This window comes from Vipera berus (assembly GCF_964194415.1).
Source record: "Vipera berus genome assembly, chromosome: 1".
Lineage (NCBI taxonomy): Eukaryota > Metazoa > Chordata > Lepidosauria > Squamata > Viperidae > Vipera > Vipera berus.
In genome coordinates this window covers 101,954,765-102,098,943 of record NC_138202.1, presented here as the reverse complement: position 1 = coordinate 102,098,943, position 144,179 = coordinate 101,954,765, and the positions used below count along the sequence as shown (strand labels likewise).

Here is a 144,179-nt window from a genome sequence, read left to right as displayed (position 1 = left end):
TACCCATGAAGTATGGCTGTATTACTATTATCTTTCTCATCTTTTCTTCTACAATCTACAATCTCTTATTGGTATCATTATTATGATTATTATTACTCTGTTATTTTGCATGCACACTGAGATCTTATGCACCAGAGACAAATTCCTTGTGTGTCTGATAACAATTAGCCAAATAAAGTATTCTATTCTATTCTATTCTATTCTATTCTATTCTATTCTGTTCTGTTCTGTTCTGTTCTGTTCTGTTCTGTTCTGTTCCGTTCCGTTCCGTTCCACTCCACTTACTTCTGTCCTGTCCTTGTCCTGTCCTGTCCTGTCCTATCCTATCCTATCCTATCCTATCCTATCCTATCCTATCCTATCCTATCCTATCCTATCCTATCCTATCCTATCCTATCCTATCCTATCCTATCCTATCCTATCCTATATGGTTCTTCTTAGATCCTTATGTTGTTTTCATATTCCCCAATTTCTCCAACTATGTTAAAACAGTCTGGCATGAAGCATCATTGATAGTTCCCACTCCATAGGTGGTGATTTTGAAGCTGAAGATAGAACAGAGTCTTTGCACACACACACAAAAGGCTCCGGATTCAGCCTGCATCTTCTTCTTCTGGACTGGGAAAGACTCTGTAGTCCCTGGAGAGCTGCCAGGTTATCAAGACACTTTTTTCTTTGAACTTTGTTTCAATGCATAAGTGTCGAGCCCTGTGGGCCCGACACTACGAGGGGCATACAGGGACTGGGAAAGAAGTTAAGGCATCCACCCACCCACACGGCTCTGCGCCCACCCAGACACGGGAGCGGCGGTCCCAACGACCAGCTGGGTGCCGGCCTCCAAAGGCACAGGACAGACAGCCGGTTGTGCCACGGGCCCCACATGCTCGGACTCGACCGCTACCTGCCTTGCAAGCCTCGGAGGAGTCCCAGCCATTTGTTGCTTCCCAGGGCTGGCAGCCGGCTGCTTTGCACCTCCGGGTACCGGCGCTCTGACAATCAGCTGCTCCAGGACTCTCCAACCATAGATGGGCCTGCCTCGGGAGGGTGCATGGCCAGTCAAGAGGGGTCCTGGTGGGACGGGTCTGTCTCCGATAGTGCCTGTACTCTGGTGAGGCCTTGTGACCAGTGGCCATTCTTGGGGACACTGGACAGGCTGGAGCTGGGCCTTGACAAAGGTCCATTGTGGGATGTGTGGGAGAGTGTGTCCGAGCTAAGTGGGACTGGTGGGGATGTAGTGGGGTACCGAGGGACCATTACACACTGGGCGTTTAGGGTTAGGACTGGGAGGGGGCTGGGGGATAACACGAGGTACTTACCTCATGGCAGATGGGTCACAGGGGAGCACGGGCGCGAGGATGCGTGAGGAAATGGAAAGAGGACGGGGTTTAATAAGCGCCAGCCGGATGCTGGCTTGGTTCGGGGAGGGTGGGATCGAGGCGTATACCGGCATAAACCGGGCGTTGGGGCATGTGGCTCCCAATGCTGACTTTGCATTTTCCTTGCAATTCGTGAATAAAGGAACCATCGTTGACCGTACCACGTCTCGTTGACTGTTTTCTCAACGAGGACGGTTTGATAGTAAGTCAGCATTACTGTAGTTTCGTTTCCCTACTGCTGTGTTCTGCTCTTGCTTACCGGCTGACCGATATGGCAGAGGGAATCCAGGGGGCTGTTCCGGCAGCTGAAGGAGGAGAGTTGGCCGGGGCCACAGCACCCCTTGATGTGGGGGAGCTAGCGGAGGCTCCGCCTGTTGTACGGCCCAAGGTCCGGGACCCCCACCCCATGGTCACTGGAGGTGGAGCCCAGGAGACAGGCGGGCAACCGAGTGGGGGGGAATGGTGGCTAAGCCCTGTTCTGGGGCAGACGGACGGCGGCCAGGAACAACCAACCAGGCCGAGGGGCCCGTTGTTTGAATGGAGGGAATGTCGTATCACAGACGAGGAGGGTGAGGAGTGGAGCTATTCTACAGCACCTGGTAGCTACACTCTGGACGTCTTGAGGGATAGGTTTGGAGAACCTCGACCATGGACCCCTGCTGAGCCTGAACAATGGCTGGTTTCAAATACTAGGCTAAACCATCAGGCAGTTTTGTTTAGATCTGGCTTAGCCATTGTGTGAACACGACCAGTATAGGTTTGAATTCAAATCCATAGCTTCAACCAGAGTGCAGAGTACATAGCTTCAACCAGAGGGCTGTATCAAAGCTGATCAAAGGCTGCCTGGCAATAAGGAACCAGAGGCTAAAAATGGGCAGAGGCAAAACTTTAAAATGCATAATAATTTACAATTATTGATTGATTGATTGATTGATTGATTTTCCAGAGTGCTGGGGCATTGCATGCTGTAGCCGAAATAGGATAAGCTAAGCCTGGTCATTTGTGTCTTAAGTGAGAACTCTGGGTTGATGTTTTTAATTATCCATCAGTTTGTTTTCTTGGCTGTCCATAGTATTCTCAGGAGCTTTCTCTAACATTGAAGTTCAAAATAATCACTATTCTTCCTACCTGGCTTCTTCACAATCCATCTTTTGCTTCCATAGTGAATACCATGGCTTGCATAATTCTAACCTTTGCAGATATAGATACATCATGGTATTTGAATATCTTTTCCAAGACCTTCATGGCTGTCTACCAGATACTAGTCTGCAGGATATTTATTGGGTGTTTATACCTTTACTGTTGATCCTAAAAGCCAGAAGCCAGGCACCAGGTCAGAAACCTGGAGACAGTGAGTTCTAGGTCAGTGGTGGCGAACCTCTGGCACACATGCCAGAGGTGGCACTCAGAGCCCTCTCTGTGGGCACGCACGCCACCGCCATCAGGCCACCACTGGCGCCCGGAGCAGGAACCCCACCCAGCCTTGTATCTGCACCCCGTGGCACGGTAGCAGCTGTTTTTGTGCCTTGCAGCACGGTGGCCCATTTTTGCACCCCCAGTTTTTGCATGCCAGAGGTGGCACTCTGAAGTGCCTCCCTGCCCCCCCCACCCGAGGGCACCACAATGCTGATGTGGCCCTGGCACTTTGCGATAAATAAGTGGGTTTTGGGTTGCGGTTTGGGCACTTGGTCTCTAAAAGGTTCACCATCACTGTTCTAGGTGGTTGATCTTGGGCCAATCACACTTTTTCAGCCCTCGTAAGCAGGCAATGGCAAACCACGTCTGAAAAATTTTGCCAAGAAAACCCTGCAGGAACTAGTTCGGGCAGTCCCCTGGAGTCAAAAACTGACTCAAAAAAAGTAATAAAATAAAATAAATTACAATTATTGCCTGAAATTAATTGCATTATTTAATAGTTCATTCCCTTCAACCCATACTGATCCCAGTCCCCATACATCGCAGTTAATTTCTAAATTTAAAACAAATTAAAAGCCACTTCTGAAAAACCTTGCCAAGAAAACTTCAGGGATTTGTTCAGGCTTTCTCCAAGAATCAGATACAATTGAATAGAAGAAAAAAGAGGATATGGCTGGCACAATTTAATCAACATTCATCACCATATTCTGAATTCACAGTATGAGATTAAGGGACCACCAATGAAGATTGGAATGGTGGTAAATTGGCACTTCAGCCAATAAAAAACATTGGAGGGAAAACAAAAAGAGACCATCATTCACATGTATTTTACTGTGGTCCTTTGAGCCAGCCTATTAAGAATGACTGCCAGATACTTTTCATGAGAAGTTTTATAGTTGCTTATGAAAGTTTATCAGAGCCAGTTTGATCTAGTGGTTAAGGCACCAGGCTAGAAAACAGGAAGCCGTGAGTTCAAGTCCTGCCTTAGTCATGAAAGCCAGCTGGGTGACTTTGGGCCAGTCATTCTCTCTCTCAGCTCAACCCACCTCACAGGGCTGTTGTTGTGGGGAAAATAGCAGGAAGAAGGTGTGTTGGATAATAAGGGCAGGAAATAAATAAATAAAGTCCAAATCCAAATCCAAATCCAAACATTTAATGGTTGAACATCCCATTTGGTGCAGCAAGTATTTTGAAGCAAGGACCAAATTTTGCTTGTGTTCTTAAGGAGCAACTTCATCCAATCATCAAAGGACAGAAGTGACCTTTTACTGTAATATAATAGCTTGGATAATTTTATAAAGAAACAATTTGAATAGCTTTCTTTGCGAGGGGGGAAAGAAAACCTTTCTCTTGCTGGAAACTAGAAAACAAAATGTTTGATTGAGGTCATCTTGACATCCATTAGTGTGATAAATGAAGTTGAATTCAAGGTTGTTCTATTATCAAGGTTCATTTTCGTGTGTTCAATTCTGGATTCCCCCCTCCCTCCATTTTTTAAACAACATTCCCTCAGACTCAAGGCTGATTATGGTAATTACACTTTCTACTCATAATAATACAAATGATTCAAAGAGTTATTCACAATGTTTCAATGTCAGCACTTAGATAAATGCCCATTCTTTCCTGAGGATTTTCATTTTTTTCCTTTTTTTTAATGCAGGTTAGTTAGTAGCTACAATAACAGTCTAGCTGTCAAAAAACTCTGGATTTACATGGTCAGTAACTCTCTTTGCAATTGTCTGGCAATTTGGATGGCAACTAGAACAACTGGGTTACTAGATAATTTATAACTATACCCTAATATAAGAAGAACAATTATATTGCGTGTTGTATAAAAAGGCCATTATTTAGCTCAATTTTTAAAAAATGTATTCTGAACAAAATGCCCATCCTTTCCAGGCCTTTTTTCTTCTTGGTTTCTAATTAGATGTCCTAGGAATATAGGAGGTATAAATTTTCAAGAGAAAATATACTTATGGAATTTTAATTTGCTTCTTGTATACCTTGCTCATAAAACTTCTTAATCTCTTTCCAAAGGTGTTTAATCAAAAAGAGAATACAGCATAGGAACACAATCACTTGATACCATTGAGGATATATCTAACAACGGTCTGACTGTAATGTCTACGTCTTACTCTCATAGTGGGAAGTGGAAGAAAAGATTCCAGGCAAGGATATTTTAGTGGCGTAAATTAAACTTAGCTCTCTGAACTGGTGTCAGTTCTGCCTCAGAACCTCATGTATAAAGAAAGAATTATAGTGACTGACTTCCTCAAGAATTTTAAAGCAGGTTTAATAAAACCATAGAACTGATATTTCCCCCCTCTTGTTTTTGTTATTCAGTAAATTGCCTTGTGTAAGGGGGGTATTTTGAATGATTTAGCAAAATGTTTGATATGAAGTAGCATGGGGTCCATTCATCCCAAAAGGGAAAGGGAAACAAGAATGGGCAGACTTTTTCAGTGTTGCATGAAGAGTCTAAGACAACTCGCTGCAGCCAACTTGCCAAGGCCAACTTGTAGTGGCCAACTCGCTGCAGCCAACCTGTCACAGCCAACCCGCCTTGGCCACCTCACCATGACACAGTTTGCTGCGGACAAGAGCTATGCTAATATCAAAGAAATGGTGGAATAGAGTCATTAAAGAAAGGATGAAAAAGGAGAAACAAAATGAAATGTGAATGCTAAAAATTAAAATAATTTTTAAAATATTTTAAATAATTAAATTGAATTGTTGAATTATCCCACAGCAAGTTGGCCCCTTCCATTGCATGAATGCTAGGCTAGATGTAGGGAGCTTCTATGTTGGCCTGTCCTCAACAAATCCTCTTTGCAGGCTGATCAGAAGCTCACTGGGGCTTAGATCCTGGCCCATGCCTCAGCTGAGGAGAGCTCTCCTTCTGGTTCTGAAACATTGTCTTATGAGAACCTGGAAGAGTGTAGATTAGTCAGGAGCCAGGAATGAAAGTATCTGTTTGATATAAAAATAGTACAGAGACGCCTAAAGTCATACTCCTCAACTGGAAAGCTGTATTTCCATGAGTTTGCAGATGAGCCTTGGTGGAGCATGGAGGGTTCACGTTCTTCAGTCTCCAGTTCTAGAATCCTGGTTGCTGTAAATAGGAATTTACCAACTATGCCAAGGTAAGGTTTGATTCTCACTTACTGTAAGCCCAACTATTGAACCTTAATGAATAAACCATGGTCAAATTATGGTTTGTATGATGTGTAAATTAAGCTTCTCAGTTAGGTGTTCAGCCAACAACCTAAAGGCTGTCTACTTGCATCAGGAAAAGCCCTCTCAAAGCTCATAAAAGAAACAGATGTGTTTTGTTTTCTTCACCCAGTCTTTGCCTTGAGATTGATGTCAGGACTTGCAATATATAAAGCATGTCCTCAGCCACTGAGTTATGGCACCCATGCCATGCCAGGAGAGCCACCCTGGCATCACTGAAATGATGGCATCTGCCTAACACAGATTGCTTTGTGGTCTTGTAGCCAACGTATTTTCAGTCTGTGGCAGCATGGCATCAATTAACTAGGTCCAAGGAAGTGAGTAAAATGGGAAGAGGGAGAATCAAATTGAGCAAGAGCCTTTCATTTTTATGTTCTCCTCTCTGAAAATGCCAGTTAGTAGGTAGAACCACCATAATTCACACATCCTTTCCTTTGTATGCTTTTACATAGTAGATGGATGGCATCTGAGAGGCTGAGGTATTGTAGCTCCTGATCAACAATGCAAACTTTGGCAGTTGCTATAAATATCCCACCAAATACTTGTAACTGCAAAATCCAAAGCATCCAAAGTAGCCAAAGGCTTGTAAGAAATTGATAGGTTGCTGCATTTTGAGACTGCATGGCTAAGAAATGCAAGATCCTGGGTGCTCTCTGAGCTTGCTTGTTTTCTTGCAGATGTTTCATTACCACATGGGGAAAATCCTTCCCTTCCCTTCCCTTCCCTTCCCTTCCCTTCCCTTCCCTTCCCTTCCCTTCCCTTCCCTTCCCTTCCCTTCCCTTGCCCCACTGTCTACCATCTTTGCCTCCATTTTCCTTGAAGGAACATTAATGAAAGAGACCTTGTCAGAAACAAATTCCGCACAACCCTCCAATTCTTGTTTTTGTACTTCACATCTATCTCTGATACATAACCAGTCTACCTCTCTGATTTTTTTTAAAAAAATATTGAAATTAACAAGCTTGCAGCCATCATCGAGAATTCTGCAGATTATATTAAACTGCCTCAAAGTTAACTGCAGCTTAGCAAAGGTTTGTTCAAAGGCTTGATAAAAGATAGGAAATGTGACATTTCACAGCATTAGTGATGAAGCCATAAATCAGTCCGACCTCCCCCCACCCTTTGTATTTTTGGCAAAGTCAACTGTTTTGCATAATCTATTTATCTCCAATCTATTCTACCTCATTAGGAATTTGTGTTGTACTCATCACCATGGTAGCCAAACATTCACAGTACTGAAAGCTTGCACAAGCATTGCTCTGCAAAGAAGAAGTTAATCCATAAAAGGAATGGCTACTGTTAATTCAGAAGATAAATAATGTGATAAATAAGATACTTTTAGCTGGAAACAACCAATTGGCAAAGTTTCTTCAAAGCAACAGTTTACCGGTATTTGGAATTTTTAGTGACAGGCCCTTTCCTTTGTGTTTCTTTTACATTCATGGAAATGCTTTTTATAACCAAACTATCTGAGAAGTTTGTTCCCTTTTCTTTCTTTCTTCTCTCTTTCAATTTCTTGGGTTGATATTTATCAAGGACAATAATCCACGCAAGTAGCCATGGTGGTGTCTTTGCAGTTTATGATACTGAAATTTGAAGCTGAGGATGTCCTTCCTCAGAGATGGATCTTGACCATTTTCCTTCAGCTAAGATTCCTGGGGAATAAGCCTCGTTTTATGTTAGAAAAGAATGTGGTGTATTATCAAAGTATTCCTAAGAATATAAAGTAACTTTTTAAAAATTAATTTTATTGCTTGTCTCTTGAGGAAGTAGAGAAGGTTCTTGGATCCATCCCTGCCATATTTCCATGTTAGGTCATTCCAAATAAACAAAGAAGCTATCATTGGGCCCAACAGATTTTTGCAAGTGTTGGCCAATGTCCAGCATTCCATTCTTAGCCAAACTTGTGGAAGCTTTTTATCAGCTTCATTTGTTAAACCAGGTGCTTTTCTGCCTGGAGGAGAAAAATCTGCATTTGGTTCATTTGCCAAAATGTTGGGGATGTGTTCTTTGAAGATAGTCTGGAAATTATAGATGGCCAAAGGATCCAGCTGCACAGATGGTACATGAGGCCTCCTTGAGGTTAATCATTCTCATCTTAAAACAACTTCCTTGGTGGATGGCTGCTTTCTACACTCAACTGAATGTGCTCATAATTGTGTGTGAAGGTTTACATGACGTAGGACAAGGCTACTTACTGCTTACTCACATACAGTCTGCCCTCCAGTGTTAGCTCATTTAATGGACTCTTCAGAGATGATTGAAAAAAACTAATCCAGCTTTTTCTGTGGATGGGCCCATAATTTGGAATAAATCATCACTGATATTGATGTAATTCTCCTCTCGTTATAAAGTAGTCTTTATTTTTTACTCTATTTAGGTTTTGTATTGGATACCTGTCTTATTGACTTTTTAAAATTGAGTTTGCCATACAGCAAGTATAAGTTATAAGTTCCTCAGAGCTATGAAGCATGTGACTAGGATATACACTTTATAAATAAATGAATAAAATATACAAGTAGAGAGGAGCCTATTTAGTCAGCCACAAGAAAAACAAGGAAGTGATAAATAGTGTTACAACTCAGAGGGTTTTATACTTTGCAGTTTGTAGTTCCATAGTCATGTGCTGCCATGGATGCTTCCGATCAACACGTTTCTTGGAAGAAGCAGAATATTTTCAGTTGTAACACTGGCTCTGTTGGATGCTCTAGTCCAAAACTTTGACCCTGGTTTGGCAGCCAAGCAGAACCCAATATGAGAGAAAATACGGATTTTTTACTGTCCACTTAGCATGTTGTATGGATCCAATTGCTGTATTTTGTAAAATAGAATTTAAGGCTTATTATGGGGGAATTCAGCCAACTGTAGCTTATTCAGTAAATTAGGGTTAAATAAGCCATGGTGTAAACTATGTATAAACCAAGCAAGAAGGAGAATAGCTACATTAATTAATCTTCTGGGAATTATGAACTCTTCCTGTTAGATAACATCATCAGGAGAGGCCCCTTTGAAGATGTTTTCACTGCCACAGAATCAACTTTTTTTTTCAAATAAAACGCTTTGTAAAACATTTTTAAAATCTGAGAAAGAAATAATTTTTTGAACCAGTGTTTCTTTTTTTCAATTGGAAAGTGAATGATAAAAAAATCCTCTTTGCAAAATAGCACATCTCTGACTAATATTTAACTATAGAATTTTATTCAAGTTTCTGTAATTTCAATATTAACATCATGCTCCTTTCTCTTTTTCAGCAATATAGGAGTATCATTATTCAAACAAGGTCTCTCCTTTTTTACAATCTCTCTCCTCTTTTCACCATTTCAAGCAATAGATTCATTATACTCTGCCTGTAATGTTAGAGTAATTTCCATGGCATCAGATTTTAATGATAGAAACACTGAGTGGATGGGTAAAAGAGGAAATGAGGAACAAAGCCTCCGTTCAAATAGGAATTGTTTGGTAATTAGCATTAACGGAAAAAAGAAATGCAGCACATTACAGTTAGGCAGTAACCAGGAAGCTAGCTTCTTTCTTTCTTTCTTTCTTTCTTTCTTTCTTTCTTTCTTTCTTTCTTTCTTTCTTTCTTTCTTTCTTTCTTTCTTTCTTTCTTTCTTCCTTCCTTCCTTCCTTCCTTCCTTCCTTCCTTCCTTTCTTTCTTTCCTTCTTTCTTTCTTTCTTTCTTTCTTTCTTTCTTTCTTTCTTTCTTTCTTTCTTTCTCTTTCTCTCTTTCTCCCTTCCTTCCTTCCTTCCTTCCTTCCTTCCTTCCTTCCTTCCTTCCTTCCTTCCCTCTTTCTTTCTTTCTTTCTTTCTTTCTTCCTTCCTTCCTTCCTTCCTTCCTTCCTTCCTTCCTTCCTTCCTTCCTTCCTTTCTTTCTTTCTTTCTTTCTTTCTTTCTTTCTTTCTTTCTTTCTTTCTTTCTTTCTTTCTTTCTTTCTCTTTCTCTCTTTCTCCCTTCCTTCCTTCCTTCCTTCCTTCCTTCCTTCCTTCCTTCCTTCCTTCCTTCCTTCCTTCCTTCCTTCCTTCCCTCTTTCTTTCTTTCTTTCTTTCTTTCTTTCTTTCTTTCTTTCTTTCTTTCTTTCTTTCTCTTCCTTCCTTCCTCTTTCTTCCTTCCTTCCTTCCTTCCTTCCTTCCTTCCTTCCTTCCTTCCTTCCTTCCTTCCTTCCTTCCTTCCTTCCCCTCTTTTCTTTTTTTTTCTTTTGACAAGGAAAGGGAATATTTCAGAAAAAAGAGAAAGAAAATACAAACAAATATCAGCCAACAGATTGGTGAACAACAGTCTGTTGGCAAACAAGAATCTACCATAAGTTAAGCTTGGCTACAGGGATTACAGTTATGATGCACATCATTTTGATTCACTTTCTCTCACAAATTGAAGCTGGTCTAATTAGGATAGGTGAGTTGAATTGCAAGGTAAAAGATTGCTAGGTGACATATTTTGAAATAAAAGCAGGGCTTATTGTTGTGTCAAATAAATTTTAATAGTTACTCAGAAAGAATCAATTATATGCAATTTCTGTGCCAATTACTGGGTCATAAACAGGATTAAATTAGCCTTAAAACAAAAAAGTAGGTCTTATGAATTATGTTGCTGGAACCAACAATATTGCTACTTTTACTCAGAGATAGCAACAGGTCAGAATAAAGCCACAGTTACATGATATAACCAGTAATTAGCGTTCTGCCTTTCCTAATTCTCTTGAACAACTGAAGGTGAATTGTCCACCACTTGAAAATCCCCTCCACATGCAACAAAAGGAATCTGTTCACTGATATGAATGAGAAGTATTTTTCAACATGCATTTACAAATTGACATCACTGCAATGACATCACATTGAAATGTTTATCCTATTGAAGTTGGCTGGAATTCACCTTTCCATGCATATGGAGATTCCAAATGGATGCAGCTTCAGCTGGATCAAGGCCGTATGCAATTGATGGACTAATCTTCAACTTAAATTCCTTGCCACACAAGAGATATAGTCCTGACTCACATATAATACATGGCTATGGTTTTTCATCAGAGAAATAATAACATGTACAGTACAAATGTGATTTTGTCTTGGGCTTAATAGTGGGGGACCCAAATTTTCAAGGCCAGTATGAATGTTTGGAACTTCCAAGAAGACAATAGGGTATTGTTTTTGTATAATGTTTGACATTGGGGAGTTTTCCTGTTTGCAGCACAGTGAAAACAGGGGATATGCCAACTTACCAGAATGGTCCTGTTTTCCTAATTACCTTATCTTGCTGCAGAAATTTCCAACCATGCTTACTTTCTGGATAGAAGGTTCCACTTCCAGAAAAATATTCTGCTGCAATCTCTGGTCATTTAGTTCCCAGATGAAAGATTATGTTTGAGGTAGGTGCCTTGCTTTGCAGCATGTCAGCTTCACATATGTTTAATTTAGAAGATTTTATAAAAATGTGTTGAAAGCCAGTGAGCATTGTGGGTCACCAGGGAGGTTTCCATGGATGCAATGGTGCCTGAGGGTGCCATTTTATAGGCCTCATGGACATTAACCAGCCAATGTGGTTTAGTATTATGTGTGAACTAGGCTATTAAGGTTCAAAAAACCATGATTAAAATACTCTGGCTTATCATTGGGTTCAAATAACTTTGTTGAATGGTAGGAGTTCAACACAAACCATTCCTAGATATTCATTTTAATTTAATTTAATTTTATTAGATGTATATACCGCCCTTTCCCGAAGGACTCAGGGCAGTTTACAGGGTATTTTAAAATCACACCAATACAAAATACAAAAGTTAAAAAACAATTAAAAAGATTAAATTATCCCTGAAAATAAAAAAACCCAGTTAAAAATTCTCAGCCTGGGCCGGAGAGCTCATTCATCCTTTCCCCCTTTTGAAGAAAAATGCCTCTCCTCAGCCTGCCCATCATAACAAGACAAATTAGTTTATGGAAAGGCCTTAGTACAATGGGAGTGCTATATACAGTCATGAATCATGCTTTATGTTCTTAGATTGGTGAACTGGTCTTGCTGGACTGTTCCTCTCAACCATCCAGAATGGTCAGTTTCATTTTTAGAAACAGGGAAGCGGTTGCCTCCAATGGCAAATGCTGGAACTTAACAGCAAGGAGTTGAAACAAAACTGCATGGCCTACTCTATCTCCTGCAACCACTAAACTAGTGTTTCTCAACCTTAGTGGCTGTAAGATGTGTGGACTTCAAGTCCCAGAATTCTCCAGCTAGTCTGCTGCCCCATCACAATTATAATGGAGATTCAACTGGTGGTCCCCCAAAAACCTTTCAGTATGGCATGGGAGGGGAATGTTTTTCAAGAAAGCACAATCATCTTCAGCTGGCTGTGCAAATAATATTACCATTATTTTAAAACCGATGCTGAATTAGAAGCATGTTTCCTTTGCCCAGCAGGCTAGAATTATTCTGGTTCAGTTAGGGTTTTGATTACAGTTGTAGATTTCCTCTTGCTCCCCTACCTCCATATGAACACCCAGGTGGAGACCATTTTGCCCTAGACCAAGAGTAGGCAACCTCGGCTCTTTTATGGACTTCAACTCCCAGAATTCCTGAGTCAGCATAGTTGACTCAGGAATTCTGGGAGTTGAAGTCCATGAGTCATAAAAGAGCCGAGGTTGCCTATCCCTGCCCTAGACAGACATCATGTAATAGGCCTCTTTCTTAGCAAGGGCTTACAATGCATTGAACTTGAGTTCCTTGTACCTTAATTTTAGCTTTTCCATACAGTTCCGTAGCATTATAAGCCCTTGCTAAGAAAGAGGCCTATTACATCATCCCAGAAAGCAGTTTAATATCTTCTACAGAGGAACTGAAATACCTGAGTTCAGAGACTTTCTAAAACAAGACTCCAGGAGAGAAGGGAAAGGAATCATAGTAATATTTATATAGCCATTGTTTATCTTTGCAATCCTTCCCTGACTCTTCAGGCTTTCCTGTGTGATTCTGCCAACAGATGTTTTGTACAAGCAAGGAAGTGCTTTGAAGGAGTATGAAATTAGGAATACCGTGTCCTTTCCTCCCTCAAACCAAAGAAATATATCTCCTGTCACTGACTCCTGTTCAAGAACCTGATCATTGTACATTTGTTCATTTTATGTAGGGGTAAGATTTACAGGATAAAGATGGTGGGGAAAGTAGCATGCAGATTAAAGCAACTGGATACTGCCAGATTTATATTCCATTTGGGATGATAATGAGCTGCTTAATATAGAGGTACAAGGCAGTAATAAACCATCGACTTTTGCAGATCTTTCTGTGAATCTGAATCATTATATGGTGACCAGGCTATCAATGATATGCAAGAACCTGTCCAGTTTTTTTTCTCTGCTCACCAGCTCCTAGGTAAAACAAGCTCAGCAATCCTGCCTTTTTCCCCCCACTGTCACAAGAGATTGTATAGGCAATAAAAGCAATAAATCTATTTCTGACTCCCAGGGAATGCATATATTGAATTGTGCTTTATTAATGGTTCATGGATCAGTAATCTCACTCTTCAGAAATATTCTTTTCAAATAGATAACAGTTTCTCTGGCATATAGATTGTGCTAATTTTTATAGAAAAACAGAAACCCTTTCAATCAACTTTAAAAATAATCTCTCTCTGCGTATGTGCGGTTCACGATAGCATTCAACATTTTTAAGGACTAAAGGATCATATCAAATTAGTTAGCCCAGATTGCACAGCTTGAAAGGTACAATTAAAGTTTGAACCCAGTGGTTCCAATAATCTTAAAATTGCTCTGTCAGAAAGATTATTACACAAATACCCTACTAAACAAATCAGTTACATTTGGCAGGTGTGCATACGGGTGCAGCTTTCAGCCATGAAACAAAACAATTCTTGCAGTCAAGTAGTACAAATAGCACTTATCAAAATAAGCTACTCGGACTTGAATAAGCTGCTTAATTTCCTCAATTTAGTCAATTTTAAACTCTAGAATCTATTTCTCACAGATAGGAAAGAAAAGGAGAAATGCTGTGGGTGAGCCCTGAATGTCTATTGTAACAGTGTTGAAGGGAATGTGAAACCCAGGGAAGATCTGGAAAAGGTTTACGAAAAAAGGCAAACAATGATTGTAAGAACTAGTATACCCCAATGAGAGAGAGAAAAGAGGGGGGGGAGGAGGAAAAAGAGACTAACTCTAAGGAAGGCAATTGTTCTAGACCACTGTTTCTCATCTTTAGCAGCTTTATGAAATGTGGAGTCCAAGCCAGCATGGAATTGTGGGAGTTGAAAGCTACACATTTAAAATTACTGAGATTGTGAAATACTTTTCTAGACCAGAGAATACGTTGTAGGCCCTCTTACAAAATGATCAACAAGGTAGTCATAAAACAGGTTATCAGAAAACAAACTTCCAAAGTTCGTTCTGACTTTATTTGTGTCTAGTTCTCCAAGGTTCTTTTTCTCATGATATCTTTGTTTTGTTTCTTTTTTTTCTCCCAAACCAAATTCAAGATTGCTGTTATCTTTCATTTTTACTTTTTTTACGAATGCGTAAGGCATCTTTACAAGACGATATGTTTGATAAAAAAGCTGTTGTTAAAAGATGCTTTACAGAATGCCAGTTTCTTGTTTTGCTTTTTTTAAAAAAAATAAAAATAAACTATGTAAAATTATATCAGGTGACTCAGGAAGCCTGGCAGCCATCAAAGGGTGTTTTTCTTAGCTGGTTCCCCTTAACTCTGGGCTAGTTAGATCTGAATTGCTTTTTGTTCCAAAGGAAAAATGTAGAATGGTTGTGTCAAGTGGTAGAGAAGCTGGTTTTGTCCAAATATTAGAAAGATATCCTAATGTATTTATTTTTTTATTTTATTTTATTATTATATTTCATTTTTATCTGTTGGATTTAACAATCTAACAAATCACATTTCTTCCAGGATCTAAAGAATCTGGATTATTGTCACGGATGCATTAGTGCTGTTATGCCTTGAAGTTCCTACTCACACCCATAAATTGGACACAAAATCTCCAAGATCCCTTCTGGAATGATAATTGTTCTAAAGGATACCCCATATATTTTGAAGCTTTGTTGTATCATAGCTGATAACCTTGGCAAATACTGAAATGGATGCACTAATGCTGTTGAGCATCACTTTGCTACTTCTGCTGTGAATTTCTTTATCCTGTTACTTCTGTATTTTATTTTCCAACTGGCGCTCCAAGCTCTGTATCTTTTTAGTAAACTCAGTTCTCAATACGTTTGTCTTTTTCTTTGGTTTAGTTCTTGTTCCTTAGAAATAATCATGCAGTGGAAGATGGGAATGTAATAATCTTCTTCAAGTACATGAAAGGATATCACACAGAAGAATCATCACAGTAGAGACTATGGAAATACAACTTTAAGCTATAGTGGAATCAAATAGGGTTTCCACTGTATATCTTCAAGAAGATTGAGCACCTGTCTCCCTGGAATATTTAAATCTGAAATGGGCACATTTCTGGCAGAATATTTAAATTTGAAATCCCGCATTGAGCAGCAGCTGGGCACATTTTTTTAAAAAAAATTGTCTTCCAACTCTATACTTCTGAAAGAAACCACACTCACTTAAATGCTACTCATGGACCTTGTAATTTCTTATGAAAATGAAACTCACATAACAGTGGAAAAGTTTTAAAGTCAAGTCCATGTCTATTCCTCCAATTATCCTTGGAATTTAAAGCAGCTAGTGGAGAATGACTCTTGAATATTTGATGATGATGAATTTTTTAAAATTTTTTATTTTAATTCCATTTATATCCCGCTCTTCTCCGAAGACTCAGGGCGGCTTACAAGCTTAGCAGTAGCCTTCATTCTATGTATATGCCTGCTTATTAGGGCTTTCATACACCCCCCAAGCGGCATTATTACAAAGTCAGCTTAATTGCCCCCAACAATCTGGGTCCTCATTTTACCTACCTGGGAAGGATGGAAGGCTGAGTCAACCTTGAGCCTGGTGGGACTCGAACCTGCACTAATTGCAGGCAGCTGGTGTTACTTAAGGAGGCATTAGCCCACTGCTCCACCAAGGCTCTTTTGACTAAATGTTGACTAAACCTGCCTGGAGATCTATAGTTGTTATATGGTTACAAGTATCTTCAAATTATAGCAGAGCTACTTACTAGAGTTTGAGCTGCCTACTTTGGGACCATCCCATGGTGGTAATTCTTTCTGGAAATACTTAAGCATTTCCAAAATCTCAGCTGATGGTTTTTTCCTATAGTCAGCTTTCCAATATGTGCAGGTAGTCCCTCAACTTAGAACAGTTCATTTAGTGACTGTTTGAAGTTACAATGGCACTGAAAACAATGACTTATGACTGTTTTTCACACTTATGATCTTTGCAACATACCCATAGTCACGTGATCAAAATCCGGACACTTGGCAATGACTCATATTTTTGGCCGTTGCAGTGTCCTGGGGTTATGTGATCCCCTTTTGTGACCTTCTGACAAGCAAAATCAATGGGGAAGCCAGATTCACTTAATTCACTAATTCAGCAACTCCAATGATTCACTTAACCACTGTAACCATTTTACAACGTCGTAAAATGAGGCAAAACTCACTTAACAAATGTCTCAGTGACAGAAATTTTGGGTTCAAATGTGGTCATAAGTTGAAGACTACCTCTAACCATGTCCCATTCTCACACCAGTATATCACAGCTTAGACACCTAGTCTCTTTCTGAGGGTAGAATGGCTTTATTCCTAGGCACTGAGGTATATGAGGATTTATATGATGATGGGGGGAAAAGTAAAATATTAGAAGAAACATTTCTGAATGCCGAACAAAAATGAATGTCTGAAGGAATCTATCAATACTTTATGCCGAGGCAAGAGATGCACAGAAGACTTGTTTTTATTGAGAGCTCTCTTTCTTTCCAAGAAAACTGTTTGTGCAGAATCTCCTGAGAAGCTTCATTTTTTATTCATATATCCATATATATGAGTGCTGGTAATCTGAACTCCTCCAAACAATCACCTGTAAATTATCATCTTCTCAGCAGCAATATATACCCACAAATCATCCCAGGGCAGTGAAATTATATGTGAAATGGTGTATTTATATCACCCGAGATGTGGGAAGAAATTTGCACAGTTTTATAAGAAAGAAAAGGTCTTATTAACATGTAGAGCTAATTGGATAATAAAAAGAGAAAAAGTCCTTAGAAAGACCTGGGATGACTGGAGAGTTAATCTATTGAACTTTTGAGCAGAGGAATTTACAGGACCAGTGACACTCCCTTCTCGGCTGTTCACAATGTGGATTTATGAACTGTACAATGCTGCAAAAAGAAAAAAAACCCACCGAAACCTTTCTTATTACCATTTATCTCACTCTCTCACCTTTTCTCTCTGAAAAACCTGAAACATTGCTACATGCTTTAGACCAGCTTACCTGCACTAAAAACCATTCGTTTTGGAGATTTATTCTGAAACCATTAGAAGAGAAGAAACAGGATGTCTTTTGCTTCACATTGTTTTCATTCTTTGCCAAGTTGCCTTGAAACTGAATCCCCCTTCTGACCCCCTGCAAGGGTTTTTGAACACCAGGGAAATAGTTTCTTTATTGCTGATGTCAGTTAATCATCACATGACTGTACTTTGAAGAGCATGAAGTTTCCAACACTTTTCAAAGATAGACACAAGCACATTACATGGTAGCCATCAAGCATAAACGACATCAATCTTTTTCTGGGCTATTTCGCCCTCCCCCCCCTAAAAACAGAGTTTCTGATTTGCTATTCAAAGTGATGGAAGAGACCTTTTGTGAAACCAATGCTGTTTGGAAACAGAGCAGGATTTACAATCAGCTCCGAGTTGCAAATCCAATCTTTCCCCAAACTTTATAGGAGACTGTAACCTTGTTCCTCATCCAGAGGATGAAGAGCACTTCCATATTACCTGGTATTTATTAGTCTTTCTGTCTAGATTATAGCTGGAGTCCAAATAATATGCCATAATGTTCACAGTTACATCTGTTTTACATTAAGAAATTAAAGAAAGTTGACCTTTCTTTCTAAATGACCTTTCGTGGAGAAGATTGCTTTCAACAGATAATTCACAGTATGGAAATCAAAAGAGAATCTTGTATGGCCCATAATGATAACAATTCAAGGTATTATGGAATCATCTTTTCCTTAATAATGGTTTTATTATATAATTTATTTCTAGTATTTTAATAACACTGACTTTAGAACAATTAGTTTGGAGAAAAAAAGGAAGGCAAAGTAATTTTCAGTAACTAATATTTTTAATAGGTTAACTGTTCATGAGGCTGTATCCTCCAGCTGTTACAACTATTTTAACTGTATATGAGGTTATAATGAGTAAAATGACTCCACTGCTACTTAGAACTTGTTGACCTTTTACTCAGGGATATTTTCTCAACACAAGCCTGGGAAAAATTGTATTTGTTCATTCAAATATTTCCTTTTGGATTTTCTAACCAGCTGGAGACCAGCTATCAAATAGTTCTTTTCAGGTATTGAGTAACTTTATGGATATTTTCCTTCAATATAATTTATAAAGACTATTGCAGTCAATTGTAAAGATACACAACTGATAACAATAATAGTCTTTGTTCTAGCCATCCTAAAATCATCTTGACTTGATCATCTTTTCAAAGATCGAAATGAAAATTTTTCACCAAGATTTTGGCTAATTCATTGTGACAGCATAAGGCTTTGTCATATACTTTGTATTATTATAGTGTGATTGTGTCACACCAATCTTATACTTTCTCTGACCACCATTTTTCTGGGGGCTGTTCCAAGTACTGCTATTAACTAGTGAAAGTTCCTCAAAGCTTGAGCAACCATAACTGAATCAATTCTTATATTATTCATTCTTGAGCCTTATAATAAGAGAGATTCCTCTGAGTGCTGAAGAATGGTCTTTTCAGTAATAGGGCCCTCATGATGAAATGTTTTCCCCAGAAAAAGGAACACTTACCACCAATTTCTCCTCCCAACCCCCAAAATTAGTCAAACCCAAGTTTGGTCTCTCAGATTGGTTAACTGTATATTTCTCCTGGATTCTTTAAAAAAAAGTGTTGTGATGCCTCTATTGTTTTTAGTAATATTATGTCATATTATATATTTCTTTAGGGTTGATTTTTACAGACTTGGGAGTTTATTTGTGGTTTTAATTGTATGTTGCTTTGAGAATTAATAATTGCAAACAACTAGTACAGCTTATATAAAATGGGCAACATTATCTTGGGTATCATATTCATTCAAACGGTCTGGAAACACAAAACATGATTAACTTGGGATCCTTTCATAAGACCTGGGATCCTTGACCCTTGTGGCATTCACTTGCATTTTGAAAAGAAGATTCCTTATCTTGCAATAGTCTCAGGGCAAGGTCCTAGAAACAAAGCACTTGACTCTTTCTAGCAGTTGATGGACTAAAGGTTGATAGGCACCTTTAAGAACCTGCTTATGGTCTTCTTGAAAATGGATTTGTAGTCACCTCCAGAAGGATCACTGTCCATTATAAAGTAGGAACTAGACCCCCCCCCCTTTATGCTCTCTGTGTGTGCCTTTGAATAACATTGCATTGTATTTGTATAGGACATTCTCTCATTCTCTCTCTCTGATTGACTTCAGAATAAGGAGTTAACAATCAGTGCAGGAAGTGAGATTTCTTCAGTAAAAGTTATTTGGTCTTCTTGTCTTTCCCTGAATGGTTGGAAAACAGTTATTAGCTTTGGTACTCTATAATCTTTTTTTATTAAAGTAAGAGATGGTTTGAAAGTTGTTATAAGTCTATCCTGCCCTTTAGGGTTTTGTTTTGTTTTGAGATTTTGTGTGTGTGTGTAAATTATTATTGGTGCTGTATTATTAGACAAAACATCAGCTGCTTCGGTTTAATTTCCCTTGACTGTCTGCCCCTTTCCACAAATAAATAAATAAAAACCAAGGATCAGCAGGTCAAGTTTACTGTTGATAACTTTCATTTTTATAAAACCTAGTCAACAAGAACCATAAGGGATCAACGGTTATGTGGCAAATCAAGTCAATGAAATTGGGTGCCTTCTCAAAATGAGAACTGAAGGAATGGCTGTCAGTTAACTGCTTGTAGTGAGAGACAAAATGAGAATCCCTATGGACCTGCTTCCATTTTTTTTTGGCAGCAATCATTTTGTAATTTATTAACCTTCAAGCTCAAGAAAGGCCAAACACTTTTGCACAAAATTTCCCTCACCTGTTTTTATTTATATGCTTTGCTGCCTGAAAAACATGAACCCCAGCATTGTCCTTGGTGTGCCCAAAAGCAAAAAAAGGACATGTGCAATTAAGTCTTTCCAAGTCAGGGGAATCCTGTTGAGTTAAAAGAATGTCGAATGTGAAATAGTAGACTGAATATCTATTATTTAATCTAGCTTCAGCTATTCATTCAGGCACGCTGAAATTTAATTAAGAGAAAGGCTGTGTGTCCTAGTTCCATCGTCGTCATCCTCAGGGGACTGAAAGGTAATAAAACCCCATTAAGTTACCATTTCAGCCTTTCCCTCAAAATGCTGGGTTTAGATATATTTGAGCAAAAGAAGATGGGAGACAGCAGACTTTATAAGGTTATCCCCCCCATCCACCAAAGCTTATATAGAAAAGGCTTTTAAAAAAGATGAAGAATGGGCAAAAATGGGACTCGGCACATTGAAAGTTGTAAACATGATAGATGTCACTTTGATGAAGCTTATCTTATGTGGTTATCCCTGTACAAGTTGTGAGTTCATGATCAAAACGCAATCACATTTATATATATATTTTGCATTTGCAGTGTGCTGTATGTAGGAAAGAATGGACATGATGTAGGATAATTCCTACATCTTTCAATCTGACCAATCATTTTTCTGGTGAGTACCATCTTGGTGAGATGGGAGAAAGATGACAGCATCAAATATAAAACAAGGAATATCAGGAAGTAAAAGAGTGGCCTCACTCAGGCCCTTCTCTCTCTTTGCTTCATGTGTTTTTGCTGCTGGTGAACAACTCATCATCCCTAAGGAAAAAACGAACTTCAGGGGTAAAAGGTTTATCATTTATCAGTTACACAAGCATACATTAGAGATAGTGCAAGTCTTTTATCTAAACCTAATGCTCCACATTCCTGCTTTCTTCTTGTGCACGTGTCTTTTTCCCTCCATAAATTTCTGCTATTGTCACAGTCTGCTTTCCACCATTTTTTCCCCAGACTAAAGCAGATATGCTGGGTGTGCATTGTCTCGGAATGTGTTGGTTTTTAGGAAGTCCTTCAGTCCAAATAAATGTTCCCTCAAATATTGTCATAGATCTTACAGAACTACCAGTATGCCTTAATTTAAACCCCAAAGTCCAGAATTCCCGTGAGATTCCAGATGTGGCAAAACCAAACAGGTGCCATAACTTACTAAAGAGGAGGCAATGAAACACTCACAAATGACAAACAATCAGCATTTTACCTGAAAAGGAAAATGTCCCATAGACACCGGAACCTATCTATAACTCTGCATTGATTGATCCAGAATACTTATTATCCAGCAGACTGCTCTGAGTGTATATGAAGGGAGAAGTCAAAACTGTACTCAAAGTTTCTAATAACTCCTTTACATGCTCAAAATCCCATTTTGTGTCTGCCTTTGAACAGGCATAGATACCTGTTCTTTGTGGTTTTGCCACATGCAGATTCCATTTAATAAACCTACAAAGATTTAGATGTATGCCCTCAAATCCTATTGAGGCTTACAACTTGAACAACCTATAAGGATTGCATTTATAGCCCCAATCTGCCGCTTGATTTGATCATTTTTGTGACATTCAGTGTAGACTTATCCATTTCAATCTGTAAACAGGCATTGGCTGGGTAGGAAAACTTACTCTTTCATCAGGTGGAAGAATGCGAAGGCTAGAAGATGGCTGTTCAGCAGGTGGAAGCCCTTAGAGCTGATTTCTTCCTGCACTGTCTGAAAGCATCAGGCGTGAAAGAGCTGAACGTCAGAAAGAGCCATACTGTTGGTGCCCCTCTCATGAAAATATGGCTCCATTAACTGTAACTCTCTCCCAGTTTGCTTCTGTTCTGTGGGCACACAACCCAAGACATGGAAGCACATTTTTCATGCAAATTCTGCTTCTTCAAAATGTATAATTATGCTTCTGCATGAATATCTTTTGTCCCTTGTTCTTTGATGTCACATTCAGAACAGTCATAATGTAATATATAGAAAGTGCTTTGCATCCACTGACCTTTGTTAAATAATTCCTGTTAATATGCTAAATTAAAAATATCTGCATCTTTTGGAAGAGCTGCACATACAGTCTCTGTTTGGAAATGTGTTTTACGTATAAAGCGGTCTGAATAACTAGCTGCTAAAACCAGCTTTCCCCCTCCTATTTTGTACAGCCAAGGGCTAACAGCCAGCCAACTTTATTGTCCTTGAAATGTCATGATTTTGAGCATGCACAGAATTCTTAACTGCCCAAATTACTGCAAAGCAATCCCTTTTATTATACAGCAACAATGTGATGCCTGGCTCAAAGATTTACCAGTTAAGAAGATTAAGTATTTTTGTTTTCCTGTTTTATTAAAGTGCCAAGCCTTGCATTTTCGGTTGGTGAAGGTTGGTGGGGTATTTTTGGCATCTTCTAAAGAATAAAATGTCTTGTGAAATATTCTCTCAAAGCAAAGAAGTTTTCTTAGAGGAGCTCAGAGATGTGGGATTTTTCAATCATCTCTCCTTTTGTCAGAAGCTGAGACCCTGTTTTCTTTAATAGGTTTCCAAATATTATTTCTTTGTACTGACAGCAGACCCGTATGCACACAATCTTTCATAGATAAAAGTTGTTCTGTTTTTCTGCCATTAATTAATTAATTAATATTCCCCCCTGTTTTTTGTGAGTAGTTATTGGTGAGTCCAAGTTGGACCTTGTACAGGCAAGTGGCAAGAAGCCTTCTCCACAGAATTTTGCCAAGAAGGTTAAATTCTGTTGCTGGGTGTCCATTCTATCCATCAGACCAGGCTGCTTCAGAAGCAAGCAAAATCCCAGTGCCAAATTCATGGCGTATTGTCGTAAAGCGAAGGAGCAGAAAGACTACTAAATGCTAAATACTCACAAAACTTCCCCAAACAGCGACGGTACCATTCTGAATAAATGACAACCTGGGAAAGGAAAAGGGTGTGTTAGGAGTTTGAGGCAATTTTTGCCCCCTTGCACAACAGCTTAGTAATTTTTTCAGGAAAGCACCATTCAAATACACTGTCTGTGGGCTGCTCTAAATAAATAAGCTCATTTTATTTCATTTAAAAAAACTTTATTGTGAAGATGTTGTTAACTGAAGGAGAAGTCTGGATTAGATAGGCTACATCCTATCATGTTTTATTTCTGAGGTAACGTCATTTTTGTCTATTCTGAATCTTTGAGGTTCCATCTTCTGTGAGTGGATGATGAAATTTTCAGGGCTGACTTGAGACACTTTGCTGCCTGAGGAAGTGATTGTACAGTCTAGTTCCAGTCTGTATTGGTGTTTATCAATGTTCCATATTGGTGTCAATTTGTGATTTTAACAAAACTTAACATTTGCATTGTACATTTCTTTGTCATAAAAATGCTTATATGAAAAGATGTTAAGTTGCAGACCTTCCCTATATTTTAATTCACTGTAGCTGCAATAAATTATGACTTAATCCAAGTCCCTCAAATACAAGCACACACTTCGATGCATTATTTTACCAGCAAACTATATCTCAATTTTTGTGGGAGGAATGGAAAACCAAGCTAATTCTATTTTCATCCACACACTGAAAAAAAAACAAGTTGATTTGCTTAAAAATGCAGAACTCGCAAGCCTGAGGTGAAAAGAGGACTTGGAAGCCCTCATCCTCCCAATCAAATATTTTAGAACAATTCTAGTTATTTCAATACTTGAGTGGAAAATTACCCTGCTATAAAAATGATAAATTCAGTACATTGAATCAGTTGCTGACCTTTTATGATGCTCTAAATCAGTCACTTTCTGTAATCCTTTAAAATATTTGTGTTGTTTCAAATAAATGGATTAGAGGCTGAAATCCCAGAATAATCTTGTTTATAGTGGTGGATCATGTAGGACTCACAGGTGTCAAACTCGTCACGTCATGTGACGTGTCGCAATGTACCGCAACTCTTTTTGTATTGCTGGCAATGGGATGGAGGTGGCTTTGGTATGCCCCTGGGCTGACAGTTTGACACCCCTGTCTAAGGTTGTAGCTTAGGTAAGAGCTGAGTGAGCTGCATATAAGTCAAGGAACTTGATGAAAAGATGTTAAGTTGCAGACCTTCCCTATATTTTAATTCACTGTAGCTGCAAGAAATTATGACTTAATCCAAGTCCCTCACATCTCACACTTCTTTCTACTTAGCCTCTGGAGAGATGTTAGACTACGAGTAGGAAGGCTCAGGCTATCTTTTCCCCTTAGATACCGAAGGATTTTTTCGGTAAGTCTCAGACCCAGATCTTCTGTTTAAGCCCAACATACTTACATAACATTCTTGGGAATGCGATGCACTTTAACGTGAATATGATAGTGGAAAACATGGTAGAGAATCTGAAATGAAGGGAAGAACTCAAAGACAGAGCACATTCTTTTCAGTCATATAGGAAAACTCAGATTTAATTCCTGGCATCTCAGATACGTCTGGTAACAGATGATATGACATGAAAGTCTATGTCCAAGTACAAATGGAAATACTTGCTTGATGGGAGCCAGTTTCCTGCATTCTGAAACTGAGGCACGTTTAAGGCAATGAAAAGAATCAAATCTTAGAGTGGAATGGCAATTTGTAGTGTCATTCAGAAGAGGAAATTACTAAATATACTGATTACATATAAACAAAATGAAATTGAATATGGTGCCTTATGCTGACTCTTTTGCTGGCCAGGATAAAAGTGGGTAAATTCTACATAAAAACTATACTTTGAGGAATGTGGTCTTTGCTTGTCCTGAAAAAATATTGTGTACCCCGTGGTTAGACTTGGCACTAACATCCTAGTTTAGTAGTCAATCTGCTTCTTTCCAGAACTTTTGGACAAAAATTATTTAATTTACTATTTAAATAGTAATACCGTTCGCTAAAACTATGATTCTACTGTAGCTGTGCATATAAATGGTTCAAGTTCAACCCCCAAATAAAATGGGTAGATGTCTCTTAATCATAAAATGTTGTTATTTGTTAAATTCTTTCTTAATTTTTGATTGTTTCATATTATTCTTAAACTTTTTTATTATGCTGTAAGTCCCACCCCCAGAATTGCCATAACAGTGAGATGGGTGGTGTATAAGTTTAAAAAAAATAAATAACAGAATAACAGAATTGGAAGGGGCCTTGGTGGTCTTCTAGTTTAACCCCTTGCTCAGGCAGGTGACTCTATACCATTTTGGACAAATGGCTGTCCAATCTCTTCTTGAAAATTTCTTCTTGAAAACATCCAGTGATGAAGCATGTGCTGCCACCATGTGGCTGTTTTGGAGAAATTACAATGTGGGCAGTCAGACCCTCCTACCCTATGATGTATTTCCTCTTCCCTCCCCTTTCTGGGATGGACTTCCTCCTCCTTTTTCCCTGGAGATTCTCATTCTCCATTAACCAGCAAACATGTGATAACAGCAGACATGGGCTCCAGATCCACGTGCAGATGCTGTGAGTTATTACCAACTTCTGACCTTGAAATACTGAACAATATCTCCTAACTCACCTTACTTGATGTATTCTACTCTACATGCAAATAAAGGTATTTCTGGATGATCTAAGTATTTCATGAGTTCAGTTATCTGGAGAGGGTGGTTAATAGTGATGGCATCTGCCTATATAGACCACAGGAGTCTTTAAAGGATTAATTAAAGTACAATGGCTTGGATCCAGAATAGTCAAAAAATTGTAATACTCAAGCTGATTGTATTGTGAATAATCTCCTTGTGGTCTTATCAAGTGATTGTCAACCAGTCTTGTTCTGACTGAGTTCTGTTCCAATATGGTGCAGCGATTTAGATGTTAAAAGGTGACTTGGGAGATTAATCCTCTAGTTCATCTTTCACCACCACAAAACGTCCTTGGATAACATTCTTGGCCAGTTATTCTTTTTAAGCCCAGTTTACCTGACAGGATTGTTCTTGATTTCATACTGAATTTACATAAAAGCATATACCAAATAAAAATACTACTATAAATACTGCTATTAATGGTCCAGTGAAATGACTCAGTATAAAACAATTTTCTTTGTTCCCATCATTTCACAGATATCAGTTGTGCCTAATCTATCACTTATCTAATATAGTAAAAGTAAAGGTAAAGGTTCCCCCACACATGCGTGCTAGTCGTTTCCAACTCTAGGGGCCGGTGCTCATCTCCGTTTCAAAGCCGAAGAGCCAGCGCTTGTCCGAGGACGTCTCCGTGGTCATGTGGCCGGCATGACTAGACGCCAAAGGCGCACGGAACGCTGTTACCTTCCCACCGTAGTGGTCCCTATTTTTCTACTTGCATTTTTACGTGCTTTCGAACTGCTAGGTTGGTAGAAGCTGGGACGAGTAACAGGCGCTCACTCTGTTATGCGGCACTCGGGATTCGACCTGCCAAACTGCCGACCTTCTGATTGACAAGCTCAGCGTCCTAACCCACTGAGCCACTGCGTCCCTGTTCTTATCTAATATAGAGATGCATTATTATTGTATAAGGATTCATCTGTTTCTATATTCTATCTTAAGTGATGAAAAAATGAAAATATTCAGAAATCTTCCAAGACCATGCAAATTAAGAGAGCTGTATTAAACTGCAATACGTAATATTTCCAATGTCTATGTTGAGTATTTATATCCTTGTCAAACTTGACTGCACATTCCTGCATTGGCCAGTGGTCCTTGCAGATAAAATCAATCTTTTCCTCCTTCAAATTAAGTTAGCTTTGAAATAGAATTCAAACATAATTATGATCTTAAGCATATGTTCTTAACTGTCTTCACACAATACTTCAGAGCTTAAATCTGAAATCTAGCATGCTGATTTTTAGGGAGTGGGAGGAGGGGAAGTCTGGTCTAAATATTCTTTGTAAAACCTATTCAATCTAAAGATAGAAACATAAGCATTAAATGGAACATTACCTAGGAAAATCTCATTGTGAAAGTCAAAATGAGAGTATAGAAAGAAGTCACTTGCAGCATCGTGCAATTACTGATTCCTTCTACAATTTCATTGCGTGTATTTGTTAAAATATACGGTATTATGAGGCAAATTACCAAAGACACAGGAGTAACAATTACATTACAATGTGTGCTACAGAGGGAAGCCATTTCAGTAGTAGTAGTAGGGTAAAACCAAACCAATTTGATGACAAATTAAGTTGTAGGATTGTCAAAAATGAGGGAAACAAAAGAAATTAAATACAAAACACCTTCCTCTAACATCAATTAAATTACAGTGCCTCAGGGATTCATGTCAGACTCTGAATGCCAATTTGGAAGGATGTGTTTTGTTAAATAATATACTTGTTGAAAAGGAAGTAAAAAATCTGGTTATAATAGGACATCTATTGCTCTATCAGTATTATATTTATTTATGTATTATAAAACTAATCAAGCTTTAACCTACATCACAGGTAACTGGAGATGATGCCCCAATCATATTGTCATCTTGGTTGATCCAAGAGATGAAACAGCAACTCTCTGTGTCCTAGCAATTGAGTTCTTTCCCCCCTCTGCTGAGATTCAGTAGATAATCATTTATATTCCCATCTCCTATTTGTTTTGATATCTTATATTTACCTTCTTCAGCTGAGGCCAAGAAAAAGAAAAGAAAAGAAAAAGGGAAAAAAAAAGAAAAGAAAAAGGAAAAAAAAGAAAAACGCAACCAAATAGAAGTAATCTAATTTAGGATGTTATGTGGTCCTATTTGTCTTCTCGTTTTAATTCATTTAAATATTTTCCTGACCTAGATGTGCAGGGAGGAAACTAATCTTCCCCTATTGCTTTTGTAAAAAGAAAATTTGTATGCTGTGAATCCATGGAATCATTTATGTAATCATTGTGGGAGTTGGCTGTACATAATGATGACTATCTTGGAATCTGAATGAGCTTCCAGAACAATTTTGTGAAGATACTGAACAGCATGGAGGACGAGAAGGAGTCTTGCACCTTATAAGGGTCTTACTCTTGAAGAAATAAATATTTCTGTTCCATATTCTTCTTTTCAAAAGTAAGTGGTGTTATATAGGAACTATTTAGCAGAACTATTTAGCAAACATGCTAAAAATGTTTGACACTTCACTGTTATATTATTATGTTGTTCTCATATAATCAATCCCCTTAAGAACTCTGATTATGATGCAGTTTGAAAGCACCATAAATTCATACATATTTATTCAGAGTCTACTTACAGCCATAGTAAGAGGAGTTTTTTTTTCTAGGCCTAGTGCTACCTTAGTGTATAGGATTTGATTGGCATAAAGATAACCACAATCTCCTTTCACAAATAAGAATCAAAATTTGGAAATGTGTTTTATTGTACATGCTTTCCGCCTCATAACTGAGTGGGCCAGGAAGAAATGATTTCTAGATCAGAAGAAAGGTTTGCAGTTATGAATCTCATTATACTTAGGTCTAAAAGTAACAAATTTTTATGAGTTTAAAGTGTTTTCTGTTCTTTGGAAGTGAAATGAATATCTGATACCTATCAGAAGAAATTTGATAGAAACGTGGTAATATTGACTCTAAGACAAATTGGCGTAGAAGTAGCTGATGCTTTTCTGTCCTACAGTGCTATAATCTATTGTGCAGCATCAGTGCTGTGATTTTGCATTAAAGCCTGTTTTGCCTGGATTTTTTTTTGCTATGTAAAATAAAAAACTGTTGGAAAAATTCAATTCCAGTATAAAACACTTGGCATTCTGCATGTAGGATCTGTCATGTACTTATTGCATTGGCCAGGTAAGCTGCCAACAGACAGTTTGGAAGGTTTTTTTTATTATTTTGCTTGTGGGTGGGGAGAAGATTAATTGTTTCAGAGAATGTGATTGTCCTTAACTTGCATTATGAAGACAAGATGCAATTGGCCTGGCTGGTTTAGTTCAATTTGGTGCAGAAGGCACAGATGTGTCATTCAGGATCCTGTCCAGACTATATTTCATAAACTGCTGTCCTCAGGATTAAACTGGATGTTTTTGTTTGCTGCGGAGCCATTAAATCTAGTCAATATCATAAAGTGCTTGTGAGAAAATGTTGGGTGGTCAACTGTCCAGGTGTGGAGCAGTTTATTTAAGTCTAGAAATTGATAGGTTTACTGCCCATCTCTTTGTCAAAACTGACTCATACTCTATATCTTTGGAGAGCTGAAAAAAGGCTCAGATTGTATACTTTTTTTGGCCTGGCTTAAAGAAAACACTTTGACTTTTCTGAATTACTGAATTGCTTGTCATTAGGATAGAAATTGTCTTTCTACAGACCCCTCACATTCTGGACATAAACTGTTTCAACGTATCCCTTCAAGACACCACTATAGGGCACTATAGTTTCTTTCATCATGCCATCAGTCTGCTAAATACTTAACTCCTATAGCATTGTCTCCTGCTTAAAGGTATTTACCCATGTAGTGGCTGTATGGCTATTATCCTGTTATCTTCTCATCCTTATTATCTTCTCATCTTTCTTACCTTTCATCTTTCCTACTGCCTTCTCCTATTGGTATGTTATGATTTCAATTGTTGTTGTATCATATGATTTATGATAGTACCTTATGATTTATGATGTATGATTTATCACTTTGTTGTTTGTATGCACACTGAAAGCTTATGCACACAAATTCCTTTTGTGTCCAATCACATTTGGCCAATAAAGAATTCTATTCTATTCTATTCTGTTCTGTTCTGTTCTGTTCTGTTCTGTTCTGTTCTGTTCTGTTCTGTTCCAGTCCAGTCCAGTCCAGTCTAGTCTAGTCTAGTCTAGTCTAACCATATTATCCCAATGATAAGGGACAGTGTCCTAATAATTCTAGATTTTCCTTAATTTGATTTTGGTTTGTGCCTTGCTTGTTTTACAGGAGGAAATAAATAAATCTGCCTGCAGAGGTAGTAAACATAAGTAGGCAAATCTCTAGAAATTAAATAGGAATTGAAAAAATGTTTCTTTTGTGTACATGGGTGTAAATGCCTGAAAAGAATTAACTTTATACTTAATTTGTTGTGAAGCAGGAGAGTCCTTTTACATTGCTGGTTATGTATTACAGGACAATTATGTTTTTATCATGCTTCTTAAAATTAAAAACAAGTTAGCAACCAACCCACTGACACAATTCCCTACCTGCTTTTTGTATTTGCTGCAAGACACTAATTCCGCCACCATTTAGATGCTACTAAAAACATTACTTCACTTTGAGCTATATAGTATTAATGAGGAAAGGACAGCCCCCTGTGCACTTGTGCTGGGTTTTGAACAGGTTGTGTTACTGTTGTATTTTAATTTCAGATCTCACATTGCTACCATGCATGTAGCAGTGGCGTAGCGTGGGGGGTGCAGGGGGGGCCGGCCACACCGGGTGCAACATCTGGGGGGGCGCGCTCGCACTGAGCTGCTCAGGGAGCCCCAAGGGCTGCACAGAGTCGGCTTGGCTCTGCTCTCGAGCTGCTCTTTCTTGCAAAGCGAAACAAGTCCGGCAGGTGAGATGGGCGGCCACATAAACTGAATAAAATAAATAGAAGCGCCCAACTCTCCGCCCAGGCTCAGGCCAACCGCAAGCGCCCCGCAGGCGCCCCGGCAGGCTTGGCCGAGCGAAGACGGACCTGCCGGCCGGCTGGCCTAGCTTCATGCGCATGCGTGGCTTTATTTAGCGGGGCTCACGTGCAAGCTTGAATGCAGCGGCTCTTGCAGGTCAGAGCCCCGCCCAGCCGCCCTCGAGAGGGACCCGGAAGCATCCCGCATGCGCGCGACTCTTCTTGGAAAGTCTACGCCGCTGCGGGGCGCATCTTTTCGGCGGTGCCATGACGTCACCGGGTTAGGGGGCGCAAATTGCCCCGGGTGCTGAAAACCCACGCTACGCCACTGGCATGTAGAAAGATTTTTTTTATTACACATTACTACGCATATAGTTAGCAGATTAGACCTGTTCCAGAATGATTTTAGAGCCAATAAGATATAGTGATGTAGCATAGCTATGGTGGTTTTAAGAGCAGACTAGAAATATTTACTGAAGAGGCAAGGTCTGTCAAAATAATCAGGAACATCTATCCTCAGATACAGAATGCCTCCCACTGCCAAGTGAAGTAACAACAAAATGTCCTTCTTGAGGCCTCACTGCAAGCAAACAAGAAAGATTTTATTCCAGTGTAATCACAGAAGTAAACTGTCTCCAATTGTTTGGTTTTCCAAGCATATTCATATTTGCAACTCAAAAAAGCACTCTCAGTATCTGATCAAACAGACCCACGTTCCAAAATGCTTATACGAATATAAACTAAGAACAAACCCCACTCCTTACTAGCACTAATGATGTTACCTAGTTTAGATAATGAAACATCTTGCAAGAAAAACAACCAGAAAGCACCAAGGACTCCTCATTCAACCCTGAGGTACAAATATTCTCTTTTATGCCATAATAACAAAATTGTCAACAATTGTAGAAGGAAGAATGAATGACCTCAAGAGAAAAAAAAAGATCCATTATTAGGGCAATGGTTACATCAGAGGTCCCCAACCTTTTGGGCAACAGGGACCGGTTCCATGGAGAATAGTTTTTCCGCGGACTGGAGAGTATGTGGGGTTGTGCGCTGCCTGCAAGCCATGGATGGGGCTTTGCTTGTTTGTGCAGACCAGTTGCTGGTATACCATTGCCTTGTACTGGTCCACAGCACAGGGGTTGGGGACCCCTGGGTTACATAAAGGAGGAGTGAGTTCAGGGCAGCAATATAAGTGAATCTTTCAGACAACACCTTGCCTAGTTCTCACAAAGAAAAAGGGAAGGGGAAAGCATATTCAGACTTGCAAGATTCTCTTACTAGAAATTACAGTAAAATACTAATACCACTTTACAATGCTTTGGTAAGGCCACACCTGGAATACTGCATCCAGTTTTGGTCACCACGATGTAAAAAAGATGTCGAGACTCTAGAAAGGGTACAGAGAAGAGCAACAAAGATGATTAGGGGGCTGGAGGCTAAAACATATAAGGAACGGCTGCTGGAATTGGGTATGTGTAGTTTAATGAAGAGAAGGGTGAGGGGGGACATGATAGCAGTGTTCCAATATCTCAGGGGCTGCCACAAAGAAGAGGGAGTCGAGCTATTCTCCAAAGCATCTGAAGGCAGGACAAGAAGCAACGGATGGAAACTAGTCAAGGAGAGAAGCAACCTAGAACTAGGGAGAAACTTCCTGACAGTTAGAACAATTAACCAGTGGAACAACCTGCCTCCAGAGGTGGTGAATGCTCCAACACTGGAAGTTTTTAAGAAGAGACTGGACAGCCATTTGCCTGAAATGGTATAGGGTTTCCTGCCTGAGCAGGGGGTTGGACTAGATGACCTCCAAGGTCCCTTCCAAATTTATTATTATTATTATTATTATTATTATTATTATTATTATTATTATTATTATTAATATTATTTAGTACTGATCTGGATTCTTGGTCTGATCTACCATGAAGGATTGACAACCAAACTTCCAATTCATTGCAAAGGTTGGACTAGAAGATCTCCAAGGTCCCTTCCAACTCTGTTATTCTATTCTATTAATCTCTTCCCTTCCCTTCCCTTCCCTTCCCTTCCCTTCCCTTCCCTTCCCTTCCCTTCCCTTCCCTTCCCTTCCCTTCCCTTCCCTTCCCTTGCCTTATCCTATCCTATCCTATCCTATCCTATCCTATCCTATCCTATCCTATCCTATCCTATCCTATCCTATCCTATCCTATCCTATCCTATCCTATCCTATCCTATCCTATCCTATCCTATCCTATCCTATCCTAGATCTTATGTTGTACTCCTATTCATTGGACCATTTTATTTGCTTTTTGTTCTAATTACTGTTAGTGTTTTAGAACACCATGATTTCTAATTTTCCAACTGAATTTGGAATTTGTCTGAAAGAAGGGTAGTTTAGAAATATTTTAGAAAGTTAGAGGGGGGGGGGAAAGCATTGCTATTAATCCAAGGAAAGCCCCTCTTAAGAGTTAAAACAGCCAACAGATTATAGTTCTAATGTTAATTCAGTTTTGAAGATCTGTCCTGCACATTTCAAACTGCTTTGAACCAATTAGAGGCCTCTAAAAATGGTAATTATTTAATATTTTAAAAGCTCTTTTGTTTCTCTTTTGGAAAGTTTGCTGCTGATGCATTGGGTTCTGTTTTGTTGATTGTACTATAGCCCTCCAATTTTTTTTTGTCTTCTTGAAACAGATGGTAGCTATCTATTTTCTGAGACCCACAAAGCATCCACAGAATACAACAAAGATTGCCCAAGGATGATAATACTCCCACAGTCAGCTGCAGCTCTCAGTTCATGCGAATGGTTTGCTGGAAAGCATCTGGAATGGCAGAAGCAGCCATTCTTAATGTCCTTACTGTGGATGTGCAGATGGTTCATTCACTGTATACAGGATTTCCACCGCCAAATTTCATGCTGTTTTGTTTGCCTTGGACCAGCCACACTCAGTCACTTTAGCACTGCCTCTCTTCTAACATTCTTTTCCCTTTTTCTAGGGGGCAATCTTTAACTGCAGTATTGTTTTAAAATAATCATTGCATACGGAAGCAAAATGTAAAGCAAAGATAGAGGGAAACTATCTAGGCTAAACCTCATGTGAGTTCATGAAGAATAGCCAAGTTTAAAGTGAAGCATTGTTTATGGAGATTCTTCTTCCTTTTTAAAAAAAATTTTACCAACTGAAATTGGGGGAAGGGAAAGCACTTAGAGGAGATTGGATGAAAGGATTAAAGGAAGGAGACAAAGTGCTCAGCTGAGGATAGTGGGATCAGTGGTCAAAGTTTTAAGATGCCGTTGTGATGTCAACTGTTTTTGAAGCAATGCTATTCACAAACAGTGAGGTTAATTCTTGCAGAACAATAAAGCAACTGTTCAAAACTCATTAGTGTGCATTGTTAAATATTCTTTCTTTTTGATGTCATTGCTGGGCTGATAGGGAATACCTTGCTGCAAGATTGAGTGGCACATTTCTGTCCTTACCCTCACAAGCTACAAGTGGATCCATTATATCAGGTCTGACTCTTAATCCTTATCCCTCCCTTACCCCACCTGTGTTTCCAGAAAGAGTGTGTCTTGTATGTTCACAGGATGTGCTCTCTACCACTAAATGATGGATCTTATTCAATAAACAAGATCTTTATACCTGCATCTATGCCTCAATAATCTTGATCACAAACTCAGATGTTTGTAAAACTTTGCCCACTCTGGTACCTCCAGAATGTTGCATTACAAGTTTTATCACCCTCAGTCAGTATAAGTAAGCTAATACAAATTGGGAATAATTAACATGTAGTTTAATATTCTGGAAGCCATAAGGATGAGGAAGGCAGATGCAATGTACAAATCTCCTTTAACAGAGGATATGTGAATTATGTTTAGGGAATGTGTACCTCTCTGTAGCTGGTGTAGAACTTCAATTTGCATACACACAACCCCATTAGCTGGAAGAAGCATGGCCAACGGTGAGAGTTGATGTTAAGATTCTGATAACAGTTCAGAACATTCCCTATTTATTTAATCAACAAGTGAATATATATACATTACTGTATTTATTTTATTTTATGTTTTGGTTTATTTATTATTTTTATTCCACCTGAATCCAAATGAGTCTGGGCAGCTTATAATATACTAAACACTATAAAAACTATGCAATAGTAAACAAGAAACAACAAAACCAAATTGCAACAAAGAAAAAGTAAAGACTGCAAATGTAGCAAACCATCCCACCAACAATGTACATCAGCAGATGGGGTCCCAACCACCCTCACTCAAGACCTGGGAGAACAGCAGGTCTTTATGGCCCTCTGGAGAACCAGCAGGGTACTGTAATAGCTGTAATAACCCGAATCTGTAATAGCTTTGTTCCCTATGCCATCCGTCTGGTAAACTCGCAAGATTCGTTTTTCTCGCTATACACATGTATACATAACCCAAACTAGACTGTTGTTTCTCTGTATAATATAATATATGTGGGTATATGCATAACCGCCCTGAGTCCTTCAGGAAAGGGCAGTATACAAATCCAATTAAATAAATAAATAAGTAAATAAAATAATTTTGTATTTATTTATTTATTTTTGTCATATTTCTATAGTGTATATCAGAGGTGGTGATCCTTTGAGAGCTGTATGCAACAAAATTTCATTTTAATGTATGCCACTTAGTGTACATTCAAAGTGACAATAAAGTTATTATTCTATTCTATTCTATTCTATTCTATTCTATTCTATTCTATTCTATTCTATTCTATTCTATTCTATTCTATTCTATTCTATTCTATTCTATTCTATTCTATTCTATTCTATTCTAGGAGCCATTTGGATCTCATGGAGAACCTCCTTCCAGAGGGGAAGTACTCTTACAGGCAATAGGATAGATGTCATCAACAGCTCCAGGAGGCATTCAGCCCCACAAGCTGTATAGGATTTCAGAGACTGTTTCTAAAGTAATTTTTAACTGATGAAGGAGAAAAGGTTAAATGCATGACTGGAAGATAATTATATTAACAACATTTACTTTTAATTCAATGTGATGAAAAGAAATCACATTCAGATTTTCTTCTCCTCCCATCTCCCACTCCTTGTTGTCCGGCTCCCACCTGACCGATCCTAGACCAAATGTAGTTCTAGACTAGAATGGGCCTCTGACGTAGATGATAAAAGAGCAAATTTTGCATCATGTATATCAAGGACACGAGCTAGTCCCATCAATTGGAAGGCTACAGGAAGGAATATGTACAGCAGTAGTAGAGTTTCAGAAGAGAAGAGGTGAATTTATCAGGTATACATGGCTTCAAAATCAAACATTCCAAAGTATGCAAAATTTTCTAAAAAAAACACCACACACCCTACTTTTAGCAAGATTTTATATTTTGCTCCTCATGCAATCAAGATGTAGTGATAGATCAGTTTGTGCTGAATACTGAACTGTCTAAAGGAAAAAAAATACACACCTTCCGTTTGATTATAAATGTGATATGCGTCAATTTTATCACCTTTTAAATTCATTGCCACTATAACACCTGAAGCCCATCTGACTTCCTAGCACTTAGAATAAGCATTTTAGATGGGCTTTAGATAGAAAACTGCAAAGGAATTGTATTTACAGCCTTTGCTAAGATAGAAGTTGAAAAGTGGTATTCCTATTTACTAGCACAAAAGGGCTTAAAGCCTTTAATTGTGGGTGTATAAGATTTCTTCTCTGGTACGAATACAACAATAATGGTTTTTAATAGTGATTGACAATTGGGAGCCCAGGTCTGATTCTGGCTACTAAGCCCTTCCACATCAGAAATCTAGGAAAGTGCCAGATCACAAGGCCTTCTTTTTTCCTATCTATATTAGGCTTATAACTGATTTCACTATTTACCTCTGATGTGGATAGAAACAGAGAGTTTGTCCACATTGGACAGAATTGTTGCACAATTTGGGGGTTCTTCGGGACTCAAGCTGTGACTAGGGCTTTGCACAGATCTATTTCATGTGCCAGTTGTGGCTGTTCCTGAACCAGGAGGACTTGCTCACAATCACTCATGCCCTGGTCATTTTGGATTACTGCAATGCTTTCTACAAGATCACCTGGAAATTACAGCTGGTGTGGAATGCAGCAGCATGCCCAGTTCTGAGTGCTCAATATTCTGCCCATATGAAAGAAATTTCCAGGTTTTTTTCCAGGTGCAATTCAAGGTATAATTCAAGATTAAAACCCCAAATGGTATGAGACCAGGCGACTTGCAGGACAACCTCTTCTTTTGTATCTGTCCATTCCACCAGGATGGATGCACTCCAGGTCTCCTCCTTTAAATGTTGTCATCCAGCAGAACCTAGGCAGCATGCCTCCTCTGGAGCTGCCTTTTCCAGTGGAATAACTTTCCCCCAGAAATCTGGCAGGCTCTCACCATTCTTGCTTCTGAAAGGCTTGATGAACTGGGACAGGAGTGTATGGAACAGTATTGCCTTGGGATGCTATGAGTTTTTATAGAGTTTTATAGATTTTTAATTTATTGTTTTAGGGTTTCTGTTATGCCTACTTTATGCCTCACCGAGTATTGTTTTTTTTATTGAAAAGTTTTATAAAAAGTTACAATATTATCCCCTTCCCAATCCCCCCCACCCCCCCTCCCCCACTTCCCAAAGCTGATTACAGGGTTACAAATATATAATAATCATAATCTAACTAACATTAATCAACTATATAAAAAACCAAATATATAATACACTTTAACCCGCCTTTAACATAATTACCAATACTCTAAAATACCCAACTTCTAGAAAAAAAATTTAAATTATAACAATAACAATCTAAAATTTACTCATAAGCTAAATGGAACTTTTAATCCCATATTTTTTCTGAATATAATCTATCCATCTTCTCCAAACTGAAATGTATCTCTCTTGTGAATGATCTTTCAAGTAAGCAGAAATCTTAGCCAATTCTGCTAAGTTTGACACGTTAAGCATCCATTCCTCTATAGTAGGCAGACAATCCTTCTTCCAATATTGCCCTACCAGTAACCTCGCAGCTGTTATCAAATTCAGCATCAAATTTCTTTAGTGTCACAGTCTGTAGTAACACCCAATAAAAATAATTGTGGAGTAAACTTTATCTTTCTCTTCAAAATCTTTTGAATGTTCCACCAAATTTTAATCCAAAAAGCTTTTATATTTCTACAAGTCCACCAAATATGAAAATAGGTAGCATCCAAACTACCACATCTCCAACATTTGGGCTGTAAATTAGAATATATACAAGACAGCTTTTTAGGATCCAAATGCCATCTATAAAATATTTTAAAAATTTTTTCTCTTAAGTGTTGAGCTTGAGTAAATTTTACATTTCTAACCCAAATTACCTCCCACACATCCAATGGAATCGGTTCTTGAATATTTTGAACCCACTTTACCATACAATCTTTCACCAATTCCGTTTCCGAGTCCAATTCTATTAAAGCATTATAAATTCTCCTTATATGCGCTTGAGTTTGATCTTTGATCTGTTTTACCAAATTTTCATCCATCAGCGTCAAACCAACCTTCTGGTCTAACTTCCACCTAACTTGCAATTGAGTATACTGAAACCAAGACTGTACAATATTTTCTTGTTTTAGCTCGGCTAGTGACCTTCATCGCCAGTCACTCTCTTCCAATCTAAGTAATTGCTTATAAGAAATCATATCCAAATTCACACCCATAGATACCCCCTCTATTGCGTGTCCAGGAATCCCCCAAATTGGTATTTTATAATTTAACTTATAATAATACTGTTTCCAAACACACAATAAAGCACTTCTTAAAATGTGAGATTTAAAGGCCTTATCAACTTTTTTATCATAAATCAAATATGCATGCCACCCATATAATAAATCCCATCCCTCAATATAAAGTATACTTTTATTGGTCAAATTAAGCCAATCACTAACCAGTGTTAAAACCACTGCATCATAATATAATTTCAAATTAGGCACTTTAAGTCCTCCTCTTTCCCGAGCGTCTTGTAAAATCTTAAGTTTAACTCTCGGTTTTATTCCCCAGATAAATTTATTAATACCCTTCTGCCATTCATCCAAATTAGCATCTTTTTTCAAAATAGGTATCATTTGAAACAAAAAGAGAAACTTTGGTAAAACATTCATTTTAACAGCTGCAATTTTTCCCAACAAAGATAATTGTAATTTTTTCCAATTATTTAAATCCTTTTGTACTTTTGACCATAACATCTCATAATTATTCTTATATAATTTCACATTAGAAGCTGTAATATATACCCCCAAATATTTAACCTTTTTCACAATTTCATAACCTGTCAATTTTACTAACATATCCTTCTCATTCATAGACATATTTTAGATAAAACTTTAGTCTTATTATTATTCACCTTAAAGCCCGAAACTTTCCCATATTGTATTATAATTTCCATCAAATCTACAACCGATTGAATCAGTTGAGATAGTGTAACAACCAAGTCATCTGCAAATGCTCTTAACCTATAATCATTCTGTTTTATTTTTATTCCCTTTATTTTAGTTGATTCCCGAATTTTAATCAATAAAATCTCCAATGTTAAAACAAATAATAATGGTGACAGGGGACACCCTTGTCTTGTACCTTTTTCAATTTTAAATGCATCTGTTAATCCCCCATTAATTATAATTTGCGCCGATTGTTGTTGATATATGGCCTTAATAGATTGCAGAAATTCATCCCCAAAATTCATCTTTTCTACAACTTTCAATAAAAATTGCCAATTCAATTGATCAAAAGCTTTTTCAGCATCCAAAAATATCAATGCTGCAGGGACTTGGTTATTCTTGTCCAAATACTCAAGTTAACTAATTGTCTTACATTATATTTCATATATCTTCCAGTTATAAATCCAGACTGATCTGTATGAACCATCTGTTTCAAAACTAACATTAATCTATTTGCCAATATTTTTGCAAAAATCTTATAATCTGTATTTAAAAGCGATATAGGTCTATAATTCTTTGGCTGAGTAAGATCTTGATCCTCCTTTGGAATCAACGATATAAAAGCCCTTCTCCAAGATGGAGGCACCTCCTCTTCGGCCTGGATATTATACCAAGTATTGTTCTTACAATAAAGGTGGGTACATAAGTCATAAGGAAGGAAGGAAGGAAGGAAGGAAGGGAGGGAGGAAGGAAGGGAGGGAGGAAGGAGGAAAGGAAGGAAGGAAGGAAAGAAGGAAGTAATTTCAAATGATCATGACAGGAAAAGAAAAAAACTCAAAAAAATTGAATGAAAAAATTAAAGTTATTAAATTGCAAAGTGCTTCCATTAGGAAAAAGAAATCGACTTCCGGTTTGCCATGCAGCCCTATGGACGGTTGGGAGACTTGCTCTCTCTCCCCCATCCAGTTTTGCATAGCTGGGGGTCTCTGAAAAGGGCTGAAAGTCACCCCAAAGAGGCGACCAGCAAGGAGGGGCACTCACTGGATTGCGGGAGAGCCACAATTCTCCTGTTAGATCTGGCGATCCCTTCAAACCATCAGACGAAAGGACCAGTCATTATGGCTCGTCCCTAGGCTGTGAACAGCTGAAGTCACATTTTCCACCAGGCAACTCTTAAAGCAGCGTGGAAGAGACTGGGTGAAATCTACCTCTTTTACACTCTAATTACTTTCTGTACCTCCTTAAGCTGCTAAGCATTCTCCCCCCTGTGGTGAGGGAAGGGGAACTTTAGCCCTCCCTCCAGAAAGAGTGGCAACTAAATACCCAGGGGCATTTTAAATGTTGAAAAAGTAATTGAATCCCAATTGGAACTTTATTTCTTAAAACATGTTGACTGAAAGATTTTTTGTTTCTTATTTTTCATTATTTACTTCTGTTGGAAATCTGGGTTTCTACTTATGAAAAAAAAAGAAAAACTGAAAAGATTAAGATAACTTTGGGACTCAAAGGGAAACTTTAAAAGGGACCTGGCTGACTGCCTAGGGAAATAGATAAGATACATAACCTTGAGAACTTTGAAACAACAGCTGTGAAAGGCTCTGTGTTCCCTAACTAGGAAAAAAATCTCTCTCTTGGATTTTCTAAGTGTAAAGCCTTTAGTTTAAAATATCAATATGGAAGAAGGCCAGGAACAAAATTTCTTTATAGATGAAGATCAACAAACTCTCGCTATGTTGAAAACACTAATTCAAACTCTTACCACTACCAATGAAATACTAAGAGGTTATGTGAAGGAAAAAGAGGACAGCCCAGATATGAAAGCCCAAACTTTGACCACAACTAAAGAACCATCTATACAAAATACAATAGAAAAAATGAAACTTTCAAATACTATGAGAGTAGTATCAAACCTCAAATATTGATATTTGAAAATCCAGAAAAGATATCGACAACTTGTAAAAAGGAAAAGGTTTCTTATACAACACAGAAGGAACTAGAGGATCTAGAAAAAGAACAGTTGGATGAGAAGACAAACAATTCAGAACAACCACGTCAATATGGAAGAATAAAGAGACGACCCACTAGACCTACAAGTCCTCTCAAAAAAATGGCGACCGGATGGTTTTCCCAACATCAATTAATAAACATGATATTACAAGGAGATTGGTTTGATGACCCAAAAACAAGGACATGGAAGGTGATTTGGCAAAGGAAAAAAGCCAGAATAAGACTCAAGAAGAATGGAGTTTTGACCATCTTATTGAAATCTGAAACAGAATGTACTTAAATAGATAAGGTGTGCATGTTGAACACAAGACATTGTTATGAACTGAGATAAAGAAAAAAAATTGGTTATTAAAATTTAGCAGTATAAATATTAATAGCTAATTTGAATATTGATTTGTGCATAAAGGTCATGTAATGGTGAATAATGTAGATAAGCTAACAGCTTATTGTTGAAAGTAATAATTAGGTCTCTATGGACCATTAAAAACGAAAATTATCAGTTTAAGCAAGAGATAGCAGATACAAAGAGGAAGAGAGGAAGTATTAAATACTGAAATAAAAAAGAAATTTTGATTGCTACTTAAAAAAACAAAACTGAAAATTAGCAAAAAGGAAGGATATCATATTGTATCCTTAATTAGTTGACATAGAGGGTGAGAAGTTAAGTAAATGGGATGTGTATTTTGAATATTAGATTTTGTGAGGAATGGTGATAGATGAATTGGGAGTATATTAAAAATTTTGGGAATGATAAATATCAAATGTTAAATCTAAATGTTAGTGGAAATTAAAATTGAAAAAATTATTAGGTCATTGATTGTCTAAAAGATTGTATGTTAAAACAACTAGAATATGTGTATACTAAAACTATGGCTATATATAAGGAAGTTATTTTTTATGTGATTTATAGGATAAAACTTGTCTTTAAATTTACAAATAGACAGTACATATGAAGGGAAAAAGAGAGGAAATGTTTATGGTAGCAATCTGAAGTCTGTACTAATGATATTTGTATATAATTGAATTACTACTACCCAGCCACCATGCTGCTTTTCAAATATGTAAATGTGATATTAATAAAATTTGTAAAAAAGGGAAAAAGAAATCAACAGCACAAGTATGGAATGGATGATGCTTTTTCTGTAATAGCACATGTGTAAAAGGTTTTGGAATTGTGACTGATCAGCTGTAACATAGCTGTTATAAAGTCAAATGCAGTTTTAAGCTGCATCAATAGGAAATAATAGATTTAATATACTGAGCATTACATCCAGTTCTAGGAACCACATTTTAAGAGAGATTTAGAAAAACTGGAGGAAGTGGAACAAAAGGCAATGGGGATGATCAGGGAAATGGGAAGCAAACCACAGGAGGAGATTATGTCAGTGGTGTCCATAACAAGACGGAAAATATTGAAAAGACATGTGCTTCGTGATATCATTATGAAAATGAGGCACTGTAGTGCAGATTTATGTTCTATGACTTTTGCTTCATGACACATATGTGACACGTGTCATCATTTGCTCTTCTGTCTCTCCCAGACCTCCATCAACTTGCTGTGTTGACCTTTGTGATGAGATGACTGAGCTTGACAGAAACTTGATGGCATTTTTCAAGTATCAGAAGATGTGTCACACAAGAAACAGTCAAGATTTGTCCTCCGTTTTCCCAGTATGGTCCTACATGACTAGAAGAGGGATTACAATTTAATATTATGAAAAGCTTCCTAATGATAAGAGCAGTTTGATAATGGAACCACTAACTAAAGACATGAGAAACTGCCTTTTGCAGAAGTTACACATCAATTTGTCAATCGTTAATTTGAATTCTTGCATTGAGCTGGGATTTGATTAGATCTCAGAGGGCTTTCCAACTTTATGATTTGATGTTTTATGTTTATGTTAAGATTTATTTCTCATGTTTAGATCTGCTAGTATTGTTGAGTATGCATATGTGAATGACTATTCTAAAGCCAGCAGTCAGTTTTCTATATCTAGGCTTGACTAGGGTTCTCCCCAGTGTTAAGTCCAGTGCCTATCTATCAAACCACACTGGCTGGCTATAATATAGGAGTATTAAAGCTAATATACAATTCTTTTATGTTCCCCTGGATTTTCCTTATGAGCTGCTTTATCTCTTAAGTTCTGAATCCAGAAGCCACTGGAATCTAGTGTAAATATCTTGTTAATCAGATTTGCTTTCCTCAATTCTACAGGGTTAATTCCCCAAATACATCTAACTGTATGTAATGGTGTGGATTGCTCTTGACCAGCTTGCCATATTGAAATGTGCTTAATAATTGAGTGGTGGTGGTAGTGGCAGAAATCTGCCATGATTACTTTAGATGTAGAAAAAGGAACTGATTGTGCAAGAAATGTCTGAAAGTTAATGGCATCATGCTAAGGATAGCTCTTTCATATAAGTGGAATGGAGTTTCTTTCACTATCCCAAATGACCATTAAATATGGAATGATTTCCCAGGATGCAGATTTTGTTGAGTTTCTGCCATCCTTTGCAATTTGCTCAGCTTTGCTGCTACTGCCTGATAAAGTGGGTCACCTGCTCATTAACTTTCATCATTAAATGAAGGTAAAAATAAATCAGTTAATAACTTGTAAAATGTGTTGATAGTTTTCATTTTTAAAATATTTAGTCAACATGACTTCAATTTACTTTTATGAATGGAGGCCCTCAATTTCCTTTGAACAGTAGAATGAGTTTGGCACTGAAGAATCACAACTGATTTGAAAGGGAAAGGTCATTTCCTGCAAAAATGAAATATTAAACCCATCAAACGTCACTGCCACAAATGATGATCTAATTCTCATCAAAATGGTAGACCAATATATAGTTTGTGTTATGGAAAATGGCTTGTATGATTCCTGCTGTTCCATGAGAGAAATTTTCTTCAACAGAGAAAACTATTATGGTTAAGGGGGAAAGGCTAAATTTGAAAACTTGTCATTAGCTTCTACTTTTTTTTAAGGGAAAGGAGTAGGAGGATTTAAAATTTGTTATTGGCATCTAGTTTTCTGATATGCTGTTCCATGAATTTTAAAGTGGTGTAACCTGGGCACCTTTGCCACATCATTGATATCTAGGCCCATAATATGCATAGAAGCATGACTCTGCACTGTTGGTATGACTGATAAAGGTTCTGGCAACCTATGGAACTAGGCTTTGAAATCAGTGTCTAGCTAGTAGTTAGTAGCTAGCTGGCCTTCATTGAATTGGAAAAGGTAAAGTAATTGGGTCTGGTTAGTACTCAGATGGAGGAACCACCTGGAGTAGCAGGGCTGGCAAGTCCAAGAAGAAGACCGTGACCAACTACCTCCATATTTTTGGAAAGGAAACTACAGGAATGTCACTAGAAGTTAACTTTCATTTTTGGATCTATAATTTTTATTGGAGTAATAATTTTTTTCTGGATATACAAATGAATGCAAATGAAGTAGATTCCTAGGCAACATGAATGAATGAATGAATGAATGAATGAATGAATGAATGAATGAATGAAGCAACAAGTTATGGGCTTTCATGGGACAGGGCGCAAGTATGTGGTTCAGTATGAAGATGCTGTGACTTACATTTTCATATCAGATACCAGGATGCAAATCTGTAAGGAGGGGGGATATGCATGATGATACTATTGTAGCCATGCCATTGTTTTAGCATCATTGTGGCTTGTTTGGTGAAGGCCACAAGGTAATCCAAGAAAAAGGATTGATGGTTTTCAAGCAATATCAACCTTAGCAGCTTCTGTAGATTATGCTAGCATATGAGCTGATGCTGGGACTGATTGCTCCTATTCCAATTACCTCATTGGGAAGTCCAATCCAAATTGTACAGGCTGCCTAATACATCTTGAAAGCTGGAAAAGCAACATTTTCCCCCCAAAAGTGTCACATATTGACATCAGTTTCTCTGTCCTTTGACAACAAGGTTGCTTTGGTTCAATGAAAGACTGTTGTTAAAAGGACTAGGAAGGATTTTTCCTCTTTCACCCAAATTGACTTCCAGCAAAGTGAATTGTCATTCCTTGCATCACAGAACTCTCGTGAATATATGAGTTTGGGCTTTGCTTCGGAACTGTCTTGTTGTTTTACCTCAATATCTGTGATCTTCTGTGGCTAAGTTCACAATGCCAGATTCTCATACCTATATTTAATAGAAACAGAAGCTGGAAGCTGACACTGATATGTGGGTTTTGATGAGAGCAGAATTTTATTAGATAGAACTAACTATGGCCAGCAGGATCACTGGGCCAGGATGGCACAGTGGTTAGAATGCAGCACTGCAGGCTAACTCACTGCTCAATCCAGGAGTTCGATCCTGACCAGCTCAAGGTTGACTCAGCCTTCCATCCTTCCGAGGTCAGTAAAATGAGGCCCCAGATTGTTGGGGAAAACATGCTGATGCTGTAAACTTCTTAGAGAGAGCTGTAAAGCACTGTGAAGTGGTATATAACTCTAAATGCTATTGCTATTGCTATGAAGTCAAGCTGTATGGCTATCCAGTGCCTAGCCATTTAAACTCAGTTCAAGTATGGCTCATTGGCATCAGACGACAGCAATCTTTCTACCATATAAATTCAGTGCAAAGATCTGAAAATGGACTGAAATTGCATTTAGGTGAAATATTGAGAGAGAGAGAGAGAGAGAGAGAGAGAGAGAGAGAGAGAGAGAGAGAGAGAGAGAGAGAGAGAGGGTATCTATGCTTAGAAGCTTCAGTTTGGTATAATTTTCAGCAAAGCATGCTTGTATTTCCATTTCAGATATCCATTTAGAAAGTGTAAAGCTCATAACAAACAATTCTCTCTGTGCATGTTGTATAGCTCTGTACAGCTATGCCTCCAAACATCCTTAGCACTGCATGCGAGTAAACAAAATATTAGCATATATTTTTGAGCCAAAAAGATGTTGAGACTTTGAATAAACAAACTGTCTCATACACCAACTGTACTTATCAGTAAAATTGTCCACTCCATAGTTCATCAAGGGAAATTATCTTGAGACTGCTCTGAGGCTGATGATGATGATGAAAGTGAAAAAAATATTGAGAACTACAGTATGAAACACAGAAAAAGAACAAAAATGAACCAGCTGCTCTAAAAAAACTAGCTTTGGATCAGAACTACAATAAAACATTAGATGTTATATTTAGATTATATGTTGGCTCCTAAGTTTGAGTAAGTTGTTTATTATATAATTTTCAGAGTGCTTTGTTGGTGCATATGAATGATGTATTTTAGTATTCCAGTGTTTTGTGATTACAAATATGGCTGTTGATACTGGGAACCAAATGTATTCCTTATGTTTAGTTCACGGATGGCCAACCTTTGCTCATCTGGGCTGCAGGGAGTAATGAAGAATTGTCTTGGGCCATTTATAAAATATATAATAGTGTATGTGTGTTTGTGTGTATCAAACTTCCTTTTTTGGATTGTGTGGCCCCCTTGTGGGGCCACATTATTAGCGCTCCAGAGCCTCGTATGGTCCATGGGCCACAGGTTGAATGCACCTGGTTTAGAAATTACATGCAAAAATTCCAAATGTTACATTGCAAAACATAGATGAACATGGAGTTCCCCTGGATTTTCACTGCCCAGGTATGGTGTGCTTAAGTTGTATCAATGTATATGTCTCAAAAACTATGAACACCAAATTAAGACCAAGAGGACTTGTGAAAGGACATTTGATGAATTTCTTGTTCATTCAAAAACATTTAAATGAAAGGACGAAGGGATTCTTGTTTAAAGTGCTAATATCAGGGCTTTTTTCCTCATAGAATACTCAGAACGGAGTTCCGGCACCTTTTTTAGATGGAACCTTGTAGGGTAGGCAAGGTGGGTTGTATGACATGTGTCTTGAAATTTTAGGATACATGCTGATTGAGAGTAATTTTAAAGTAGTGCCATCTGTGGATTAACTTCATAGTCAGCTCCTGATATCATCCTAAACATATTTAAAACTAATTCTATGCACAAAGAGTGCCAAACCAGCCTCCCAGCATTTTAAAAGACTTTCAAGAGAACTCTTGTGCTTAATATAAGCATTTTAACTCAGCTCTGAGACTGATCTAAACTTCAGCTGACCTCTAAAATTATTCTTAGATTCTTTCTTAATACTATATGTGCTGTATTCATCTTTCTAGTTTTTTTTAAATATAGCCAGAGTTCCTTGATCTAGTCCTTGAATAATCTAAAGCAGGGCTTTTCAACCAGTGGTACGGGTACCACCTGTGGTACATTGGCACCTGGCAGGTGGTACGCGAACATCCTAGAAAATTGGTAGTGGGGGAGGGGAATGAGCTGAAACGATGGCAGCACCGCACAAGCCTGAGCGAGAGACGGTTAGAGATGCAGGGCTGTCAGGGCTCAGAGGAAGCACCAGGATCAGCGCCAGGCTCCAGCTGGAGCTCGGCACTAATCCTGGCACTTCTGAGCCCATAAGAAGCGCCGATCAACTGGAATGTTGCAGCATCTTCAGGGTCTTGTGATTTACATTCAAATGCTTGGCAACTGATTCATGTTTATGATGGTCACAGTGTCCCAGGGTCATGTGAAGTGACCAAAACCTGCTGCAACCACCCAGCAGAGGTGGGGTGGAATAAAAACCAAACACCCCCACCCCTCCCCTGCTGCCAATCTTCAACAGAAATGCTCACAACAATGAAAACCTCGGACAGGAGGAAGAACGCCACTGGGTGGGCAGGCAGGTGTCTTGCTCAGCTGTGGCTTGGGGGGCACTTTTTTCAGTGCCATTGTAACTTCGAACAGTCACTAAGCCAACTGTTGTAAGTTGAGGACTACCTGTACTTCATCACTTTTTTCCTTTTTTTTTTTTTGGTCATCATGTTTTTGACACCTTGCTAGGTGACTGGTGGTACTCGGATGTTGCCATATCCTAAAAGTGGCACAATGGGTGAAAAGGTTGAAAAGCCCTGATCTAAAGAGATGTGTTTCCTTTGTACACAGGGGAAAAAAAATCTCTTTTACTTCCAATTGAATCTACATATAATCCAGTTCCAAAAATGATGACACTAACCCATATACTTCTTCCTTGTAATTTTAGAATTCTGCAGGAAGTCAGTTCTTATGGACCAGTTCCTAATTCTGGTACTTATAGTGATCAAACAAGGAATGAAGCACATTGAAGAAATGGCTGTCTAGGTGCCAACCCTGCCATTTCTTGGACTTGTTCATATAGCCACATTTATTTCTCAGTAATAACTTAGCAGCATGTTAAGCATATTTTTAATGTCCCATTTAAAGAGGATTATGCTAAAACTGGCATTAGATACAAAAGTTCTATCGCTAAGTCTTTGAAAGCTAAATGGCAGATAAAGGTCCCTCACTGCTTTATGATGCATTCATTTACAGATAAGCAGTCTATGTACACTATATTCAGTTCTCAGAAGTCATCTGCATCATATCATGGATGAATGAATATGGAAGTACTTATGTGTTTTCAATATTTAAATTGCAATGCTAACAAAATAAATTAAGTTCTGGTGATGTCAGTTTGACTATCACTGATTAAGTCATTATTCACGTAATATAAAAGGAGCAGCATCTTATTAAGGTCTTTCTTGGTGCCATTTCTATTGATTCTGCTAGTGAGCATTGGACATAATTTGTAGGGCTGTATAAAAGTTAAATCTGGTAAATCTGACTTGAAAACAATTTAATCAAATTAACTTTCTGAATTTGATTGATGAATATAAATCAAATAATTCCACTGAATCATGTTCCTTGAATCATCAAACTGATTTGGAATAGCAATTTGGGTGGGAAAATGGATTTTTGAAAAAAAATCAATTAAATCAATTCCCCTGAATTGATTCAAGTAGTTGGATATAAGGCCAAAACGACAATTCAAATGGAATCACTGACTTGAAACTGATTGGAGTAATCTGCACATTCCTGATGCTTAGTATGGGCTTGCTTTTCAAGTCTTGAATGGAACAAGGATATTCAGTAGTAAATGAGAATACCACATAATATCTGAAATATTGATTTTCTTTTTGATTTAAAAAGAAAAAAGAAAAATAACAAATCCCACCATGAATCTGGTATAGTCAGCAACATAATGACAAATTGGAGATTTATTGTTGTCTTATCTAAACCACAGTCAACATTTTAGATTCCTTGTTGAGCTTTTCCACATGTATGAAACTTCTCCATCCATTCCATGTCTTTCTCTTACCTCCTACAATTTTAAGAACAGAGACTAGGATGAACTGGGGTGGGATATGTGTTTCTGTGTGTGTAACTTTATAAGCTTTTCACATGTTGTCATTGGTATCCCTCTTTGTTTTCCCTTCCCAATCTTACAAGAGTTTACTAGCAAAAAAAATAAAAGGCAGATACTTGTTTTGGCAGTAGATAAATCTCAGCAAACCCTAATGCACATGTTGATGCAGAGCATGGAAGTAGTATACAAATGCATCAGGAATCTGTTTGGGTATTAAGACATGCTTGATGTTGTGCCCATATGTCTGCTTATTTCCATACTAAAGACATTTACTGTATACATTGGCCACCAGGGAGAAGGGCTGCCTACTATTCAGCAGTATTACTGGAAGAGCAGTATTATATTTGTATTTGTTGGAGTCTTCCATTTCCAGTACGTGCACAGATCTTCATTCTGTAGTCTGCATCCCTGAAAGAGTTCCTCAGACTATCTTTCACCACCTGGCCAATTACTGAATCCTCCTCTGCAATACGTAACTTGCTACAGTCGAAGCGAAGGGACTGCAGATCGCTCTCAGCAAAGTGAGTGATCATTAACGGCACCGAGACTGGATAAAGCTTACAAATGAACAGCTCTAAGTGGGGCTGCAAATGCAGCAGCTTTTTGTAATTCAAATGAAGTTAATAGCATGGGAACAAATTGTGGTTCATATTAGATTAACTTCTTTGGAAAGATATAAATTGAGGAGAGTTAAGATTGCCTGGAGCTGGTCTGACCAATGAAGCGAATGCTTTGAAATACAGGATATTCCAGGAGGTGGGACTAAGGGGATAGAAAAGCAGGCAGAACAAATTTTTCATTATTCAGGACGGTCACCCAGCTTTGGTTTCCCGCAATTTCTCTAAATTAAGAAAAGGCCAAACACCATCAATTATAACCATACCATCATTTTCCAAAGTATCTCAGACAGAAAATGACTTTGGTCTGGCCTGGCTCTGCATTTGTTTTTCACAAAAAGGTAAGCAGATTGATGTATTCCCCTCTTTCGTAGGCAACCAGTAATAGGATCCCTGTGGATTCTACCTTTCCAAATAAGAAAGTCTAATTAGGGTCTCTTAGCAGTGACAAAAGAAACAGATCCTGGACAGGTTTTCAACTTACGAAGGGGCTGCAGGATTGACAAAGAATCTGCAAAAATCCCAGTAAGTGGATGAAAGAAACAGTACATACTTTACATCCAGAAGGATTTAATGAAATCTGGGGATTCAGCAGATAGTCCTGAGAAAGAATTCTGCCTGAAACCTGATTAGAGAGATTCCTAACTGATCAGTGAGCATATGATTGAATGGAATAATGTAACTTTTTATATTTCAACAAAAGATACTGGGAATGTGGCTTTTATGGGCCCTCCCAATCAAAACAAATTTCTATTTATTAGGGCAGTTGCAATTTCCAGGTATCTGATTAAAGAAAATCAACTTGGTTCTCTCATTATGGCCCTTCTACTGGTAGGGAGGGAAAGAGATATTTCTTCAGATAGTTACTCAGTATTTAAACAGGGATGTCTATCAAGATGTTTCTGCATTTTATTGGAAAGGATTGGGGTCTTCATAAAATAAAATGCCCACTTTTTTCTCTCAAAGTTAAATGCGGCATTTGAAAGACTCCTAACCTATGTAATTTATCCCAGTAACAAGCCTGTGAAGAAGGTTTGGCTAAGAAAAACTGATTGGCTCAAAGTCATCCAATGGGCTTCTGTGGTTAGCACAGATCCTGTTCCTAATCCAGCTCACTACTATACCACATTGTATTTCCAGCTTTATTTTACTCGTGTTTTCAATGGATTTAATAGAAGTAATACAAATTGCATTATTTTTATAACATTTTGTTGCCTTTCTGGCCATTTTTGGTGAAAAGGCAGAGCACAGAGTAGTACATTCAATATATTAAAACACAATCCAACCTTCACTTTTGCATTAGGGTAATTTTAAGAGTGGTGTTTTGTTTAAATCAGTTGCCAAAGCTGGATATCTTTCAAAGCTTCATAAAGTCTAGAAATCCTCTCTCACTTTCTCTGGAGTGCTCCATCCATCCAGTCCAGTGACCACTTCAATCAGCCCTGAGAAAGTTAGCAAGGTATGGTTTTCCTTTGTTGGTTTTGCTTGCTGCTAGCAGCATCTATAAATTGACTCTAAAGGAAGATTCATTAAAGCTCAAGCAGAAACCCCAGTGGCAGGTTTTGCTTGTTCTGAATGCAGGATCTGATTCAAAAGCTGAAAGACTACATTACATGCTAGTGGTTACTAAACTGATTAAGAGCTGGTTTATCTTTAGCACTAAAAAGAGCTATCTGCTAATACTAAATACCATTTATCCAGCTCTGATTCCCCGAATGAATATTTATGTCGAGTGATGAGCACAGCACTATCAAATAGGTTTTTGCTCTCTGTTCTTCAGAGCTGCAGCGATTATTCAACCACATTATTCTGGGATTCAATTCTTGTTTCTATTAAGCAAATTTGCAGTGTTCACACAAAAATTCATCATGGCATTTTTATTCTGGATTCTTTTTTTCTTTTTGGAAAAAAGAATGTCTTTATTTTGTACCTAAGAATGAACAGAAGCTTTAGTCATTACTTTCCCGTATATTTATGACCATATTTAAAGAAAGTCTGTTCTGATTTTTTTTGTTAATGTAAAATTCTGGGTGTTTTGTTGCAGCTTCTATAAAAACAGATTATAATTCATTATGATCTCTCTCTATCCTGTGAAGTTAAAAAACCTTAAGCATTAAAATTATGTTTTAAAAAACCATTAGCACCAGTACAATAGACTGGATTCAGTTCCAAATTGAAAGAGGCAAAGCACAGTAGAATGGAAATGGCATTTGTATAGGAGCTTGTGTGGTACAGATGTTTACAAATGATTGCCTGGACTGTAAGAGAGCTAGAACATAGCTCCAAACTCCAAATGTTTAACTGCTCATGCATGTACTCCAAATCTTCTCTCTTTATTGCTGATGCTTAGGGTTGGAGTTGGGAGAGGAATCTAATAAAACAGCCAAATAGTCTAGAGACAATATATCAATTGCTTGGTGGCTTAAATCTACGGTGTCTAGATTTTGGATTTCCTACCCCTGGCATGACTTGGAACTAGCACAACTTGAGTAGTTGATTCTGAATCAAGAAGATACAGACTCCCAGCAAAGTGCTAAGATTCCCCATCAGATTTTAACTGGTTCAAGAATTTCTATGGCAAAACAGAAGGCTCTTTTTTTCTGGGTAGCTTCATATAGGACACAAATACTGAATCCATGAATAACTAATTCACACAATTCCTTAAAAAAAGCAATTGGGGACCAGGCAGAAAGACTTTGGATTGACAGTGTCACTATTATGGCCTTGAACATGGTCCTCTGTTGCTATCTCCCTTCTTTACTGCCCCAGGGTTAAAGCAGTTCCAACCCTTTCAGAATTTAGAAGGCTACTATGATCTGTTGTTCTAGAAGTTTTTGTGGACTAAAGTGGATATTGTGTCCCTTCTATAGGTTTTCTTTTCTTTCTTTCATCAATATCAGAGTGTTTCCTTACTACAATAGGATAAATTACTACTAATGTACTGTTTCAAAGCTTATGATGAAGTTTATGTTGCTTAAAGACTAAAGTGGTTTATTTGCCTGAGTAATGAAGAGAAGAAAATATAAACATTTAGAAATAAAGAATTCCAAATCCTCAAAGATATTTTGTCTTCCACATCTGAATGAGGTACACCATCCTTCTACTATGAACGTGGCTTCTAACTGTTCCAAGGTTCTTTTACATCAGCAGTATAATTTAAAAGGTAGTGTGTGTAATCATTGTTGTTCTTGTTAATCAGTTGCAAGTCACCAATTTTTGCAAGTTTACTGAAAATTGCCTGAAGTCTTCCCGTTGTTCTGCCTCTATTGTCTGCCAGCAATTATTCTAGATGGGTAATTAAGGGTGAGCTGTGAATGGTTGTTTTTCTTTCTATATAAAAAAAGAGTTTTAAAATGACCAGGAAACATTCATAATTTTTAATTCACACCTGTAATAAAATTGCATTACATTTTTCATAAAATAAATGTTCCAGTTTATATACAGAAAAACAGACTGTACAGAGCTTTTCCCCAGCTTCCCCCCTCCCAACTCACAAACATACAGGCAAATGCAGTGCTCAGCTAAGCAGGCACAACTGTACATCTAAAATTGGAATTGCTGCGTGTTATTTATGCGTGTGTGTGTGTGTGTGTGTGTGTGTGTGTGTGTGTGTGTGTGTGTGAAGAATACTACAATGTAGATCGTCCTTTGGGGACCAAGGATTAAAAAAATATTGCAGGCAAGCTGAGAGACGCCTTTCACTGCTAGTGTGGCTGAACGTCCATTCCACAGTGTTTCAGCCAAACTGGATTTGCTATTGAACTTGGGGCTCAAAGCTTCCATTAAGTTGCCCCTCCTCATAGTCCATCTGACACAAGATCATGTTGTTCTTCAGGAAAAACTTGTCCCCCACGCAAAATCTACAACAGAATAAACAAACAAACCATTAGAAGCTACTTTTATCAATTCCAGAGCAGGGGAATGAAAACATCCTGGGTTTTGGCACAGTGTTTGTTTCTCTTTCCTATTTGTGAAGAGAGAAAGAGAGAGCGCGAGAAAGAGAGCATTTACATACATCATGTGCAATTCTCCTTTTTTTTTGCTTCATGACAGATTCAGATGATTCTATTTCACCTTCAGTGGTTCAATTATTTTTTTTAATCATTTAAGAAGGCTGTGTAAAACATAACCCACATTTGATTTACCATTTAAGCTGAGTGAGACAGTTTGACTCAGTGGGAAAAAGTGTCAGTTATTTAATTAATTGATAAATATTTATCTCCACAAAAGTGCACGCTTCTTTGCACTGCACCATTTAGCGTTTCTACCTTAGACATCAAAGGGTCCTGCATCTCGAGTAATAATAATCAGAGAGAGAACATTTACCCTGGAATTTTCACATCTCAAAGTCAGCTTTGCTTAATTTATTTTCCTCTAAAATGTCAGTGTTTTGGATATTTTTGACAAAATATCTTGAACTTCCAATTTAATGAAAACTATCTTACAAAATCATCCTAGTTCAGGCTGAAATCTCGTTAAGAGAAGACAGCATTGAGTTCTTCAGAAGAACAGGACCATGGACAGTTCTTTATGGATCGGGAAAGATTCTTACCACAAAAAATTCAGGCCAGAATAAGGAGTCACCTAAAGACACTGAAGGAGGAGTGTGATAACTGCCAAGCTCAATTCCACTAAATTTCTTATTTTCCCAATGATAACTTCATTTCTGTCCTGCATCCACTTTAATTTGGGAGTTCACGTAAAAATTATATATAAAACATCATGTGTATTTTGCATGTGCATTTATTAAAAGGAAGTATTCCTGTATTTCTTTTTTTTCAGTTGTACTGAATTAGTTAATTTCCCTTTAACACTGTGCGTACTATTTATAGATCAATCTGTGCAATGTAGAAGTTGATGTATTCCAATAAGTGAAAAGAGCAGAAAAATGCACACTAAGTACATTCAGATAAGGTAGCAACTAGTCCTGCTGGCAGAGTTGATATACCTGGCTTTGTCTATTCTGAAAAACCTTCTGGTGCTTAAAATGGATGAACACCTCCTAGAAGAGCCATTTTGCAATGCTGTGAGTTCAAAAGTTAGGAAATCAAAACAGGCAGGGCAATTTTCTCAAATTATGCAAAGCAAAAGCTATGCTGACATTTCTTTTCTCATGAGAGTCATTTACAGGGTGGTATCTTCTGAAATGATTTATAAACCTTATTCCTGCCCCTTGCATTGTCTGAGTAGTATTCCGCAATTGCACACTTGGAAAAGGAGATGTAGAGTCCACTGAGTTCAAACTCATGCTCATTGAAGCAATACAAATTAACATTTTATATATTTTCATAACACCCCTCAGATATATTTTATCAAGGCTAAGCAGAGTCTGTTTTTTTTTAAAAAAAATCTTCTAAATCTCATTTTTCTGTCCCACGATCACCCTCATTGTCGTGTGTTGTTTGTTTTAGGTTCGCTGAACCTTTCCTAAAACAAAGTTCCCAAAAATGGGCCCAGGTTTTGAGCTATGGTATGACGAATGCAGACTAAAATACAAAATTTGCTTCATACTATTTGGATGCTATGCTTCTACTTACACCTATTCTATTTCACAGTTGCTCATATTCAGCTCTTTATTCTTTTTGCATATACTACTGTAATGTCATGCCTGGTATTTTCTCATTCTATTCCTGTACATTTGAATTCTTTCTTTTTAAATGAAGAACTTTGGGTTTCTCTCTATTAAAATTCTGTTCTGTTCCAACTCATTAACCTATCAATTCAAAAGAAGAAGAAGAAGAAGAAGAAGAAGAAGAAGAAGAAGAAGAAGAAGGAGGAGGAGGAGGAGGAGGAGGAGGAGGAGGAGGAGGAGGAGGAGGAGGAGGAGGAGGAGGAGGTGGTGAAGGTGGAAGGGACCTTGGAGGCATCTAGTCCAACCCCCTGCTCAGGCAGGAAACCCTATACCATTTCAGAGAAATGGCTGTCTAGTCTCTTCTTAAAAACTTCCAGTGTGCAAATTTAATAATGGTCTGATTAATAGACAATGACGTGCTCTCTCAGTAAATGAAGATCACAAAGACTGACTACAAGCAATGGCATGACAAAGTAGCAACAATGGTGCATTGCAAAATCTGCAAGAAATATCATTTGCCTGCAAGCAAGAACTGATGGGATCATAAAATAGAGAAAGTCACAGAAAATGATAAAGTTAAACTGCTCTGGGACTTCAGAATTCAAACAGACAAGCATTAGTCAATTGCAAAAGGCGGTCTTACTAGGAACTGCTTCCATCCTGTGACGATATCTGTAATACCATCAAACATCCACATCGGCCTATCTCAGTCCTTGGTAAGGACTCGATAGGTAGACAAAAATGCCAAATCCAGTCTGAACATCTGGCTGACTGTGCGATGATCAATAATAACAATGATGATGATGATGAAGTAGCTGGAAGGGACCTTGGAGGCATCTAGTCTAACCCCCTGCTCAGGCAGGAAACCCTATACCATTTCAGAGAAATGGCTGTCCAGTCTCTTCTTAAAAACTTCCAGTGTTGCAGCATTTACAAGCTTCTGGAGGCAGGTTGTTCAACTGATTAACTGTTCTGTTAGGAAATTCCTCCTTAGTTCTAGGTTGCTTTTCTCCTTGACTAGTTTCCATCCGTTGCTTCTTGTCCTGCTTTTGGGTGCTTTGGGGAATAGCTTGACTCCCTCTTCTTTGTGGCAGCCCCTGAGATATTGGAACACTACTATCATGTCACCCTCGTCCTTCTCTTCATTAAATTAGACATACCTAATTCCAGCAACCGTTCCTTATATGTTTTAGCCTCCAGACCTCTAATCATTTTTGTTGCTCTTCTCTGTACTCTTTCTAGAGTCTCAACATCTTTTTTTACATCATGTTGACCCAAACTGGATGCAGTATTCTAAGTGTGAACTTTATTTTTGCTTTTCTATAATATCATCTTGTTTATGCTGTTGTCTGCCATGTGCAAATTTAATAATGGTCTGATTAATAGACAATGACTTGCTCTCTCAGTAAATGAAGAACAACTTGAAAACTTATCTTATGTCATCCTGCTAGTAGTGGAACTATGGTTTAAAACTAAAATATCTTCATAATACCACCATCCAATATGACCTAAAATGCATGATATAGTATTACTGAGGCACTGTGAGAGATTTTGTTCAAAGCTTCTTCTGTCTTAGCTCACTCCTTCTTTAAATTTTAATCTATGTCTACATAAATTCTTATGAATAGAGGCTGTTTCACATTATATATTCATTGAATGCTGCACAAACATAAGCATCCTGTCTTGGTTGCCTTCTCTAATTACTTCCTCTGACATCCAGATGTCCATTTAAATGAATGATGGGTCGGAATTAGAGTCCTCTACACTGGCTTCCTCCGTTCTGGCACTTCTAGATGCATTGAAATGGCAACCTCTAAATCTGGAAGGCACCAGATGAGGGAAGAATGCTGGATATATTGTCTCTCAATACTTTAAATAAAGACACACTGTGTTTGTGTGTGTGTGTGTGTGTGTGTGTGTGTGTGTGTGTGTGTGTAGGTATTAGAAAGACCAGCCTTGCTCACCCCATTCCCAAATTTGGTGCATCTCATTATATATTTGAGGTGGTATCTAGAAAGGGGATGGCTAGGTGTGCATTCCATGGGACCAGTACCGTAACTGTTCACTATTTTAATTTTTTTTCAGCATAAGAAAGGTGATGGTTGAATGAGTGAATGAATGGATGGATGGATGATACCAAATCTGTAGTTATTTAAGGAACTGCTAATGAGACATGCAATGGCATTAAAGTATCCCTTCTAATACTAGGGTAAATTTTAGAAGCCCAAACAATGTGTGCATATATCAAAGTACATAGACAAATTTAGTAACATAGCACTATTTCTACTTTGTATCTCATTATGCATGTTTTGGATACCTAAATTTGTCAATGCAAATGAAACCTCTGCCATCAAGCCACATATTTCATTCAAACTAGATTATTTGTCCTAAACTCAAAAGACAATGGACCAGGACTCCCTTGACATTGATGACTTTTTCTTTAAATTTATATTTCAAATGTTTTTGGATCTAAATGGAATTCAGATAAAATTAGTTGAATAATATGTTCTTCCATTCAGTTTACATTGTACATCCACTTCATTAAAACTAGACTGCTAGAAAATTATTGCCTACCAGATAGACTGATCCTTCCACAACTCTGTGACTCACTGGATTTATGAAGTCCACTTTTGCTACTTTATTTGTAATTCTGAAAGATACATAGACCTTTCTTTGGAAATGTGTCAGCCTTTGACAAAAGTGCAAAATGTTTGATACACGATGTAAACTAAATAGAAGATCATACTATTCAACACATTTTATCTGAATTTCATTTAGATCAGACATGTCAAACACAAGGCCCGGGGGCCAGATCCGGCCCATGAAGTGGTTTCATGTGGCCCGCGAAGCCATCCTGGAAACAGTGAGAGAACGGCCCCCACTGCCTTGGCCCTGGCCCAGAGACCCTCCTTCTGCCAGGGACCCTCAGATCTGTCCCACTCCTGCCCAGGCCCCCATAGGCACCCTTGATGCGAACGATGTAGAGCTGGCCACGCCCACCCAGTAGGCCATACGCACTCTAGCCACGCCCACCCAGTAGGCCACGCCCACCCTGGCCATACTCACCCGGCCCCCTGAGGGCAACTGCAATGCTGATGCGGCCCTCAATGAAATTGAGTTTGACACCCCTGATTTAGATCCAATAACATTTGAAACATAATTTGAAAAAAAAGTCAGCTGTGTCAAAGGAGTCATTGCCCATTGTCTTTTGAATTTATGACAAATAATCTTTTGTGGAGAAAAAAGTGTGTCTCTACAGAGAGGGAGTTGGGGATCCTAATTCTCTTCAAAGTAACTCAAACTGTGCAACAATACATAATGCATGTCAACTGTATGGATTGAATGCATACATTTTTGCAGTTTGATAGATAAGTAATACATTTCTTCTCAGTAAGAGATCAGGAACAACCATATAACCATGAGAAACATGTTTGCTGGCAGCAGGAAGTAACCAAAGATGCTTTGGAAAATGCATTACATTTTGCACACTGAAAGGGATTATATATTATTTCCACCTAAAAAATTGATAAAGATTAAAATGTTTCTATACTACCAAGGATATGGACTATTTATAAAATAACTACAGGAAACATATGTTCTTTTCTCTCTTAATCCCAGTTTATATATGCAGCTGCTAACTGGGAGCTTCAGTTCCCACAATTTTGAGTTGATTGAAGAACCATTATGGTTTCATTTCACCTGAATGTCTAAAAAAGGCTAATGCTGTTATACAGTTTTCCAAATGGAGAAATGGGAAAAAATGCTGATAGTAATAGTTTTGTTTTAAAGCAACAATTACATTTGCCAACGATACATTATTTAGAATGAAGGGGAATAAAGATGCAAATAAAGAGATAGGAAGGGTAGAAAGATTAATTCCAAGGCCATTAAGAGAATGGGTGAATATTTGTTGGCTTGGAAAGGCAAGAAGAAAAAGCACAGAATTTAAACTCTGGAATAGTGACCTAGTATAGAAACTTTGCTTGTGTATTGCAGAAAGAAAACCTTCCTTGTGATGTGGTTTCATTCTTATGCACAATTATTTATTATTAATGTTTTGTGCCCCTGGGACAGATTTTTTCCCCTCCTAAGGGGAGGGGAATGGATACGTCCCTGCAGTTTTCTTGGAAAGGCTTTGTGGAAATATTTTGCCCTTGCCTGCTTTCTAGGGCTGAGAGAGAATGACTGTCCCAAGGTCACCCAGCTGGCTTAGTACCTAAGGCAGGACTAAAACTCATGATCTTTCCATTTCTAGCCTTGTGCCTTAACCACTGCACCAAACCTGCCTTCTTTATGTGCAGTAAAAATATGAATTCAGCCAAGTTGTATCTCTGACTTTCTGCAAGGTAAATCAATATCTGACTAAAAGATGACACGTCGAAAGTACCAAAATGTGATGGAATGTGCAACTGGGAGAGTTTTGGCAATGCAGTTTCCCACGGAGAGGCCCAGATTAAGAGACTTCACACTCCCAAACTGGGGGGGAGGGGGAAGACATTTAAGGCTGGTCACATCCTAGAATCTCTCAGGGTATATTTAGCAGATTAAAAAGCTATATCTTTAGTTGGGCAAGATTCTGTCCATTAGGTGTAAGCAAAGAAAGGATTGGACTTGACTGCACTTTGCTATGTTGTCTCTGGGCTTAGGCCCAATACAAAATGTACAACTGTGCTTGATGAGAAAACTAACAGAAGAATTCCTAAAGCTGAGGCAATCTATCAAGCTGCTCTTTCTCCATTGCTAAGAGCAGCAAGGAAATAACAGTGTGCTCTTTGTCCCTCAGCTAATAGCTCCTAAGCAATAAAAGTGGATGAGTTCCCCAAAACTCCACAGGTTCCAGCTGATCAACAGTACTCTCAGAAACAATTGGAAAGATTAAGAGCATCTTATGCTACTGTTCTGATACACCTGCTGTTCTTTACAACAAATTGGCAGAATATGCCTATTATGTAACCTGTGAAGAATACACAATGCAATGAAAATTATGCAGAAAAAGCATGAACATTGTAGAATAAGCCCCACTAACTTGTAACATGAAGCATTATCAAATTATCATGATTCTGCCATACACTCTCTAGCTAAGCTCTTGATGACTGAATCAGTGTTTTTTTAGGTTTGAATTTACATTGGAGACACCTCCACAATAATGATACAACTCCAGTTTGAATCTGCACCTTGAAATTTGACTTGCAAGGCCTCTCCAAGCATTCTGCTGGAAGAGAAAGGTTTTCCTTGCTGATTGAAAAATAGACAGATGCTGACTCACTACTTTTTGCTTTAAACCAAGAAGGCAACCCCCCCCCAGGAGTAGTAATGTAAAATGAAGATCAAAGTTTTGCTACTGACACAAAGACGGTGTGCATGAGACCTGCCTCCAGACAAATCAGCTGGCTAGAGGCTTTAGAGTAGCAGATTTGTCAAGCTCTGTAGTGCATTATGAAGAAATCTTTTATGTATTAGGAATGACATTTTGGAAACTTTTCACATGGTGTCAAGGCCATTTCACACATGATTGAAAGCAAACCTAGATTTGCCACCAAATGTAAATAGCTCATGCAAGCCCTGATAAGCTTCCTGAACAATATAAAGATTGTAAAACATTCATATACTAGGTTTCTAAGGACAAAGAGCCGTGGTGACGCAGTGGTTGGAATGCAATATTGCAGGCTAATTCTGATGAGTGCCAGCAGTTCAATTCTCACTGGCTCAAGGTTGACTCAACCTTCCTTCCTTCCATGGTGGCACAGTGGTTAGAATGCAGTACTGCAGGCTAACTCACTGCTCACTCTAGGAGTTTGATTCTGAATGGCTCAAGGTTGACTCAGCCTTCCGTCCTTCAGAGGTCAGTCAAATGAGGACCCAGATTGTTGCGGGGCAATATGCTGACTCTGTAAACTGCTTAGAGAGGGCTGGAAAGCACAGTGAAGCGTTATTTAAGTCTAAGTTGCTATTGCTATTTTGATTAAGTCATGAAGAACCAAGCAATTTCCTACCTGAATAAATACATGACTCATGGTCATGTATTCCCTACCTCAGAAAAGGCGGGTTACACTGAGAAGTGTTTTATAATTTTACATGGCAATCCATGGGCTGATTAAGAGTAATAATCTCAAGTTCAACCATGTTTTAAGTATTATCCAGGCATTTTAAAATAGGAACTAAAGAAAACTAAAATCCCATTTGAACTTTTTTACCAAAGAAGAGTCAAATAACTCATTGACTTTCAATGCTGGAAAAGTAACCAAATTCCTACTGTAGTCAAAATTAAAAACTTGTGAGGTGCGTAAAGGTGTTTTCTTGTCCAAATTAAACATAATGAATGAATGACCTCCTTGAAACCAATTATTATAGAATGGCTCTTTGAATTCTGCTCCTTGATTGGAACCTCCAAATATATACTCAATATTATACTTGAAAATGTGTAATAGGCTTCTTTTGATCAAAGCTCATGATGCTACTCGGCTCATTGTTAAAGCATGAGATCTTCATGAGTATGTGAGATGAACAGTAACACAGATTATGCCATACCCAGAAGACCAGATCCACCTCTTTGGTGCATCTTCTCCATACATTCATTCCTCTAATGATATTACACTATGCCCATCTTCATTCTTCGCAAGCATGGCCATGCTCGTAGCAGGGAATCTGGGCAATCACAGTTCATCACATAAGGCTGAGGGAGGTTGCTGAGTAGAAGGAAAGTTAGTCAGCTCTGCAGCATGAATATGAGAAGAGAGACTGGATGGGAGCACAGGAGATGAGTAAAAAGTAGAGCTTCATTTCACCGAATAGTCCATTACTCAGTCTGAGCTTGGTTCATGGAGACAACTCAACTATTGGCATTCAGCAAGTCTGACCTACAGCAGCTGTGGAGGGAGGAATACAGCTGAGAGGTAGAGCACATACAGCATTTTATAAACAGAAAGTCCAGCTAAAGAACTGAATATCGGGGGGAAAGAAAGGTTTCCACAGAAAGCTACCAATTCACAGTGCTGGGTTAGATGAGTAATTAATTTGACCCGATAGCCACTGTAAAGATAAAACATTCATAAACGTAATTGCCATCATCATTATCACCATTATTACCCTCCACCATCCCTGGAATGGCTGTCTCTTGTATTTCATAGCAAGAACTTTCCTTTGCTATCATTTGAGTTGTTTTACATGGTGCTTAACAAGCAAATAATCCAAAATCAGGTAGGTACCTTTAACAATTCCTAAAATGGGATTAAATTACAACGTGCAGACTTCTGTAACTAAACATACATTTTACCCACTAACAGAGAAGGAAGAAGAAAGCTACCCCCAGGGTTTAACCCTCTGGGACAGATGCTTAGGGAGCAGAAGGGGGGGACAGAACTGGCAAAAATCACGTATTTTCCCTTTAACAAACAGCAGCATCTCTGGCTGGAGTTACGCTCACGGACACTTACAGTCTAAGACCATATGTTTCAATGAGTAACATTTCATGTGTATTTTTTTTTAAAAAAACAGCAGGTAAATTGCCTTTAAGATTCTTTTAAATGCTGCCCATAAATCTTGAAATGAGTTGAGCATTTAAAAGAAAGAAAGGGGCGGGGGAGAGAAGAGCCCAAATCCAGTTCTCCTTTAACAAATTGCAAAAGAATTATTGCCAGGAAATATTTTAGAAGTAACAGTTAACGCTGACAGTAACACTAACAGCACACTGCAGCAGATAATGAATGGAAACAAGAGTGCTGAAGTAGTTTTGAATTTGTGCGTGCGCATGTGTTTTTTTTTTTTAAAAAGTAGTGTGCTAACAGCTCAGACAAGTATCTGGAATGGGTTTAATTTCTGACTGCACATCTGGTGTGACATATTAGAGGAAATAAACCATTCAAAAAAGCACCTTTGGACAGAGGTGGGTGAATGGTGAAATTTCAAAGTCTAAAGAATATTGTCTTAAAAGTTTGTAAATTAACTTTAGCTCAGGGTAAAGAGTAACTGAGTTTGGGGGTTTTTTCCACCTTTTTCCTGCCAGGTACAAGAAACATATTTATAATGTGGTCATTAAACACATTTTTAGATAATGCTATATAACACGTATATACTGATACTGTCAGTTCATTGTTTTTCCATTTCTGGAAATCAAATTCTACAGATAAATCTAGCTCTTGTTCATTTAGTATATGGAGTGACTGGAAGATTCCTTGTGTACTTGAAAAGGAGGCTTCTGTTCAAACCTACGTGATGTGCAGGTGAAATGAAATGCTATTATAATCTGAAAAATGGTAAAAAATAAATAAATCTGGCTTTATTTTGTTCCGCTTTGTATCTACTGTATCCAACACACCCAGAGGCATTTTTATCTTTATTGCCAGTTCTTAGAAACTTGACATCTCATAGGCAAAGTGCAAGGACAAGGAGAGAAGGAAAATATTTTCTCCTTTACACCCAACAACTATCATTGAGTCCTTTTCTCCACATGATCCTGGCAAACATAAATATATTTAAAATCAAATTTACTAATTAGATCTTAAAATATTTCTAGAATTTTCCAAGAAAGGTACTTATTGTACCAACTCACTTCCTCACCCAAAAAACCAAAAACTTAAACCCAACACCCTCTATTTGAACCCACTAGATGTCACTATAGCCTCATCAGAATAGCCTATCAAATTGGACAACTTGATTGATTGTACCTGCCACTTTCAAAATGAAAGGCAGCCTATTCTAAACAAATAACGCCAGCTTTGTGCTTGTTCCAGTACCTTCAATAAAGCCACCCCAAATGACAGCATGTTCTCACTCATGCTCTAACTTCTGGTGTAGTCAGGAAGAAATGACTCTGATCACATTAAAAAGCTAAATCATTCCACAAGAGGGGGCCAGAAGAGATGGAAGCAGAAGACCCATGGCTTCTTAATGGCAGATATGCAATTCTAATGCTCCTTCCTGCATAACAGAGCTATCTAAACAACAAGAAAAAAGTTCTTGTTGGCTCCTGTAATTCTAAGCATCCTTCCTGCAAAACAGAGCTATCTAAACAAGAAGAAAAAAGTTCTTGTTGGCTCCAGACTTGATGTACCCCACAGATATCAGGACTGTCCATGTTTGCAGATCCACAACTCAGTTTCCATGTAATACAGGCTCCCAGTTGTGTGCAGGGATTGGTATAAGCAGTGACTTGGATAGAGCGGTTGTCTTTGCCAATATGTGACAGGGAGGCATAGGATCATCAGTATAGACCGATTTCTAGTGATTACACAGAGACCGTTCACTTGTCTAATGTGGAAAATAGTCAAGACATTGAATTATTTAGTCTGCTCACAACTTGTTTTAATTTACTAAATCCTACTTCTCCTGCTGTAAGCAAGCAACAGCGTTCCAAAACAGTGCCCATGTTTGAGATACTGTAAGCATAAACCTGATTATCTGGATTTAAATAACAATTTAAATAAATAAATAATTCCTCAGAATTATGGTATTTCAACAGAAGACTTCGGGAATCCCAAAAGGAGAATGGCAAACTCCTGTTTGCCTTCTCTGGAATGGTAAATGAGAAGCTGACTGCATGTTGGAGGTACAGTTTGTCCTCCATTAATGATGATAACTGGGACTGGGAACTTTGTTGCTAAGCAACACATTTGTAAAGTGTTATGTCACGTGACCATGCCAACTTAATGATGGAAGAACTGGAAGTTCCAGTTTTGGTCATTAGGCAAATCCCGCAGGTTCATTAGGTACCTCATGTGATTGCCATTTGGGATTGGCTTCCCAATTGCCTTTGCTTGTTGGACACTGGCAAATGGTCATAATATGACTGCGGATGGTGCATCCATCAACTGTGAGCTAGTTGCAAAGCACCCGATCATGATCATGTGACTACAGAGACCTTTCAATGGCTGCAGCTTCAAGGACTGGCCACAAGCCTCTTTGTTCAGTGCCATAACTTCAAATAGTAATGATGAAATGATCATTAACTAAGGACTATTTGTAATCCCTTACCTTGATTCTAGGCTGAAAAACACCCAAAATTATAACTTTTACTCTTTGGTGAACTGTTTCAGATTAATTATCACTTCTGGTTTCATCTTCTTTTTTTTGTTATTGTTAATCCTTTCCAAGGCTATAATATTTATTTTTATTTATTTATTAAATTTATGTGCTGCCATCTCACTGACTAGTGACTTTGGGTCTTTTTAAGGTATGGGGATCAGAGCCATATGTTTAATATTCATGTATGATTACACCACAGATTTATGTAATGATATGACATTATTAGAAGTTTCCTCGTCCTTGTTCCATTTCTTGTTCTGCCCATCCCACATATAGAATTTGCCTTTTCCAACTACATATTATAATTATTTAGTGCTCAGTTGTTTCTCTGGGGGATTGAGATGGGGAAGGCTCAAAAAAAGTCAAGAGAGTGGCTGTGACTGCACAATCGAAGCCCTGCCCTTTTGAAAGCGCATGCAATATTCACACCTGTGCAAAAGGACAGAACTTCTATTATGCTTTTGCAATCCCCACCTTGACGTTCTTTGCTCTCCCCTGCAGACATCCCTATAGATGTTCTTTATTTGGAAGGCTCCCACAGCATAAAATGCTACAGGCATTCATTAATATCTACAATGAAGTCTTGTTGGCTTTTATACAAACTGGAATTGTGTTATTTCTGGGTCCGGCCTCCTATGGGAAACATCCATTCTATGAAAGATTTACTGTGGACGGCTCTGGCATTTAAGGCACAGGAGAACCCAACAGCTAATCTTTTAAAATGATATTGGTGAGGGGTGTGTGTGTAACTATCCAAAGGACTCACAAGTTGAAGGTTCCAGATAAGGAATGTACAAAGGAGAAGTGTTGTCATCCTTTAGGATTAACTCTGAGGTCATTTCCCTTCTGCTTTGTTCCAGAAAGACGGAGTATCTCTATATTTTATCAATTTGTTCTAATCTGGATGTAAATTTAACCAGTTTATGATTTTATTTTCCATTCTGTTTCATCCAACAACTTTCCTTACTGTATAAATAAATACTGTAAATACTGTATAAAGAGCCTTGGTGGAGCAGTGGGCTAATGCCTCCTTAAGTAACACCAGCTGCCTGCAATTAGTGCAGGTTCGCATCCCACCAGGCTCAAGGTTGACTCAGCCTTCCATCCTTCCGAGGTAGGTAAAATGAGGACCCAGATGGTTGGGGGCAATTAAGCTGACTTTGTAATAATGCCGCTTGGGGTGTGTGAAAGCCCTAATAAGCAGGCATATACATAGAATGAAGGCTACTGCTAAGTTTGTAAGCCGCCCTGAGTCTTCGGAGAAGGGCGGGATATAAATGGAATTAAAATAAATAAAAAAATAAAATAAATAGTTCCCAACTTTCGATTTCTGTGTCCACACATTCAGAGCCCTGAACTACAACTACCACTACCCAAGAAATAATGTCTGATTTTTAAAAAGCGTCCTCTAAATTGGCTTGAAAATTATAATTAGGGTTATATTCTCTGAAGTGTCAATATCCAAATAATCTTTGGATGAGGACAAAGACCTGCCTTTGAACTCTCCTGTAAGGAAGGACATAGGGAGTGGTATTATAGTAAGCATGAAACAAGAAACACAGGTGTTAGTACTTCTTGTATTTCTTCATTCAATTGCTTGGAAACTCAGCTATATTTTTCTTGGTGAAATGTTGGAAATTAAGAACACCATGCTCCAAGTTAGTATTATTTTCAACTCTAGTTGCCAAAGACACAAAATTTATTTTCAATTTTATGTATGCATAAAGACGAAGAAACATAGAGGGAACTTCTTTTTCTTCCCGCATTGTTTTAAACCTTCCAGAGTAGAAGGAGGGCTGCCATTCTGACAGTAAAATTTTGCATTTCTCTTCAAAGATACTGAATGGGATTTCCTCCTAGATCAGGGGTGTCAAACTACCGGCCGGCGGGCCAGATGCATCATACCGAAACCACACCCACCCCATTGACGGCAATGGAAAAAAAGTCATGATACATCACGACACATCATGTGACGTTATGAGTTTGACACCCTTGTCTTAGATGATTAAATACAAGATTGCAGTGTTTAATCTGGCTCTCAATCCTCAACGCATTTATACATAATTAGGTTTGGTCCTGCTTCCAAACATTCTTTTGGATTGTGGCCCCTGGCATGACCTTCAAAGGTCAACAGTCATGCTTGCCAGGAAGAAAGTTCACAACTCTGATCTACAGAAATCATTTTTTCCTCCTCTTTAGATTGTGAGTGCCAGGAAATTCTACTCAGGCTGAAAAAAAAAAGATGAAACATAATTTCAATCTCAATGGGTAGTCACATTTAAGATCCTTTATTAAGGATTGCCTTGTATCGATAAGCATAGTATTTTTCTCTTCTTATCGCCTTCACAGATAGTTGGCTGGGGGACCATATTTTGGATAATTTAATCCCTTCTGGACAAGGAAGGGCAGGAGAATCTCTGCAGAATTGTTGGTAAGGATGGTAATATTTGAGGAATATGTTGAACAAATTTGCTTGGGTTGTGGCTGGCCCATGATCTTGTTCAGTTTTCTGGGGAAACTTTGATTCTATCAGTTCTGAAGAAGTGAACAGGTCCCTAGGGCTTTGATTATTGCTACCTGTGTTTCAAATGTCTCTCCTGGTTGGTTAGGAACTCCTGGAAAGTAGCTGGAGCCAGATGATATTGAATGCTTCCTTTGAGAGGGAATGACTTTGTTCACTCTTACACTCCAGATAGATAGATAGATAGATAGATAGATAGATAGATAGATAGATAACCTTCATTGTCATTTTTTACTGTGGGCATAATGGTACACATTAAAAATTAAATTTAGTTGCTTGCTCTCAAAGTGTACACATACATAACACACTTTTAAACATACTATATACAACATACGTATAGACCTACACCCTTTCATATAAGTAACATATAAATATCAATCACTGTCCATCTTGAATACATAACGGAAGGAGGAAGCTTTAGAATTCACAAAGTTAATACGATATGGAACAAAACTGGATGTTCTACCGCAAAGCTTCCTCCCTGAAGGTAACAAGGAAAACAGGTCGTGAAGAGGATGTGTTTCAGACAAGATTCTATATGAATTTGTGGTAGGCTTCCAGGTGCAATTCAAGGTGCTTGTTGTCACCTTTAAAGGACTGCATAACACAGGAACCACCTGTCTTCAATAATGTCTGCCCATCCCATCAAATCGGACCAAATGGGCATGCTGTGGGGCTCTTCAGTGAAACAATGTTGCTTAGTAGGATCCAGAAATAAGCCTCTTCTGTCGTAGCACCTGCCTATGGAACAGTCTCCCTGCTGATGGCTGTTTGGCTCTGCTGGCTTTCCAGAAGTCCTTGATGTTCCTGGCTGAAGAGCAGAGTATTAATGGAGCCTGGTATGTGACTTCTGCTCAGTGAAATGGTTTTGTGAAAAGCCTAGGTCATTGATTTATTTATACATTTATATGGCCTTAGGATTTTCATCCACATGCTTGGCCAGCCCAGAGTTACTTGCTTAAGATGCATGGGCATGTAAATTTTCTATATAAATATTAACAGCGATACTTCTGAATTTTTGACTGAAGGCTGAGCAAAGGATTTTGATATGAGTTGGGCTCTGGCAACTGGATGTGAATATACTGCTGCTTGACATGTGAGGTTCTAGGATTCCTGCACTTTATATTTATATGCAGTGTTTTTATAGATGTAAGAGGTCAAAGTATCACTATTTTTCAGTCTACACATTAGGCTTTGAAAGCTTCTACTCCTAGTATCTGTGCAAAACAAAGAAACCAAGCAGATACACGAAAATCTGTGAGGCATCATCATCAATGTTATGGTGATAGAACCTTATCAGAATATTGACTTCATTCTGCCTATGATATCTGCCTTTTAGATGCATATTATGTGGTCTACTTAAAAGTTTTGCGGTGAGCAGACATTACTGGGGGGAATCAACAGGTTGATGGGTGAAGGTTCCCTACTGAGGCTATGTCAGACCTTATTTAGAAAAGGGCATTTCCTTTGCTTTGCCTTGATCTAACATCTGCACCTGCCCAGGTGTGTGACTTAAGAAACTTTGATTTTACAAGTATTTATGCCAATGATCTTTCTATCAAAGGATGCTCAGTAGACCGACCAGAAGGTTGGCTTTGAAGCTGCTCACTCAGTTGCCTCGGCTCTGCTTAATACCACCTGCTAGCCTATTTCACAGCAGCCTCAATTCTGGTGGTGGTGGGAGTCCCTTCAACAATCCAGCCTACCAGCAATTCCACACATGAGTCAGAGACCTGAAGGAAAAAGGCTCCAGCATTTAATTAGCAGGTAAAATCATTTTGCCCAGCAGTAACAATCTGAGAGCCTGGGAGAAGGTGATGGAGATCAAACGGTGAAACAAACTTTACTGTTCCACAGAAGTGAAAATAGCTTGCTTTAAAAAAAAAACAAAAAAACCCCAATCCATGTAACCCCCCCACCCCCATGTTCTCACCTCTGGTTGCAAAGCTGGCAGGCAAAGCAGTCCAAATGGTAAACGTTATCTCGGGCCCTCATCACCATCTCAAAGGCAGGGATCAGCTTACTACAGGCAGCACAATTCCCAGTAGTCCCAAAGAGCCTGCCAAGGAAGCACACAATCATTAGAAGCCAGTTTAATTAAATGGTGGAAGGACTAATTAAGTGTAATTAGTAGTATCAAATACTGTGCTGCACCAATCAAGAGAAGTTGCCATCCCCATTTCTCTGACCAGCCAGCATGTGGGAATGGAGGCTGATCCTGCACAGGGAGAGAACTTCTGAGTCCTTTGAAGTTTTGGAGCTGCCAGCTAATTGACTGTCTAATGAAGAAACCCATTCCACATGCAGACAAAGTGCTATTTTGAGGCTCACAATGCTTCCATCAAAAACAATACCATCTTTTCAACACAAATTAACAGTGTCTTAGCAGTACATTTTAAGAGGATTCTAGCAACCCCTCTGTTTTCTAATTTGCTATTCCTTCATTTTCTACTGATTAGTTAGCTCTCTGGAGAAAATATGCAAGGTTCATTTTGGGGTATACATAGGACTCCTTCAGACCACTTTCCATACATGCTGCTTAGTTATGCTGTAGTTCTTGGATTGATGTACCTCAAGAAATCAAAATAGAAATTACATCAGAATGTTATTTACAAAGAGATCTTAAATCATTTCCAATGGTGGAAAAAGTAAGGTTCTACATTTAGTCAGGAAAAAATAAATGCACAGGTATAGTATAGGTCAGGGGTCGGCAACCTGAAAAAGGAAAAGAGCTACTGGGAACCGGTTCCATCACACATAAAAAAAAGTGGGAGCCGCGTGCGTGCGTCCATGCACGTGCATGCACAAAAAACGTTTTGCAAAACATTTTTTTCTTGTGCATGCGCGGACGCGTGCGGTTGCCATTTTTTTATGTGTGATGGAACCGGTTCCCAGTTGCGCGACGGCGACGGCCCATGCAAACGTGCCACGGCAGCTTTCTCAAAGAGCGGCGCCGCTGCCTGTTCACGCGGAGGTACACGCGCACCTCTCCAAAGGTGTGGGGAGGTGCGTGCACACCTACGATCATTCAGAGAGGTGTGCACGCACCTCTCGGAATGGGCAGCGGCGCTGCTTCTTGGGAAAGCTGCCGCGGCCCGTCTGCAGAGCTGCCGCTTTTGGCAGCCTGCAAACGTGCCGCGGCAGCTTTCTGAAAGAGCGGCGCCGCTGCCCGTTCGCGCAGAGGTGTGCGCGCACCTCCGCCCATTCGGAGAGGTGCGCGTGCACCTCTCCAAACGGGCGGTGCCACTCTCCATTTGGAGAGGTGCGCGCGCACCACTGCCCGTTCGAAGAGGTGCGCGCACACCGGGCGGCTGGGAGCCGCAGGAGACGGCTCAAAGAGCCGCATGCGGCTCCGGAGCCACGGGTTGCCGACCCGTGGTATAGGTGGTACCTTGCTCAACAGTAGTTACTGTAAAAGGGATCTTGGAGTCCTAGTGGACAATCACAATGAGCCAGCAGTATGCTGCAGCTGCCAAAAAAGCCAACACAGTGCTAGGCTGCATTAACAGAGGAATAGAATCAAGATCACGTTAAGTATTAATATACTTTACAATGCCTTGGTAAGGCCACACCTGGAATACTGCATCCAGTTTTGGTCACCATGATGTAAAAAAGATGTTGAGACTCTAGAAAGAGTACAGAGAAGTGCAACAAAGGTGGTTAGGGGACTGGAGGCTAAAACATATAAAGAACGGTTGCTGGAATTGGGTATGTGTAGTTTAATGAAGAGAAGGGTGAGGGGTGACATGATAGCAGTGTTCCAATATCTCAGGGGCTGCCACAAAGAAGAGGGAGTCAAACTATTCTCCAAAGCACCTGAAAGCAGGACAAGAAGCAATGGATGGAAACTAATCACGGAGAAAAGCAACCTAGAACTAAGGAGAAACTTCCTGACAGTTAGAACAATTAACCAGTGGAACAACCTGCCTCCAGAAGTGGTGAATGCTGCAACACTGGAAGTTTTTAAGAAAAGACTGGACAGCCATTGGTCTGAAATGGTATAGGGTTTCCTGCCTGAGCAGGGGGTTGGACTAGATGACCTCCAAGGTCCCTTCCAACATTATATTATTACTATTATTATTATTATTATTATTATTATTATTATTATTATTATTATTATTATTATTATTATTATTATTATTATTATTATTATTTAGATTGTAAGACAATTCTATGTGGAAGAACTATTATGAACCATTATTGGCCATAGTACAAATTGATTCCTGGTTCAGTAACACAATATTAACCTGGAAATGCATTTTTTTCTTTAAAAAATGCTAATAAACCACACTTTCTTTCAGATAACTGGTAAAGACAATCCCTCCCTTGAACTATGTTGATTTACTATCTCTTATTACATGACATTCAAACTTTCAGAACCTCCCAGAAATCCTTGAAGTTCACTGCAACATTTCTAATTCAACAGAAAGCACCACACAAGAAATCACAAGAAATCTAGACAAAGGGGTAAGTATCTACTGATAAGCAGACATGATTGTTTAAACTGTGTTCCACAGACACTAGGGTTCCGTAAGAATTTGATGGGTTCCAGAAGGAACTAAGGGCCAAAGAAAGAATTAAAAAAGTCCATTCAGATGCAGACTATTTTCTCTCATGAGAGCTTTTCCTCTTGATCATTCTAACAATGATTTTCTATCATTGTTTTTTTTTAAAAAAAATTCATTGCAAAGCCTGATGAAGTTTGAAAACCTCTGCTCTACTACATCTTAATGGGGTGTATGCAGACATTCCTTATCTCCAGTTAAAGGAAGCATAAATAATTAGATCCGTTAAAATTTCTGCATCTGTCAATCAATATAGCCAATATTGGCCCAGTAGTAAGATTAATTTTAAGTTTTACATCAACAATACAGTACATTCACATGATACATTGCTTTACTGAAAAGATAAGGGACAGACTGGGACCAAGATAATTATCTGAACTTAGTTTCTAGTGCAGCGAATCAGATTTCATTTAACGTTTTCCTTTCACAGTATAGGATCTAAGTATAACTAACTTAGATCTAATCCAGTATGAAGTGACGTATTATTTTCACAAGTGTGTGAAGGCAATAGTTTGCTGCTGTGGGCCACACACATGTAATCTCTTACCTCTCCAACCTTTTTGAGACCTTGCTGTTACTTTTAAAGCAATGTATGGAATCAGAGTTATTTTAAATTCTGGTATAGGGTTTCCTGCCTGAGCAGGGGGTTGGACTAGATGACCTCCAAGGTTCTTTCCAACTTTAATTAATAATAATAATAATAATAATAATAATAATAATAATAATAATAATAATAATAATAATAATAATAACAACAACAACAACAACAACAACAATAATAATAACAACAACAACAACAATAATAATAATAATAATAACAACAACAACAAGAACAACAACAACAATAATAATAATTTGATGATTCAGTAAAGACTGCAATAATCACCCTGTGATAAGATTATGTAAGCTGTTCTTTCAAAGAACCTAGCAAACAAAGTTAGCTGGAAGCAAGTAGGATTTTCATGCCATGCATCTTTAAAAAAAGAAAAAAAGAATCTACCATATTGTATCAGAAACACTGCCCAGTTTCAATCATGTTTAGAAAAAAAGATTTCTAGAGAAGAGGAACCAGATCTTGAAGCTGCCTTTGAATGGATGCAGTATTCTACATTAAAGAGAGATACGTTGGACTATCTAAATTCTAGTAATTTAAATAACACCACAAATGTAATATAATCTCAGACCTGAAGCCATGATATATAGGATTTTCCTTTCTTCTCTTAGGGAAACCCTCAGATCTGCCATTTCCAGACTCTGGAACAAATTTTAAGACTGGATAGGAAGTTACCAAGTAGGAGGAGATTCCATTCTTTGGTGAGAAGAATTAACTGACAAAAATGTGCAGAAGGCATACAGATCTCCTACCTAACCTTTTAATCATTTTGTTCCATGAAGCATTTCCTATTTTGTACTGCCTTTGCTTTTGAGCTGATGCTTATGTTACCCCTGTTAGGCATATGGTGATAGCCTACATAGTTGGGTTAAAAATATATAAACTATGATGTTGTGTCTTTAAGATGTTAATTGGCTGATGGGTGTGTAAGTGTTCTCATGGCCATAAGAGGGAGCTAGGAATGTAGCTTCTCTCTCTCTGTGAATTCACTGCTCTCTCTACTATTACTGTTTTGCTGTACTGTTGGTTTACTACTGTGATAAACCTGAACAACTGTGTATTGACCTCTGGACCGGTAAGAAGACTTTGTATTTGGAATACTCCTTGGACTGTTGTTATTGTGTATGACCTGGACTGTTTATGTTTGACCATGCATTTTTGTTTTTACACCACCTCAAAGTAAAATACTTTTTGCCTTCACAACTCAGTGTACTCTTGTGGTTACTGTGTGACTCTTACTGCTCTCAGTACTCTTTCTTGTCTGTGCAACCTCTTGCTAGCACAAGGAGACCTCTGCACAATACTTTGCTAACAACCTCTTTTATAAACTAGGATATTTTAAAGAACTTAATTGTTTGCCAGGCACACACTTAACTTGCTATCTTCTGATTGGTAAGTTGTGTCTAAAATATTTGACATTTCTTTCTGCCCTTGTGAAAATGAATGCAACTGATTGTGAAAAACAAACAAACAGATGGATCTTAAGGCTGTGATCTAACCTGCACCAGTTAAATATCCCTGACTTTAGATTGAATCAACAGATATCTAAGTATTCTTGAACTGAAAGAGAATTAGATCTAAAGAGCTATAGGCTCCTTTGAGTTAATTCCTGGTGACATCAAGGATATTTCTACCTTATTTTCTTGTCCACCAAATAGAAATGGTTTCCCTTACTTCTTCCAGGACCTCCAAGTCTAGCCGAGAGCCCTGATATTCTAATTGCTTTCATTCAAGAAATAACTAGGCCTAATCCTACTTATCTTTCAAATCCAGACCAGATTGTCCTGCTGAAACCACCAACAGAGATCTAATTCTGATAGAAATCTATGTTGGTGTATATTGATTGAAACTGTTTTACACACTCTTACAAGCATGATTGTTACTGAGGTGTGTCCCAAACTATATTTCCCTGAGACAGGAAACTATGTGCAAAGCATGCAAGTGCCATTTCATATCATACTTTCTCATCTGTATGGTGTGGCCAAGTCAGCACAGCCAATTTGCCACAGCCAACTTGCTGCAACTATCTCATTGTGGGACAACTTGTCATGGCCAGCTTGCCACAGGACAACTCACCGCAGGACAAGAGTTACACTAATATTGAAGAAATGGTGGAATAGAATCATTAAAGAAAGGATGCAAAAGTAGGGACAAAATAAAATGTGAATGACAAAAATTAAAGTAATTTTTAAATTATTTTAAATATTTAAACTGAATTGTTGAATTGTCCTGCAGTAAGTTGTCCTGCTGTGAGTTCGCTATGGAGAGTTAGCCATATCAAGTTGACTGTCGTGAGTTGACCATGGCGAGTTGTCCTATTGTGAGTTGGCCATGGAGAGTTGGCTATGGTGAGTTGATCATGGAATGTTGTCCTATCATGAGTTGGCCATGGAGAGTTGGCTATGATGAGTTGACTGTGGTGAGTTGGCTATGGAGAGTTGTCCCACTGTGAGTTGGCTATGCCAAGTTGAGTGTGGAGAGTTGGCCAGGAGAGTTGGCCACACCAAGTTGTCCAGTTCCATCTCTGCAACCTGCACAATCACTTCCCTAAAACATTACAAACACCACCACCCCAACTTTGAAGTTGGTTTGTCTTGAAGTTCTTAGTTTTATCAACTCCCAGATTGACTTCTCTCTCTAATCATAATTAAATACAGCCTTGAGCAGTTTTGTCAGGTTCAAAATGGCATATATAAATATCTTTTAGGAATGTGGGTAAAAAATTAATTCTAGAGCTACTAGTATGCAGTTTAATCTTACAAAACAAACCTGCTCTTTTAACTGCCTTTGCTCTTTAACTACATTGAACTACAAGTAGTCCTCAACCACAACTGAGTCCAAAATGTATGTTGCTAAGTGAGACAGTGGTTGAGTAAATTTTGCCCCATTTTACAATCTTTCTTGTCAGAGTTGTTAAGTGAATCAGTGCACTTGATAAATTAGTAACATGGTTGTTAAGTGTATCTGGCTTCCCCATTGACTTTGCTTGTCAAGAGGTCTCAAAAATAAATTATTTATTTATTTATTTATTTATTTATTTATTTATTTATTTATTTATTTATTAGATTTATATACCGCCCTTCTCCCGAAGGACTCAGGGCGGTGTACAGGGCAATTAAAATACAGCATACCAAAGTTAAAATAGATTAAATTAAATTTGGCCCCAAATAAATAAATTAAATTATAAAATTTAAGACCCCAATACCTCAGTCCAGGCCAGCAAGTTCAAATAACCAGGTTTTCAGGTCACGGAGAAAAGAGCGAAGGTTGAGGGCCATCCGGAGCTCCACAGGCAGCAGATTTCAGAGGGCAGGCATGCCCACAGAGAATGCTCTCCCCCTGGGGGCCGCCAGCCAGCACTCCCTGACCGACGGCACCCTGAGGAGACCCTCTCTGTGGGAGCGCACGGGGTGATGGGAAGTAGACACCGGCAGCAGGTGCTCCAGTAAATAATCCGGACCCATGCCATTTAGGGCTTTATAGGTCATCACCAGCACCTTGAATCTCACCCGGAAGACAACTGGAAGCCAATGCAGCATGCGGAGAAGAGGCATTACGTGGGAATATCGGGAGACCCCCATCACAACTCACGCGGCCGCATTCTGCACCAGCTGAAGCCTCCGAGTGGTCCTCAAGGGCAGCCCCATGTAGACAGCGTTGCAGTAGTCTATTCGAGAGGTCACGAGCGCATGAGTGACTGTACGTAGGGCATCTCGGTCCAGATAGGGCCGCAACTGGTGCACCAGGTGAACCTGGGCAAAAGTCTCCCTGGGCACAGCTCCTATGTGATCTTCCAAACTTAGCTGTGAGTCAAGGAGGATGCCCAAGTTGCGGGCCCTATCTACGGGGGGTAACACCTCACCCCCCCATAGTTAAAGATGGAATAGGCTGGATTGCCTGAGATGCCGGTATGTACAACCACTCGGTCTTGTCGGGATTAAGTTGAAGCCTGTTCCTCCCCATCCAGACCTGAACCGCCTCCAGGTAGTGGGACATCACGTCGAGGGCATCACTGGGTTGGTTTGGGGTGGAGATGAAAAGCTGGGTATCATCAGCATACTGATGATACCTCACCCCAAAACCACAGATGATCTCACTCAGCGGCTTCATATAGATATTGAACAGGAGGGGCGAGAGGACCAACCCCTGAGGAACTCCACAAACGAGAGGCCTCGAGGCCGACCTCTGCCCTCCTGCCAATACCGACTATGAACGACCCAGGAGGTAGGAGGAGAACCAATGTAAACAGGGCCACCCACTCCCAACCCCCTGATGTGCCGCAGTAAGATACCATGGTCAATGGTATCCAAAGCCACTGAGAGGTCTAATAGGACTAGGACAGAGGAGCAACCCCTGTCCCGAGCCCGCCAGAGATCATTCACCAGTGCGACCAATGCCATCTCCATGCTGTACCCGGGCCTAAAACCTGATTGGTACAGGTTCAGATAATCAGCTTCCTCCAGGAACAAAGGGAGCTGATGCGTCACCACACTCTCAACAACCTTCACAAGGAAGCGAAGGTTGGAGACCGGACGATAGTTGTTCAAAATAGCTGGGTCCAGGGCAAGCTTTTTGAGGAGGGGCCTCACCACCACCTCCTTCAAGGCGGCAGGGAAGCTACCCTCTCTCAGTGAAGCAGTTATTACTGCCTGGAGCCAGCCTCGTGTCCCCTCCCGAGCTGCATACACCAGCCAGGAGGGGCACGGGTCCAATAAACACGTGTTGGAACTCAGCCTCGCCATGATCCTGTCCACCTCTTCTGGAGTCACAGAGTCGAATTCTTCCCAGATAACATTCCCAAGACCGCTTGTCTCCCCCCTGTCAGACTCTGCCCAGTCGGAGTCCAGACCGGCCTGAATCTGAGCAATTTTGTCTGCCAGATGCTGGCTAAACTTCTTGGCACGACCCTGCAAGGGCTCCTCCCTCACTTCCTGATTAAGGAGGGAGCGAGTCACCCTAAACAGGGCGGCCGGGCGATTATCTGCGGACACGATGAGGGCAGCGAAGTAATTAAACTTTGCTGCCTCCTTCGCCGCGAGATAAGACCTTGTAGAGGTTCTTAGCCGCAATCGGTCAGATTCAGACCGGCTGGACCTCCAACAGCTCTCTAGGCCCCATCTCCGACGCTTCATCTCCTGGAGCTCCGCGGAGAACCATGGAGCCCACCGGGATCTGCGGCAGGTCAGGGGCTGCATGGGCGCAACGCAGTTGAGTGCCTCCATGGCTGTCCTTTCCCAGGCCTCCACCAAGGCATCGACCAGGCTGTGAGCAAAGGTGTCAGGCACAGATCCAAGTGCCACCTGGAACCGTTCAGGGTCCATTAGGTGCCTGGGGTGGAACCACCTGGTCGGTTCCGCAGCCCAGCAACGTGGGGTGGCAAAGCGGAAGACCAGCCACAGGAGATGATGATTGGTTCATGACAGGGGTATAATAGCTGGGAAACCCCCTCCCAGATCATCAAACCACCGACCAGATAAAAAGACAAGGTCGAGTGTGTGACCCCCCCATGAGTCGGGCCCTGAATTACTTGGGTCAGGTCCATGGCCATCATGGAGGCCATGAACCCCCGAGCCAACTCTGATGAGCCTCCCAGGGATGGCAGGTTGAAGTCCCCCAGAACCATAAGTCTGGGGAACTCAACTGCCAATCCTGAGAGGATGTCAAGGAGCTTGGGCAGGGCTGCTGCTACGCGACTGGGCGAAAGGTACGCCAGTAACAAACCCAACTGAGCCCCAGGGCCGCATCTCGGGAGGAGTGACTCACACCCGAATATCTGGACAACAGTGGCCTCCCGCGGACATAAGGTCTCCCTCACAACTACCGCCACACCCCCGCCCCTACCCTGAGCCCGAGGCCGATGAAGCACACGGAAACCTGGTGGGCAAAGTTCGGTCAGAGGGACACCTCCCTCTGGGCCCAACCAGGTCTCCGTAATGCAAGCCAGATCTGCATGCTCCTCCTCAACCAAATTTCGAATGAGAGGGGCCTTGGTAACTACGGACCTGGCATTAAAGTACACCAGTCTGAGCTCAGCTTGCCCCCACTCCCGGAAACATGGGTCAAATCCGGAGGGTCAGAGCATACCACCACTTGAAGACAGCGGGTGCGCGCTCCCCAATGTTGATACGGCCCTCCATACGGCTGCCTGATACCACAACTGTCATAAATATGAAACAGTTCCCAAGCATCCACATTTTGATCATGTGACCAAGGGGATGCTGCAATGCTTGTAAGTGTGGAAAAATAGTCATAAGTCACTTTTTTGCAGTGATGGTGTAACTTTGAGCCATCACTAAATGAACTGTTGTAAGTTGAAGACTACCTGTACTAGGTGAGATGGCTTAGTACTGACTCCAATTTATGACTGGGGAGCTGACGAAAGGTATGAAAGCGTGAAATTTGAATAGAAAAATCTGTGAGATGGATTCTTAGTTTCTTTGGGAGCTCAGCTTGTACTTCAGAAGACCTCAAAAGCCATGTATCATTAACTCCTCTATTCAAGGCTGAAAATCTACATCAGACTCTTCTGCTGACCCATTTCCATTATAAGATTTACCATGAGATTTGGGAAAAAACATTTTTCCTGGCTGTTTTTTTAAAAAAATTTCTAACTAGTTTATAGTCCTGGGATTGTTTTGGTGACTTTCCTTCCAAGTAATAAGCAGTTGCAACCCTGGTTTCAAGGTCAACCAAGTGCTACCACCTGTCAGGTTGTGTGAGGGAAGTCAAACTTGGTTTTACTTATCTCCCCCTCCCCAGGGACAATTTACCTTTGGAGAAAAATGTCACATCTCCAAATATCACTCTAAATCATGAAAAACAAAACCTAGAACATTTTGAGTGAGCTGATCTCACTTTTGTACAAGCAGTTTGACCTCAAAACCTTTTACCTTCCAATTACGGGTCAGTGAAGATCTCCCTCATGGTTTTATTAATACAGTTAGTATAACATTATTATTAAGATAATCTTAATGTTTGGGTCTTGAATAAGCGCATGCTTACAAAAATCTCCTCTTTTCTTCCATCTTTTAAGTGTAGTTCACTCCTTTATCTTAAAATGGAACATTTTTGTATTGTGTAAATTGCATTATTGATATACTACTATGGAAACAAAAGAAGAGAGCACACATGGCATTTATCTTGTCAGCTGCAAAATTTGTAACTTTTTCATGCAGTTGTCTGGCTCTATAAGACACTGTTGAGAGACAAAGCCTCTTAAAAGGCATAAAAAAGTTGGTCAACGTGCCATCACTCTATTTTCTGTCAAACTTGACAAAGTGTTTCATGTTTAAAATCAAAATACTACCCTTTTGATCTTTAGAGCATCCGTGTAAGTTAGATTACCATTAGCAACTGCTGCCCTATATCCAAATGGGAAAATTAGAAGCAAGCTAATCCCAGATTTGTTCAGACTACAGTGCCACTCTGTGTGTGAACATTAAAAAAAATCCATTATTCATTAGCATCACCGTTGTGTGGAGCTCAATCTAGATTAAACAAAATAAAGAGACCCCCAGACAGCACCATCTGCATTGTTAAACAGGCATTTTTCATCACCAAGTGAATTAGCGGCTTTTCTAAATGGAAATGAGAAGTTTGGACAGATGTTCACTTAACTATTTAAACAGTTCATCTTAAGAAACACGAAACTGTATTTGATCCTGGATTCACCTGCCTCCTTCCAGGGGTTTTGGAGGTGGGGGAGAGAGACACAGCATCAAACAGCTTTGAGTGTTTGTGTAAGATTTAAGGCTTCTATTCTGTCCAGATTCAATCATGTTACTTTTTTTCTTGTTTGTAACAAACGGAGCTCCAAGCTAGTCAAGAGTGCTAATCTTGGCCTTCAGTTTGAACACTGTTTTTCCACCTTTTCACATATGAACATTTCACAATTGTTCATGCACTACCAAGTTCAATGCCTCTTTTTAGAGAAAGCCATAAACGGTGCAGTTCCTGGTATTTAAGGAAGCAGCAACAATATGCAAAGAGAACTGGAGCTGTAGAGGACTTTTGACTTCTTTGTACCCCTCTGTCCCCAGAACAATTCTGATCAGCTAAATGCCTATTAACTAAGCTAGATAGAATAATTCCTCTGGAACAAGTGGATGTGTTCTTTGTTAATTATTCTTGATCCCTCCATATTTAGGAATAATAAATTAAGGACCATAAGTGACTTCTCCTCACAGAGCCTGAGTTCACATGATGTATTCAGCCCCATTAAATTTAACCACAGTGGGTGGCTTCACACATTGTGCTAAACCATACATCATGGGTTTTTTTTTAATCCAAACTGGTTGTGCTCAGACAAACCAATCACATTATAGTTTAGCGTGACTTGGATCTTCAGTTATGCTATCTAATGGGAAGAAAATTTTGCCTCCTTTTTTCATTTTCCTGCTAGCATTTGCAATCCGAAGAAAAGTCATTCTGGAAATATGGGAGAATCTCTAGGCTACATTAGGAGGAAAACTCAGGAAGGTATCTTTTGATAGAGTTCAGTAAATAGCTTTCTCTTGAGATCATCCAAGCCATGATGATTTATCCTAGAAGATGAGATAAGGTTAGATTTTGTGTTCCAAATGTCTGTGTTGCAGTTCTTGGATTTTTTTTTTTTAAATCATGCATTTGAGCATACTGGCCAAGATATTTTAGTAACGTGAACATTAGAAATAAAATGGGAGAAGAATGGGTTAAAATAGCCATTTAAAGGCTTGCATAATGAATTTTCATGTTTTAAAAAATCCATGAATGAGTAAAGAGAGCAGAAAAGATTAATGAATTTGGTGTGCGCAATGGACTTAGACTGAAAACAAACTTAGTTCTACCAATGGCTATAATTATTTGACTGGAACTCCATTTAATAGAAATGTTCTTTCCACATAATTCTAATAGACTTTCAGAATATGGCTGTCTGAAGGTGGGGGGGTCAAAAATAATGATGGTGCAACCACAGTGCCACGGTGCAACCAAACCTCTGCTTGTCTATGGAGATTCTCTCAATCATCCAGCTCATGGTTGCCCCAAACGTGGTTTTCAAAAGGCAACTGGCCTTTCTTCTTCTTCTTCTTTTCCCTTGTAAACATTTTGCTTCTCATCCAAGAACTGAAGAAACTTCTTGGATGAGAAGTGAGACATTTTCAAGAAAAAAGTACAGTTACCTTTTAAAATGCCCCTTTGGGGTCAAACCTCTGCTTGATTTTTATGTGCATATATAGAGAGAGTTCCAACTGCACTGACTTTCTTGCTCATACCTTATGGACACCACTATTTCAGAGTATATGCAAAAAGGAATGACCATCACTCATATATTCTATGATTGTCTTTTGGGAATTAATAGATTACAGCTGGAACCAGAGTCTTGTAGTAGCTTCATCTTGGATGAAAAGAGAAACAGATAAGCCCTTGTTAGCTTCCCATCTTTCCTTTGCTTCTGCTTTTTTCATTTCCCTGCTGTGCTTTAAAACTTAGACTATAGAAGTATCTAGAACAGAGACAAAACATTTTAATCTCAGGATTCCTAAGCCCAAATTAGAAGAACTCGTTCTGTGGCAAGCTACAGCTTCTACCACCAAGTACTTGTACTTCTGATTCACAGTCAGCTGAGTCCCTTCCTTGAAAGATTTCTAATGGGATATTGGTAGAGAAAAGCTTGATTTTTTAATATATATATATATATATATATATATATATATATATATATATATATATATATATATATATATATATATATATATATATATATATATATATATATATATATATATTAAAATGCTATTAAATTTATGCCATTCCCAAATCAAACTAAAGGGGGGAAATGGAGGGAAAAAATCCTTAATTCCCATGAGTCATATTTCATAGGACGTTCATCTTGTCATTCCTAAAGCCAAAACATTTTCCTTCAATCTATCATGAAATCCTCAATTCTTAGTGTGATCCCAATAGGAAGGAAATGAGTTGGAGATACGAGTGGCTTTTATTAGCATTTTTAAAAGGGTTTTTTTTTTTTTTGTAAAATAAAAGTTGGCAAGCAGCAATTTTTTAAGTACAGATTTATTTTCTCTTATGTAGCATGAAGGCCTAGCCAGCTTGTAAATAAGCTTAGGCTATGCAGATTTAAAATTTAACACAATTAAACTTTTACCCTGTGGTAGTAATTACGTTTAATGGCTCTTACCCTGAACTTAACCATGTCTATTGTTGTCAGCCAATCTGAAAGCAGGAGTTTAGCCAAGGACAATTTTCTGTAGTTTATAGGCACACTAAAATCCTGCAAGTCCAGAATCTCATTGGCTGCTGATGTCATTGTGTATAGTAGAAATTAAAGCTAATTGGCACAAGGACTGGCAGTGAATACGAATGAATTGATGGGAGAAAATGGAATAAAAGCAAGCACACTTAGTGGCGTGTGACTGTTGAAGGCAGCTTCTCATTTAAAGACTTCTTTGTTGGTAATTATAGCCGCCATCTTCTGTTCAGCACTTCGTCTTTTTCAGGCCAGGGGTACTTTCCAATAGTGGGCCTGCATCTTTGTTCAACATTTTATGCTTTGTCTAAAATGATAGGCCCGTGAGAGCATTTAAAGGAGCTGCTCCTTTATTCCAAGAAAGATGGGCTTCTTACTGAGGTCAAGCAACTTTTCAAACTCCTTTCAACAGGAAAACTGCCTTGCCTTTCTCCTCAGTCTCTTACTTCAATGCAAATTCCCCCTGAGACTATTAATGGGTGAGGGGAAGAAGCACAGGCATGACCAAAGAAAGAAGCTGGCACTGCAGCCACCAAATTTAGTTTCCAACCAGTCTGCCCATGTGTTGCGTGTGGAATATATAGGAATACTGTGCATGATTGCAGCTCACATCTTGATTTTTTTTAATCCCCTCTGTGGACCCCCTCTGTTTCCTATTTTTCTTCAATTGAACACTTTTTAAATTGAAGACATACCTCCCCCCTCGCTCTATATAATCATTTTTTTTCTTTCTCTCTCTATTTCTCCCACCCTCTCTCACATACACAAATGATAAAGTTAAACTGCTCTGGGACTTCAGAATTCAAACAGTCAAGCACCTGCAACATAACATCCTGGACTGAACAATTGTCGATAAGAAATACAAAAAAGTCTGGATAGTGGACGTGGCAGTGCCTGGAGACAGCAGAATAGACGAGAAAGAACTGGAGAAGATAACAAAATACAAAGACCTACAAATAGAAATAGAAAGACTGTGGCAAATGCAAGCAAGGGTAGTACCAATATGAATAGGCATGTTGGGTGCAATCCCCAAACAACTGGAGCACCACTTGAACACCATTGGCATTGACAAATTCGCAAAAGGCGACTTTACTAGGAACTGCTTCCATCCTGTGACGATATCTGTAATACCACAAACATCCACATCTGCCTATCCCAGGTTCTTGGTAAGGACTCGATAGGTAGACAAAAATGTCAAATCCAGTCTGAACATCTGGCTGACTGTGCGATGATTAATAATAATAATAATAATAATAATAATAATAATAATAATAATAATAATAATAATAATAATAATAATAATAATTGGAAGGGACTTTGGAGGCATCTAGTTCAACCCCCTGCTCAGGCAGGAACCCTATACCATTTCAAACAAATGGCTGTCCAATCTCTTTTTAAAAACTTCCAGTGTTGGAGCATTCACCACTTCTGGAGGCAGGTTGTTCCACTGGTTAATTGTTCTAACTGTCAGGAAGTTTCTCCTTAGTTCTAGGTTGCTTTTCTCCTTGACTAGTTTCCATCCGTTGCTTCTTGTCCTGCTTTCAAGTACTTTGGAGAATAGCTTGACTCCTTCTTCTTTGTGGCAGCCCCTGAGATATTGGAACACTGCTATCATGTCACCTCTCTTCATTAAACTAGACATACACAATTCCAGCAATTGTTCCTTGTAAGTTTTAGCCTCCAGTCCCCTAATTGTCTTTGTTGCTCTTCTCTGTACTTCTCTGTACTATTTCTAGAGCCTCAATATCTTTTTTACGTCATGGTGACCAAAACTCGATGCAGTATTCCAAAACTCCCAGTCTTCCAATGAGGCTTGGGAGTTTTTTTACATGAATCATGGGAATTGATGTTGGGATCTATGTGAAGATGATCCTTGTACAAACAAGGCAGAGATAGTGATCACAGGAAACATGGGTACCTCCAAAATGCATTAGAGGGACAAATGACATGTACCTCAATGTGCAGACAAGGCAACCTATTAGATCTAACTCAAGTACCCAGTGGGATACTTTGCATAATGATTTTACTACATACGCTATTTGGACTTCAACAGGGCATTTGTAGGAAACAATTTTTGGAATATCACCTATTTCAGTTCTTCTTAATGTTTCTCCCTGCTCCTTTTAATTTCTATCAAAAATCCAAAGCCGCATCCTAAGAAGAGACCTCATGCTCTGCTTTATTCCTTAGCATCCTTCCTCTTGAAAGTTCTCAGCCAAGCTAAGAATCACAGTACAGAAATCCTGACCCTGGAAAATTGCTGCCAGTCGTACCACTGGATACTTGATTCAATTCAAATATTCATTATCATGGTCACTGAGCAGCCTTACAAAAATTAATAATTATAAACAGAGGCATATTAACACAACAGGCAAGGTAACAGGAGATAAGCGACAAGTCGGTTTGCCTTCTCAAACTTCTAATAACCTGCTGCAGCCAAATATAGAACTGCCAGCAAAACAGCATGTGGGAGAGAGTGAGAAAAGAAATGAAATGGGTGTGTGTATGTGGGGTGGGGGATCATTTAACTGTATGCAAGTTGTTGGCAAATTCTGCTTGCTGTCATGGAGAATTTGGCTACACTGACAATCTTAGAGATTCTGTTGCACAAAAGATGCTGTACATAAAATTCATCCAAGCAAAAAAAAAATTTGATAAGAGGAATTATTAAACTGTTGCATAAGCTTCTATATAAAACACTGTATAATAAAACTTTTGACAATCCCCAGAAGGATATAATAATAGTTTTTTAAACACACTTTTGTGATTTGCCGAAAGTAAAATAGTAAAAGTGAAACGCATGCAAGTCCTGTGATGTATAAGTTACCAATCAGTTGGTTCCATAACTGAGCGTTAGGGGAGAATTTTGCAATATTCAGAATGAGATTTCATATCCTCCAATCTTAGTCTGAGCAGTTTGAAAACTACCTTATCCATTTTATACCTGAAGATCAACAGCATAGCCATTTTTCATCAGGTCTCCATATGGAAGAGGTCTGACAGTTTTCCATCATGGTTAGCAGGATTAAACTTTATGGGTGAAAAATTAACTAAAATGGGCTGTATCTTTGTCTCACCCTCGATTTGCATGTTAGAAGAGAATCCCATTTGGTAAACAATGAACCCCCCCACCAAAATTTCTTCAGATATGTACACTAAATAGTCTCTTACATAGTAACATTCATGCAGAGGCTTAATTGTATTCCATTCAGAAGCTGGATTAGCACCTTGACCGCAAATAGGACCCAGATTGTTGGGGGCAATAAGTTGACTTTGTAATAATGCTGCTTGGGCCCCCCCGAAAGCCCTAATAAGCAGGCATATACATAGAATGAAGGCTACTGCTAAGCTTGTAAGCCGCCCTGAGTCTTCAGAGAAGGGCGGGATATAAATGGAATTAAAATAAATAAATAAATAAATAATTTTATGATGAAAAAAATAGAGGTTTTTTTTTACTCTTCTGAAATTAATACCCTTACATATTTGGGAGTTCTGAAAAGTATAAGATATATGGCTGCTGCATTTCCCTATGACAGGTGTAGGCAACCTCGGCTCTTTTATGACTCATAGACCTCAACTCCCAGAATTCCTGAGTCAGCATAGGTTGCCTACCCTTGCCCTATGGCACAAAAGCAGTCCCAAACACTCAAAATGTATTACATGCTGAGTAGTATAACCACCACTTCTCTAAGCCCATTCTTGTTCTTCTCTGGGTGGTCATGATCTACGTCTTGTCACAGTTAATCTGCAGTGAGTACTCTTTGCAGAGGATGATCAATGCTCTTAAGTGCTCTTCTAAACCCTGTTAGTAATCTGGATCCTTCTCCTCTCCTTTGTTGGAGAGCTATTTAAACAGAGGCTGGCTATCTGTTGAGGGTGATGTAGTAGTGGATTTCTGCGCTGGGCAAATATTGAACTTGACGATTTCCAAGATAGCTTTCAATCTTCACATTCAATTACTCTAAGAATTGGAGAGAGGAACCATATCCACCTTCAATAGCATGATTTTTTCCCCATTAAAAAACAGTGGAATACCAGCCTCCCACACACTCTGGAAAATGGCACACAGCTAGAGAAGGCTCAGGATTCAATTGTACTATAACCAGGGTTTGCACCAGTTCGGCAGAACCAGTAGCTATTTTTTTGTTTTCCAGGCCCAGAATGGACTTCCGGAAGCAGCATCCACACAGAGAACCGGTTGTTCACATATTTGAATCCCATTACTGACTATACTGTAACTAGTTTCCAAAAAATTGTAGTCGGTTGCCTGCCATTACTAAGTGCTGTCAAGTAGCTTGAACTATTTTTTTTACTTTTTTTTGCAGAATTTAAAAATCTCTTTTTATAGGTGTGCTCCCTTTTGTTCAAGCATCATCCAGTAAAGAAAATGCACTGAGTCAACATAACAATGGCCTTGTTATGTTGGCACATTTGTGATCAATCCATGATTTTGGTCTATTTATTTGTTCATGTTAATAATTGCTGCATAATCTAAATCAGTCCTTCATATCAGAATATAGAATAACAGAGTTGGAAGGGACTTTGGAGGTCTTCTAGCAGTCCAAACCACCGCTCAAACAGGAACCCTATTTAATTCTGGATAAATTTCTGTCCAATCTCTTCTTAAAAACCTCCAGTGATGGAGTTTTTCAGATAAATCTTTTTGTCTGGTTGCTACCAATATTAGAAGACTGAGAATCGTTCAGAAATGTATTTACTCTCATAGACCACTTTATGTATGACCACATAAACACGACCGACAAAAGGCTCCATAATTTCTAGTAAATCCACCTCAGACTCATTTTAGCTCTCAGTTATGAAACTCACTTGCAAATTTAACACACTATGGGAGTTTTATGTGCAGTCAATATTGCTTACCTTAGCTCCCATCCAATCCCATCTATCAGCCATTAAAAAACAAAAACAAAAACAAAAAACAACTACATTGCTAACTGCTTGCACCACATGAACATGTAAATAATAATAATAATAATAATAATAATAATAATAATAATAATAATAATAATAATAATAATAATAATAATAATAAGTTGGAAGGGACCTTGGAGGTCATCTAGTCCAACCCCCTGCTCAGGCAGGAAACCCTATACCATTTCAGGCAAATGGCTGGCCAGTCTCTTCTTAAAAACTTCCAGTGTTGGAGCATTCACCACTTCTGGAGGCAGGTTGTTCCACTGGTTAATTGTTCTAACTGTCAGGAAGTTTCTCCTTAGTTCTAGGTTGCTTCTCTCCTTGATTAGTTTCCATCCGTTGCTTCTTGTCCTGCTTTCAGGTGCTTTGGAGAATAGCTTGACTCCCTCTTCTTTGTGGCAGCCCCTGAGATACTGGAACACTGCTATCATGTCACCCCTCACCCTTCTCTTCGTTAAACTACACATACCCAATTCCAGCAACTGTTCCTTATATGTTTTAGCCTCCAGTCCCCTAATCATCTTTGTTGCTCTTCTCTGTACTCTTTCTAGAGTCTCGACATCTTTTTTACATCGTGGTGACCAAAACTGGATGCAGTATTCCAGGTGTGGCCTTATCAAAGCATTGTAAAGTGGTATTAGTACTTCACTTGATCTTGATTCTATCCCTCTGTTAATGCAGCCTAGCACTGTGTTGGCTTTTTTGGCAGCTGCAGCACACTGCTGTGTATAGCTTTATTTCATATCATTTGACTGATAGATTATAAAAAAAAACCAAAAAAAACAAACCCCAAATTATCTTGAAGGTATACTTAGCATTTATTATTTGGTCCTTCCCTGGCATTAAAATCTTCATTCAGAATCAGCAAAAGACATAATCTGCCAATGTATAAGCATCTTTAATTTGATACACAAAAATTGAAATTTGAAGATAAACATTACAAGGAGCCTGTTTGGTTAGCCCCTTCCCAAACTTAAAACTGTTGCTAAGCAAGAGAAAATAATAGCCATTTCATCTAGCATCCAAACATTGTTCTAAAATGGATGAACATTGAATTCTATCTTGGTCTCTCAGCTTGCAATGTTCCATGAGATCAAAATGAGAATGCTGTATGAGTCTGAATATCAGTCAAAAGGTAATCACAATTCCTGTATCTCCTTTTGTTGTACACATTTTATTGTCTCTTTACCAGAATCTGTGGATCCTTATAGGATCCTGTTAATTGCCTGCATTAACAGAGGGATAGGAATGTAGATAGAAGATCGTGTGAAGGTGTTAGTACCGCTTTATAAAACCTTAGTAAGAACACACCTGGAATATTGCATCCAGTTTTGGTCACCACAATATAAAAAATATGTTGAGACTCTGGAAAAAGTGCAGAGAAGAGCAACAAGGATGATCAAGGGCCTGGAGGCTAAAACATACAAAGAATGGTTGCAAGAACTGGGCATGGCTAGTCTAGTGAAAAGAAGGACTAGGGATGATGATAGCGGTGTTCCAAAATTTGAGGGGTTGCTGCAAAGAAGAGGGTGGGGGGTCAACCTATTTTCCAAAGCACTAGAAGGCCAGACAAGAAACTAATCAAGGAGAGATTCAACCTAGAGATAAGGAGAAATTTTCTGACTGTGAGAACAATCAACCAATGGAACAGATTGCCTTCAGAAGTTGTGCTCCATCACAGGAGGCTTTGAAAAAGAGATTGGACAACCATTTGTCTGAAATGGTATGGGGTCTACTGCTTGAGCAGGGGGTTGTACTAACTAGAAGATCTCCAAGGGCCTTCCAACACTGTTATTCTGTTATTCTCTTATGTTTTCTCAGGCTTCTAGTCATACCAGTGAATGGCACTATAGGGAATTTATATCCAACTTTCAATTAGTACTCGATCCATTTGGATCTACTGCAGCATATGTTTAGTCTACATTTATTTATTTATCATTTTATTTACATATCAAACTTCTTAACTGCCCATCTCTCTCATAGAGGGGCTCTGGGCAGTGTTCAATTTAATCAATATAATAGCATATTTTAAAAATGAATAATTTAAGATTTAATTTTTTTTAAAAAAATGTAAAACGTTATAAAATTACAAAAAGTGGAGAGTTCTAAGATGAGGAGGCTAGGAGTTGTTAATTGAGGCAGGAAAGTGTTCTCATGGGGCCGGCCAGCTGCATGGCTGTGTGGGCACCTGTGCCTGCTCTGTAAGGCTACATTTCTAGGCTTTGATACCTTTGTGGAAGGCCAAGAGATTGGGGACTTTTCTCAAATCTGAGGGCAAGATGTTCCACAATGCTGCCTTGTGAAACATCTATATGCTAAATGATTTTTGAAAAATATTTGAAATCATCCAGAGTATATATTTGTAATAAAGGCATTACTGTCATCTTCCTGTTATACTTTTAATTCAGTTATGTCAGAAAACAAAAGACACAGTGCTCGTTCTGTAATAATACAACCAGAAATTCTAAACAACTCAATATTTTCATATCCCCCTCCCTTTTTCTTATGTGCCTTGATGTAGGACAGGAGTAGGCAACCTTGGCTCTTTTATGACTTGTGGACTTCAACTCCCAGAATTCCTGAGTCACCTATGCTGACTCAGGAATTCTGGGAGTTGAAGTTCACGAGTCATAAAAGAGCCAAGGTTGCCTACCCCTGATGTAGGTCAAGTCCTGCACTGAGATTCTTCCAGACCTTGGTCTGCTCTATGTAGTAGAACCCAAAGCTCTTGCAATTGGCTGTTTCAGCCCTCCCAGAGAGCAGGAAAGGGAGAGTATGGTAGAGAACCGTAGAAATGACCTTGGAAAAGGAATGAGGCAACAGTTAGCACAATGTGATTTAAGTCCACAACAAAAGGGAACATTAGAAAGAAGCTTTACTTGGCTTTGGCTTAACTCCCTTTAGTATAAGAGGGAAGGAAGAAAAATGCTCGCAGGCTTTCAAGATAGTGTTGCAATTGCCAATATTAAAAAAAAATAGAGTTCCAGTCATTCTTGAAGAATCTGTTTCCTGGATGGCCTACCTTGAATGGCTGACAGGTATCCGTATTTGTTTCCCAAATTGTCTCTTTCCAGTCATGGTTGACTGGGTGGAATTAATTTAATTCCATGCAGGTGTTGAGTCTGTTTATGAGCTGAATCGAAACCCGAGTGATAATTGATGGGTCAAGTGAATCCTTTTTAATGTTCCCAACCATATAACAGCTCCCAACCAATTCCCAGCTAATCTCGAAAAAGCTAAGCAGAGTTGGACTTCATAGATATTTGGATAGAGCCCATTAGAAAATGCCAGAGCTAAAGGCAGGATTGGGAAGTTTAAAAAATAGTATCCCAAAAGAAGGAAATGCATATACCTAGCAGGAGCCAATCTTAACTCAAGGGAGACTTTATCCTTTTAAAAAATAAATATAACACTCTAATGCCTGATCTCCCACCTACCCCCTCCTCCTCTACTGAACCAGTTAAACACATGGTGAGAATATGGCCTAAACACAAAAACAATTGAAACCTGGCACACCTTATTATGAAATAAAGCAAAAGTACAGGATTATACGTGCACTGTCCAGATAATGTAAAGTTGTCTGCTTCAAAATGCAAACAGGAGGAGCGTATTTTTGAAATAGTTTTAAAAGTGCATGTAGAAATTCCTTCAACAAAACAAAACAAAATCAAAACTCTTGAAATGAGAGATTCATCAAGTTTCACTGCAGTGATATTTTAATATATTTAATATAGGAATAATGTTAAAATTCCTCCCTTCTTTGGTGTGTTCCAGGCATGATACTTGGACACAGTAAACAATCCTGGATACATCTATATCCTCTTTTTTAAGGGTAGAATGGGAGATGACCAAAATGCAAAATGAAAGAAATGTATTAATAATTTTAGATAAATGCCTTAATATTTCAAGGACAATAGAGTTTTGGATGAATGGGGATCATATTTAGCATCTAATTATGGAGTATGGAAGAAAACATTATTCTGGGCATGATCTTCCCTCTGCATTCAAGTTTTATTTCTGGTTGGGGTTTTTTTTTGAATAACTGAAGAATATACACATTTCCAAGAGGGATTAAATAAATTTGTATAAAATATGTATGTTTCATTTCAATCCAATAATTTTGCTTTTCTCGCCACAGTATTTTTGGTGCCAGATTCCAGATACCTGGGATGCAACTCCTCCAACTAACATTAAAATACAACTTGAATTTTGCAGATGCTGTGGAAAAGCACACGAACTGAGTGGAGGTCTCTTTGGAGGGTCTCAAAATTATCTGTAGCAAAGCAGCCAATATGAAAATGCCAGAGGCAGGTTAAAACATCAAATGACTGAAAGATTATAATCCACACAAGCTTTTCACTTAAACAGAAGGCTTTAGGAAATAATAAAAAAGTCAGCTAACAGGCCAAGTGCAATCTATTTTTGCCTTCAGATCTTAGAAATTCTCTGAATAGTTAACCTCAGTTAAGGTATCATATTTTAGGAGGATCATTGCTTTGTAGACAATGTACTACAACTTTTCTATCCAAAGTATTATGCAAAAACCAATGTGTCCTAATGGGGTGACTATTGCACTCGGGCACAACAGAATCACCCTTGATTTCTGCTCAGCCTTTTCAAAAAGAGTGAAGATAAAATAGGAAGGAAGGCCTTTGTGTGGACATTAGACAATGCCAGTAGCATTCTGCTTAAGCTCCTATCTTATTGCTGTTATGTCACTGCAATTTTGACCTGGCAAAATGACATTTGATCCAAGCCTTGCTTATATCGTATGATTCTAGTACTATTGATAATGTCACAACCCCTAAAGTAGATGGCTGGGTAGGAGAATATATTTATTTTGTCCGGATTTTAGAAGTAGTTTTAGCTGCAATTTCAGATGAAATTATATGAGATTAAATTATATGGTATTCTAGAAAGTATTCAACAAAACATAAGCCCTCAAGATCTTATCACGTCCTTGAAACTTAACAGAGGAAAGGCAATATGAGTGTAGGAGATGACCAGGCTGAGCTTGAGGGAGGGGTCAAATCTGTCATCAATCTTGAGTCCCTTTGTGCCCACAAGAGATGTAAGTCCAGCCCATCTTGAATTCCATTCACTCTTATCTACTGCCTGTTTGCTTTGACCATTAGTAGTTCAGATTCTTGTACAGAGCATAAGCTTGTAATAAACCTTTACATTCATTTGAACTGTCGGGACTTCCTGATTTTCCCTGCACTTGATAATCCATCTGTCAAAGATTGTTGAAGATGCTTTGTGGAAATATATTTGATCTTGGGGACTGATTCTGGCAACGGACTTTCTGCTTCATTTTCATCTTCCCAAACTCTGGCATTTGGTTCAAATTTGCTTCTTTTGCAGATCTAAGGACTTCAGCTAGTCATACCCCCAGTTTATGTGTGAAATATGAAAATGGTGGTGATATGGGTAGAAGGAACTGGTTTCATGCTTCATTACTGATTTAGGCCTATTCTCTATCAATAAGTAACCCAGAATAGTTTTACTTTCTGTGTGCAGTTAATTACTGATAGTTAAATGTTTGATCCGTGATTCTTGACACACTCATTCTGATCAACTTGTGTCCTAAGTTGATCCAACTTGTGATCAAGCTGTGTCCTAAGTCTGCTTTTTTCTTAAAAATGTTCTCTTAATCTTCACTACAAAAGCAGTGCCATGCATATAAGAAAATGTTATTTCATTTTCTGTGTTATCATCAGTATAAAATAAAAAAATGTGAATTTTGAAATGATTAGGCATAATGGTTATTTTTATTATTACTATGTATTGTGAGAGTTATGGAACCCGAGAAGTATTAATAAATTACACACACACACACACACACACACACACACACACAAGCTCCTGCTTGGTGCTTCTTTCCAGGTGTGTTATTTTACAATACTCATCTTTCTCTGCCATCATGGCCCGCATTATGGATTAAGGCAGCACTTTTCAAATCAGAATGTGTATAGCCTGAGGACAGCTGTGAGCAAGGCAAAAGGAAAGAGATATTTTGCAATCATTTTTGGATGACTGGACCAATAAATATTAATTGACATATAGTAGACTGAAAATTTTACAAGAGTCTGGATAATGGAGAAGGCTTGCCAAGGGGAGAACAATGAAAGGTACTATTATAGCTAAAATGATTCTTAGCCAAGAGACACATGGACGTTGTAGATTTCAAATGTGAACATTAGTCCAAACTTGAAAAATGTTAAACCTATTTACACATTATTCAGTCTTATTATTTGCAAACATGGTTCTAATTCTGACAAGTTTTTGGACTAACCCTGCTTTCTGTCTATTTAATAGATAGTATGTAAGGTGTACAGCTTTTTCAAACACTCACAATATAAGCTTTTTGAGGTAAAAAAACACACCAGGAATGCCCTTTATGGTTGTAGGATAGAATAGCCAAATATTGAAAGCCTGGCAGAGTTTCTCTCTGCCCCATCTTATACTATATAAATCAAGGCAGAGTTTTTTGAGCTTCTTCCTCATGCTCTCCTCTTTCTTAGGACTGAATAAACTTTTCCAAAAGTCCTGTCTTAATGGACTATTCCTTCCTTTCCCATTCTCAGCCTATGAAATCCTGAACAATGACTCAGGTGCGGTGGCCATTATTCAGGAGTATATTGCAGGTAATTCCTGGATGTATTGCAGCACTTTGGCACTTGTAAGCCCCACGCTCCTGATCGCTGCTGAAAGAAACCACTATAGGTCAGGACATTTGTTCAGAAAACATTCCTCTTCATGTGGACATGAGGGATTTGAAGGGAGTGGTAGAAGTAGTAGAATTGTCCCTGCTTAAAGCCACAAATGATCTACACAGGGGATCACAAGGCTAATGGAATAAGAAAAAGTAACAACTCTTTTGCACATTATACAGCAATGCATTTGCCACTGCAAAGTTCTGCAGTCACAAGTTGCCTGGCATGTTCATGTTCTGCATTTCTTTGTGTGTGTTTAAATTTAAGACAAGTGTAGGTGTAGGTGTAACTTAAAACACTGTAAAAATGGTCATATTGGCAGTTTGTTTGGGAAATGTTAAATTCACTGCCATTTCCATGGACATTAATGTGTTTTTATCATACAATTTATTCTTTTTCTCTAGAAGTTCCATGCACTTGACTAGTGCTTTTTTCTGCAGCAGTTACATGAACATTAATTATTTGGTGAATTCCTCCCCTCCCCATCATCTGTCCTAAAGAAATCTCTCAGCTGTACCTGAACCCAGACACTACAGTCACTTGATTAATCACTCTGACAGATTAGCTCAAGTTTTACAAATGTTGGCACCTACTTTTGATGATGTAGAGTCGACATATAGAGCCGTGGTTGATGACCGTTTAATTTCATTCACCAAGCTTCCTTAGAAATGGTAGCTGAAAGAAGAGCTATTACTGAGCGTACTTCCTTTGCAGATTGAAATGATACACTTCAAGAATCAAGGTCTTACTTTGAACAGAAAGCAATCAAAGTGGACGCAGGGGCTACTGTAAATACTTTTCACCCGTAAGGGATGTGAATCTCCCTACAAATTGAAATAGAATGTTGACAGAACTATTAAGGTCAGATGAAGAAAGAAGAAACTAGGCAACTATTGAGGGTAGGCTAGATAGAATAAGGGTTATTTAGCTGAACCATGATGCAGCTTGGGAAATGACATGTTTTCCTCATGGCATCTGGCCAATAACTGCAGTTGCTCTCCCTATGAAACACAGAATCTACGAAAATGAATGCTAATGCATAGCAATTGACTTATCTAGCATTGTCCAAAAGTGACCTTCTGTAAGCTGCTGGATTGTAAGTGCAACAAACCTTGAGAGTATCATGCTACTTCAGAAGGTATAAATCATGCCATTTGGCACCAAAGAGCAATTTTTTTTCTATCAAGAGAGGATTTAGGGAAAGCTATTGGGAAGCTATCTAGTCAGTCACTAGGAATCAAAATAAGTTGACCAGTCAATCAGTTGGGGAGCTATACCTTGATGTGAAGCATGTTGGCCCTGTCAGGTGGAAGGGAAATGACCACATGAAATCACATCTGAATTCAGTATCTTCACTGAATACCTGTGTGGTGTAAAGATATACCTAGGTTTAAGAACAGGAACAGCAAGGTTCCAGCCCATCTGCAGCCCTAGAAGCTCCCTAGATAATTTTGAGCCAGTCACTCACTCTCAACCCAACCTACTTCATAAGACTATTGTGAAGAAGAAAAAAAACATGTCTATTGACTTGAGTTCCTCAGTAAAAGAGGGGATATGAATTTAACACATAATAATCTAAATCCAGTGAATAAACAAACTCATCAGCTTAAAACAGGAAAGGAGAAAAGCAACTGCCCAGGGATGCCAGAAAAAAAAGAGGCCATCCCAAAGGTGCTTTTTCCAAAAAGGCAACTGGACTTCCTTGGAAAGAGAAGCTAGGAGGATCCTACCTGAAACTTCAACTTATCTGTCCCACTTGTAACAAATTGCAGATTTAGAAAGAAATACTGTGGGTAACGACAGATAGAAAATTCCTGAGGGATTCCTAACTCCCACAAAGGACACTGAGGTGGTACATGCATTTAAGAGGGGGATTTCCACAATTTCTGTCTTGGCTACATTGATTACCTTGCACCCTTATCAAATCTTGCTCAACCTCATCATAAATATAGTATACAACAAGTGTTTTCACCAGCACCAACAATTGCCATATCAAATATTTTCTTAGTGCACTGAAAGTTAGCATCCCTGAATACCAATGATACCACCACCATCCGATTCACAAAATTCTGTCTCAAGCTGCTTGGTGTTTTGTAAATGTCAAAGCCACATTTGCAGTCTTCACATCAGTGATAGTTTTATGCTACCGTAACAGATTGTAACTTAAAAACAGTTAGTATATATGCCTGCTTATGTGAATCTTTTACAGTTTGAGAAAACAGACTCGAATTTCATAGGGAAGTCTTCCATTATCATACTGAGTGGGGAACATAAAATGAGGCTCCAGTAAGGTGGCAGTAAAACATTAAAGCATAAGTGCACAGCAACTTTCAGTGCTACAGGAAAAAGCCCATTCCAATAAAATTGGGGGCAGGGGCATCAGTGGTGGGATTCAAATATGTGAACAACCGGTTCTCTGTGTGGATGCCACTTCTGGGCCTGGGCAACAAAAAATTAGCTACCGGTTCACTTTTAATTATTTTAAAACATTGAACAGTTATCATCTATTTAATAATATCATCTTCTGCATTATCAAGGAAATATCTTTTGCCGGCAACTGCTGGAGTTTATAGTGGCCACTTCCTATTGTAAGGGGAGGATTCATAGAGCTCTGAAACAACAAATGTAGATCTCATCAGTCCCCTTCAAAAACCAGAGCATTTCCTCTGTTTTTCTTGACTCCTGGTCATAGCCATCAGCCCTCCAAACAAGGAACATGAAACATAAAATTAAGGTGAAGTGGCCAAAAAATCTGTTCTGTTGTGTGGGAGGCAGGATGAGCGGGTGGGAGAATATATTTTATTTGTTGAAAAAGCATCTTAAGTGCTTGAACAAAACAAACATTGGCGACATTCATGAACCCTGAACCATTTCAAAAGTGTTTATTTGGGGAAAATGCCTGTGCCAATCTGTGCTAATGTAGTAGACTTGAAAGGCTGATTTTTATGGCCCCTATAAGAAATAGCAAAAAAAATTATTCATAACATTCAGAAAGGCACCAGACAGAGTCCAGAAAATGTTTCTTGTGACTAGTGAAATGGGACTAGGTTGTGATTAACGTTTGATGTCGGAGAGTCTCGACTGTGACAAAGTTTGCTGGATTATGCAACCATAGCTAATAATCAACTAACCAGAATTCAATTTAATAGCTAAAACGCTTCGCAAATGATGCACAAATGAAGGGAAAGGAATTGTGAATATTCTGGGTAACAATGGAGTCAGAGCTTACATATCTCACCCAATGGTGTCTTGGGGCATCCTCCTCATAAAGAAAGTATCAAGGAAGGTTTGCTCTTCCTTTCCACTCTTTTGTAATATGCAGAGCTGAGAACCAGCATAATTTAAGACGGCTGTGTGACACTTTGAAGAAATACTTTGCTTTGCACATGGATCTAATGAAAGAGTGTGATCCGTGACATTTCTGTGGAAGAAGTCAGGCCCGGGGTGCATAAAACTGACATCTAAAAGATCAAGCAATAGACAAGGAAGTGGGGATGTATGTCTCTTGAGAAAAAGTGGATAGTGGAAGGATGGGGTTTTTTTTCCTTCCAATGCAAGCAGAGGGATCAGAAGTGGTGGCAATGTGTTTCTCTTCCATGCTGTGATATAGAAGATAAGTCTCGAGGAATTTTTTTGATATTGTGTTTAAAATGAAATGAAACAGTTTTAATATGACAAAGCTGCGCTGCCTTGGAAAATGATGGTTTTATTCTGGAAACAGACAAAACTATCAACAGCCTACATTGACAGTTGAATTGGTAAAGCCAATATTCCAAGGAAAGAATGTCCAGATAATGAAACAAAGGAACAGGCTGTTTCTATAATCTAGAATACTTGCCTTCTCCCAGGACCCCATGCTGAAAAACTGCCAATAAGAGGGTGGCATGCTTGTGCGCCATCCACAAAGATGGTGATTTTGACTTCTGGTGAGGACATGGTAAATTAGAAATCTCTGAAGGAATGGGGATGGCATTGTGACCAAAATTGGCAACCAGAAGACAGATTCTGGCCAGTGAATTATCTCTGGAGCAAGGAGAGATCACGGGATTGCCTACATATACTCTGGACGACTGCAACTCATGTGTAGGCTCCAAGAATCAGAGTTTTTGAAGCTGGCTGGTGAGTGGAATAAGTGGAAATCAAGAGAAAAAAGTGAGAAAAAGGGCAGAGAAGAGCAACTAAAATGATTAAAGGCCTGGAGATTAAAACATATGAAGAACGGTTGCAGGATTTGGGTTTGGCTAGTCTAGAGAAAAGAAGGCCTAGGGGTGACATGGTAGCAGTATTCCAGAATTTGAAGGGCTACTGCAAAGAAGAGGGGGGCCACTTATTTTCCAAAGCACCAGAGAGCAGGACAAGAAACAATGGATGGAAACTAATCAAGGAGAGAAGCAACCTAATCTGTACTTAAACCTTTGATTTTTCCTGCCTAAATGCTTTTCTCACATTAAAACGCATATTGTTGGATAGGGCCCATTGTTCAAGTTTGTCAAGATCTTTTTGGATCCTGAGCTTGTCTTCTGGAGTGTTGGCTATTCCTGCCAGTTTGGTGTCATCTGCAAATTTGATGAGTTCCCCTTCTATTCCCTCAATTAAGTCATTAATAAAGATATTGAAGAGTACTGGGCCTAAGACGGAGCCTTGTGGTACCCCACTGCTTCCTTCTCTCCATGTGGATGTAGTACCATTGAGGTCCACTCACTGACTATGGTTTGTCAACCAGCTACAGATCCATCTGAAGTTGTTGTTGTCAGAACCACCTTTTTCTAGCTTGGTCTACTTTGTCAAATGTCTTACTGAAGTCTAAGTATACTATGTCCACAGCATTTCGCTGATCTACTAATTTGGTCACTTTATCAAAGAATGAAAGTAAGATTGGTTTGGCATGATCTGTTTTTGACAAACCCATGCTGGCTACTGGTTATAACTTTGTTTGCTTCTGGTTGTTCGTGGATATGTTTTTTAATTATCTTTTCCAAGATCTTCCCAGGTATTGATGTTAGACTGATTGGTCTGTAGTTTCCTGGGTCTGTTTCCCCCCCCCCCTTTCTTGAAGATGGGAACCAAATCAGCACTTTTCCAATCATCAGGTACTTCCCCGGTGCTCTAGGATTTTTGAAAGATATGCTACAATGGTTCTGAGATAACATCTGCCAGCTCCTTCAGAACTCTGGGATGTAATCTGTCGGGTCCCTGTGATTTATATTCACCATAGTTGGATATGTGTTCTCTTATCATTTTCTTGCTTATTTTAATTTTTGTTTCTAGTTTGTCTTTTGCAGTAGGTTTTTTTTTGGTATGTTGGGCTATAATTTATTTTTGTGTGAAGACTGATGCAAAGAATGAATTAAGCAGCTCTACTTTCTCTCTACTGCTTGTTACTTCCTTGCCATCTCCTCTCTTTAGTTTCCTTGATTTTTTTCTTGTTATTAATATGTTGAAAGAATCTTTTTTTATTGCCCTTGATTTTGTATTGCAAGTCTTCATTCATTCTGAGGCTTTGCTTTCCTGACTTCATCTTTGCATGTTCTGGCCGTCTGCTGATAATCAGCCTTAGTTATGTGTCCCTCTTTCCATTTTTTGTACTTGTCAGCCAAGCGTAATTTCTTAATCACTTCTGGAATTATCTTTTTGCTAATTTTTCAAATATTAAGAACATTCAGAATGCAAAGTTTGAGGCTTTCATTGGGAAAGTTTTCTTCAACCCTGAACAAAATAAGTTTTCAAGTACAAGTGTAAGGATTTAGCAGTTTTGGGGAATAAACAGCAAAAGGGTGATTAGAATGTTGTTTTTGAGAAGTTATAAATGGATTAAAGGTTTAGATTGGCTTGAAATAGGATTTTGAAATTAATTGAAAGAATCCTTCCTGTGGGAAATAGCTAATGTTTTGAATTGGGGGGGGGGGAGAATGATAGGATGGGATTTTGAAAATTGAACAGTAGAGGGAGCCAGAAGAAAATAAAGATTATAATTAAAGGAAAAGAATATCTATTTGACCTCTTAACACAAAATAGAGCAAAATGTTTTTGGATATATTTAAGAATATTTATGAACAATGGACTCAGAAGTTAATTTTAAGAATGTCTTTCATCATAGTGTGTGCATTATGTCATGGAAGAGAAACAAGTTTACTGCATAAGATGAAAACAGATTTTTAAAAAATGATGCTACAAAAATTATCTGAAAATAAGATGAACTACTGTATATAAAAATAAGAAAAACTGATGTTTTAATAATTAAAAGAGACATGCAAATAACTAACTAGCACAGTGATTTGGATATTTTTTCTATATTGGATTTACAAAGGAGACTTGTTAAAGTTTTGAAAGATTTGGTGAGAAAGAAAGAAAAGAAAAGAAATCAACTGTAAGGACATTATTTGAAGAGATTAAAGACTAAGTTTGTTAAAAGCAAATGAAAGGAATATAAAATTGGTATATCTGATCAAGTTTAAAATATACATTGTCATTTCTGGTAGCTTTTAATACACTTTTGCTGATCAGGACTGAACAAGGTTCTAAAATTTGTCTATATAATATGGGACATAATATTTATTTATTTATTTATTTATTTATTTATTTATTTATTTATTTATTTATTTATTTATTTATTTAAATTTATATGCCGCCCTTCTCCCTAAGGACTCAGGGCGGCTCACAACAATAAAAATTAAAAAAAGAAAAAACATAGAATGAAAATTTAAAAAGAATTAAACTAGTAAATGCAATGATAACATGACAATTTAAAACCCAGTAAAACCTAATTAAAATATGTAGTCAATCCAGACCCACTTGTTGAAACAACCAAGTCTTCAGGTCATGGCGGAAGGACCAAAGGTCAGGGGCCATCCGCAGCTCCGGAGGTAGTTCGTTCCAAAGGGTCGGCGTGCCCACAGAGAAGGCTCTCCCCCTGGGGGCTGCCAGCCAGCATTGCCTGGCAGACGTCACCCTGAGGAGGCCAATTCTGTGGGAGAGAACAAGGCGATGGGAGGTTGACAATGGCAGCAGGTGGTCTCGCAAATACCCTGGGCCTAAGCCATGTAGGGCTTTAAGGGTTATTACCAGCACCTTGAAATGCACTCGGAGAGCAACCGGAAGCCAATGCAGCTCGTGCAGGAGTGGTGTAACATGTGAGTACCGAGATACTCCCATAAGCACCTGCGCGGCCGCATTTTGCACCAGTTGAAGCCTCCGGGTGCCCTCCAAGGGCAGCCCCATGTAAACAGCATTGCAGTAATCTAGACAAGAGGTGACGAGGGCATGAGTAACCGTGCATAGGGCATCTCAGTCCAAGAAGGGGCGCAACTGGCGCACTAGGCGAACCTGTGCGAAGGCCCCCCTGGTCATGGCTGTTAAATGATCTTCCAGGTTGAGCCATGAATCAAGGAGGACACCCAAGTTGTGAGCCCTTTCTGAGGGGGGCAATACCTTCCCCCCATTAAAAGAGATGGAACTTGTTGGACAACACAAGATGCTGGTATCCACAGCCACTCGGTCTTGGAGGGGTTGAGCCTGAGCCTGTTCCTACTCATCCAGACCCGTACCACCTCTAGGCACCAGGACATCACGTCAAGGGCATCACTGGGTTGGCTCTGGGTAGAGATGAACAACTGGGTATCATCTGCATATTGGTGATACCTCACCCCAAAGCCGCAAATGATCTCACCCAGCAGCTTCATATAGATGTTAAACAGGAGGGGGAAGAGAACTGACCCCTGGGGCACCCCACAAGTGAGGGGCCTCGGGGTGGAACTCTGTCCCCCTGCCAATACAAACTGTGAACGGCCCAAGAGGTAGGAGGAGAACCACTGTAAAACAGTGCCTCCCACTCCCAGCCCCCCGAGCCGTCGCAGCAGGATACCATGGTCGATGGTATCAAAAGCTGCTGAGAGGTCAAGTAGGACCAGGAGAGAGGAACAGCCCATGTCCTGGGCCCACCAGAGATCATCCACCAGTGCGACCAATGCCGTTTCCGTGCTGTAGCCGGGCCTGAAACCGGACTGGGTCCATTTGTTGTACCTTAAGAGAAAATGACAAGTTGTTTAAATTTTTAAAAAGTTACTTCTTTCCCCCCCCTTTTCTTTGTTATATTCTTATTTTACTTTTCTTTTCTATGCTTCCATACATACGCACACATACACAGAGATGTACTTTTCTTTTCTGTACTTTTTATTTTTATTTTTTTATAATCTGTGCTAGTTTTTATCTTTGTAATTCCAATCCTTAATGCAATTATTATTATTATTATTATTATTATTATTATTATTATTATTATTATTATTATTATTATTATTATTATTATTTAAAAAACAAAGGCAGGGAGATTCCAAATCCCTACATTTGATATAAAGCTATGCTGCCATTGTGTAACCATATGGGAAACCTAGAGAAATCGGTGATTCTGTGTTAATGAATTACAAATGGGAAGAAGACCTGAACTGAATTTCCAGCGTGCTTCTTTAGTTGCCCTACTCTCAGCTGACCTGTTACTGCAGCAGCCCTTTGCAGCAAGCTGCTAGTTTGAAACACTTTCACAAGATGCTTTTCCTTCTACTAGATTTTATTTAACTCAGTTGCATTTATGCAGCATAATATGGATAATGTTTAATTTTCTATGTTTTTTCCTGTTGTTGTTCTTTTCTCTTTTTATTTATTAGCTTTAGTTTTGTGCCCTGATAATTTTAACCTTCTTGCTGATATGTTTGTTATATGGGTTACCAAAAGGTCCAGGGTATAAATTTAATAAATAAATAATTAAACACTAAGCAAGAAGTTCCTGAAATGGCACCTTTGTGAGCACCTAAACAAGAATGCAATAATTAGCAAGGACCAGCATGGCTTTGTCACTCTCCAGTCATTCCAAGGTAATCATTCTCTCTTTCTCTCTTTCTTCATCTCTCCTCTATTCTCTCTCTCTCTCTCTCTCTCTCTCTCTCTCTCTCTCTCTCTCTCTCTCTCTCTGACAGATTTGTTGTTTAAATTGGGATTTGATTTAGATGTTGGTTAAGGTAATTACTGTGCTAGCTGTGAGTTGTGTTAGTGCAGAATTTTACTTTGGGATACAGCAATTTTAAGTGGCTATGGTGGAGAAGAATACGTGGGTGGAAGTTAGAAGCCTAGGAAAAGTAAAAGAGCATTTTGTGTAACTGTGAAGGATACTAATCAGAGAATGGCTTGAGAAGGTTGAGTGGGGGAGTGAGGTTAGGGAAGCTTTGGGCTGGCAGAACTAGAGAACATCACACAGAAAGGCACTCCAGATTAGCTGGAAAGCTGAGGCAGAAGAACCTCTATCCTTAGAAGGTGATAAACTTGGCAGTAGGCACCATGGATAACTGCAAAGTGATGAAGTATGATGGCTGCCATTAATACCAAAGACCTGACATGGAAGGCAGAGGTTGAGATAGTGTACTGGAATACCAGACACTGCTTCTGGACCACTTGTCATTGCTTTAAATGTTAAGAGGAATAATGCACATTCTGTAAACCACAAACACCAGCTAGGATGGCTGTTAATTTACCATCTGCCGAGCTGATCCTGAACCCCTGGGTCATTTCAATGCTGATACTTGAGTTTCCATAGCTTCTGGTTTTATCTGACTTTCATCTCTATGTTCTGGAGGAGGGTCCACTGTAGTTAATAAATGCATGGCCTCCATGGCAACCAGAGGTTTGTACAAATCAGACAGGCCCAACACAGATAAGCAGGTACATACCTGAACTGGTTTTCCTTTGGCATGGTCAGATTACTTTCTGATCAAACTGAGGATCACAGATCACTCCAGAAGGGCTATAGTCTAATTAAGCTGGTATCCTACTTGAGGAATCAAAAGATATTAAGTGGAAAACTAAAAGTGGACATGACCGAGCATTTGTAACAGAACCTCTTCAAACATACATGAGCAGTGTAGTTTCAATTCCTTGCCATATTTATTATGTCTCATTGGTTGTCCCTATTCAGAGTGGTCCAGACCTTTCTAATGAAGGATGGGTGGGATAAAATGTTTAATCCATCTGCCTTGAAAGAGGCAATGGTGTGCTCTCTTTCTGGCTGCAGTTGACAACTTTTGTCCAGTCTCCCACACTTCTCATCTTAGAATATAGATTCTGGTAGGCAAATATCAGCAGGGCAAAGATGTGCTCCTCTTGATCCTAATAAACCTCTTAACAGTATTTGATATCATCATTAAGAGATGGCATGGATTTGTCATTGATGCAGGTCATGCAGATGATACAAAATGTGGCAGGTGAACTTCTGATAGTAGATCAGATCTACTATTGGACAATAACAATAAAATTATAATCATCACACTAGTTATCAGTAAGCTTCAAGGCTCAATTCTAAGTGCTAATTATCACCTGAATCTGGGAATGATAGTGGAAGAAAGTGGGAAGAGCCACATCAGGGCAACAGTCAGGTAGCAGGCAGCTTAGCTTGTAACAGTAAGTTAGGCAAGGCAAATGTCTCAGAAGGGATCTTCCCTAGTTTCTTGCATTGTAAAGTGACAGGGAACAAATGTACTTTCAGACTTGCAAGATTCTGTTAATGTACAATAAAGTCTACTTTCATTCCTTTCTGTCTGGACTACCTTGTAAGGCTGGCACCTATTAAGGGGCTCAGAGGGTGAGGGCATAATTTAGCAGACTGTCATCCTCCAGATTCCATACACAGTCCATCACCTGGGACTGTTCAACTAGCTATCAGTCCGAGCAGGTGAAGGAGGCGTCAGCTTATCAGGGATCTGACCACCCTGGAAGAAGATGGAATCCAAGGACATACTGAAAAACCTGGAGAGCCAAGCAGCCACCAAATGTTCCCCACTTATTGGGAATAACTGCATCAACCTTAGATTCATATTCCTGCATCTTTGCTTTCTGCTTGTGTGCTCAACCTTGGCTCTTCAACCCTGACTGGCTAACCAACTTCTTGGTGACTAGACAACTGTATGCTTCCATCTCTGAACCCAGGTTTTATTGTGGAGTAATGTTTCTATGTATTTAGCTTTCAGACAAGTCCTTGTTTTACAGTGTATGCACATTCCATCATACTAGCTCTCTCCTTGCCTTATGTGTGACTGCTTTGTTATATAGTAGATGAACATGTATGATGTAGCTCTTAAAGAGGCAACACTACTTTGAAATGTATTAGTGGGACACAGAGTTCAGATCACAGCACAAAATAGCCTACTCTAATCTCACTTATTAGGGCCTGTTGGAATGCTAGCTACAACTATGGGTACCATCTACAAAGGATATTGAAAAACTAAAATAAGTTCAGAGGACTGCCACCAAGATGATGAGGAAACTAGAAGTCATGTCCTGTGAGGAATAATTAAAGAAATGGAGCAGGGTTGGTTTGCAGAAAAGAAAACCAAGAAGAGATATGATGAAATCTTCAAATATCTAAAGGATGTCAAAAATAAGAGGGGGTTGTTGTTAGTTGCGAACTTGTGTCCGACCCATCACGACCCCATGGACAACATTCCTCCAGGCCTTCCTGTCCTCTACCATCTTCTGGAGTCCATTTAGGCTCACACCTACTGCTTCAGTGACTCCATCCAGCCACCTCATTCTCTGACGTCCCCTTCTTCTCTTGCCCTCAACCTTTCCCAGCATTAGGCTCTTCTCCAGTGAGTCTTTACTTCTCATAAGGTGGCCAAAGTATTTGAGTTTTAGCTTCAGGATCTGGCCTTCTAAAGAGCAGTCAGGGTTGATCTCCTCTAGGACTGACCGGTTTGATCACCTTGCAGTCCAAGGGACTCGCAGGAGTCTTCTCCAGCACCATAGTTCAAAGGACTCAATCAGCCTTTCTTATGGTCCAACTTTCACAGTCATACATTGCAACTGGGAAGACCATAGCCTTGACTATACGCACTTTTGTTGGCAGGGTGATGTCTCTGCTTTTTAGTGTGCTGTCTAGGTTTGCCATGGCTTTCCTCCCCAGGAGCAAGCGTCTTTTAATTTCTTGGCTGCAGTCCTTGTCTGCGGTGATCTTGGAGCCCAGGAAAATAAAATCTGTCACTACCTCCATTTCTTCCCCATCTATTTGCCAGGAATTGAGAGGGCCAGATGCCATGATCATGGTTTTCTTAATGCTGAGTTTCAACCCAACGTTTGCACTCTCCTTCTTCACTCGCAAAAGAGGGGGTAAACATAAATTTTGATGCCCCAGAAAGTGGACCAGAGCCAATGGATTGGAAATATAGGGAAGTAAATTTGGATTGGATATCAGGAGGAATTTCCAGAGGGCAAAGGCTGTCAAGAGGATGGTTGCCTCATAAAGTGGGTATGTTCCCCTTCACTGGATGTCTTCAGAGTCTGAGTTACCAGCTGTTGAAAATGCTTTGGCAGATTCTGCACTGAGCAAAGATTGTTTTATGAACTCTGAGGTCACTTCCAACGACGTAGTGGTGAAATGGATTTTATGGTGCTATTTTAAAAGGTCATTTTATTATCTGGCAAATCTACTCTGTTCCCCTAATGCTTTCACATTTTAATTTTACGTAATTCTAATCAACAGGGCTGAAAAGAATTCCATTATAAATTCTACTGGTAGCCAGCAGATCCATCTGTCCATCTGCGTTACTGTCAGCAGATCCACGGCAGGAAAATCTGATAGGAAAAAGAGCTTCTACTTTTCAAAGCATATGTGGCCATCAGAAGTGCACAGATATTTTTGAAAAGATAAACAAAAAAGACCTTTATCAACTTTCTAACTTTTTTGAAAATATTACAAATTTCATCAGATGCTGGGTCAAACTAATATATTCTTCTATGAATTAAAATAACAAACACATATAAAATTGTCACCCTAAGCAGGTTGTTAAATTTTTCCTGATCTGTTATCATTCTGCTGAGTTCAATATGACTTATTCCTAAGTAAATATATTTAGGAATCAATCTTGCTTTTGACTATCAAACAATATGAATATTTTATACATGATTTTCCTTACTTATTATTTGCATTATTGTTTGCATTTCTATCCTGTCTGTCCTAACATAGAAGGACATTCAATATTATTTCATGGCTGAGTTATGGCATTTCCACTGAGGTGTACCTTGATGGACTTTTTTTAGTATAACATTTATATGTTTGTTTACTGAATCAGTTGAGTTATTTTTGGTGAAATGGAATAAAAATTCTACTACTAAATCAAAGAAGGGGCAATTGCTATGCTCTAGTGGCACCCCCCCAAAAAAAAATCCCATATAAATAGTCCCAGTAAATGGAGAAATTTTCCAAAGCTCTATTAATAAAGCTATTTTCACCAATTTCACAATATTAATTTAAATAAGAGCTTCAGGAAGCCATTGAAGATAGCATTTCTAGGAAAATTCAAGCTACAGTTTAATTAAGAAAGGGATATATTGATTGCTATATAAAAGAGATATTTCTGCACAGAACATGTACATAATTCAAACTTGTTTTAAGGTGTTGAGTTTTGTATTATACTGAAAATAATTTTGTTAACAAACCAATTATTGCAGGAAGACTGCTTCAAGAGTTAATGCTATTGCTCTTTTGCAGAAAAATCTTTTTGATTACCTCCTATAAAGAAATAACAAAACTTGACTCTCGCCCACATAGGGACAGATTAATTACATATTGGCAAGTCTGCACAACACATACATTAGTTTAAAATGGGGCTAGGTAGATTGTGGTTCAGGGTATTGTAGAAATCCAGCTGTCATCATATTATATTGTTGAACCAGGCCATCATCTTAAGCCATAATAGGGTGGATTTGGAGTGGATGATGGCAAAGAGACAGAGGTACAGCATATTAGGCCAACAGAGTAATTGTGTTTATTAAGCCAGCTTTAGGGTTTAGGAGTTGTGCAAAGGCCTTTTTGTCCATTCATGAGATGAATATCCAAATAATTTCTCTCCATGGCCCTCCCTGTACTTTCCATCCCCATCGCCCCTTGTTACAGGTGTTTTGTGGCTCGCCAAAAGCTAACAAGCTAAATACCTTCAATCATTTATGTACCTTCCAGTTTGGCTTTGAGAAGATCAAGAACCCACACTGGACACAGGCATCATTTTGCTCACCTCCAACCAGAAGCCTTATTCATAGAGCTAAATCTACTTTATACAGCCAGAGCAAGGAAGCTATGAGAGGGATAATCATAGCCCAACCACATGCACATATATACATTTACCTCAGGTAATCTCTGCGGCAGAGAATGAGATTGGCTTTTGTGTAAAGTGTTGATCCAACCTCTCCCAGGCGGCAGTCGCAGCAGGCACACTTTAAGCAATCCTCGTGCCAGTACTTATCCAAGGCCTTCAGAAGGTAGCGGTCCTTGATCTTACGATTGCAGCCAGCGCATCCCTTCTGCTTTCCTTTTGGTTGCACCGATAACATTGGCACACCTAGGAATCAGAAAAAAAGAGGGCATATCAAATGAGGACATTGCTGGGAAATTTTCCAAGCTGAAATTGGTGTCCTAAGCAGTCTTTCTAGGCAGTTTTGTTTAACTTTGGCTTTGTTTGCAAAGTGAGTAGAGAACCTGATGCTGGCAGCATGATTAATTGTAGTTACAAGGACATTCATATTTCCCCATCATAAAACTGGGTTATTACTTCCAGATATTAAGGAATCTGTCTACACTACTAAATAAAGGAATTCTTATAGTACTTCCTGTGAAACATTGCTGTCTTATTTTGTAACTTGGTAATAATTCCAACTGTTCCTACTTATCAAAAACCTTGTTATGGATAACTTTTAGCTATATACACACATACACACACACGTGTGTGTGTGTGTGTGTGTGTGTGTGTGTGTGAGAGAGAGAGAGAGAGAGAGAGAGAGAGAGAGAGAGAGAGAGAGAGAGAGAGAGAGAGAGAGAGAGAGAGAGAGAGAGAGGCTTTCTATATAGATGCTGGTGTATGCTGATTGGACTGATTAGTTTATAGTGTCTGCAAATTATGGCCTGCAATTATTCTTCTTAATTGAAAACAATGGAAATTCAAGTTCATAGTAGTCAAGAAAAAGCTAGCGTATTGGAGTAGCAAATGGCTACATTTCAGCTGAATTTATTAGTTCAAAGAAAGAAATTTCAGCGACAGAAACTGACAGTGAAAGTAGCTTTCCATTAGAAAGACTATAAAACAGTGGAGCAAGGCCAGTGGGTAAGAGTGACAAGTTGAAAAAGCAGGCATAGAATATATTCTGGAGTGTTAAAATTCAGAAACAATTTTCATCTCCTTGTGAAATGCTTCTCTAAGTGGCAGAGAGGAAAAAACTAAAACATGGAAGACAGGACAGTGATTTCCTAAAGGGCAGAGAGAATGAAAATTTGCCCTGTAAGAAAACAAGGAGAGTAATTAACGAGTAATTGTTGTGAAGAATTGAAGCAAATATATGCCGACCATACTCATAGGCCTGTGAAGCATCCTTCCAAGACTTACCAACTCCCTGGAGAATTGTCCTTTTCTGCTAATACATAGGGGGTCAATAATACCACAAAATAAGAGCTACAACTGTTTTTGAAAATTTTAGAAAGATACTGCAGATCCATGGGATCAGGTATTAATTCTCATCCATCCACTATTTGGAAATAATGGAAGAGAACTGGAAAGAGAAAGAATAATGCAAGTCAGCAACGCCCTACAAAAAATGATATTGATGGGATATATTTGGTTTCTGAGACCATGGGTTAAGTTATCTAGATGATGGATTGCACTTCACAAGAACTGGTAGGGATGTGCTGGGTCAAAGCGCAGCAAGCTTGAGTAGGAAGACCTGCAGAGGATGGAAACCAAAACTTAAACCCTGAAATGAGGACTTAAGACAAAAAAAAAACTACTGCACTGTAGAAATTGGGAGCACTGTTGAAATTAGGTCTCTTTAAACCACTCAGTGAAACATGAGAAAGAACCTTGGTTTGCAAAGCTCACAGCCTTCATTTTTTATACACTAATACTCAAGAGTATGGGAAATGAGATTAGATTGACCTCTTAATATAGGAAGGGACATATGATTTAATAGCATAGTGGAGGCTTGATAGGATGACTCCCATTGCTGGAAATGAAGGATACAATTCATTTAAACATGTGTAAAAGCAATAGAAAAGAAGAAGGAATGGTATTATATGCAAATGTTCTTGCTCAGAAAACCAAATGAATGAACTTGGTTATAGGGAGGGTTAAATATGTGAAGGAACAACTAAAATGCTGTTATTGGTGTCATCCAACCAAAAGGATGTGGATGATGCCTTTCAAAAGCAAACTGCAGATCTGTCCAGGAGCCATGAAATCATAATGATGAGAGACTTTAATTATCCTTACATCTGTTGGCAGACAAACTCTACCAAGTATGGGCTTTTAAAAAAAATATTCCTGACAACTTTCTTCTCTAAAAGATGGAGGAACTGCCCTTGATCTGATAGTAATTTATAGGGAGGACTCCAAGCACACCTATAGTGCACCCTTAAGCAGTTCCTCTTCTCTATTCATACTGACCTGACCAGCAGTGGTTTTCAAATATGTGAACAACCGGTTCTCTGTGTGGATACCACTTCCAGAAGTCCATTCTGGGCTGGGGCAACAAACAATTAGCTACTGGTTTTGCCGAAGTGCTGTGAACCAGCTGAATCCATCTCTGGACCTGAGCCTATGACTCTATGGCTATTCTCTCTGTTAGGAAAATTCTGTCTGGACCAAGATGTTCTGGCCATACAGTAGCTTAAAAGGCATTTGGTCTGGATAGGAGGCTATTCTCCCACTGGACAATTCACCTGCTTCAGTGTCTTTTCAACTTTCCATTACAAGAAATTATTGCCAGTCTCTTTCCTTCCTGTGTGTAGATCCTACTGGACATGTTTGTGAGTGTGTATGCAGGTGGATATGAGAATAAAGATGCAGAAATACATTATATGCACATACACAGAAAGCTAAATTGAACTCACATATGCAAAGCCAAAACACACATACCTGCAACCAACTTTAATATAAAACTTCATTCCTGTCCTGCTGTTCTCTAATGTCTCCTAAAGCTACCATTATTAGCAACCTACAATATTGCAATGATTGTAAGCTTTCAAGCTACGTGATATAAGATAGGTGCTGGCTTTATAAATCTAATAAATTAATATATAAAATTTGCCTTGAGACCCAACAATTCTAATTAATATTATTTCTTCACTGACTTACCTACTTTTTCTAATTAAACTTTTTCATGAGAGTTGGAGGTGAAACTATTCTACCTCAAGTGACTGAAAAAAATGACGCAAGAGTCTATCACTGGATTTACTAAGAGATAATTAACAAAGGAGAGTGAACAATGGACCAGGAATGAACTTACATACACATTAAGGCATCCCTCTTGCACACATACAAATGTACTTTATTAATCAAATTTGTATGCCACATGACTCCCAATGACTCTGCTTGCTGTTCTTATAACAAATTTAAGCTTTTAATCAGATTTATTAGGCTCCTTTCTCTGTTACGTGTTCACAGCCAAATCAGCAATGACTTTGGTTTACTTAGAATGTAAATTGAAGCTTGTGCTGCAAAAGCACCTAGGTGATGGCAGGCAAAATGGGAAAGTTATTTCCCAAGGACCAGGCACAGAAATGCAGATAAATTTTCCTTTCTCTGACCTCCATTCACTCAATAGCTTCTTCTTAGAAAATCTATTTCCCAGGATTTTTGTCTGTGTGTTTTTGGGCAAAGAGATAAGAGATATCAATAAAAGCCTAATAAGTCTAAAAGTTTAATAGGTAGGAGAGTTTGAACTAGCTGAGTACCCAGAAGGACAGCTGAGGAGATGAAACCATCCTTTTGGTCTCTTTTAAAGTGAGACACTGGAGCCTTCCAAACTGAATTTTCATTCTGTCTCGAGCAAAATGAAACCACTGGTTCCTTGAGCCAATTTGTGACTGAGGTGAAATGTTAGATCGAAAGTCCACAGAAACTTTCATTGGAGTCCCATCAATGATCCGAATGGAATTTCTTCAGCTGCATTAAAAGGGTTTCAAAACAGTCCTCTCAAATTCAATTGCTGATGATCATTTGCCATTAAGTCCAAGGGTTTGGGGGTAAGTAGCTTCATATTCTTCAAGATTTATTTGAAGACCTTTTCAGCATCATTGCAGCCAGCTCTACAAGATAAATCTACTTGCTACTGGGAATCAAGGAAGGAACTTGATTAGATTTCTCCTCAATTATCACTGGTTTTCCTTCTGTACTTTTAAAAAGGGAAAGAGTAAATGGGCATTTTCTTCGAGAGGCACATCAGTCTATACATGGTCTGAATCTTCCATGAGAATCCCATGGCAATAAATTAATGAGAAAACATATGAGTTAAACTTTCATTTAATGATCACACTACAGATGCTGTTTTAATGCTTTTGGGTGAATATCCAAAGTGGGAACTACTTGTTTTGTATTTGCATGGCTCATGATGGAAGGTATGCTGAATTTGTGCAAATCAGTTTAAAATCCCATAATGATTCTTCCTCCAGTTTCACCTTCCCCCCCCCTTTCCATTCAATCATGTCTGATTCTTGGAGACTGCCTGGAGAAGTCTCTGGATTTTTCTTGACAAGGTTGTTTCAGAGATGGTTTGCCCTTTCCTCTTTTCTAGGTTGGAGAGAAAATGAGTGATCTGAGGCTGCCCAACTGGTTTCATGTTCAAGGCAGAATTAGAACTCTGGAGGAAGTGAATGACCATCTTAGGGGGTCTTAGCCAAAGTATCAGCTGTAAATGGTCCACAACTGACTTTTCAAGTATGTTTGATTGTCAGTTTAAAGGAATTTTAGAGGGAAGTAATGCTAAATATTAACATTTTAGCATCAATCCTACACTTCTTAACTTGAAGATCTCTAAGGAAACATCATGATGTTAATACATTATCTTTTGCAAGAAAACTGGTTAGTCTATGGGTATGAAGCTTATGGACCACAATAGTACTAAACTGAATCTAGAACTTCAAACTTTCCATGGAGGAAGCAATACATGCTATCTAGTTTTGCCTACACATTGCAAACAGATGATCCAGCATAAATTCCCATAATTCCAGATGTATTTTTGTCTGAGAATACCTGTCTCTTGATCTTTCGTATCTTCCATGAGATTGATGTTCCCATGGCTTGAACTTTAAAAAAATGTTACTTTGAAAGGTTGCATATTCATATGTGATTACTGCATTTTGGAAAGATCTTAACAAAACTGTTCAAGGAATTTTGTTTTATGAGACAGACTGGGGATTGAAATGGCAATATCAATCTCCAAGGAAATCAATATACTTAAAGCACACACACACACACACACAGAGAGAGAGAGAGAGAGAGAGAGAGAGAGAGAGAGAGAGAGAGAAGCAGGAAGGATCATCTTGAGTGCTTCAATCTTGCACAGCCATATGTTTTGGTGATTGTGGAAAGGATAGTTGGAAAGTAGATGGTAGGAAGGCACTTTAAAGTTGCTGTTAGCAAAGCCCTAAAGTTAAGTCAAACATGATTTGAAGTCTTGGACTTCAAAAACAAAAAAACAAAACAAAAAGATTTTAATGAATGAATGTTGAGTGTAATCTTTCGGCAGGAGAAGCTACTGGAAGAAAGCATGAGAGTTTCCAAGAAGGAAATATTAAAACAAAAACTGCAAACAATTCCTTTCAGGGAAAAAAAATAAACTATTGTGATTATGCAAAAAAATAGTAAATATCTGAAAACAAAAAAGAAGGTAAATGGGAAACAGAAAAAGAATCAGGTCACAAGGAAAAAGTGTGGAAACGTAGCTTGGCACAGTACAACTGGTGTTAGGCAAAAAAGATCCAGAATGAACAATTCTGAAAATATTTTTTTAAAAGTACGTTTAGAACAAATGGAAAAGGGGAAAATAGTATGCCATCTGCCCAGTGAAGGGAGGAGGGAGGAGGGAGGAGAAGGAGAAGGAGAAGGAGAAGGAGAAGGAGAAGAAAGAAGAAGAAGAAGAAGAAGAAGAAGAAGAAGAAGAAGAAGAAGAAGAAGAAGAAGAAGAAGAAGAAGAAGAAGAAGAAGATCCAGCTAGATGTCAATGGAGATTTTCAGTCATCCAGGTCATAGTTATCCCAGAGATGCTTTATCACAAGACAACTGGACTTTCTTGTTTTTCTTTGAAGATGTTTCAAAGAAAAACAAGAAAGTCCAGTTGCCTTGTGAAAAAGCACCTTTGGGAGGATCCTACAAGACAGTCGATCTAGAGCAGATAATAAAGAGATCAATCTATAAGCCCTTGGAAAATAATGCAGTAATCACTGGAGGTCAGCAAGTATTTATCAAGAACAAATGTTGCTTAGCTAGCCTTATCACATTTTGGGATTGGGTAACTTCCTCAACAGATTTCAAAACCGACTTCTTTCAAGAGTTGCCTTGACATTGTAGTTCTTAGTTACGTTTTCTCTCAGTTGAAACAGACATGCTCCTACATAGTTTATATTTTCATACATTGTATAATATCGCTTGACTTGGTTCATACTTGGCACCAATTAATAAGGAAGATTTAATTAAGGAAGAATAAGAGGCAGAAATGGTTTACTTATTTATTTAAATGATAAAGCACCTCAGTGCTTCCAACATGAAAACCACAACATTTTAATGATATATAGAACCATTGAAAAAAATGATCATAAAATGCTGGAGTTTGGGAGTTAAGGGGAACTAGAAGAAACAGTCAAATATATATTTTAGATTTCATAAAACTCAAAACAATGACCAGTAGAGTACCATGGTAGGAATGGGGAAGAGCTCCTAAAGAATGAGATGCTGAAAGCACCACTGTAAGTATTTCTGATGAGGAGGGGGGAAAGGAGAGTATCAAAACAAGTCAATGTGACTACATAAAAAGCTTAGGAAGGATGTGGGGATGCTGTATAGCAGCATACCTTGCATTTAGAAGAGCATTGGACCAAGTACCCAATTACATGCTAATTAACAAACTAGTAAATTTGCTCTATGGCATGGCAATTACATTGGATGTACAGCTGGTTTGCAAATCATATTCTTTGGATTCATTAAAGGTACCTCATCAAATTGGGAAGAGATATCACACTGGGTGTCATAAGCTTGTAAGCTGCCCTGAGTCTTCGGAGAAGGGCGGGATATAAATGGAATTAAAATAAATAAATAAATAAAATAAGGACCATTGCTGGATCCTTTTACTCCATATTAGTTTTATTAATGATTTTTCATGAAGAGATGAAGAGAACACATATCAGATTCCCAACTAATTCAAAATTGGATGGGATAGCTAACCTCCTGCCATATGTAAATAAAGTTCAAAATTGTCTTGATAGATTAGAGGAATTGGCTTAAAATAACAAATGAATTTTAACAGTGACAAATGAGCCATCTTCAGTCAGAAAGCAAAAATTCGATGGAAAATCCTTTTGCAAGTAAAAACACATTACTTTCGGACTAAAGTAGATATTACACATGTCCCCCCCACACAAAATTATTAACAGATCTTTAACCACAGTGGCTTTACTTAATGTTGCTATAGCAAGTGACATTTTCTGCTTTCCTTAAAAGCAACATCATGACCTGAGGGTAGCAAATGTTCAACACATAAAACCCACCACTCTTACAGTAATAATTGCTTTGTCAGAACTGCAAGAGAACAACAACAGCACTTTAGACACTTCAAGACAAACAGGGAGGTATTGATCTATCCCTTATCAAAATAGTCTTTGTACTACAGAGATAGGTTAAACAACATTATAAAAACCTGGAGGCTTAAACAACACTCCTAACGGAATCTGCCAGAGACACAAGAACTACTTTTAGTGTTAATGACAGCTACTTTGGGATCTCTTGAAGGAAGAAAAAAATGAACAAAAACCAAACTCACACTAGCAACTAAAAATGAAACCCCGTCCTCAAAAGAATGGACACAATCAAGAGTGCCACTCCAGATACGTCAGCAATTCAAAATGTTCAGATACTGGGATGGACATAACAAGTTTCCCTCTTGAAAATTGGTTGTGTTTATGACTATTAACTCTCTATCTAATGAATGATCGGTATAATGTGTATAAACTACAGCAGCATCAATAATAAAACAACTCTCAGTCAACTTTAAAAAAATTTGCTCTCATCTCCAAGATTATTGAAGAGAAATTTTAAGATTTTCTTTAAAAACCCTGAAATAGCATAGTACTCACAGCCTGACTGAAGGAAAATCAAAAGTTGGAGGCAATCTAGATTTCATAAGGAATAAATTGCATTATTGAGGTGCTGGTCTAGAAAAAGGACCTATCTTATGGACCTAACCATCTAATCTCTAAATGACTGACATAGTTTTTGAACTAGAAACTGGACTTTGGAATGTCTTTATTTGTATTCTAACAAATTCATGACTTTGTATACAACAGTTTTGGTGGTGATGAAATGTAACCTGGTGACCAATATTAACATTTATGATTTTTGCAGTTTTGTAAAGCAATGAAAGTTGAAGTACGAGCACAATTTCTCTTAGTGATCACTTCACCTAATAACAGAGTTGCCGAACCCCACTGTGATCACTAAAAGGGGGAAAAAGTCTTTGTCTAATTTCATATTCTCTATTGACACTGACTTTCACTCCTGCACTTTCCACTTTATTGTTGCTCACATGAAAAGATGCTTTGAGATGTAGCAATAGCACTTAGACTTAACAGTATATACTGCTTCACAGTGCTTTACAGCCCTCTCTAAGCGGTTGACAGAGCATATGTCCCCCAACAATCTGGGTCCTCATTTTACCGACCTCAAAAGGATGGAAGTCTGAGTCAACCTTGAGCCAGTGAGATTCAAATTGCCAAACCAGTTCAAGTATACAGAACTACTATTTTGGATTTCCAAGCAAGTAATATAGGAATTTTATAAACAAGAATCATCAGCAACTTGATTTTGGCTCTGAAACAAACTGTAAGCTGGTGGACATAGTTTAGGATAGATATTTTGTGAGACCTAGCTAATGGTTTTTGCATTGTCTCTGATTTCTGAAAGCATTTTGAAGACAAATCCATGTATAGATCATAATAACAATAATGCAAATAAGATAAGAAAGCATGGATCACAGAAGCCAAATCTCTCACAGTGATTCATTTCACTTCTATATTTCTTCTCCTCTCAGATTATCTCTAGTCTGGCATTTTACTCTGTTAAACTGATCAGACTAAATTTGATTTGCTCCAAGACCATCAACTTCGCAATATGGGGACCCAAATCCAACCTTCCCACAACTGAATCCATCATTCTATACTTTCATCCTACTGTCTTTGTCCACTTATGGATGATTTTGTCCTTATATATTTAGGTGTTATCCCAAATAAATTAGTTTTAAAAGTCCCATTGAAATCAATAGGAGTTATTTTCAATTAAAATTACTTGGAAAGGACTCAGGAGTCCATTTGTGTTGCAGCATTTACTGGATTACTGAATTATTTTAGTTGGCCTAATAGAACAAGAGCCTATTTTCTATAGAAGATGGTCTTCAATTACACATCCTGTTGGGTGTCTTCCAACTCTAAAACGTTCACTTGATAACAACTGTGAAGTAGAAAGTGCTGATAGAATGCTGGGGATTAGATTTAAAAAAAAATCCATTGTTGGATAAAAGAGGGGAGTGAGAGAGTTCAAAGTTTGTGTGTTCACACCAGCAATGTCCATATAAAGGGATAAGTACCATCTTCCTCTTCAGAGACGAATCCAAAATAAAAGAAAAAAACTTAGATCAGTGCCATACAGTAATTGCCAGTCCAGTAATTACGCACAGCTGGCCCAGATCTAAATATTCACTAGCTTTATTTCTGGATTAGGGTGAGATTATCCAAAATGGAAGGGCAAGCCTTTCATTGATGCTCCACAGTAATATATAGACCAGCACTGGGCCACGGTATACCAGAAACCGGGCCCTGCAAACAAGTGAAGCTCCATCCACAGGATGCAGGCAGCACATGAAACCACACCCCCTCCAGTCTGCAGAAAAATCTCTTCACAAAACTTCTCTTCCTGGTGTCCAAAAGGTTGGGGGCCACTGATCTAGAACTGCTATAGTAAGAAATCATTGTTTCCTTCAGTGACATCCAAAGCTCTAAAGGGGGAACAAAAAAATATTTAGCATGTCTCTGTTGCATGAGGTTCCTTTTTGAGCTACACTTCTATCCCATCCTTCTTCCAGGCAACTCCATGCAATGTGTAGTGGGATGGTGCATGCTTTGATAATTCAGAAGAAATGCTTCAGGCCTTGTACAAGGGTGGGATCAGAGTCTCCCTGTTTTTCCTTAAAGCATTCTGAACTTTTTAGGCTTCCATGTAAATTTACCCCTTTCCCCCTGTAAAATAAATGCAATTTTTCAAGCCTTTGCAGTTGCACAGAAATATAAGAGCACCCAAGCTGCAAATAAATAGTGGAGAGGTCCTTTACTCACATATTTAAAGCACATCTTCTGAAATATTTTGGAAGTGCACACAGGCCCCCAGGTACATGGGTCGTTCTATACCAACTTTCATCATCTTTCATTAAGGTAGTTAGATGAAGAGAAAATTGGCTGCAGATTGGAACCTTGTTCAACCCACTCCAGTCTAACCATTATAGTGTAGGAGGACTGCAACCCACCCCAGAGAAAGAAATATTTTGGGATATTAAAAAGGCAGAAAAGCAGGCCCAGTTTTTCTTAATAGTCCCAGGCAGAGGTCAGGTCTGTAGAAATACAGATTTGATAATCCCATTCAGAAGGACTCAGGCCCCATTCATGAGCAAATACTACCAGGCAAAAGCCCATTCAAGATAAAATATTTTGAAATCCCCTGCAGCAAAACTGACAGCTAACGATAGCAGAATGATAGAATTAGAACCAGCAACCCCTCACCCAAGAAATCCAACACAGGAAGTAAGCCATCAGCCCCAGCCCCAGAGAAGTAGGACCCGTGGTGGGATTCAGCTGGTTCGCACCAGTTCGGCAGAACCAGTAGCTAATTTTTTGTTGCCCAGGCCCAGAATGGACTTCTGGAAGTGGCATCCACACAGAGAACCAGTTGTTCACATATTTGAATTCTACCACCCATACCAAAAAGGCACACTGAACCTCAGGTCAAAGTTCATGCCACAGGAACTCCAAACATAAAAGCGAAGAAGTTATAAAAACCCACCACTCCCAGCTACATGTGGTCAATGCTCCAGAGCGTCATGTCTTGTGGTTTGGCTCTTCAATAAACTACAACCTTCTTTCTAAAGCAGTCTCCATTTTGATTATTCCTGACTGGAACTGGACTCTGATGAAGACTTTTCTTTCAACAATAGCATTGCCCTGGCAAATATGGCACCTTTCTAAGAAAGCCTCATCACTTCTTCAGCTTTTAGCTAAGATCAAAGATTCATATATATTGCAGTTTAGATTGGATTTTCTGAGTTGATTTGCCACCCATTGCTTTTCTCAAAATATAGCCTCTTTAGAGGAATGCATATTTTGATCAATTTTCTATGAGGGGAAAGAAAATAAAGTTAAAACTTGCATGACAAAGTATTTAATTTTTGTACCACGGAATTACTTTCCTGTAGAAATGATTCCCCTATCCTATCTGAAAATATGTTTATAGGATTTTTTCCCCCTTCCTGTGAAATCAGCATTTTTGTAGTTCATTCCAATCTCAAATGAAATCAAATTTTAAAATGGCCACAAATTTAATATAAAAGGACCCCCCCCACACACACACTTCCCCCCCTCCCCAAAGCAGCTCCTGTATAGAAATGCTTCCTATAATTAGCAAGGTCTGGAAAGGAAAAGAGAAAATAGTTACCATAATGACAGTTCAGCATCCACTTACATATATCCTAATACTGTAGAAGTTAAAAATTCTGTCTTGAGAGGCTGATGGAGTTCTTAAGGCAGAATGATCCCCAATGATCCTTGAAAAGAGAAAAAAAGATTCTCTCTTCCAAAAATAAAATGGCTTTTTTTCTGGCATGGTTATATTAAAGAGAAAAATAGTGAGAGATAGTAACTGATAGGAAGAGGAATCAGAAGGGCCTCACCAGGTCTCAGAAGCAAGAAAGGTCTCCTCCAAGTCCATTTCCTGAGACATAGACGAAATTTTTTGTTTTGGGCACTGGAGGTTCACCTTTTATATGCGTTTGTCTTAAAAACCTACTTAATTGAGACTAGAAGAACACAAGCAATCAAAATCAACACAGCATCATAATTAAATCTGAAGAGGATCATCTGCAAAAATTAGAAGTTGCCATGGAAAATTCTTGGCAAGTTACTTGAACAAGAGAATTCCAATTTTCTGCCGGCTTTCTCTTTAGGAAGCTTGGCTATCAATGACAGCAATCTGCCTCCTGCAAATAATGGAATGCAGAAGTGTCATCACCTCCAGATCTTAGGGACAGTGGCAGGTTATATCAGAAACATATATGAGAACCAGAGCAATTTTCCCGAAACTATGGGTTGAACTATGCCAAAAGCAATGCTACCTGGGGAATTCTTGAACTGAAGCCAGGTATCTGGAAACCACACAGGCATAGGAGTCTAGTGCAAATGGCGATGTTGAAAACTTTGTAACAAAAGTTCCTCCTTCCTCCTCCCCTCCTCCTCTTCCTCCTCCCCGTCCTCCCTCCAACATACATCTGCCTTCACATTAGATCAGGAGTGGGGAATGATGGCCCTTTTATGACTTGCGGCCTTCAACTCCCAGAATTCCCGAGCCAGTCATGCTTCATCTAAAAATCATTGGCTCAGGAATTCTGGGAGTTGAAGTCCACAAGTCATAAAAGGGCCATCGCTCCCCATCCCTGATCTAATGTGAAGGCAAATGTATGTTGGAGGGGAGGATGGGGAGGAGGAGGAGGTTCCCCACCCCTGCATTAGATGGACCATTCCCAACTACAGCCATATTGGCGAAAGATGATGGAGATTTTGGGGGCAAAGGTTATAAAGGCCTACAGTGGACAACAGACAATTTACAATAGCACAGATTTGAGTAAAGGTAGTAATAGATTTTTCCCTTTGGGTGGCATCCTAGTTTAATTGTGACTTTTAGACGAAGTGCAACTGCTTCGAAGTTAAGGCATTACTTTTTGTATTCTTATTTTCCCACTCAAAAGTAATAAAGGCATTAATCTATAAAGAAGACCGTTTTCTTGGATACAAAGCAATTATGAATTTGAACAATTTAAAGAATAGCTTTAAGAATTTGAGAATGGGCTGTAGCCAAGTTTCCTGTCTCAGCTATACTGGGCAGACAAAAACAATTTGGATTCTTTATCATTTATTTTAGAGGCACAATAGACTTCAGAGAAGCTTATGAGACAGGTAAAAGAGGGACGTTTTCCATTTCTTCTAGTTATTCGTAGAAAAGGATCTTTTCGCAGTTATCTTTGCAAGATTAAAAACACACACACTCTCTCACTTTTGGTCAGTTTTCAGCAGGGGGTTTCCTAATGAAAAAACGCTCCTGTTTCAGACATCATATGATGTTCAAAGCTGCTATTCCCACTCAGATAATAACGAGCAGGGTCAACTTGTGGCAGTCAGGTTCAGTTTTTTGAAATTACATTTTGGTCTGGAAGGCTTTCCTCCCTGCCACCCTAACCAATCTGGATATGGAACAAATAGAAGCACAGAAAAGTTGAGGCTGTAATTAGCCAACCAGTAGATATGGGAAGGGAGGTGTGAAGCAAATTTCAGCCCTGCCAGAATTAAATCGATCGCCATGGATTTGTGCTGGAAATAATGAGAGAAGATGGCCGTGGTGGCATTGTAACTCCACAGTCCTAGCATTTTTGTGAGATGACTAAAAACAACCAAAAAACAAAACCCCCAAAATACAGAGTTGGTAAAATCAGTACTTAATTCTTTTCCAGGGCGGTTTTTAGGGCCATAAAATTTTAACAGGGAAAGCACTTTGGTGTTGGAAATGCGAGTGCAAACTGCCAGCCATACGCAACAAAAGGCAGTCATTACTACATCTAAGTATATGTGGGATGTACCAGACTCATTCCTACATGAAATGGCTTTTACATTAAGATGCTTTTAACATTTAAAGTGCCCTGAGCAAGAAGCAGGAGAAAGTATTCTGCATGGAAATACAAAGGTCCTAATCTTATTTCATTTTCAGCAATACCGGGCTTCATTGTTACCCGTATAAAGTAGATAGGTAGGGATGGTCAGACTGGTGGGATCTGCCTTGCTTCCTACTAAAAACCTGCTTCTCAAGCAACTGCAGACACCGACAATTGGAGAATATCCACTGAGAACAAAGGAACAATACGGTACTAACTGGGCAATAATAGCCCTTCCATGCTTCTGTCCTTTGTCTCCCATCATTGCTGGCAATCTAGTGAAACTTTCACAGAAAAAATGTAGAGGAGATTTCTCTATTTTTGGTTCCTGCTTGGTTTCTAAACAGGATACTATTGTATTGGATAAGGCTAGTATCCAAAGAAGACCAACTGGAAGCTTTTAACATCTGGCCCTTCTTTCAGTTATTGGTGAAGAACCACTAGTGCTAATCTAATACAATTGAATGTCTTGAAGCCTTGCAAACATTTTGATGGTTATCAACGATGTAACCTTAAAATGATGGGTAAATTTGCAAATCTTTCCCCTTTCCTTTCAAGAGGTCCAAGGCTTTCAAAAAATGGGGCAAATGCAGGCAGGGCAATCTTTGTAGTGCATCAACGAACCATTAAACTGTGTTGGTTGCAGACTGTATTTGAAAACATGGAAACTTGCCACTTAATTTATTTAATGAAAAGTCCCAAGGTTAATTGGTTCAAAGAGTAACACAGGAATGGTAACTAATAAAATGCAAAGCCAGGTTTCCCTGCCGTTTCCTCTGCTTTTGTAGAAGCAACAACAGAGATGAGCACACAGCTAAAATAGCTGCACTCCCTTTGTTTCCCAGGATATTTATGTAGTTTAGAACAAGGAAGGGGAAAGAAGGTTTCTTCCCATTAAAGCAACAGTTTATTCCATCTGCTTTTTATGTCATGTAAGAAAGGAGTCTATAAAGTTCAGTAAACAGCATTCCTTGTTGTTGTGCATGGGATGGAAAGCAAACTTAATGAAGAAAGTACATCCATGTGGGAAAGAGGAAGATCCCCCCCCCCCACATCTCACAAGGAATCTATCCAAAGCTTCAGTTTGCCAGTTATGACAGCTAATTAGTCAGTCTATTCAAAACTGTTGCTTTAAATAAAAGAACTAATTATACACAAAGGTCAGCCCACCCCTCCTCTTATGAAGCCACACATAATTGGCTTATTTCCCCAACACTCTCTGTGTGTGTTTTACACAATGCTTTTGGGCAGATGGTTTTAACTCTTTCGGCTGAAACTTCCTTTGAAACACTTCCACACAAATTAGAGTCTGAACAGCATTTTTTTTATTCAGATCATTTTCAAGGATATTTCTTCCTCCTCCCTAACATCAGGGAGCAAATAATTATCCACTGAGAGAGATGGAATCATTATTTCTTATACTTTCTAGAGCACTGCTGCTGTGTGTTGCCCCAAAGCTTGTGTCTTCTAAGTAACTCTATAGAACGTCACCTAGAACTAGCCTCTTTAATAGCAAAATTATGCTAAAGATCTCATAGCATGCAGCTAGCAGTACTGTTGAAACGGGAACAGTTGGGTTACATGGATTTCAAAATTCACAATAATTAGGCACTTGAAATTCTAGTGCAGTGGAATTCTTCCTGGTCAAGTACAAATCGAGTTTTCATGTTTGAATTTTTGTATGAAATCTGGAGTCTCAACTTTAAGCACTATGAAGGACAATCAATTCATGCATGAATTTTAAGTCCAAAATTTGGGAATCATGGAGAAAGGCAAATTCTTAAAAGGGAGAAGAGAAGAGAAGAATGGAATGGAGGATAGGATAGGATAGGATAGGATCCATACTTTTCAAGGCTCTCAATTAGAGTTTAAAGCTGGATAATATCTGAGAGAATAGAAATAAACAATTGACTTTCAGGGATAGCATTTCCCCCCCCTCCACCCCCAGTTCCCTTCATAACTAATCTTCAATATACTAAACACTTGATGCAATTCAAAAGAACACTTGCTTTTTATATGCTTATTACAGACAGCCATAGAAATACAGTTTTCAACATGTTTCTTTTGAGCTTACATGCACATAACTTTGCTAAATTGTGACTAATTACAAACAGTGCTAGATAAAGCTAAAATTGGTTATCATGGTTTACAAAGCAGTCTGGGTGTATACAATAATAATTTAGGGGGGAAAGCAAGCAAAATGCCTTATAGCTTAAGGTGTATCTAACATCTTAAGTCACCTCCTTCTCTGGTTTTACCTATCTGCAAAATTCATTGTTGGAACCCAAGAAAGACAGCTGCAAAAGCTTATAATAAGTGATTGTGGGTTTGAGGCTGGAGACAGGATAGAGACAGCATGGCACGGAAAACCCCAAGCTTTAGAAAGTTTTAATTCCAGCATTTATAGCTGTACTACCTCATTCCAGTAAAAGACTGGCATCCAAGACACTGGCAAAATTAAATGAGTGGCCAAGTAATCTCATTAACTTTGGTCAACATAGTAAACAAATCACATTTCAAAGTTGTCTCCAATGGTTGCAAAATGTCAGGCTACCCTTGCTGCCCAAACAGAAGGCAGGCAATTACAGAAAATGCTATTTTTGTCCATCCTTAAGCAACATTCTTTCAATTTTCCTGTGTTTGGGGAATGTTTTAATGAACACTTTTTCTTGTACAGAATTCACCAAACAGTAAATAATCTAAGTTTGTGATTTTTAGGCTATCTGTCAATCTAGCTTTAGAATCACATTGGACTTGAGTAGGCATATGGCTTGACACTAATGTCAAGGAAGATGCATAATTGTGTATGGCATCAATGTTATTGTGAACATCCACTCAGGAGATCAGTTTTACCTTCAAAGTTCAGCTCACTATAAGCATGCTAAAGGCTTAGCTCAAGAACTGTCCCTATTGCTGCCTATTACAAACGCCTCTGGTCACTAAGCAAGGGAAAACTCCAGTTTGTGACTAGCAGTGTGTGATAGTGTAAGGCAGGGGTGTCAAAATGCCGGCCTGCGGGCTGGATGCATCATAGCAAAACCACACCCACCCCATTGCCGGTAATAGCAAAAGTCACGATATGTCACAACTTGTCATGTGACGTTGTGAGTTTGACACACCTGGTATAAGGGGACAGATGGATTGGCTCACATTCAGCAGGAGACCTCTCATATGAAAAAATTATTTCTAACTTCACTGTCCTATCAATTGGTATGATGGGATCATTCACCCCTTCACCAAAAAAGGTCATGCAAACTGTTATTTGGATTAGGCCAAATAAATAAAATCTAATTATCTAAAATCTAAATAAAATCTAATCAACCTAGATAAAATCTACACTTGTAATGCTTAAAGGCAGGTAAGGCCACATTATAGCTAGGCTTACATACTGGTGCAATATGGTTTGTTTGGTTGAGACTAGCTTATTGTGCAAACCCAACTGTGGTTTACTCAATAAACCATGATCAAATAGACTGTTTCTAGCATGAAGTGAGAACCCAATTATTTTGCTAAATCTGATATTGTGTACATTTATATAATGCGATTTTATCTTTATACTATCTCACTATTTGAATAAGTAAATCTATTACATAATGTATAGAAGTAAACGTTTGTCAGTTATGGCACCCTTCTCAATTAGGTCCTTTCGTCAGCCATCCAGAAAGTTTATATGTAGTTCTTTAGAAGTTGTTTTAGTAAGCTAGCTGGTAAAATAGGCATCTCTTGGGAAAAAAAAACAAGAAACTTTTCACAACTGATAATTATTTTGGCTTTAGACAACTAGTGACAGTATTCTTTATAGGAGTTTGAGCATCAGTTGAGACCCCTGGCTGGGACTTCTAAACTTCCAGTGATTATTTACAAATATTTTTCATTGTCTTTTTCCTTTATAATGTTTGTACTTTTGGTGCTAGATATTTCAAATCATTTTGGATAATCTTTAGCTGATACTAAGGGGGCTTCCCCCCCTCTTCTTTCTGTCTTACTTTCCAGGTACTGGTTTCCTTTTCATCTTTAACACATGTAACAGTGTTCTGAAGTGAGCCTTGGTGGAGCAGTGGGCTAATGCCTCCTTAAGTAACACCAGCTGCCTGCAAATAGTGCAGGTTCGAGTCCCACCAGGCTCAAGGTTGACTCAGCCTTCCATCCTTCCGAGGTAGGTAAAATGAGGACCCAGATTGTTGGGGGCAATAAGCTGACTTTGTAAAAATGCCGCTGGGGGGGGGGGCGAAAGTAGGCATATACATAGAATAAAGGCTATTGCTAAGCACATTGATTTGTGCTTCTTAGATTGTAAGCTACCCTGAGTCTTCGGAGAAGGGTGGGATATAAATGGGATAAAAAAATAAAAAAAGATCTGTCATTGCAAGATGGTCATGTTTTTTCCCCCTCTTTCCATCCAATGCCATATATCACGGGTCTTCAAACTTGGCCCTTTTATGACTCGTGGACTTCAGCTCCCAGAATTCCTCAGCCAGCGTAGAATAAAAGAATTTCAACATCCCCTGCCAAATGGCCATTTGATGTTCTCTTTTGTATACCTAGATTGACACAGCCGTTCACAGGAGTGCTATTGCAGCATATGACAACTTTCCAATGTAAAGCTTTTACAGGCCTAGAGCCATTTTGTAAGACATTTTGAGCCCAGAATAATTAACACAAGTGAGGCAAGCATTCTTCCCTTAATTCTATGTACGACAATGGAATCTACATTCCATCAACTTCTCCTTATATCACTACCAAAAATTGGCACATCTGAGGAACTGTCTTCACTCAGTGGGATTGGCCTAGCCCACTCGTTATGGCAGGAGAAGCCTACTGTGGATCCCCATCAACCAAGGATTTCTGCCTTGGCCCGTGACCTTTGGAAATTTTGCCACTGGAGATGAGATCTGCCCCATCTCTTCTGACCTTCAAGAAAAGCCTTAAAACTTGGCTCTAGGTTGGAGGTGGGTGGTGCAATAATACCAAAGGCATCACCACCACTCTGCTTCAAACCCACGATTTTCCAGATTGTTCTTAGTCCTCTGTAATTTTAATCTGTTTTTATATTTATAATTGATTTTATATTATCTGTTTTTATTGAATTGTAAGCTGTCCACAGTTGCCTCAAACTGTGATTGAATTGAATTGAATTGAATTTATTAAATTTATATGCTGCCCTTCTCCCTAAGGACTCAGGGCAGCTCACAACAATAAAAAGTTACAAAAACATAAAATACAAAATTTAAAAAAGAATTAAACTACAAATATAATAAATACATAACAATTAACCCAATAAAACCAAATTTAAAACTATAGTCAGTCCAGGCCCGATTGTTGGAACATCCATGACTTCAGGTCACAGCGGAAGGACCGAAGGTCAGGGGCCATCTGCAGCTCCAGAGGCAACTCATTCCAGAGGGTCGGCGCACCCACAGAGAAGGCTCTCCCCCTGGGGGTCGCCAGCCAGCATTGCTTAGCCGACGGAACCCTGAGGAGGCCGACTCTGTGGGAGCGAACCAGGCGATGGGAGGTTGACAATGGCAGCAGGTGGTCTCGCAAGTACCCCGGGCCTACATGGGCAGCATGTAAATTTAATAAATAAATGCTTTCTTCAAACCAATATTTTAAAAATCAGTATGTAGCTTCCAATGTCGTCAGTGAAAAAGATAGGTGTGGGTACAAGCATCGATAATGGAAGAACTGTAAAAATCTCGTGATATTATGAACAGATTTGCACTTACATGATTTTGCACATTATCATCATTCCATTGTTGTGTTTTCAGGGTGGGAGGGAGACTTACAAGGATCAGAAAATGTTTTTAGCCAGCTCTTCAAACCTTTGTCTGTGAGCAGGTTAAATTTTTTCACTGGGAATTTCATTTACACATTCTCTGCATCAGAGAAGGCAAATGACATTTTTAAGACTGTGCTAATAATTCTATTCCCGAAACTAACAATTGCTATTGACTTTCTAGAGGTCACGAAATGTAGACTTCCAGTGATTCAAAATATATAGTTACCCTCCAGACCTAGCCTTTTTGTCTCTTTCCAAATAATAATAAAACTAAAGGATAGTCTATTAAGAGTTGGAAGATATTTTTTTACAGAAGTCTTTTCCTCAACAATAATAATGCCTCCCTCCAAGTTCTTTGCAGGAATAACTGCAGACCATTTACATGCTGAGCTGTCAGACCATGCACTTTCCATTCAAGAGATAACATCCCTTTTCATAAGTCCATTTGCAATCCATTTCAGTGTTATCTAAAAATCAAATCTACACAGTAATCCTTTTAATGTACTCTTGACTTTTAAAAAACAGTTTGATGTTCCTTCAGGAAATGTTTTAAGCCATTACTTGGTAATTACTATTCACCCATGAAAACACTGATCTTTTACAATATATAATCAGTTTGCAGACTAAAATAAAATAAAATAATAAAATAAAATAAAATGGGCTAGAATTTTGACAAAGCAGCAGTGAGGAAAAAAAAATCCCAAAGGTTATGGGAGTGAAATCATTTTCTATCTAGTAGTTTTAAACTGTTATTATTTTTTTTCTTAAATAGCAAAAATGGTATGTTTCGGCACTACGTAAGTAAACAGTGTCTTCTTGCAGAGAAGCAAGGAGAACTTGATGGAGCAAATACAATGGTAGTCATTTTGTTTCTGCAATCAAAATATACTAAGAAAAACAGTAATAAATTCTTCGCTTTAAAGACATGAAGTGAATTATTCCCAAGCACAGTTCTGAAATACATCACTGCCATACTATAAATGCAAGAGTCACTGACAAAGTGTGTGTGGGGGGAAACAGTTGAGAAAACCTCTCTTCTTCAGTACTAGTACCTCTATAATTTCATAGCTCAGCAGACCTAATAGAAATTCTATCTGATTAAAGTTCAGGTATATGTCATTAACAATGTGTAAGTTTTCAAGTTCACAGAACCAGTCGTCAGGCAAGGTAAGAAAAAACAAGGAATGAGAAAGTCCAAAATTTAGGCCAAATGCTTTGGGCGAGAGATCCACACTACAAAACTCATCTACATTTTTATGCTAGTTTGGCTAATCCTCACCAATATATTAAAGGCACTGTGGTATGGCGATTAAGGCATCAGGCTATGAACTGGGATACCCATCTCGCCTTAGGCACTGTGACCCATTCACTTTCTCTCCGCCCTAAGAAAGAGGCAAACTGCTTCTGAAAAACCTTGCCAGGAAAACTGCACTGACCTGCCCAGATAGTCTCCAAGAATCAGACATGATTGAAGGGAAGAAAATGAAAAGAGATTAGTCATTTACGGGTTTGAATTCTTTTTCCCAATAGACCAATTTTTGCTCTCTAAATAAGTTACATGGCCACTGACTTACAAGAAGCTATTCATAAATTCTGTATTATTCTTCCTTCAGTAAACTATTGCTACTGACTATATGGATGCTGTTCCAAGGTCTGAAAAGCAATGGCGAATGCCCATTTCTCCCTCATTTTAATACCTTGGTGCTGGATTGAGAGCACAAATTTAACTAGTATCAGAAGAAGACTTTATATAAACTAGATGTTTAATGTTGATCAAGCTAAAGTGAGCTGACTTTACAATTTAAATAGACAAGCAACCCACCACATATGACCCCAGGCAATTGCCGACGAGAAAGACAAAAAACGCTGGGCAGTGGATATTGCAGTACCATTAGAATAGAAGTGAAAGGACTGAAGACAATCACAAAATACAAAGACCTGCAAATAGAAATTGAACAACTGTGGCAAAAGAAAGCAAAGGTGATATTAATAGCATTAGGTGCCAAGGGTTCAATCCCAGAATAACTGGAGAACCACTTGTGTACTATTGGAATTGACAAAATCACCATCGATCAATTGCAAAAGGCAGCTTTACTTGGAATAGATTAAATGTTACCTTTAACACCATCAATATCTGCATATCCCAGGTCTTGGAAAAGACTCAATAGATAAACTGCCAAATCCAGTCTAAACATGTGGCTGTGTAACAAACCATAATAATGTTGTTGTTTGCGGATAGGAGTGTAAAACAGGAGCACAGAATTAAATCTGAACTGCAAAAATCCAGATAATGGCTGGATTTCTTTGCTGCCACTTGGTGGCTGTCTGCAGCCCAGTTCTGGTAACGTTACCCAAAGATGTTCACTTTATTGGAATTTAAGCTTTTGACCCAGATCCCACAGCCATAACTATCACATACTTTGCTGTATGCTTGTCATAGCCAGTTGGGTCTGGTGCTTAAAGCACCAGAGTAGAAATCAGAGAACGAAGAGTTCTAGTCCTGCCTTAAGCATGAAAACTGCCTGGGTGACCTTGGGCCAGTCACTCTCTCTCAGCCACACTCAGCTGACACTGTTTTGAGGAAATAGGAGAAGGAAGGAGTATTAGGTCAAACATTAGGAGAATGTTTGTTTGTTTATTTATTTATTTTATTACATTTATATACCGCCCTTTCCCGGAGGACTCAGGGCGGTTTACAGGGTAATTAAAAACCAAAATACAAAAGTTAAAAAACCAAGTTTAAAAAAAAATAGTTAAAAATTCTCAGCCTGGGCCAGAGAGCTCGAAGAGCCAGGTCTTCAGGTCCCGGCGGAATGAACAGAGGTCGGGGGCAGTCCTCAGCTCCACTGGCAGCTGGTTCCAAAGGGCAGGCGCCCCCACTGAGAAGGCCCTATCCCTGGGTGTCGTCCACCGGCAATCTCTTACCGGTGGCACCCTGAGAAGACCCTCCCTGTGGGAGCGCACTGGACGAAGGGAACTTGATGCCGGCAGCAGGTGTTCCCTCAGATATCCCGGACCCAAGCCATGTAGGGCTTTATAGGTCATCACCAGCACCTTGAATTGTTGCCTTGCGTTATTTATAAAGATATAAAAAAAACCAAAATATTAACTATGACTTGCTCTAAAAAGGAGTGGGATTTCTATTGGACATAACACCGAAAACCAAAAAGATGTAAGGATACCAACTATCCTCTCTCAGCTCTCCTCAAGTCAGTGTCTCCCAGACGTCTTGGACTACAATTCCCAATCTGACACATCTATATGGCACCAGGTAGAGGGAGATGGAAAAAGAAACAGAATTAGCCAATGAATTATTGATCTACGATTGCATGCCCGCTTCGTCCGAATCTCTGAAGCAGTTCCATAGTAAATGCTTCAAATGCAGCTTGTCCCCAAATCTTCCATCAGAAAGCAACTCGGCTGCTCCCCTCCGCTGCCAAGAAAAGGAAAAGAAATGGCTATCAAAGTGTACGCTTAAGTGCTGGCCCTGAGGGCTCTCCCCCCATTAAACACAGTCCTCAGACAAAATGCTTTAAGCAACTTATTCAGCCTATCCTGAAGTCAAAGATGAAAACAGAGCAACACATCATCATTAAAGCAGGTTTTGGCACATTTGGTTCTGAAAAGCCCATTAACTTAGAGACCTTTGAAACTTCTAGTTACTTAATGTGTGCCTCAAAGGAATGAGAAAAGTCTTTGTTTGCAAGAGCAGCCTTAAGCACAGGAAGGAACCCATAGCTTGGGGGACGGTTCATTATAACTTAATAATGAGAGCCTTCCCTGAGTTAGCTGTCCAAGCATCACTACAACATTTCACCTCCAAAGAAGAATTTCCTTAATGCTTCCATTGAAGTAACCCATCTCTCTGCAGTCTGTGGTCAGTCTGGGTGGGGATTCTGGGGGATGCAACTCTTCCACCGATTTCCTCATTTCTCCAAAGATATTTGCGTCCCACTACTATGCCAGTTGGTAAATTTTCTGCTCCTCTTCTGGCTGAGATGGATCGAAGGGTCTTTTTGTCTTTTATGGACAAATTATCTGATTTAAATAACTGCACTTTTTTACATTTTTAAATGTAAACTTCAGCAGTTGGGATCAGTGCAGGCCTGGAATGGGATTTTACACTTTTAGTTTTAATCATGATTTTAATTCTTCTTTGTAGGTAGGTTTAAATAAGGACTTATGCCTGGCCCCTGAGTTTGTGGACTCCCATAGAGATAGATGATGTGTTTCAATTTCTACGTGAAATGTTAGTAGAGATGATCCAGAAATAGATTGCAATGGATGCACTTGTTTCTTGAGAGAGACTGCTAAGTTGCTTGAAGATGAACAAACGGTAATGGAAACTGGACAAAATGGAATTGTTACTAGCTTAAGAGCCTTAATGGTTCAGCAATAATGATCATCCCTATTCTGGATGGAATTGTACTTTTCTTAAATGATCTGATTTATACCTTTGAAGTTTTTCTTATTAGATGCTTATATCTAATACCCTTTTTAAAAAATAAAATAAAATACTTATGTAAAAGTTATAGCCTGGAATATTTTTTTCAGTTTTTACTCATGTACCAGCTGATTCTATTTTTGTATATACTCACAACTTCACTATGATCCTACATACATTAATTACTGCCTGTTTTCAAAATGGCTGCCAGGGTGGGTCATTCACAAATCTCCCATTTCACCCAAAGGCAAAATAGCCAGTTAGGAGCTTGCTATCTAAGATGAGGTAAGAGATCATGTATTATGGCTAGCATACCTGGATTTCAAAAATTCAGATGAACCCACCTGGATTTTTGCAGCTGAAATATTATAATCCTACATCGTATGACTTTAGATTGTCCCTGTTGATTTACAGATCACTACTTATACTACCTTGGTGCCACCTGCGCTCCATAAGAATTGATGTGTGAAGAATTAAGCATACCATTCAGCATGTAATGTTAAAGTAGATGAGTGAATAGCATGTTGTTATGCATGACTATTTTTGCAAGTGCCTTCAAGTCTTGTCTCCTGCCAACTACCTGGAAAAGCCCCTGCGATTTTCTTGGCAAGGTTTTTCCAGAAGTGGTTTGCCACTGCCTTCCCCCTAGGGCTGAAAGGGAGGGACTGGCCCAAGGTCACCCAGCTGGCTTCATGCTTAAGGCAGCATTAGAAACCCTAAAGCACTACACCAAACTGACTCTCACTATGTATGACTATTCAGTAATAAATCCCACTGAGTTCAATGAAGCTTACTCTACTGCCAATGAGTATCTGAAGGAAGGGTAAATCTGTCAGTGGCTATTAGCTAAACCAGACCTCATTAATCCTCCTTGATTAGAGAAAATCTATTGCTAAATAGAGGGTTAATCCAAAGGGAACGACACACCCTGCCAGCAAGCTTTCCATGGTATGTGGCTGTATATAGTTGGAGGTAGAATACTCTATTGGAAGGAGCCTAGTCTTGCCAGGCATATAACTCTATATATCCATTTCTCCTTTATCTTGCCTCATGCCTTTTAAGTAATTACTGATTCTTTAAAAGGCCTATCCCCTTATTCCATGGCTGGTAACTTTCCTTAGCATTTCTTGTATTCTTGACTGCTAAAAGAACCTGGATTTACTGAACTAATAAAATAAGGCATTCGTAGCACCTTGCAATCTTTTTAAAACAGTCCGATTCTCTTGGCAAGCCTCAATTTTATTGCCTCGGGTAACTGTGTGCCAAGGCACTGAACCAGAAAGCTGGAGTTAAGCAGGACTTAGAGACACTTTGCTAACATCAGGGTTATTTTAAATTAGGATACTTCAAAATCAATTTCAGATTCAAACTTTTAAATGCAGTCACTCTCCAGAACACTGAAAACGAACTTGAAGTAAGTGGATATTTTCAAGACTAATTTGCTGCAGGTTTTTTTTGTAAGGCTGAAAACTTTTCAAAAGAAAAGAGGCATCTTGGATTTCCTGGTGTTCGAGGAAGGGCCTTGTCCAAAAAAGGAGAAATTAAACCGCAATTTCTGCAGTAAATTTCTGGCTTCCTCACACAATGTCAGAATTGCAATTCAGGTACGTTGGGAAATACATCGTTTGAATGTTCATTCTAGGTTACCTTTGGAGCCACCATGTTATTTTACCCTTTATTCAGTAATCGGTCCCAATTTTGCTACTGGAAAGACATTAAGGATTATGATGGCTCAACTTGGAGGATGGTCCCAAGACTTAAAGTAACTGCATGGCAGCAATCAGAAATATATGCATAGTGGTAGTTTTTAAATGAGGCAGTAGTTACACACATCAGTACAAAACAAGTTACCATCACTTCTGGGCTGCAACTAAAGAACAAATAATATAAAACCCTGATTAGTTTCAGGGAGCAGGTGCCCTGTATCAGGTTCACGGTTCTTTGCCCTATCTGTATTCTTACCCTAGATGTACCTCCTGGCAACTGTTATTTAATGAACAAAACCCCAACATAAGAGCAGCCTGTCCTGAGTTTCAGGTCAGAATTAACTACGCCTTGAGAAAGTGAGAGGGCATATTTATACACTTGAGCTTACTGCCAAGGTGATATTAGTTGGGTGATTCAGAAGATATTGTGAGAGAGTTGTAGGGTGGGTGCAAGTGATTGATATCATAGCTCCCGTTGACCTGCTAAAACTCATGCCTAGGCCAACCACAATCAGATTTGCCTTAATCTTTTCCGGGTCAGTCAGCTTATAAGTCAAGTCTGCCTATTTTTTATCAATGAATTCTTCACAATCCTCTGTAGTTCCCTTCAGGTATGCATCTGAATGCATCCATGGAAGGCTTCACAAGGTCAGTTATGGAAATAATTCCTGCTGTTCATGCATTCACCCAGATGGTCTAAAAGAGATTTAATGTCAGGTGCAATGAATCAGGATCACACCTAAGTTCAATTCAGAAGATTTATTGCTGAAGCCTATACACAAGAATCTGATCAACTAACGGTTGGTACTAGATAAGAGTTAATGGAATTCAACAGGGATTCGACTTGGAGAGTTTGTGGGCATGTAACAATACTAGGCTGAGTCGTCCCTTGACTCCACTCCCAAGCTCTGCCTGCTCTTCTATATGTATTCATTCCAAGTTTAATGGAACTACAGCTTCTCCCAGTCCAGGAGAACAGTTCAAGTAAGAGCAAAGGCAGCTTTTATTCAGAACCACAGCTGAATGTGTGAAAATCAAGGAAAGGCCAGGAAACACACTATATTCCTTATCCTTTTGAGGAGGGCCTTGGAATGTAGAGGTATAAATTGCTGGCCCTTGTATAGGTACACTATGTGTACATATGAAGAACAATGAAATATTTCTCCCTAGAACACTACGCAAGTTGTGAACAAGTTGAAGCCTTCTTCAAGGATATCAAACCATCAGAAGAAGCAGTGTTTCATCACTTGTCTTATTTTCTCTCATTCCAGAAAATCCCAGTCTATTAGATTTGCTCCCAAAATTCCAGGAACTATGGAATATAAGAATAAGTAAGGATGTAGCATGTTCTAGAAATGCAGAAAGGAGAAGAAATCTTGGTCATCCAAATTGCTGGCTGAAATATTTCTACCCAACTGATTTATAATTCTATTAATTTCCTGATCTTTTTTCTCTCTTTGGTTTTTGTCTGACTTATTGTAATGAGTTTCACATTTGGTTTTTTTTTACTGTAAATATATTTTAGCTAAATAATTAAAACTGTCCAATTAATACCGAAGACAAATGGAGAGGTGATCTTTAGAGTGCTTGAGAGGTGATTACATAGTGCAATGCATTTCAGATACTGTATCTGAAGGGCACGGAAATGTATCCATATTTCCTGTTAATGTACACTTTGTTTATCTGTAGTTCTAATTTATGAATTGTGTGCAGACAGAAATAAAGGAGTTTTCTGTGCTTTTGATAAAGGGTATTGGATCCAAAATGCAAAATCACCTGGTCATCACAAGTAATTTGAAGATTACCTCCCATTTGTCTACCTATCTGTGTCTGCAGGATCCAATCTGGGTTGGTCACTGTGACCACAGATTTTGTCTTCTGAGCTTTCGGACTCATGCTGTGGCCCAAAGGGGAACTCATCAAATTCGCAGATGACACCAAACTAGACTAGAAGACCTCCAAGGTCCCTTCCAGCTCTATTCTATTCTATTCTATTCTATTCTATTCTATTCTATTCTATTCTATTCTATTCTATTCTATTCTATTCTATTCTATTCTATTCTATTCTATTCTATTCTATTCTATTCTATTCTATTCTGTATAGTATTTATATGCCTGTTCTGTGTGGCTTTTTAGATGTAGATTAGGTAGGGTGTTGATGGCTGGCTATTAAGTCCTTGGCTGTTGTTTGTTGTGCTGCCCATCCCTCACCTCCTAAGTACTTGATAAGCTAGCGGTAAATCAGCACTCCTGTTGATTGACAAGGGGCCCATTTCCCAGGCTTCAATCAATTCCCTGGCTGTTTTTGTGCCTGCTCGCTCAACAATCTTAGTAGCTGCAAAACTGAATGTATATCCTTGTTCATTGCAGTGTGAGGCTACCATTGAGTTTGGGTCTCCTCGTCTAACTATTCACTTGTATTCTGGCAATCTGGAGGTTAACTTTTTCCCCATCTGTCCTACATAGTCACAGGGACAGTCCATACAGAGGATCTGGTAGATTACATTGGAACATTGGAAGTTATCTCCCACCTCCAAGCAATCTTTACAGTGCATAATCTGTCCGAGTATGGTAGCCTTCGAGGAGTTGGGGTGGTGACACAGGTATCTCTGTGTACCTGTTAGCTCTAAGTTAGAGCTTAGCCAGGGTGGACCTCTGTTGCCCAGCTCCTCTTCTAATCTTTGATCCACACATATTATCTAAGTAGTTTTGATTCATATAACAAAACTTGCAAAATTGGAATATGTTTAAAAAAAGGGACTGGGTTAAAAAAAAGTAAAAAAATAAAAATAAAGCTAAACAGAACTTTTTGTACAGAACAAAACCCAAATTTTATTTGTATAACTCTAAAACTGAAACAAAACCTTCCTTCTAATAAGACTTCCCTCCAAAGAAAATCGTAAAATACTTAGATAACTTTACATGAACGTATATGAATAGACAGTTGTATATTGTGCATATTTTCATATATGATTATATGTACAGAGACTTTTTTTAAATGAGGAAAGGAAATTTGCAAGGCATATATGTGAGTGAACTGGGTCAAAGTTCAGCCCAAAAGCAATTAAGATGGCTAATGCTCTGCAACTTGACACAGGTTTGCTTTGTATTCCAAACTAGCAAGAAGCATCTCAAGAGATTGTAATTAAAACCTGTCAAGCTCAAATTAAGTTGTTTAGAAAGACTCAAGAAAGCTTTTAAAGCACTAAGCGCCTCTGTTAATATGGAAAAAGTCAGGCGATAGGCAGAGATTAGATGGTTTAAAGTTCTGTGGGCACACATTTTAAGAAGGCAAAATGTGGCAATTAGGAGGACATCAATCAAGAGACTTTAGCTTATAAAGAAATAAAATGAATGGACCTGAAGATCCCAACAGTCTAGAGGTGGTTATTTCCTGTCTGAATTTCATTTTTCAAAAACAAACCTATTTAGTATTTATGAATTGACTCAGTATCAGTTACAACCACAAACGAGATGCACTTCTTGTCGTCAGAACAAGCTAAAACAAATGAGAACACTGAAAGATTCTGGCCAGATCCAATGCCTGGTCCTCAATTGCTCCAATAGCAATCAATTAAGATATAGCAGCCCCTCCAGCTTGCTGTCCTTCAGTTACATCTTCCAGCATTCATATTGGTTTAGGATTCTGGGAACTATAGTCCCAACACATCTGATGGTCACCAGTTTAGGAATCTAAGCTCTAGAACAAGGGTGTCAAACTGTCGGCCTGTGGGCCGGATGCGTCACACAGAAGCTGCACCCACCCCAGCTGCGGCAAGGGGAAAAAAGTCACGATACGTTGTGACACGTCACGTGACATGGCGAGTTTGACATCCCTGCTGTAGAATTTCCCACCCCCTGAGACCTTCTGAAACTTTCAGTTTCAATAGCAGATCCTTTGAGAATTTTCAGTAAAAAGAATAACCCAACATCGATTTTTTTTAAAAAATAGATTTAACATTAACTGAATTTTACTTACACAAATGAGAAAAATAGTGCTATAAAGGACTGGTTCTGAACCTGCTTATACATCCTGCACAAAAAAAAAAGAGTTCCTGTTGAGAGCCACAACACACTAGAAGACATTATTGCTTGGTTTGGACCAGGAGACTGCAAGAGAGAAATCCTGGGACACCCAGATTAGCTTCCATGTTTTCCTTTTTTAACACAAACATTTGCAAAGAACTAATGAACCTGGAAGAAATGACCTTGCTCTTTACCTAACAAAAAAGGGAATTATGCACAAAATGTCAAATGGCATCATGAACTAATCAGGCAATATATTAACCCACACAGAAAAAAGATCAGCTACAGTTGTTTTGAGAGATTTTGAGAAAAGTTCATGGATTATAAGTATCTGGAAGCCAGATTTGAAAGAACAAAATGATCTCAAGGGAAGAGAAGGTTGCATAGTCCGCGTTATTACTTTTGAATTAGGTTGAATTATTTTTGAATTATTTTTTTTACTCCACCCTCCCCTCCCAGCACTTTATTAAAATGAACTTAGGCTGAGTGAATAGGTTTTAATGGATTCCAAAGAAGGAAAGCAGAAATAGACTTAACCAAATCCAACCTTGGTATTTTTTCATAGGGGGAGGGAGAAGGTCAATTCAAGTTCAAATGGAGAAGATCACATACAGTACAAACTATTGTACAAATGCAACACCAAGCCATAGAAACCTGGTTACACATGCATTGCCAAAGAAAATAAACCACATTGTGGTTTAGGGTTACATGTCAGCATCTGAGTAAGGGGGCAGCATTTACCACAGCTTGAATATTAAGCAGCATTAGGCTTAGTACTTGGATCAGAGACTTGAAAGAAATATCAGGATATGGAGTAGTTTAAAAACATCATGGAGGAAGGCAACCACAACTATTACACCATGAAAATAGCGCAGTTCCACCATTTGGACACACATCACACTATTTGGATGCATGTCATGATACACATGCAGAATAACAGAATAAAAGAGTTGGAAGGGGCCTTGAGGTCTTCTAGTCCAACCCCCTGCTCAGACAGGAAACCCTATACCATTTCAGACAAACAGTTGTCCAGTCTCTTCTTAAAAACTTCCAGTTCTTCTTAAAAACTTACAAAATGGGTATAGCTTGTGCTGTGAGAAAAACAGTGGATCCTGAAGATGTTTCTGGTCTCCTGGTTTCCAAGATAAATCCCCCCAAATAGGGGAATTGTTTGGGGAATTGTTTTCCAAGGAAAATCCAAACAAAACCACATTTCTTACATTTTACCAGTTTACCAATTAATCAAAAAGAAGGAGAAGGTGGGCACTGAAAACAAACAAACCAACAAAAGATGGGAAAATATTTCGAGTGCCAAAATGGAAAACTCTTGTTTACAAGATCCATGAGGTTTACTAGTCAAAAAATTATGAATAAGGTAAAGCTTCAGTAAAATACTGGTGCATATTTCCCATTTTAAAACCAGTTAATCCAAATATTTTTTATTAGAAAAGTATCTGAATTTGTTAAGAACCATTTAGTGGTTAAGCTAAGGTGTCCAGAATTGTATTCAGAAATTATTCTAACACAACTAATCACTCTTCTTTACTCTATGATGACTTTGGTAATACAACAGGAAAAGGACATGAGGAAGTAGACCAATATGACAAGCTTCTCTGGCAATACCATCACTGCCTACTCATCCAAAAGTTACTTTAGATGATGTCCATGATAATCCTCTCCACAGAAACTCCCCAGCAGGCAACAATGCTGGAAAGACCACAATGACACCATGAAATCCAGTGTGTGTGAATGAGGTATGGAAAGGTCCAAATGAACTGTTTAGGGCACTTTTGTGTGTACCTGAAAGGAACAAAAGGAAAGATAAAAACACAAGTCTTTGGGGAATTGATACAATATTTCCAATTTGGGGGTAAAGGATATTTGTAATAACTGACAGAAGCTTCTTCTTTTTCTTTCTTCAAAATGCTATTTGCTACTCCTAGTGAAGCTTTTGAACCTTTTGCCCCTTAATGTTTCTCTCTTCCCTCTCCCCTCAATATCTTTTTTTTGTTTTCTTTATATTAGAAATAAAGTAACTACAGTAATTGGTCCATGAGGGTTTTTTTTTACACTTGTATAAAAAGTGTAAAAAAAAGACTAATTCAAATATTGTAAGGTATTCATAGTAGTAGTAATCCACTGTTAAAATTCACCTTTAATTTTATCTTTCTGATACGATATAATTCTTCTGACTATCTTTCTTCTATAGTCAGAAGAATTATATTTTATCAGAAAGATCAATTAGGCATAGTCAGCCTAATTGGTAAATGCTTTGATAAATTCCCAGAATTGAATATCTCTAAATAAAATATATGCATTTTGACAATGATTCATTTTAATAAAAAATAACAGTTAATATGGTGTGCCCAAATGTATTAATATTTCACTTTTCAAACTGCATCTGCAATAGCATGACGAGCATAAGCAAGAGTTACTGGACACTGTCAGAGAGGAAGGCAAATATACGCGTCCCAGGATAATGTTGCAGGATCCAATGGTGCAAAACATATACACTCTTCCTGGAAAAACCGCGAGTGCTGCTTCCAGCATAGCTAAAGTAAACTTTATGCTTATAGTCCAATCGGTTATAGAGTAAGCAGACAAAAGGGTTCAAAACCTCTGGCACCCCAACATAAATAGGAATAGAGCATATGTTTTAACAGGGAAAATCACCAGCACCAAGCAGTTTCACAATTACTGTAAGTGGTTAGGACCAGTGTCAGCAACCTTCTCATGCAGCCAGGATAAATCTGCAGATTTGGGGATGTTGTAAACAGGGGCAGAAAAAAAAATTAAAAATGGAATGGTCCCAATCTCATGAGATCTTGAGAAATTTGGCCATTTCACAAGAGACATAGAAGTTAAGTTCTTACTCTCTATCTCGTTTTTCCAGCCACTGATAAAATAAGTTCCATGTTTGAAAATATTCCCTAACCCTTTCACAATGTCTACTGATGTGCAAAGCAGGTCTCGAGAGAGGACAGATGTTCCTGTGGCCATGTTGTTCTTGGTGATGTTCAGAAATTTTGAGGGCTAGCACTGTTTATCACATGCCTCCAAAACTCAGCACAAGACAACAGGCAAAACTCACAGGATGAACAGTTATTATTTTCCAATCACATTTTCTTGAAGGCAAGCTTGGCTATCTCCTAATATACACAGAATTGATTCCCATTCTGTAAGGTGGGCACCCGGCATCTAAATGTTAAGCCCTATCTTGGAAAGTCTTGTTAAAAAACAGTCATTTCAAATAAAAAAGATGAGACAGTAGGATGAGAAGGCAGTCTTCCTACCCAATAAAAGTAACATTGCAGCCACACAGAAAATTAGTCTCTTGAGGCTCAGTTCATGAGTATTTTTTCTTTTCTTCCTGTCCATCATCATGCACAAGCAATATAGCTCTGAACCAAAGGAGCCCAATGCAAGTCTGAAGACCACCGGGGTAAAAATGTCACTTGGAAAGGTCTAAAGATTAATCCAATATATGAACAAAAAAATACTGAAGAATTTCATATCCCAAGATAACAATGGACGAGAGATGAACACATTTATAAAAATATATAGATTTAATTCTGGCTTAAAAAATAATTGAAAGAAACCAAGCTGTTGCAGATAATGGTACAAAGCCTATAAATGCATAAAGGGAAGGGCCAGTCCCATATAATTCCTGAATCACAAAATGAAGGATGAAAACTAACACAGAAAGATCACCTTTTTCATTATGAATCTCTTCACTTGCCGAGGTCCTCTTGCAGGTCCTAAACTTAACAATGACTGAGATAGAGACTCTTAAGAGGGTCGTTTTAGTGATTGTACTTAAGCTGCAGCTCTCTTCAAAGGAGACCCATCTTACTTTCCCTTTAATAACATTCCAAAAGTTGTCAAAAACTTTTCTTTTTCAGGTAGGCATACCTTAATCCTATCTTCCTGCTTTAATCAGACCCTTTTTAAAACATTGACTTTTTTTGCATTACATTATATTGTCAATAGGACAGATGTTTTCAATTGCTAAATTATTGACCATCTTGCAAGCTGCCTAGAACTCCTTGGAGATAGGGCAGGGTATACATGTTTTCAAATAAATAAACAAACATGAAATAAAATGGTTGTAACAACTAATCAATAAGCAAAAACCTCAAGAGGAGAATAAAACATTGTTAAGTAAAGATCCTCTTGATTAAATTTACCTGCGCCACTCAATCAAAAAGCCCAATGGTGGGGAGAATAATATCATGATATCAAAAAATGAGGCTGAAAAACCTATGCAAAATCTCCAAAGGTGAAAAAACAAATATTCAATAAATGATCAAGACTTTTTTTTGGCAAAATGTAAAACAAGCCAAATAAACCAGGATTGAAATAAACAGAACCTGCCAGGTTTTTTTTATTCATCCAACACTTTGTTACCAAGCTGCCTAGATCTAGAGACTCACCTACTCTCCTTATCTTGGTTCTGAATCAGCCTGCTTACTGTTTATGGAGTGCACATCCTCACAATGGAACCTCCATCCCAGGGCAGCCTGATATAAATCTGGCAAGAAACTGGTGTGTTCCACTGGAAAAATGGAGAAGCTTTCCTCTAGGCAAAATTCTACCTGCAGGGTTCCAATTGGTTCATTGCCTCCATCTCTTTTTGGCCTCAATGGCTGTTTCTCCTACAACCGCTGAAGAGACCAGAGCTTCCTTAGCAGCTGGATTTCTTCTAAGATCAGAGGAGTACTGACTTCAGGAAAAATCTTCCACAAGCTGAGTATTCTTAGTGGCATTTCCCCTTGTGCAATCTGCCACAGCCTCCTGTAGCAATCTTCCCATTGGTAATCTCAAAGGGGATTTTTCAAGAGGCAACTGGACTTTGTTTTTCTTTGAAGATGTTTCGCTTCTCATCCGAGAAGCTTCTCCAGCTCTGACTGAATGGTGGGGACTGGAAGGATTTATATTCCTTGCAGACAACTGGTCATTTGCATTCTTTTAGAGTGTCCTTGAGGTTTATCTGTGTCCTCAAGGTCACCTGAGTGGTGCAAATAGG

General features: G+C 38.8%; 1 protein-coding gene across 1 annotated transcript; it reads right to left on the bottom strand.

Annotated features, from left to right (window-relative positions):
• Nucleotides 1-53,744: 53,744 nt before the first annotated feature.
• On the bottom strand, nt 53,745-109,542 carry LMO1 (LIM domain only 1; the record flags this gene model as incomplete). The annotated part of the gene is made up of 3 exons (XM_081325627.1): nt 109,331-109,542; nt 70,037-70,162; nt 53,745-53,850 (listed from the first exon to the last, which is right to left on the bottom strand). The coding sequence occupies exons 1-3, from the start codon at nt 109,534-109,536 to the stop codon at nt 53,745-53,747; spliced, it is 438 nt and encodes a 145-aa protein (XP_081181753.1). The 5' UTR covers nt 109,537-109,542.
• Between the last annotated feature and the right edge of the window lie 34,637 nt (nt 109,543-144,179).